The sequence below is a fragment of the Neofelis nebulosa genome, chromosome 2 (assembly GCF_028018385.1).
Source record: "Neofelis nebulosa isolate mNeoNeb1 chromosome 2, mNeoNeb1.pri, whole genome shotgun sequence".
In the NCBI taxonomy this organism is placed as follows: domain Eukaryota; kingdom Metazoa; phylum Chordata; class Mammalia; order Carnivora; family Felidae; genus Neofelis; species Neofelis nebulosa.
In genome coordinates this window covers 210,047,300-210,187,037 of record NC_080783.1, presented here as the reverse complement: position 1 = coordinate 210,187,037, position 139,738 = coordinate 210,047,300, and the positions used below count along the sequence as shown (strand labels likewise).

At 54.5% G+C, this 139,738-nt stretch overlaps 2 protein-coding genes across 3 annotated transcripts; both read left to right on the top strand.

The window, feature by feature from the left end:
- Positions 1 to 63,411: 63,411 nt before the first annotated feature.
- On the top strand, positions 63,412 to 102,843 carry PADI1 (peptidyl arginine deiminase 1). Its single transcript, XM_058718924.1, has 16 exons — positions 63,412 to 63,648; positions 80,618 to 80,798; positions 81,974 to 82,046; positions 82,664 to 82,725; positions 84,052 to 84,169; positions 84,313 to 84,438; positions 86,151 to 86,323; positions 86,473 to 86,576; positions 87,568 to 87,691; positions 88,109 to 88,216; positions 89,775 to 89,926; positions 94,862 to 95,006; positions 95,802 to 95,895; positions 96,912 to 96,991; positions 97,732 to 97,857; positions 100,754 to 102,843. The coding sequence occupies exons 1-16, from the start codon at positions 63,557 to 63,559 to the stop codon at positions 100,985 to 100,987; spliced, it is 1,992 nt and encodes a 663-aa protein (XP_058574907.1). The 5' UTR covers positions 63,412 to 63,556; the 3' UTR covers positions 100,988 to 102,843.
- Positions 102,844 to 104,955: 2,112 nt separating this feature from the next.
- PADI3 (peptidyl arginine deiminase 3) lies at positions 104,956 to 136,650 on the top strand. 2 transcript variants are annotated; one of them, XM_058718922.1, is made up of 16 exons: positions 104,956 to 105,097; positions 112,659 to 112,839; positions 115,390 to 115,462; positions 118,940 to 119,001; positions 119,920 to 120,037; positions 120,667 to 120,792; positions 123,319 to 123,497; positions 123,720 to 123,823; positions 123,944 to 124,055; positions 125,830 to 125,937; positions 126,829 to 126,980; positions 128,506 to 128,650; positions 128,750 to 128,852; positions 131,218 to 131,297; positions 133,362 to 133,487; positions 135,219 to 136,650. In XM_058718922.1, the coding sequence occupies exons 1-16, from the start codon at positions 105,006 to 105,008 to the stop codon at positions 135,450 to 135,452; spliced, it is 1,995 nt and encodes a 664-aa protein (XP_058574905.1). In that variant the 5' UTR covers positions 104,956 to 105,005; the 3' UTR covers positions 135,453 to 136,650. The 2 variants fall into 2 exon arrangements, with proteins under 2 accessions (XP_058574905.1, XP_058574906.1); XM_058718923.1 differs by lacking the exons at positions 112,659 to 112,839; positions 115,390 to 115,462 and having other exon boundaries at positions 104,982 to 105,097.
- Positions 136,651 to 139,738: the final 3,088 nt, after the last annotated feature.

Here is a 139,738-nt window from a genome sequence, read left to right as displayed (position 1 = left end):
CCGGGGGGGAGGAAGGTTTTCTCCCCCGAGGGACGGTGGGTACCCGGTGGTGTTATTGCCAGATCCAGGAAGCCGCCTCTCTCTGTCTTAGCGCCTTCCCTTAGCTTTTGGGACCCTCTCCCTATTGGGTGGTTGGAGTCAGTAGGCACTCCATTTGTGTGAGGTCAGTGGTGGGTCCTTTGGAGTGGGACCCTCTCCTTGGACAGAGGAGCCCGGAGAAGGAGGAAATGAGGCCCAGAGAGGGACAGAGACCTGCCCAAGGTCACACAGCCTGTTGGTACTGGTAGCAGGAGCCAGATCCTCTGAGCCTCATCCTTTACGCCTGTCCTGTTGTCTTAATGCCTTGGTCCCGTGAGCCTGGGTGTTGATTCATTCTAATAAGCACTTAATAAGTAATCACTGAGCACGCATCATCACTGGGCTGGGCAGGAGGAGGGGCGTAGGTCCGTAAGACACAGTCCATCTTTAGGAGCAACCTAGCAGGGGTGGCACACGCATGCACACACACACAACCCCTTTTATAAGAACTCACGGGGCACTTGGGTGGCTCAGTCGGTGGAGCGTCCGACTTCGGCTCAGGTCATGATCTCACGGTCCGTGAGTTTGAGCCCCGCGTCGGGCTCTGGGCTGACGGCTCACAGCCTGGAGCCTGCTTTGGATTCTGTGTCTCCCTCTCTCTGACCCTCCCCCATTCATGCTCTGTCTCTGTCTCAAAAAATAAATAAACATTAAAAAAAAAAAAAAAAAAAAGAACTCGCCTCGGGCATTCACAACCACCTGGAGGCAGGCGTTGTCGTGACTCCTGCCATATCCCACACGTGGTTACAGGCACCGTCTCTGGAATCAGTCCACCTGGATTTAAATCCCAGTCCTGCCACCTGCTGGCATATGAGACCTTGGACAAATCGTTTCACATGAGTCTTGGTTTTCTCATCTGTGAAATGAGGGTAACTATGGCATCTAGTTCCCAGGTTTTCATGAGGTTTAAATGAGATAATACACAGCAAGGGCCAGGCATTTGCTCGAGTCGTCTTGCCTGTGTTTTCACGGTCATCGCTCAAGGCCTCTGCTGACCAGTGCTACAGCAAAGGCATCAGCTAAATCCCATGGGGGGAATGCAGGCGGGGGGTTCGCTCGAAGCAGATCCTGCCATGGAAATTCAGTGCAAGTTGTTTATTTGAGAGGCAGGAGGAGAGGGAGGAGTTGAGGCAGTAAAGGTTAGGGAGTCAAGAAAGAGAGTATTGCCAAATTTACCACTGTAGGCAACCGCGGCTTGATTCTACTGGGGTCTCTCGGAGGCGGTGTGGAACATGAACTCAAGAGTTATCCCAGGGGGGGCATCTGCGTGGCTCAGTCGGTTAAGTGTCTGACTCTTGATTTCAGCTCAGGTCGTGTCCTCACGGTTTGTGAGTTTGAGCCCCGCATCGGGCTCTGTGCTGACAGTGCAGAGCCTGTTTGGGATTCTCTCTCTCTGCCCCTCCCCTGCTCACTCTCAGTCTCTCTCTCTCTCTCTCTCTCTCTCTCTCTCTCTCTCTCAGAATAAATAAACTTAAAAAAAAAAGAGTTATCCTAGAGAGGGGTGAGGGAGCTGGGGTGTTCAGCCTCCAGCTGAATCACGCGTGAAGGGCTGTGCCTAGGTGGTGGTGGTGGTGGGGGTAATTCCTCAGTACTCCTGGTCTGGGGCCTGCGGCAGAGAAAGCCTTCTGCCAGGCAAAGAGATACAGGCGCTGTTGGAAGTCTGGATGGTACGCACAGCCCCCGCTTCACAGAGCAGGGAAAAGTTAATTCAAGCTAAGGAAAGAAGGGAAGGCTTTATGGAAGAGGTGGCTTTTGAATTCACCTTTGAAGGATGGGTAAGAGTTTGACGAGCAGGGCTGTGGGAGGGCATCCCTGGCAGGAGGCAGAGCACAGCCAAGAATGGCGAATGTGGGGACGCCTGGCCGGCTCAGTGGGTTAGCCCTCCGACTCTTGGTTTCGGCTCAGGTCATGATCTCACGGTTCGTGGGAGTTTGCCCCAGATCGGGCTCTGCACTGAGCGTGGAGCCTGCTTGGGATTCTCTCTCTCTCCGTCTCTTTCTGCCCTTCCCATGCTGATGCTCTCTCTCTCTCTCTCAAATAAAAACTTAAAAAAAAAAAAAAAAGGGAATGTGGAAGCTCTGGGAGTAGGGGTAAATGGTGGGGAGATGTTTGGGGGGCAGGGCCAAGAATACAGTCTGGGGCCTTGGAATGCCAAGCCAGAGAGCCTTCGGGATGGATTCTTTGGGCAGTGGGGAGCCATGGGAGGTAGGATCTCTCTGGCTGCCCCTGAGGGTGGGCAGGAGGGACTCCTGAGAGCAGGTGGGAGGCCTGCTAGAGGTGGCAGGCGATGAGGTCTCAGATGGGACAGTGGGACTGAACTTAGAGGCAAAGTGGAGGTTGAAGAACCTTCTGGGGGCAGGTCCTAGAAATCTTGGAGCCTGGAGTCCTTTCTGTCCCTCTGGGGTGGAGTGGGGTGGGGCAGGGCAGAAATCTTAGGTGAGCTCCTCTCCGTGCAGCCGAGCTCAGCTCTGCCATATGCCCACCGTCCAGCAGGGGGCGCCACTGGCACAGAAACCCTCAGCTTCTTAGCGCTCCTAGAAGGAAGACAGACGGGGCCAATCCTCCCCGCTCTGAGCGAGTGAATTAGCTGGATTCCATTCTTAGGGGAGGACTTGAGACCTAGCAAGATACAGCCAGCAGCCTGGAGTTGGGCGGGCCTGGATTTAAATCCGAGAGTCACCTTTATCTCTCTGTGTGTCCTTTACCTTTCGAGAATGTAGGTGTATCCTCTGCACGTGATTGTTATAAGGATGAAATGAGATAAAGCACATTAAAGCCCCTGGTGCATAGTAGGTGCTCAGAAAATGGTAGCTGCTGTTGTTACTGGTGAGAAAGTTCTGGAAACAGCCACTAGCCGTGAGGGCTGAAGCCAGGTGATAGGAGCAGTCCAGAGACCGGGACCTTGCCCCAGGATGCCAGTCCATCTGGGCGGTGGGGGGACCCTCAGGTCCCTGGGAAAGCGGGAGCGGGTGACCTGATGTTCATTTCCAAAGCTATTGCTACCTGAGTGTCAACACGAGTTTTTGGTGCCCTTCAGTGGCTTTTCTGCCTGGAGAAGATTATTCAGCCTCCTTTGGTTTTCCAAAATTAACATGCGATTGATTATAGTTATAAATTCAACAATCCCACTTCAGCGTTTGAGTTCAGAATAAAAATCTTTCGTGAGTAGAGCAACTGTTAAAATAATTTTTTGAAATGATCACTTAAAAATGATGAATGTTTGTTTGCAGTCTTGGTTAAATTAAACACGCTTAAACATTTTAAATGGAAGATATAAATTGAATGTATTCAATTTCTGTTTAAAATACTTCATTCACTTGCCTTAATGACAAACAAAACGTTCACAGGCACTTACACGGTTCTTAGAAATCTGGTAATTTATGTTAATAAATATGGTGAATTGAGATTCTTAGAACTACTCTAATACTGTTGACAAACTTGATTAGATTTCAATTTAAAAATCCGAAGTCTAGGGGCGCCTGGGTGGCGCAGTCGGTTAAGCATCCGACTTCAGCCAGGTCACGATCTCGCGGTCCGTGAGTTCGAGCCCCGCGTCAGGCTCTGGGCTGATGGCTCGGAGCCTGGAGCCTGCTTCCGATTCTGTGTCTCCCTCTCTCTCTGCCATTCCCCCGTTCATGCTGTGTCTCTCTCTGTCTCAAAAATAAATAAACGTTAAAAAAAATTAAAAAAGGGGCGCCTGGGTGGCGCAGTCGGTTAAGCGTCCGACTTCAGCCAGGTCACGATCTCGCGGTCCGTGAGTTCGAGCCCCGCGTCGGGCTCTGGGCTGATGGCTCGGAGCCTGGAGCCTGTTTCCGATTCTGTGTCTCCCTCTCTCTCTGCCCCTCCCCCGTTCATGCTCTGTCTCTCTCTGTCCCAAAAATAAATAAAAAATGTTAAAAAAAAAAAAATCCGAAGTCTAAATCAATCAATGAATCGTTTGTGCATTTTCAGTTAGAAACTTAAGGCTGATCTGTTATACCCATCAAGCATGTTCTCTTAAATATTATAAATACTTAAAATTCTAAACATGCACCCATTCTTTCTTAACACCACTATGTACCTGCTCATATGTTTGGTTCTCTTAAATATTTTTTTCACTCGATTCTTACCAAGCTTAAGAAAAGTGGGCTCACGAAAGCTATGATTTTGCTACTCCAAGCAAATTCTGGGGTTAACTTCCCAAACCGTTTTGGGGTTATCTCGTCTAAGATTTCTTCCTATCCATAGAAACCTCAGGGGTAGATGTGGGTTTTTGCCCATGACCTTGATGGGACAGGAGTCCTATGCATTGTCACTTAAACAGGATTTCCCATCACCTGAAAAGGGAGTGGTTCCATAGCCTGGTTCCTGTGGGTTCAACCTGTATATTCCCTATTTCTCAAGTCAAATTTGAGGTTAAGTGTTTGGGTTTGGGTTTGGGTTCAACTGGATTAACTGCTTGATTCTATTCTGAATCCTGTTCAAGCACTTCCTGTTGGGGCCACCCTGTTACAGATATTTAAATAACACCCAACTGATTCTTTCTGCTTTTGTCTGGCTCCTGGGGGTAATTCTAAGGTGTTCACGGTGACAGTGAATTGAAGCTCAAAAAACCCGGATGCAGGGCACCTGGGTGGCTCCGTCAGGTGAAGCATCCAACTTCGGCTCCGGGCATGATATCACGGTTAGGTTGGTGAGTTTGAGCCCTGCGCCGGGCTCTTAGCTCTTAGCGTGGAGCTCGCTTTGGATCCTCTGACTCCCTCTCTCTCTTCCCCTCCTCCCACTCTCTCTCTCTCTCTCTCTTTCTCTTTTAATACACATTAAAAAAGAGAAAGAAAGAAAGAAACCTGAATGCAGTTGGAGAAATGGGCCTGGGGGGTTGTGGGGGGAGGAACCTGTGTGGGGGCGGAGCCTGAGATGGGGCTTTCTCTTCATTCCTGTCTTAGCTTCTCTGAACCTTCTGGCTAAAGAAGGTGCCCCTCACCCCGCACCCCCCCCCCCCCCGCCACGGTCTATGACACCAATCACTCTCGCTTATTTTCCTCAGATTATTTGTCACCAGCTGAAAAATATCTTATGCAAGCAAATAAAAACACAAGACACCCAGTGAAATTTGAATTTCAGATGAACAATGAAAAATGATCCCAGGTTCCAAATATTGCACAGCGCAAAGAAAATTATCCGTTGTTTATCTAAAATTGAAATTTGGGGCGCCTGGGTGGTGCAGTCGGTTAAGCGTCCGACTTCAGCCAGGTCACGATCTCGCGGTCCGTGAGTTCGAGCCCCGCGTCAGGCTCTGGGCTGATGGCTCGGAGCCTGGAGCCTGTTTCCAATTCTGTGTCTCCCTCTCTCTCTGCCCCTCCCCCGTTCATGCTCTGTCTCTCTCTGTCCCAAAAATAAATAAAAAACGTTGAAAAAAAAATTTTTTTAATTGAAATTTAACTGGGCACCCCGTAGTCATCTGGCAAGCCGACCTCACTGGTTTGTGTTGATAATTGTCTGTTCTATAGCCTCTCCCCACCTACCCTGTACGCCCATGAGGGTCCAGTCTCTCTGTTTCCTTCCTGCTGTGTTCCTGGGATCCCTTTTCTGGGAGGTCACCCTTGGTGATCTCTTGAGAAATCAGAATGAACCCCCAGGCTGAGTTCAACACCAGGTTTTCTTCTTGGGGCCACCTGGGCCTGGCTGGGTTCATTCTGGACAAATTTTTTGAGTGTGTTGGTTCTGCGTCTTGTGATGGAATTTGAAGCTCGGTCTGTCAGTGTTTCCTGCTGTTCCTCATGGTTGGGACCAGCGGGGGAGCCTGGCCCATGAGCCTCGGAGGCGCCTCTGAGCCCTGGCGTCGCACCTGCTCCATCGACCTGAGGCCAGGAGATGGCCACCCACAGCAAAGCTGAGTGCATCCTGAGCCCCGTGGAGGGGTGAGCCACTCACCAGTCCCACTTGTTACCTTCCCAGTGCCCACTACGTGTGCCGGAGAAGAAAACAGGAGTCCCACATGTGTCCTGCAGGAATGTGCCCTCCTGGGCCTGGTGGTGACCTTCCTGCCCTCACGAATCCTTGAGGGCTCCAAGGAGGGGCCCTGGGGCCCCCACATGGGCCTGGGCTGCATGGTGCCACCCTCACTCTGGCCAGGGAGGGGTCGAAGCTTCACCTCTGTCCCCACGAGCCAGATTCCGTGTGCACAGATGTGCTGACCTCACATTCCGGCCCAGACCCGCACATAGGCACTCAAACGCACGCGTAAGCTTATCCTGCTTCAATCCCACGGGCCCTGTAAGTGTCAGCTTCCCAGAAGCCTCCCTGGGCTCCAGCCCCCTGTCGGAGGGCATGGCTGCGAGGGGCTGGGAAGTCTGCCCCCGTCCCTGGCAGTGAGCTCCTGGCCTTCAGGGCCCTCTCCTTCGTCTCTGTGCCCGGCGCCTGGCATGGGGAGTAGAAGGCTTAGTAACCATTTCCTGAAAGGGGAGAGCGGAGACCTTGTCCCCCCAGACCAACAGAATTAAGCACGGAGCCCCTCTCTAAGCTCTTTATAGGTATCAACCCACTGAGTGCTCTCCACGAGCTTACCGCGTGGGTGCTCCCGTCATCTCACTCTACTGAAAAGGCAACTGAGGCACAAGGATTCAGCGATGACACTGGTGAATCCATCTGAGCCCTGTGGGCCTGACAGCAGTGAAACGTTAAGAAACCCGCCACCCTTGTGCTCCAGAAAATGGCTTACTACAGAGAACTCCCCTTACCCACATGACTCAGCTAAGACTCACAGAGGTCCCCTGGCTTCCCTAGGGTAAGGCCAGAACACATCTTCCAAACTCTCATTTTTTTTTTTTTTTAAATTTAGATTTTAGTTAGTTAACACACAGCGCAACATTGGTTCTAGGACGATTCAGTGATTCATCACTTACATACAACACCCGGTGCTCACCACAGCAGGTGCCCTCCTTAGTACCCATTGCCCCTCTAGCCCCCTCCCCCCCACCTCCCTCCATCAGCCCTCAGTTTGTTCTCTACCCTTAAGAGTCTCTTGTGGTTTGTTCCCCTCTCTCCTCTTCCCCCCCTCCAGATGTTCATCTGTTTTGTTTCTTCGATTCCACACATGAGTGAAATCATATGGCTATTTGTCTTTCTCTGACTTACTTCGCTTAGCAGAATACACTCTGGCTCCATCCACGTCGTGGCACATGGCAAGATTTCATTCTTTTTGATCGCCAGGTAGTATTCCGTGGTGTATACACCACATCTTCTTTATCCACGTGTCAGTTGATGGACATTTGGGCTCTTCCCGTAATTTGGCTATTGTTGAGAGTGCCACTATTAAACATTGGGGTGCATGTGCCACTTCCCATCTGTGTTTTTGTATCCTCTGGGTAACTGCCTAATAGTGCAATTTCTGGGCCATAGGGTAGTTCTGTTTTCAGTTTTTTGATGAACTTCCATACCGTTCTCCAAAGCGGCTGCACCAGTTTGCATTCCCACCAACAAGGAAAAAGGGTTCTCCTTTCTCCCCAGCCTCACCAACACCTGTGGTTTCCTGTGTCGTTAATTTTAGCCATTCTGACAGGTGGGAGGTGGTATCTCATCGTGGTTTTGATTTGTATTTGCCTGATGATGGGCGATGTTGAGCATCTTTTCATGTGCTGGTTGGCCATCTGGATGTCTTCTTCGGAAAAGTGCCTGTTCATGTTTTCTGCCCATTTCTTAAGTGGGTTATTTGGTTTTCGGGTGTTGAGCTAAACTCCCATTCTTTACGGGACAAATGATGAGCGGGACTGCTTGTCTGCGCTGATAGATCAGAACAAGCTGCTTATTAACCAATCTACTTTCCTTCTCCCTACACTCCGGCCCACGGTCAGCACGGGCGAGCTACAGCCCCTGCCCCTGGAAACAGTCTAGCCTTGGGGCACAACTGGCCTACCTTCCCATCACCCACCTTTCCTCCCACTTCCCCATACCTGGTTCATCTCGCCTCTGTTACTTCTCTCTATGAAAGAAACGCCTTCTTTGCCTGCCTCTTGTCATGCTTGCACAATGTAGGGTCAGAGCTCTCCCTACTGCCAGAGCCTCCCCACCCCCACTGAAATCGTCCCTTCCTCCCCAGAAATGATCTGTATGAACAGAGCCGCTTCCCGCTAAGTCTGCGTTTGTTGGTTTTATTGGCAGTAACTTGCCCAAGGTCATATGGCTAGCAAGGGGCAGGGGCAGGGTTCAGACTCGAGCTTTCTTCTGCGGAAGCCGGGCTCCAGACGCTCTACTAATAGGCCTGTTGTGGCCTCGGCGCCCTCCATACCTCTGCGACTATCCGTAGATCCACACGTGAAACACGCCCCTCCACCACCCTTCCCAGGCACAGAGGCTCGCGCATGCGCTCGTCCTCACACAGGTGTAACCCCGCCTCGCCACCTGCACACGCCCGCCCTCCCTCTCCGCGTCTCCCCCCGGCCCAGCAGTCACGTTCTTTGTGCGAGGAAAGGAAGGTGAGTCTGTGTAAAAGCTTGTAACAGGCTTTGGCTGTGACCCTAACTCACCCTACATCCCTGCGCTGCCTGCTGGGATCTCTTGATCCCAGCCCCTACTCTCCTGCTGTCCCAGGGCACCCGCCAAGCTGATGGCACATTATTCTCCACCCCCCACCCCCCACCCCCCCGCAGGGAGGGAGCGGGCAGGGGGTGGAGGATCCAGTAGACGGTTAAGGGAACTGGGGTAACTCGGGCCCCAGCACTCGGGATCTGGCCTGCAGCTGTGGAAAGAAGGCCTGAGCTGCACACGTTCAGGCCTTGCTCCCTGTCTCACCTGCCAGAGAGGGCCCTGTGCTCCAGAGGGGAAGAGCCCAGGGCGCTGTGTTTGCCTCTGGGTGTGAATCTTCCGTCTGCTGCCTGCCAGCTGGATGACCTTGGACAAGTTACTTAACCTCTCTGAGCTTCAATATTTTCATCTGTTGCACAAGCAAGGACAAGGAGGACAGTTAATGGGCTAGCGCTTCCTGTGTGCCAGTCACCGGGCCGAGGAAAATCAGACGGGTTAATTTATTTGATCCTCTCAGTAACCTTCCAGATTAGATGTTAGGTCAAACCATCTGAAATTGGCAATTTTACAGATCAGAAAGAGTCAAATGTTGACAAACTTACTTAAGATAGTCTAATATTATCATCCCTGTGTTGCAGATGAGGAAACTGAGGCTCAGAGAGAGGACAGGACCCGCCCAAGATCACATCACCGCGGAGTAGCTGGGATTTAAATGCAGGTCCGTCTGGTTCTTCTATTAAATGTCAATGCTGGGCGCCTTGGTGAGGACCAAACCAGCCCAGGTCAAGTACTTAGCACGACACCGGGCACACAGTAAGTGCTCAATAAATGCACTCTTTCTTTCCTTGTTCCTGGGGTGACTTCTCAGCTAAAATCTTCACCCCTCATCAGGCTAGGCGATTGGCCCCCCCATGCCTACTCCAGCCCCTCCCTCTGACCTGTCATTCACTCCAGTGCTGGGTGAAATCCTGTGCTGGCCTCACCCATGCTTGACCCTCATCACTCATCCCCTAAATGCTTTCTGGCAAGGGCAATCCATCTCCTTTCAGGGAGTCTTCCTGGATGGGCACCTCCCTGCCAGGTGCACACTCCCCTTCTTCCTGGGCTCAGGTTCAACACCGCGTTCAACTGGTTCTGCATTTGCCTCGGGAGGCTGTGGGGCTGCAGGGCTCAACGGGGGCTCTGGAGCCAGAGTGTCCCAGCTAATGTTATGCTAACGTTTCTGCTTTCTCCAGTTTTGTTCCCATTGCAACCCTGCCGGGAGCGGGTACTTTTATCCTTTCCATTTATTTTGCGGTTGTTGAGACTGAGGCTCTCAGAATGACAGTGACTTTCAGGTTTGAGGTAAACTTGAGGTTGGAGGGGCTGTGACCTGTGCGCAGGGGAACGAAGGGGCGTATCCTGGTGGAGGGGACATTTGGGGGGGCCCTTGACAAGTGGCTGGCCTGTCAGCAGGCAGGGATAGGGAGGTGAGGAGAGAGGGGAGGATGAGCCGGGCAGAGGACACCGTGTGAGCAAGGCTTGAAGACTCGAACCTCTCTGGGTGTCTTTGGAGAGGGCGTGGAGGGGTGGGTGGTAAGCAGGGTGGGTTGCGGGGGCTCACAGCATGACCAGACAGTGAGACCCTGGGACTGAGAGCAGGCAGAGGGAGGAAGGCTGCTGGGGTCAGGAAGGGAGTCATGTCCCAGGGAAGAAGTGGGTCCTGACCATCTAGAACCATCTAGGACCATCTGGAAGGTCCCGTCCACCTAGAACACTGTGCTATTCTTCCACTGTCCCGAAACTCTGTGGCTCTCATGCACCTAGGTTAAATGAGTCCACCATTTTAACATTTTCGTGTTTGTTATTTTGAACAAGTAGTGTCCTACGAGTCTCCGATCCTGACGTTTTAATGGTCTAAGGTCACGCGTTTCTCCCATCCAAGCTTCTACTAAAGCAAGAGCTTAGTAACTCAGAGATTCTGTAATTCGCACCTGCTGGGGATCCCTTTGCATCTTAGATCCCGTGATTTGCAGATTCTATGATTAACCCCAGGAAGACGCTGAGCATGTGGGCGGGGGAGGCAGGCACAAGTCTGGTATATACCCACCGACCCCCTAAGGGCTGGGTACAGAAGCGGAATCAGGAAATGTTTACAGAATGACTGAGCTGGGGTGGTTCTGGGCCAGGTGCAGGGGTTAGGGATGGTGTGCGTTGGCACAATTAGGGGGAAAGGGCGGGCGAAGTCCACACAAAGTTACAGAGGAAGGTCGAGCAGTTGAGCTTGTATTTGAGGTGGGAGCCATACCGACATCGGCGTGCAGTGAAGTCAGATTTGCAGTCCAGCCCCATGGCTGCTGTGAAACCAGGATAAGCCCAAAACGGGGGTGGGCCAACCTTTTCCATAGACCGCCAGCTGGTAAATATTTTAGGCTTTTCAGACCAAGGTATGTATTGTTTTCTTTTAGCACAGGTATAGTGTCGTCGTGTGCTCAGTAGAACGCTTTGCCATCGAATTCGATAACAAAATGATACACACTCCCCTGTGCCTTAAAAGTGTGATATTTGACCATCAGAACATACTGTAGTAAATGCATATGGCGGAACGTTATTCAGCTTTTTAAAAAGGAAGGAAATTCCGACATCCGCTACAGCATGGATGGACCTGGAGGACATTAGTCTAGGTGACATAAGCCAGTCACAGAAGGACAAATACCGTATGATTCCAGTTGTACAAGGTCCCTCGAGTAGTCTGATCCATAGAGTCAGAAGTAGAGTGGTGACGGCCAGGGGCCGGGGGAGGGGAGGAGGCAACGGGGTGCGGGGGTTAGCGTTTAATGGGTGCAGAGTTTCAGTTTTGCAGGATGGAAAGTTCTGGAGATGGGGGGAGGTGCTGGTTGCACAACAGTGTGAATAGTGCCACTGAACCCTACACTTTGAAAGTGGTTAATACCCTACGACCCAGCAGATCGCACTCTTGGGCGTTTGTCCTAGGGATGCAGGTGGGCTGTTTCGAAGGGACACATGCACCCCCATGTTTCTAGCAGTGCTATCGATAGTAGCCAAAGTATGGAAGGAGCCCAAACGTCCATCAGTGGAGGAATGGATAAAGAAGATGTGGTATAGATACACAATGGAGTATTACTCGGCAATCAAAAAGAATGAAATCTTGCCATTTGCAACTACGTGGATGGAACTGGAGGGTATTATGCTAAGTGAAATTAGTCAGAGAAAGACAAATGTCATACGATTCACTCATATGAGGACTTTAAGACACAGAACAGATGAACATAAGGGAAGGGAAGCAAAAATAATATAAAAACAGGGAGGGGGACAAAACAGAAGAGACTCATAAATATGGAAAACAAACAGGGTTACTGGAGGGGGTGTGGGGGGAGTGGGCTAACTGGGGAAGGGGCACTAAGGAAGCTACTCCTGAAATCATTCTTGCACCATGGGCTAACTAACTTGGATGTAAATGATAAAAAATAAATAAATTATAGAAAGGACAAAAAAAAAAGAAAAAAAATGGTTAAGATGGTAAATTTCACATTGGGTGGATTCTCCCACAATTAAAAAAAAAATTGCAGCATTTGAAGTCTCCGTGCCTCCCTGTTTTGACACAAGGATCGAGGATCGGTAGGCACCGGTTAAAAAACCAGGATGCACCGTGGCGATACGCACGCTTCACCTTAACAGCTGTGTGGCTGTGATTTGTTGTGCCCTGAGTGGCCCCGCGCGCGGTGAAGAGAGTGGTGGGTCTGTAACAACTCAGGTCTGCTGTCTTCGGGGGAAAGCATCCTGGACAGCGTGTAGCGAATAGGCGCGGTTTTGTTCCATTGCAACTTTCTTTACGGACGTGGCAGTAGAATTTCATTTAATTTGTGTGTGTTGTCATGAAAGAGTCTCCTTTTGATTCCCACCCCCTTCCCCAGTGAATATGAAAAAATGTTAAAACGGGGGCGCCTGGGTGGCTCAGTCGGTTAAGCATCTGACTCTTGATTTCTGCTCAGGTCATTATCTCGTGGTTCGCGGGATCGAGCCCCACGGGGGGCTCTGCCACTGACGGCCTGCTTGGGATTCTCTCTCTCCTTCTCTCTCTGCCCCACCCCCACCCCAAGTAAATAAACAAACATTAAAACAGTGTTAAAACCATTCTTAGCTCGTGGGCTGTAGGAAAATCGGCCACGGGTCGGATTTGATTCATGAGTTGTCGTTGGTCAGCCTCTGCTCTAAGACATCAGATTTCTTGATAGTTTGGTCAATGGCTTCCTTGGAGAAAAGTGGATTGACTTTTGGTCTGTTTGCTCTGAGTGAGTTCTGTTCTGCCTCCATGGGGAGGGAGGAATTCAGGCTGCTTGGCTGCCGCTTTGCCTGATAGCTCTCTCTCGGGGAAGAGAGACTCCTGGTGCTCTAAACACCAGGCTGCAACACTGTGATCCAGGTCAGCCCCCTGGGGGAGAAACTCAGGGGATCAGGGGCAGGATAGGGTTTCAAGACCGTGTCCCAGGGGCGCCCGGGTGGCTCAATCAGTTAAGCGTCTGACTTCAACTCAGGTCGTGATCTCAGTTTGTGGGTTTGAACCCCATTTCGGGCTCTGTGCTGACAGCTCAGAGCCTGGAGCCTGCTTGGGATTCTGTGTCTCCCTCTCTCTCTACGCCTCCCCCACTTGTGCTCTGTTTCTCTCTCTCAAAAGTAAGTAAACATTAAAAAAAAAAAAAAAGACTATGTCCCAAAGAGGAGCCATTACACTCTTGGATGTTGGGGGCAGAGGCTCATCGGTGCCCTCCACGAGTGAGGTAGCTTTGGGTCTTTTGGTTCCAATCCCAGTTACCTCCTCTGTGAAATGGGTTAAGAGCGAATATCCACTGTGGGTGGTTCTATCTTCATTGTTCAAGCACAGAGCCTCTTCTGTGGAGGCCAAGATGTGCGCTTGGTGACCAGGAGGTACCAGGTGGGTCTGAATGTGGCTAAGGGCTAGGGTGGGACAGAGCGGGGAGGCCCGGAGCATGCCCTCCAATCCCAGGGTCAGGGACACCATCCCCCAAATTGTGGCATGTTTCCTAACCTGGCAGTTTCTGCCACGTTTGTGACTTATGACACGGTTACTACTTGAATTATTGTTTACTTGAATTGTTATTTGCTTACCTTTTGGTCTTTGACTCACTTTTTCAACATAAAGTTATTTAAGAAGGGCGATTGTGTCACTGCCGTTAGTGGAAAACCAGTAGGACCTGCCCTCAGCAGATTCCTATAAAATACATATAAGGAAAGTGAAATCATTTTTATTAAGGTCAGGCCGGAGACATGAGCTTGGCATGGGTTCAGAGAGCCTGAGACCTGATCTCTTCTTGCCTGAGAGGGAGATTGGCCAGTGTTAAAGAGAAGACTAGCACCGACTTTGATACTCTGTCCTTGAGCTGACCGGAAGACACGAAGAGAATTCTGGAAGGAGTAACTTCGGTGCTACTTGATGCTGTGTTCATTTCCCTGCGCCCCCCGAAAAGCACCTGGGGGACCACTTGTGGCACTTTTGACACATTGGGAGACAGTGGCGTAACCCCCTGGCCTGCCTTTAATGTGTTAATTACTCCAGGACGAGGTTACTCTGAGAGCGTTATCGGAACTGGATACCTAAGGGTGAATGATTTTGTTGGTTCCTTTCCCGTTAGTTGCTGGTTGGATGAAGGGAGGAGGAGACGGGTGGTAGAAAGAGCAGGTTGGGGTGTGGGGGGGAATCACCGGGGAGGAGGGCTGGAGAAAGAGCCCAAAGGAAGCGGGGGGGGCGGGGTGCGTAGCACACGCATCAGTAGAGGCACACTGAGTTTGAAGAATCTGCTGCTTCTATAGCAAGCAGAAGGAAGCCTGCTTCGTCCCAGGGGCTGGTAGCCCCTCATCCTCAGCTGCTTGCTGCAGACACGAGCCTGAGACTTGGCCTTGAGAAGGAGCAGTCAGAACGTTGCCTTACTGGCAGAACCAGGAGGAAGGCGCAGAGGCGCTTAGGACCCCTGGGAACCTGTCTCCCAGGAGGGACAGGGGTGGATACAGATCTCCCTGGGAATGAGAGCAGGGGAGAAGCTTCTTCCACAAGGGGACTTCATCTTGCTCTGGAGCTATAGGAGAATTTCAAGCCTGCTTTCCGGGGTGACTTTCACTCCCCATCCCTTTCAGGATGTGCTAATTAATCATCCTTAACCAAAACACACTTGCTCCTTCCATGGATGATACCTACTATCTGTTGGGCACTGTCCTGACCCTGGAGGTGCACCTACTATGTGCTGGGGACTGTGCTGGCCATAGCGTGGACCCTGTGAAGGGTCTGAGGTCTTACCCTCCCGTTAAGCTGATATGCCACCTGTGACAGTTTCATGGACGCTGGCTGAAGACCTGAGACTCCTACGTTGTGCTGGACCCTTGGGATTCGGAGATGCACAGGGGCGGGTTCTGGCCTCAAGGAGCTCCAAACGGGGACACTGATACAAGGTTTCAACCCAGTACCTGCTATAGCAGGAAGAGCCAAGGAAGCAGCAACAGGTGGGAGTTTGGGAGGACTTCCCAGAGGAGGTGGTGTTTGAACTGGGTCCTGAAGGGCAAGGAGGAGTTTGCCAGGCAGAAGAAAGAGGAGGGGGCGGGGGTGTGTGTGTGCACTCTGGAGATGTGAGCGGTCCAGAACGTTCCAAGGAATGGGTCTGGCGCACTGGCCCTGGGTCCAGAATCCTGCTCATTTAGCCATTTGCTTATTCAGCTACAGCACCTGTGGAGAGTGGGGCAGGAGAGCGCTTAGGAGAGAGGGTTGGAAGCCCCTGACCTTGAGGATGCCTGAGTTCTGCCGGTTCTGCCTGGCATATCATGAACCGTTCCCAGGGAGGGGCCGGAGGAGGGAGACCTGGCTAGGGGAACGCTTCCCAGAGGGGGTGGGTCATTTTATTTTAAGAAACGTCAAAAAAAATTATCGCAAAGATCCGTCTCCCCAGAGCTGACCACTGTTAGCCATTCGCTGTGAATCTTTCTAGAGCATCCCTGATATCTGTAGCCATATTGTATGATTTTTTTTTCCCAACACAAATGGGATCAAATTAACATCATATACCTTATTCTGCAACTTGCTTTTTGTACATGACCCTTATGCGTTTGTTCATCAAATAGTGGTTGAAGACCCTACTGGATTCCAAGCTGTGTTAGGCTCTGGGATGAAAGCAAAAAACAGGTCACGCAAGGTCATTGCTCAGACAGAGCTCACTTTATACAAAGAGACCAATGATAAACAAGCAAACAGATGTATAAATAATTACAGGGTACCAGGCGTGCTGTAAAGGAAATAAGCAAAGATGCTGTCATAGAGAAAACAGAAGAGACCTATTTACCTAGGGTGGTCAGGGCAGGCTCCTTGGAGGAGGTGATGTTTGCAGTGAGACTCAAAGGAGGAGAAGAAACCAGCTGCAAAGCCAGGCAACCAGCTTCAGGCAGAGGGAAGAGAAACACAAAAGTTTACGCCAAAGTGCATCACCTGAGTCTAATCACGAGGAAGTGCCAGATAAAACTTAGGGGCATTCTATGAAAAAACGTCAAGAAGGTCAATGTCATGAAACACAAAGCAAGTCTGAGGAGCTGTTTCTGAGGAAAGGAAACTAAAGAGACCTGGTGATTGGATGAAACACCTGATCTTGGATTTTCTTTTGCCGAAACGGACCTTATTCTGACGGTTGGTGAAATTCCAGTAAGATCCGTGGATTAGAGAATAGCATTGCATCGATGTTAATTTCCTGATTTTGATAACTGTACTGTGGTTATGTAAGGGAATTGCTTACTTTAGGAAACACTTAAAGAAATACGTGGTTATGGTAAAAGGACATCATGCCTGTAGCCTATTACTAAGTGGTTTGGGAAAAAATATATATATAAAACACAAATAAATATATAGAGAGAGGGAGAACACTGATGTAGTAAGATGTTAATATTTGGAGAATCTAGTTGATCTAGATGGAGGGTATTTGGGAATTCTCTGTATTATTTTTATAATTTTTCTGTAAGTCAGAAATTATGTCAGTAAGAAAAGTTTACAACATAGTGTTAATCATTCTATTCCATTTTATCTATATGTTGGTAGATATTGAGAAGTTCCTTTCCAACACAAGCCCATACCCTTTATCCTTCTCACCAATGGTGAATGAAAGGGCTTACCACCCCGCCCCCTCCATATCTCCACTAACACTGACCATTAATAATCTTTTGAACCTCTGACATTGTGATAGATTAAAAATATACCTTGAGGCACCTGGATGACTAAGTCTGTTAAGCGTCTGACTCTTGGTTTTGGCTCAGGTCATGATCTCATGGTTTGTGAGTTTGAGCCCCGCATCGGGCTCTCTGCACTGGCAGGGTGGAGCCTGCTTGGGATTCTCTCTCTCTCTCTCTCTCTCTCTCTCTCTCTCTCTCTCTCTCTCTGCCTCTCCAACTCTCTCTCTCTCTCAAATAAATAAATACCCTATTAAACAATTAAGACAATATCTATCTTACTTGTTTTATGGGGCACCTCTTACAGTTGGGGCTGGGCACCTTTGTGTTCGTGTGTTGGCCATCTGTATTCTTCTTCTGTGTGAGTAGGGAAGTGAAGGGTGGCTGGGACCAGACCCCGGGTCCCTTTGGAGGAGGAACAGAGAGCTCGAAGGAAGGCCAGAGAGCATGGCGTAGAGGAAGCCAGGGGAAGAAAGTGCTTCAGGAAGGAGGGAGGCCAGCTGAGAGGGCCGGTGATATGAGGACAGAGGAGCGACCCCTGGAGTTGGTGGCACGGAGGCCACCCACGGTGGCAGTGGCGTATTCAGATGGGAGCCTAACCACAGTGGGTGGGGGAGGAGCAGGGGAGGTGATGCTTTGGAGAGACAGGCCATCCCCACTCTTTCAGGAGTATTGCTAGGAAGGGCAGCGGAGAAATGGGGCAGGACCTGGAGGGCAGCTTATTAGGAGGGTGACACTCCTTGTGTTTGTTTATGGGGACACTCGGAAAAGGGGAAGAAACTGGTGGCCCAGGAGAGGGCAGAGAAAGCAGGAGTAACGTCCATCATGAGAAGAACGGGGACATTACAGTCTCCTTTGGTGACCTCCTCCAGTCCCCTGGTGTAAATCCTAGCCGGACACCAGTGACTCCCAATGGCAGCTCCCCTCCAGCCTATTTGCCTCCCTGGACCCCAGTCATGGCCATACGCCTGCCTGCTTGTCTGTTCATGGATGGCCAGTGGACCCTCAAGCCCAACTTGGCCAAAAAAAGATCTCATGACTTCGAATTGGTTTCTTTAACATGGAAATGATGATAATGGAACCAACCTCATGGGGGTGCCTGTGGGGATTATTGTGGGACAGTCCATGTGTAGCAATGTTAAATAGGAGTGATTTCCCGGCACCCCCCCCCCCCCTCCTGCCCCACCCCAGGGGCCATTTGGCAGTGTTTGGAGACAGTTTGGGTTGTCCTTCTGTGTGTGTGTGTGTGTGTGTGTGTGTGTGTGTGTGTGTGTCGAGGCCAGGGATGTTGCTAAACATTCTTTAGTATACAACAAGATGGCCCCAGGACCAAGAATGATCAATCGTGCCAAAGTTGGGAATCCCTGACGTGAAGCATGCCAGGCACAGAGGCAAAGCTCAGGAAGTGTGAGCTATTGCCATTATTTAAAGCTTCTAAAGCATCTGGCTGGCTCCGTCGGTGGGGCATGCAACTCTCGATCTTGGGGTTGTGCGTTCGAGCCCCACGTTGGGCGTAGAGATTGCTTAAATAACATCTTAAAACAAAACAAACAAACCCAAAACTTCTGTCTCCCCCCTTCTGCCATTTCTTCCTTCGAAGAAAACGTAGCACCATCTACTCGGTATTTAAGGCAAAATATATGCGGTGTCCTTCACTCCTCTTTCTCACATCCCCGGGTCCTATTAGCAAATCCTGTCAGTTACTCCCCAGACATCCTGAGTCCTTGCGCCTTCCCTGCCCCCCATGCCTCCACGGCGTCATCGGTCCTCCTGTGCAGTGTGAGTGCCTCCTAGCTGGACCCCCTGCTCCCGCCCTGGCCCCACTTTTGCCAACTCTCCGCACAGCACCCAAAGTGATCTTTTATTTATTTTTTTAAGTGTATTTGTTTATTTTTGAGAGAGAAAGAGAGAGAGAGACTGAGAGTCGGGGAGGGGCAGGGAGAGAGAGAATCCCAAGCAGGCTCCGTGCTGTCAGCGCAGAGCCCAACTCGCGGCTCGAACTCACAAACCGCGAGGTCATGACCTGAGCTGAAGTCGGACGCTCAGCCGACGGAGACACCCAGGCGGCCCCCCACACTAGCATCCTTTTGGCTTCTTGAACACTCGAGCTCATTCCCGCTTGGAGACCTTGCCCTACCTCATCAGCCCCTCCCCTGGAGGGCTTCTCCCCCTGACCCTTCCGTGCTGTCAACACTGACTCCATCTTTGGCCCTTCATCTTGTTCACGATCACTTGACGACCTCTCTTGGGGCTGTGTGTTCTGGGGCCCTTGGAGATTAATGTACATACCCTAGGAATGCCTGCCGAGGCTGGGATGGGGGAGGCTTGCTTTGGCCTCCCATGCGTCTGTTAGAGATAACCTAGTCTTTCCCCTTCCTGGCACAGAGATGGGGCCACAGGATCTAATGAAGGCTTGGCTGTCAGGTGCGTGGGAACCCTCTGATCTCACCGCCTGCCCTTCTGTGTGTCCCCTCGCTCTACAAAATCTGTGGACCAAGGTCTGGACTTTGTGGAGAAGGCTGTGCGGCTGCCACGGATCATCCTCTGCCCGATGCTTGTTGCCCCCCACCAGATAGTTCCAAGAGTGGAACGATCTTGGTCTTGTTCACCCTGTACCCCCAGTGTCTACAACAGTGCCTGACCTACAGTGGTTTGCTCAATAATTGTTGAGTTGATTTTAAATTATGTGGCTTGCCTCTTCCTGATTTTTACTATTTTTCTCCTGCGTTTTTATCTTCTTTATTCGTAAGAGCTCTTGGCTTGTTAAGGATGTTATCACTCCGTCTTTCGCGATCTTAAAACAGAGAGGGATGGGGCGCCTGGGTGGCGCAGTTGGTTAAGCGTCCGACTTCAGCCAGGTCACGATCTCGCGGTCCGTGAGTTCGAGCCCCGCGTCAGGCTCTGGGCTGATGGCTCGGAGCCTGGAGACTGTTTCCGATTCTGTGTCTCCCTCTCTCTCTGCCCCTCCCCCGTTCATGCTCTGTCTCTCTCTGTCCCAAAAATAAATAAAAAATGTTGAAAAAAAAAAAAAACAACAGAGAGGGAGGCAGACCCTCAGAGACTCTTAGGTACAGAGAACAAACTGAGGGTTGATGGGGGAGGCAGGGGAGAGGGGACCATAGGTGAGGGGCATTGAGAGGGGCACTTGTTGGGATGCGCCCGGGGTGTTGTGGGTAAACGGTAAATCACAGGAATCTACCCCCAATACCAAGAGCACCCTCTATACGCTGTATGTTAGCCACCTTGACGATAAATTATATTAAAAAAAAAGAAAGTGCTCGTTCAACGTGGAAAAAAAAAGAAAAAAAAGTTTTTGCTGAAAGTGCTGTAAACTTTTGACGGTGGTAGCGTGGGCTCTAACCACTTGGATTCACTGCTCCAGCCTCAGAATAAGAAATACAGAGTGAGACAACCCCCACAAACCCCACTAATGGACACTTAGGGTTTGCCAACTCATGTGCAGAATCAGAGGGAGGGACCGTGTCCCCTCCTTGGAATGCTGAAGAGCTTGGGCTCCCAGATCCTTGCCCTGACTTAGCGAATGGCACGAGCCGGTGACTTTTTGGCATGTCTCTTTGCCTGAGCTGACTCACTCGCAAATTGGGGATAATGATGTTTGTCCCTGGCTCGTCAGCTTGGGGTGTTTTAAACTTTTTGGGTAGTAGGCTTTGGTGGGACCGACAGGTCCACAAATGTTCACTGAGTTCCCTCTCTGCACCTTGGCCCTGACAAAATAGTTCTGCCTTCGAGGGGCTCACGGTCCAGAAAGGGAGAGAGACGAGTACAGAAATCACGACAGTGGCTAGGGGAAATGTGTGTGTGTGCACGCGTGTGTGCAAGGAGCCACACACATCATACCCACGAAGCGGGTGGCTGCCTAGAGGGGGGTGGGCAAGAAAGGCTTCCCAAAGGAGAGGACATCGGAAAGGGTTGGAGGGAATAAAGAGAATAGGCGTTTATTGGACAGACAAGGGGCAGGGCAGTCAGAGAGAGGGAGGTGCGGGCGCAGAGGCTTGGAGATTCGTGCACCGAGAGCCCTGACAGGGAGGCTTTTCCTTCCAGGAAGCAACTTTATTCATGCCGGCACCGCTCAGTTGGGTTCGTACCCAAGAACTGAGCCCCGAACGCCACGTGGCATAGTTTCTTGAAATACATTTTCTATTTCTTTCTCTCCCATCTATGGCAACACTCACAAACATGCAGCCTGATTAAGTGGTCTCATGTTACACGGTCATGAGGGAAGTTGTCTCCTACACGTATAGCCAGGTTGCCTTGAAGTGTTTTTGGGTTTTTTTCCCCCTCCAACCGCAGCAACACAACGGAGATGGGGCCACTGAAACCTCTTTCCCTTCCCGACTTTGGCCTGAGCCGAGGTGGTCTTGGTGGGGAGGTGGCTGGCGTGTGACTGAGTGCCCAGCCTCCTCCCTGCAGAGGGCTGGGAAGCAACCCTGCTGGGAGGTGCTGCTTGAGGCAGCAGGTCTTTGGGGGGGCTGGTCAAGTCGTTTCTCTGCATGACAAGGAAAGAGGCAGAGGGAGGCTCTGCCCTGTGGCTCTCTGGCCTGGCCTGGTCGTCTCACCTCTCATAGGGGAGTACTCTTTCCAGGAGCAGAGAAACCACAGGGATGGGGACTCCGGGGGAATTGGAAGGCCCTGAGCTGAATGGCAGAGCTGGGGAGAGTCCGAGCTACCTTAGTCCAGGGAGGGCAAAGGGTTTCATCTTCCCCGGGACGGCTATCCTTGGTGCTTGGTGGCTGCTGGGAGTTGTGTATTTGAGGCTGAGATGTGTTTCAGCCGCAAAGTGTGCTGCGATCAGTTCGCAGGGTCTGTTCCGGGTGCTAGAAGGCTGGGAAGGGGCCTGTACACTGTATTTCTTGCCATCTCTGACCTAGTCACGTGCTGCTGGTTTACAGATGGGAAGACTGCGGAACAGAGAGTGGAAGAATCTTATCTGTTGTTCTGTTGTCCCAGGACAGTGTTTGTCACACGGTGTCGGGGACAGTCTGTGGAACCGGCTTGTGTGAGATCAGTCACCCAGTGCTTGAGCCTCAAGTTTGTGTTCTGTTAAAACTGGACAAGTGGCCAGTGCTTGGTGCACAGAAGGCTGCATGTTTCCAGGGAGTTTTTCTATCAAAGAACAGCCCCCAGGGGCGCCTGGGTGGCCCAGTCGGTTAAACGTCTGACTTCGGCTCAGGTCACAATCTCGCGGTCCGCGAGTTCGAGCCCCGCGTCGGGCTCTGGGCTGACGGCTCGGAGCCTGGAGCCTGTTTCCGATTCTGTGTCTCCCTCTCTCTCTGCCTCTCCCCTGTTCATGCTCTGTCTCTCTCTGTCTCAAAAATAAAATAAAGACGTAAAAAAAAAAAAAAAAAGAACAGCCCCCAGAGGGGGAACTGGATTAATGCTTTTTCCTGGCAGCTGTGGGCTGACCTGGGCAGAAAGGGCTAGAACAGACTCAGGCGTCAGGCTGTAGGAGACCTGACTCTGGACTTTTCAAAAAGATCAATGGGAAAACTTAAATATTAACAGTAGAGCCACAGAACCTCAGGTCTGAAAGCCCTCAACAGACTTTTCATTTCATTTCAGTTCGAAAAAGAGCACAGACCTGGTTTCAGACATCAGCTCTATCTCTTTCCAGCTGTGTGGCCTTGGGAAAGTGACCTAACTTCTCTGATTCCATGCAGTTTCCTCATCTTAAAAGAAGAATAACATAATCTCCAGCTCAAAGGTTTAAATGAGATATGCAAATAGGAGCTTCCATTTTACAAAGTGGAAGGGAAAAAGCAAGCAAGCAAGCCCAGCAAATTGAGGTTCCAAGGACACTAGTGTCCAAATTCCTAGCAAATACTCGTATAAAATGGGCACATTTCACTGGTCTACTCCACTCCTTCCAGAATATGCCATCCTTCCACCTCTCCCACTAAGTCTTCAGGCCACGGCCTCGTCTTTTTCTCCATCCAGTTCAATGTGGAGTTCTGGAATGACCCCGAAGGCCCCAGGTTCACGCAGCACCTATTGTGTACAAGGGCCTGGCCTAAGCGTAAGGGCCGGAGTTCAGTGTAGACAGCAACAGGCAATGACAGTCGCTGACCAGGGTTTCCACGAGGAAGTCCAGTTCTGCTGGCCTTGGCCAAGTTCCTTCCTGCTGGGCCTCAGTTTCCCCATCTGTGACTCCGGGATGTCGGCCTGGACCAGAAGAACTGCAGGGGCGGGGGCTGTTCTGGCCTGAGGTGTAATGCACGGATGGGGGGGGGGGGGTTGTTGCTGATGGGGGCCTAGGGGCGGGAAGGGGCGAACCGTGTGGCGTGTGCGGGGCGAGAGAGGCGCGCCCGGCCGGGCCCTGACCCGTGACCGCCTAGCCCCGCCCGGGAGCGAGCCGGCAGCGAGGGTTTAGCGAGGCATTAGCCCGGGATTAGGGCGGACCGCCAGCACTTTAGTGACTAAGCGGCACCTTCGCGGCCCGAGCCCCCGCCCCCGGGGCGCGCCCAGGGAAGGGCCACGCCCTCCTCCAATCACAGGCTTGGTCTCACTCTGTCGAGGGGGCGCTGAAGAAACGCCAGAGCCCATTGGCTGGCGGTGGGGGGGGGGGAGGGGGGTGGGTTCGCCAAGTCTTTGAGCGAGCCCCACCCGCCCCACCCCCAGCCCTCCCCGGGATCTGCAGGCGTCTCTGCTTTGGGGTCCCGCCGCACAGACCCCCCACCCCCACCCCAGTCCCGCCCAGCCTGGCTCCTCGCGGAAATCTGCGAGCCACTTTTCGGTGGTCCCAGGCTTCCTTCCGTTTCGTGGCAGCCCTGTGTGCTGGCGCGATCGTGAGCCCTGGGTTCAAATCCCGCCTTTGCGGTTGGCGGGCTCCGTGACTTGACCAGTCACACCCCCCCAAGGTCCAGTTTCCTTACGGGACCGTGGTTACACTCGTCAGCGAGCACTTATTAAGAGCCCATATAGAGCGTGGAAGCTGCGTGTGGTCCGTGGACCAGCAAGCCCCTCGTCTCCGGCGCGCCTGATGGAAATGCAGAGGCTGGACGCCCAGTCGGACGTGCTGGGGCAGCCGCCTGCTTTGTACCAGGATCCGCAGGAGATTCCAGCGCGCTCTGAAGTCTGCGGGGGCCGAGCGAGCGCGGAGAGCAGACCCTGTCTGCCTCCTACCACCTGCTAAGTTTGGGCAGGACACTCGGGGGAGTTTCCTCCTCTGTGAATGTGGAGAATAACTGTGCTTTTAGAGAGCTGTTGTGAGGGTCAAGCAACTGAAAAATGAAAAAGACTAACAGCCCTACCCCCCCCCCCGCCCCCCAAACAAAACAGAACAACGGAACAGTGGCTGGTACAGAGGAAGGACTCCCTCCAGTCCGTTAAGGCCAGTGGAACCTAAGAGGCTCCTACATGTGGCCTTTGCTGTCTGCTCCCCTTCCCCAGAAAGCAGCTCCCGGCCCTAGTGCCTGCCCCTCTGGGGTATGACTCCCCTCCCTCCTTCCAGAGACCCCTGTCTCCTCTCCCTGTCCCCCAGCAGAGAAAGGGCCCATGTCTTCCGATTTGCACCGCCCTTAGGGCTTCACACACAGTACTTCATTCAGAAGCACTCCGCCAGGGACTCCTGGATGGCTCAGTCGGTTAAGCACACGACTTCCGCTCAGAGCATGATCTCGCGGTCCGTGAGTTCGAGCCCCGCTTGGGGCTCTGTGCTGACAGCTTAGAGCTTGGAGCCTGCTTTGGGTGCTGTGTCTCCCTCTCCCACTCGTGCTCTGTCTCTCTCTCTGTCAAACATAAATAAACATTAAAAAAAAAAAAAAAGAAGTGTTCCTCTAGTCCAGGCGGACCCCACCCTTGTTGCTGGGGGGTGGGGAGGAGGAAGAGGAGCTTAAAGAGAATTTATTTTTTTTATATGTACATATAAAATCTTTAATTCCTTTATTTACATCTATAAAGGGAATTTAATGATAGCCTTTATTAAGTACTTACTATGTTTCTAATCCTTGCTACATACTTCACATGGTTATTCATTTAGTGCTCAATAAACAGCTCTGAGTGAGATAGGCACTCTTATTATGCCTATTTTTCTGGTGAGGAAATGAAGGCTCAGAGAGATGAAGTCATTGGTTCAAGTTCACCCAGCTGGCAGGCAGCTGACCTGGGATTTGGCTTTACCTTTCTGCCCTGCTGTGTGACACTGTCTCCTCTTATTAAGTCTCTGGGGACAAAGAGCAGTGAATGCCTCGTGGGGAGAAGGGAGGCTAACCTGGGTCTGGACTCAAGTGGGGTCAGAGGTTCTCCTTTGCTTGCTTCTGGGAGAGAGTATTAATCAGAGCACAGGGTGGAAGGAGGGAGGGGAGGAAGGAGAGGGAGGGGAGGTGGGGTAGGGGGAAAAAAAACCCATGCATATGAACGGGAGCCGGCTATTTCTAGAACTCTTCTTCCCCATTTCCCAGATGGGGTGAGTGAGGTTTAGGCTAACTGCCTTTCTGGGGGTCCCACAGTCAGAAGCTGAGCCTCTTCCCTCCCCCAACACCCTGGCTGCATCCGGCATCTGGGCCAGGACCTGCCCCTGTTTCTTCCGGCCCCTCCCAAGACTCTCCCTTAATCCTTTCTGCTTTGGCCTGACCAGGTGAGCTGGCTCAAGATCAAAGGCCCAAAAGAGAGCTTGGGGAGATGTTGGGGCAACGTGCCTCAGTCAGGTGCGGGGTGAGCCCTTGCCCTGCCCGCTCGGGAGGAGTGAGACCCCGTGTAAGTCTGGATTCGAACCCTGGACTTTGTGACTTTAGGGCTGGGCTCTCAACTTGTAGTTCTCCCAGGAGCCCAGGGAGGGTGGTGCCGTCACCTGTTTCCCAAATGGGGAAACTGAGGCCCAGTGTTCGTATTGGTTTCCTACTGCTGCTGTAACAAATTGCCACAACGTTGGTGGCCGAGCCATACACATTTATTAGTTTATAGTTCTGGAGGTCAGAATTCCGATGTGAACCTCACTGGGCTAAAATCAAAGCATCAACAGGGCTGCATTCCCTTCAGGAAGCTCTGGGGGAGAATCATTTCCTTGCTTTGTCCAGTTTCTAGAGGCTGCTCACGTTCATTGGCTCACAGCCCCCTTCCTCCGGCTCCAGAGTCAGAGCTCCAGGTCCATGACCCTTCTTCTGCAGTCATGCCTCCTTCTGACCCCAGCGAGGAAAGGCCCTCCTCTAAAGATTCCTGTCATTAGATGAGCCCACGCAGATAATCCAGGATTAACCCTTTATCTCAGAATCCTTAACTTTGATCACATCTGTACAGCCCCTTCTGCCACTGTTTGTGGGTTCCAGGGTTAGGATGTGGACCTGTTCGGGAGGGACATTATTTTGCCTAGAACAGAGAGGCTAAGTGATCTGTCCAAAGCCACACAGCCTAGGAGTGGCAGAGCTAGGCCTTGAACCCAACCCCCCAGGCGCCAAATCCCAGCGACCTCTCCTACCGTGGCCCTCTGCCCTCTGGTTCTAACTTCTGTTGACTGGGTGAAGGTTTGCTCAAAGCTTTCAGGAGCCTTCTAAGTGCATCAATCACTTTAGAAACAAAGAAGTCTCAACAGACAGGTGCTCAGTAGATACCCTTAGTTGGAGGACAGAAATGCCCAAAGCAGGATGGAGGCATTGGAACCCCCAGGGTCACTGCTGCCCGTGAAGAGTCAGTCTTTCCACCAAGGCTGGTGAGAGACAGGACCTTGTTGGTGAGAGATGTGGTGGGAGGACTGGCCCGGCCCCGACCAGTGTCCTCCACGGCAGGTGCTTTAGCTCTGCCTCCGTGCCAACCAAGCTGCCTCTGGGACTTTGCCCTCGATTTGCCTCGTGGAGTATAACCATGAGGTTTTATTTAGCAAAAACTGTGGCAGTGTGGATGGAGCTGGAGGATGAGTAGCCACGTCCCCCCTCCTGCTCTCCTACCGTCTACCTTAATATCAAGTGGGTCATGAGAGCCCTATAAAAACAGTGTATTTCTTGTGGAGATATTATTGAAGCTATTTAGATTTGTTAGGATACTTTTCAGCAGCTACAGTGGGTTTGTAGAAAACCCAACCCAATCAATAAAGGGAATTTATTGGCTCATGACACTAAAAAAGCCAGAAGTAGTCTAACCTTCAGGTATAGCTTGATCCAGCAGCTCATATCTGCTCAGTTCTGTAGCTCTATTCTCAGTCACATTCTCCCTGTGTGTTCCTAAGAGGGCTGAAGAAATTTCTGGGACTCTGGATTTCTAGATTCAAATTCAGTAGTGAAGAGAAAGTTCTGTGGTACTTCAAAAAGGTTCTGGAATGGGTTTGTTGGCTCTAGTCAGCCTGCCTTGGGTCATCTGACCGTCTCCCAGTCAATAGCTACGGTTCCAAGGATGAGACATTGACTTAAGCCAATTGGTGCCTGCCTCTGGCGCTGGAGGTGAGGTCAGTTTCTCTTAGAGTACCAGGTTGGCAAACTTGGGGTTCCGTTAGGTAGGGAGAATGGATGCTGGGGAGTCCATGGTGTGGCCCTTCCAGTCATCATCGTGTCCTCTTTGTGAGGACACACACCTCTGCTCTTTCAGAGTAATGGGCACATTTATAACTATGGATACCATGGCTCTTAGGTTTGTGTGTATATGTGTGGGGGTTGGGAGGGTGGCGTTCAAATGAAAAAGAAATGGGGGAGAGGAGAAAATGAAGGTCACCGAGGATAGAGCCAGGGAGAATTGGCACTTGGAAGCTAACATCACAAGCTCGTACTTTGTCCCTGCCTCCGTAAGCCTTAGTTTCCTTATCTATAAAATAGGGAAATGAATCCCAGCATCATGAAATTAAGGGAGAGGCAGTTTGTGAAAGTGTGTAAATAGAGAGGGGTGGCCATCCAAGCATTCAACAATCCTTTATTAAGCACCTCTGTGTGCCAAGTGCCTTGGTGGGGATCTACTGATGGGAAAGCTAGATGGGGTCCCTAACCCAAAGGGCCCAGAGTTTTCGAGGTGTAAGAAGCTGTTGTTAGCATTTTTTAGGGGTGCCGATGTCAGGTGGGTAGGGACTTTCCCAAGGCCACACGGTGGGGGAGCTGGGACCTGGAGCCTCCGGCACTCTCCGGTGTGACCCTGGGCCTCTCCCGCCCCACAGTAGCTACTTCTGGTTAATGGACCAGACTTCCTTCTGGTGAATTTAGGAGCCACATTTGATGTTGTCCTTCCTGGCTCCGGGAGCCGACGGGCCCTCCTCAAATTGCCATCGGTAATTGGGGCGGAGAATTAATCACCGCTTTGACGGTCCACTTTCCCCTCGGGCAAAGCTGCCTAGAGAGGAAGGCAGAGCGCCATCGCAGGGTAATGATTTTTGTGTTCTGGGACGAAGCCACTGGGAGGAGGTCAGACCCGCTCTGCTCTGTGTTTAGGTGTGTGGAGGCACATTTGTGTGTGTGTTTTGTGTGTGTGTGTGTGTGTGTGTGTGTGTGTCTCGGGGGGAGAGGGGTCCGTGAGTGTCGGAAGTATCACTGGACAGGGTTGGGGCCTCCCCAGAGGACACCTAGCTCCACTTGTCCCTAGATGGGTCCCCAGGGCCAAGTCACTTTCCCCCAGGTGGCCTCAGTTTCCTGAACTGTAAAACAGGAACAATTCTCACCTTGGTCCTTGTCTTTTTTTTTATTAATTTTTTTTTTCTTTTTTTCAACATTTTTTATTTATTTTTGGGACAGAGAGAGACAGAGCATGAACGGGGGAGGGGCAGAGAGAGAGGGAGACACAGAATCGGAAACAGGCTCCAGGCTCCGAGCCATCAGCCCAGAGCCTGACGCGGGGCTCGAACTCACGGACCGCGAGATCGTGACCTGGCTGAAGTCGGACGCTTAACCGACTGCGCCACCCAGGCGCCCCTGTCCTTGTCTTTTTTAGGAGATGTTTGTGAACGACAAGACCATGAGGATAGGGGCGGCTGGGTGGCTCAGTCGGCTGAGCCTCCGATTTCAGCCCAGGTCATGATCTCACGGTCCGTGGGTTCGAGCCCCGCGTCGGGCTCTGTGCTGACAGCTCAGAGCCTAGAGCCTGCTTCTGATTCTGTGTCTCCTTCTCTCTGCCCCTCTCCCATTTGCATTCTCTCTCCCTCTCTCTCTCTCTCTCTCAAAAATAAACATTAAAAGATTTTTTTTTTCAAGAAAAACCATGAGGATCAAATTCGACAGGGGAAAGGGAAGGACGGCCCACAGAGACAGGACGGCCTCATGGTTAGGATGCAGACTGCTTCTGTTCAAGTCCCATCGCCCCCGTTTCCTAGCTGCATGCCCTTGACTTCACCTCTCTTGGCCTGTTTCCTCATCTGCAGAATGGGGATATTATTAGAAACCACCAAAGTTCATCAAATCTAAGACCATCAATTGCCCAACACCAATATTTTATGTCCCATAAAGAAAGAAAGAAGGCGGCCGGCCAGGACACGGTGCTTCCTTACTCTGAGGTTATATCTTATTTTTACCGAAAGAGCTCTTTTTAGACAACATTCTTCACTATAAATCAGTCCTGTGGATGCTTTCCAAGGAAAATATTAGTGAAACATGAGTGAATTGGTTAGGATATTCCTCAAACATCTTCACATTCAGAGTCCAACTTTTCTGAATCACTTTTCAACTCAGACTTGCCAGGGAGTGTGTTTTCCCACGATTTTGTCCTCTGTGCCAGCAAGAGTGTGTGGGGGAGGGGGTGGCAGCACGTGTGTGTGTGTGTGTGTGTGTGTGTGTGTGTTAATGTTTGTTTATTTTGGAGAGAGCACAGGGGAGGGAGGGGTGGAGAGAGGGGGACAGAGGATCTGAAGCGGGCTCTGCTGTCACAGAGCCTGATGTGGGGCTTGAACCCACGAACCGTGAGATCATGACTGGAGCTGATGTGGGACATTCAACGGACTGAGCCACCAGGTGCCCCGGTTGGCAGCATCTTTTAGAAGAGAGCCTGTCCTTCAGTGTACTTCCTTTCAACCCCTTGACCCTCTTGCATTCCCGGGGGCCACTTGCCCCCAAACCGTACAAGAGGCAGAGAGACTCAGAAGACAGGTGACAGACTGGAGTCCCCCTGATGCCGTGAGAGGGGCTCAGAGGGCACGGCGACTACAGAAGTTAGGGGATCAAGAACAGACAGGGCATGAATTGGGAAGCAGTGATGAAGGGAGGGTTTCCAGGCAGCGCCCCGAGGTCTCTGACCTCAGATGAGGTGCAGGGCAGCGGGAACTTCCAAGGACGGTGTGCAGCGGCACCGTGGGGTCATGGCAAGGTGGCCCTGGGTCAGGGCAGCTGAGACCCCCCACAGCTGAAAACGAGACAGGGATGCAGATCCCTCAGGATGGCCGTGAGCCCCGTGGCACGATGCCCACTTTGGATTCTACCCAAATGCCGGATGACCCCGGCCCTGGTCTCAGTATTACAACGCTACAGTTAAGTTATGAACTGTATGCTACTTAAATGCTACTGAGGAAGGAGGAAGGAATGAGGAATGGGGAGGAAGAACTCTAAATTGAGGGAATGCACTCTAATTTGCTCAAAGCCGGCAAGTCCTAATTGGCTGAAAGTTACCCACTGGCTGGGGTAGGTTCCCACCGGCAGGGAACAAGGAGCTTGAGACGTAAAGTACATTCAGTTGCAGAAAAACAAAATGTTGCTTGCGTCTGTGACTTTGTGTCCTGGGAAGGCCCTCGCTCCGCTCCGTGCGTATTTCAACACACATGCCCGTGCGAACAGGTGAGTGTTCATGACTATATTGATATATGCAGGAAAAAGAATCGAAGGAGAGACATCCAAGGTTAATAGAGGTTTCCTCTTGATGGGGCCACCTGGGCACACAGGTTTCGTCACTGTAACAGCGGCCAGAAAAGCAGTGGCTTCCAGGAACGGGCAGGACATACGCAGTCTGGGACCGATGTCGGAGCTGACGGACATTTCGGAGCCCAGGCGCCTTCTGACTTGTTGCTCCACCCGCCCCGATCCTTGGCTTCCACCTTATGATCTCATCTGGCTGCCCAGGTCCTTCCCTCACATCTGCCTTCTCTTGGGTGGGTAGGGAGAACGGGAAAGGGAGGGCAGATTTCTTTCTTTCTTCTCATTTTAAGGGCACGATCCAAAAGTTGGCACGCCTCACTTCCCGTCACGTGACTGGGGCATCCCCTGGGACATCACATGGTCACGGCGGCTGCAGGGGATGCTGGGAAATGGAGTCTTTCCTCGGCAGCCATGTGTCTACTCTTAAAAGGAGCGAGTGGATCTGGGGGAGGGGCGTCTAGCCGTCGGCCACCTGGATGGTTTCCAGTATTCCTCTGTTTCTTCCGTCGTTGGTGAAATCATTCTGCCCTGTACTGCTGATTCCATTTTTACGTGTTTTTTTTCCTTCCTTGTCTGACGGGAGGCAGTGTGATGTAGAAGGAAGAATGAGGGTCTGATCTGGGTTTAAATACTGCGTTTAAGTTTGCTACTTTCTGGCTGGGAAACTTAGGGCAAGTCATTGAAACTCTCTGTGGGGGATGCTGTTGTGTGCTGGCCAGATGCTCCCCCTCCCCGCGAGACAAGACACATGTGCCCCAGCTTCCAGGACTCTTGGTGGCTGAGAGTCCTCGGGCGAGTCCCTCTCCCGGAATTGGCCTTAGCGGGAAGGAGCTACTTTGCCCAAGGCCGTGCCCCTTTCCTGGGGCAGCCCATGTGCAGCAACTCACCAGGGTGGGGGTACAGAGCCCCCCCCCCCCAACCCCCCCCCCCCACCCCCGCCTCAGTGGAGGACATCTCTGAACATTCCAGCTGCAGAGCCTCCTGTGGGGTTGGCGGAGGTCTCTGTTGTGAATACACCACAGCCCAACTTCTCCCTCCACCCAGCCTGGCTCCCTTTCCCCCACCACCCTGCAGGGATCGATCCTGAGAGCAGCCCTCAGCTAACTCCTGCGTCCAAATCTCCTTCTCAGAGTCTGCTTCCCTGGGAGTGACTCTAAGCCTGTTATCTGGATTTGTAAACTTGAAATAATATTGGAGGATTTAATGGGATTTTGTAAAAGTTTATTTAGTTTTGAGAGAGAGAGAGAGAGAGAGAGAGAGAGAACCAGGGTGGGGGGGGGGCAGAGAGAGAGAGAGAGAGAGAGAGAGAGAGAGGATCCAAAGCGGGCTCTGCACTGACAGCAGAGAGCCCAGTGTGGGGCTCAAACCCACGAACCGTGAGATCATGGCCTGAGCCGAAGTCAGATGCTTAACCGACTGAGCCACCCAGGCGCCCCCTGAACGTGATGTTTTTTTTTTTCAACATTTTTTTTTTTATTTATTTTTGGGACAGAGAGAGACAGAGCATGAACGGGGGAGGGGCAGAGAGAGAGGGAGACACAGAATCGGAAACAGGCTCCAGGCTCCGAGCCATCGGCCCAGAGCCTGACGCGGGGCTCGAACTCACGGACCGCGAGATCGTGACCTGGCTGAAGTCGGACGCTTAACCGACTGCGCCACCCAGGCGCCCCCTGAACGTGATGTTTTAAGTGAAACACCCGGCACATAGTAGTTGCTCAGTAAATTATATTAGCGAACACTTAAATGGGTAGCACTGACTCTGCCGGGACTTCAAGGCCAGGGCCTGGAGGACGGGCTCAGTGACTCCAGGCAGGGCGCCTCTGCACGTCAGCGCAGGGGTTCCTTCAAGGCTCCCTCCCGGGCCGCCAAGGATGAAAGTGTTTTGTAAACGGTTTTGTGCTGGGCACCGTGAGGGTGTGCTCGTCTCGTGATTCTTATTACAATGATGACAGGGTCCGTTTGCGCCCCGCTCGCCATGTGCCGGGCCCGCGTTAAGCACTTGACCGACATTATGCCATTGACTTGGTACCCACCCCCCAAGGCAGGCGGCTGTCACTGTCTATTTTGTAAATGAGGCAAGAGAGGTTCGGGGAGGTTAAGTAAATTTGCCTCGGTCCCAGGGCTGGGAGGTGGCAACGTGGGTCGCAAACCCGGGGCAGTGTGAGTCTGGATGTTGTCCCTCACCACGAGGCTTTCGTCAGGATGAGGCCCTGAAGCGACTGAACAGACCCCAAGAGAGAGGATAGGTTTGCCAGGGCCAGGCTGGCCAGTGTCCCGGAGCAGGGGTCCAGGGAGTCCCCAGGGCATGGGGGAGACACAGGGCCACCCTAGAGAGGCCCCTACTTTGACGGGCAGGCCCAGCTTCTCTCCGGGCAGAACTGCTAGTCTGAGAGGAGGGTCCTGGGGAAGCTCCTGGTGTGGAGACGGGAGACACAGTCCCTGCCTGAGAGGAGATGCCAGTATAACGGGGGGGGGGGGGGGGGGGCTCAGGCCCAGCCCTTGCTGTCCGCAGTGGGGAACCCGGATGCCAGGGCCCCAGGAAAGAAGAAATGCGGTGGGAGGGGAGCCAAGGGAGGGGAAAAGCTGAGCAGGGAGCTGGCTGGAGGCCCAGGCCCAGGCCGGTTTCTCCTGCCCTCCCCCTCCCCCGTCTGTTCGAGCCTCTGTAACAAGCCCGTGAGTAACTGCCCAGCAGCCGGGTGCCAGTCACGAGGGCATGATGGGGCCTCATGAAGAAGCCACACGACCCGCTGAGGAATCTGCTGACTCGGGAGCTGCCCCTGTCGGGGCGTGGCACGCCATCTCCTGGACGTGCTGTATGGCCCTGGGCCGCTTCTTTCCTTTCCGGAAAACTTCTTTCAGTTTCCCTCTCTGCCAGTGGGTTCGATATATATATACATATGTTTTTCAAATAAATACAGTGACTGGCTAGTGGAATAAATGCATGAAAGCATCCTCATGTGTACGGTGGGGATGGTCATGGGGCTGACTTTCTTTAGGTATTTGGGAGGAGAGATCAGAAATGTCTGTGAGGGGCTCAGCCCACGCCTGGCACAGGGAGAGTGCCCAGTGCGTGTTGACGGTGACTGTTATCATCTGGCTGCAGTTCGGCAGGACTGAGTGACAGCAACTTAGTTTGCCACCCTGCCGGTTTCTTTCAGGCCTTGATTCAGATTCCTGCCCTTGGCTTTTTAGGGTGAGTCTGAGCCGGTATCTGATGGAACTGCTCAGAACTGCCGAGTCTCAGGCTCTGCCTCCCGGGACTTGTGGGCCACCCAGACCTCAGTGTTATTGTTGGCCAGTGCCCCCAGCAGTGACTGGGAGGGCAGCCAGCGACTGACCCTTCGGGCACGCCCCATCTGAAAGAACAGAGGCGAGGCAGGACCTCACGTAGAGGGTGCCTCCTGGGGTTAGATCAGCCTTTGGATCAGTCTCTGACTCTCTACCGTGGGGAGGGGGTGATCTTGGTGAGACGCAGGAGGCAGCTGCTTATCGGGAACTTGGAGTCAGGCACGCTTAGGGTCAGATCCTGATGGTGTGGCCGTGGAGAAATCCCCTCACCTCTCTGAGCCTCGGTTTCCTCAGGCTGCAAGCTGGCCCTGAGGACTAAGTGAGCTCAGAACACAGCCTCATATGGTCATGCCGCTGGGCACAGGACACAGCATTCAGAAAACGGCATCTACCTTGTATGCTTAATTATAGCATGTGGTCTTGGCTCTTAAGGATCTTATATTCCAGCTGAGAAGACAGGACTGGTAAGAAGCAAGCTGGGAGTCCATAATTTTGGCCATGATAAGCATCTTGGCATTTAGGATGAAGACTCGCCCTGGGTTAGAGTGATCCAGGAGGGCTTTCTGGAGGAGGGGGTCCCCCAGCAAAGCCCTCGGGAGAAACGGGCCGCGGACAGGCGGTTGGGGGAGTGGAGGGCATTTGGGCAGGGGGACAGGTGCAGAGGTCATGGTGCTGGAGAGGAACAGCATTGGGGTGGCAGGGCCCACAGTCCTCTGAGGGCAGGAGGAGGCTGCTGATTGGGCCTGTTTAAGGAAGGTCTGACGCTTCCACACCTTGAAGGGTTAAAGGTTTAGCCGTTCAGGGAAGCGACCAGGGGCCTGCAGCCCTACCCAACCCCCTAGCTCTTCTGAACCCCACCCTGTCCCCAAACCACACCCTGCTTCTGAGGCCTTTGCTCCACTGTCCTTGGCCTCAAATGCCCTTTCCCCCACATCCCCCTGGCGAACCCCTGCTAATCCCTTAAGACTTGGCTTCAAAGTCGCCTCCTCTGTGAAGCCTTCCTTGATCTGCCCAGGAGGAACCGATTCCTTTCTCTCTATGCCCCACAGGCACCCCCCGCCTTCCTTCACCAAAGCAAATGCATTTTGCTCTGCCAGTTACCGGCTGTGTGACCCCAAGCAAGTTATTAAACATCTCAGTGCCTCAGTTTCCTCCCCAGTAAAACAGGGGCGATAATAGTACCAGCCTCAGATGGGTTAACACTTGTAAAGCATGTACATCAGTGCCTGGCATTTAGTAAGGAGTAAATGTTACCCATTATTAAAATAATTACTGTTACCTCATAGGGCTGTAACGAGGATTAGTGAGTTAATGCATGTCAAGTGTTCAGCACGGTGTTGGGCACCCGGTGAGCCCTTGACAAACTGGACCCATCATCCCCACCATCACCGTCATCCGTTGGCTCGGCTGCCTCCCCCCCACAGAACCCCCAAGGCACTGCTGTGACCTGGCCATCTTTGTTCCCAGTAACCAGCTCAGGACCAGTCACACAGTAGGTGCTCAGTAAACGTTTCAAGTGGTGATGAGGACAGGGCAGAGAGACTCAGAGCTGGGTGGAAAGGGCTCAGGGGCGTCATTTTGCCCTCCTCCGGATATTTTTTAAAAATTCTTTTTAGGGGCGCCTGGGTGGCTCAGTCGGTTGAGCGTCCGACTTCGGCTCAGGTCACGATCTCGCGGTCCGTGAGTTCGAGCCCCGCGTCAGGCTCTGGGCTGATGGCTCAGAGCCTGGAGCCTGCTTCGGATTCTGTGTCTCCCTCTCTCTCTGCCCCTCCCCGATTCATGCTCTGTCTCTCTCTGTCTCAAAAATAAATAAATGTTAAAAAAAAATTAAAAAAAAATTCTTTTTAAGGTTTATTTATTTTTGAGAGAGAGAGAGAGAGAGAGAGAGCTGGGGAGGGGCAGAGAGAGAGGCAGACACAGAATCTGAAGCAGGCTCCAGGCTCTGAGCTGGCAGCACAGAGCCCGACGCGGGGCTCGAACCCATGAACCGTGAGATCCTGACCTGAGCTGAAGTCGGACGCTTAACCGACTGAGCTATCCAGGTGCCCCTCTCCTTGGAATATTTTAAAGGCAGTGCCACTGGAGGGTTAGAAATTTCTGTCTAGCCGTGACCTTGCTCCGGGAGGGTTGTCCCGTGAAGTTTTAGAGCCAGGGGTACCCAATTATGCAACCTGGTAGCTGTGTGGCCTTGGGCAAGTCCCTCAACAGCATGAGGCCTCAGTGTCCTGCTCTGTTTAAGGGGGGAGGTGATAACCACGGCCGGCATTCGTTGAGTGACAGTCCCCTGCCAAGTGCTTTGCACCTGGTGGCCAACTGAATCCTCAGTCACTCCGCGAGACAGGTACTGTTGCCACAGAGGCACAGGAGCGCCTGGGTGACTGTCAGCTGAGCGTCTGCCTTTGGCTCAGGTCGTGATCTCAGGGTTCATGGGTTCGAGCCCCGAATCTCACTCACTGCTGTCAGCACAGAGCCCGCTTCGGATCCTATGTCTCCCTCTCTCTGCCCCTCCCCCGCTCTCTTGTCCCTCTCTCAAAAAATAAATAAACATTACAAAGAATTATTAAAAAAAAGAAACAGGCACAGAAGGATTCCGCGCGGTAATGCTGGTGAAGGGTTTGGCTCACACGTCTGACCCTGGGGAGCACTCAGCACTTAGAGTTGCCAGGGAGGAGCGCCTGGCGGGCTCAGTCAGTGGAACATGTGACTCTTGATCTCAGGGTTTTGAGTTCAAACCCCACGCTGGTCTTAGAGCTTACTTAAAAAAAAAAATTAAAAAGTTAAGTCTGCATTAGCAACAAAAACAGCCAGTGAAATCAAAGAGGGGGCATTTATTTCCTTTGCAGAGGGAAGCAACACAGGCCCTAGAACCCTCTGGATGCTAAGTAGGACTGAGTCAGGCCCATCCTCAGAGTTCTGTACCTTCATGATGCCCTTCTGTGTGAGGCAATGTCTGTGCATTTCCAGGTCCTTCTCTGGAGCCTGGTCAGACCACCTGCCTCTCCGGCCTGTCTCGCTGCCCCTCCCCCCACCCCGGGCAGCAGTGTGAGTCACACAGTGCCCCCTCCCTGGCTGTGAGCCCGGCCGGCTACCTACGGAGCCTCACATTTTGATGTCAGTTAATTACAGCCATTACTGTCATGATGAAAAAGGTTCGTGATCGTGCAGGCCCAGGAAGCCCCGAAGCGCCCCGAGGGGAGCGCCTCTCTGTGGATGCTTGGGACGGGGGGTTCTTCCTTGCCGGCCAGTTCTGTCTTCCTCCGTTGGACTAGGAACCCTTTGAGGACAAAGACAGTATCTCCCTCCTCAGGCTGCAACTCTGGACAAAAACTCCAAAAGAATGTTTTAAAATGCATGGCCGAGCTGGCAAGAAACCAAAAGAAACACTCGAAAGCAAAAAATAAGCAAAAACAGATGAAGACTAAAGAATGCATATGCCCGTCAAGAGGTTTGTGTACTATAGAACCCGACGATCTCACTCCCAGCTCTTTACCCCAGTGAAATGGAAAACCTGCACTCACGCCATAACCTGCACGCAAATGTATATAACAGCTTTGTTCGTAATCACTAAACACTGCAAACAACCCACCTGTCCTTCAACAAGCGAACGGATCGACAAAATGTGGTACGTCCATACAATGACATGAACTACCCTGCACGGGCAGCTCCCCGAAAAGATGCCTGTAAACTAGCGTTTGCGGGTTTTGCAATCGAAACCAAATTTACAGAGAGTAAAATTTGCCCCTTTTAGTGGAAAGTTCCTTGAATTTTGATAAATGCGTGTACGGCCGACCCTTGAACGACCTGGGGGTCAGGGATGCCGACAATCCCTCCTTCACCATGCCGTCGAAAATCCCCACATAACTTCTGACTCCCCAAACTCAACAGCCCGCTGTTGACCGAAAGCTTTACTGATAACGGAACAGTCCATTAATGCACGTTTTGTATGTTATATGTATTGTATACCGCGTCCTTACGGTAAAGTAAGCTAGAGGAAAGAAAATGTTAAGAAAATCATAGGGAAAAGAAAATACGTCTGCAGTACTGTCCTGTATTTATCGAAAAGAAATCCAAGTATAAGAGGCAGGGCGCCTGGGTGGCTCAGTCCGTTGAGCATCCGCCTCTGGCTCAGGTCATGAGCTCGTGGTCCGTGGGTTCGCACCCCTCACTGGGCTCTGTGCTGATAGCTCAGAACCTGCAGCCTGGTTTGGATTCTGTGTGTTTCCCTCTCTCTCTGCCCCTCCCCATCTCGTGCTCTCTCTCTTTTTCAAAAATAAACATTAAAAACATTTTTTTAAGTGGACCCGTGCGGTTCAAACTGTGTCATTCAAAGTCAACCGTAGTTCTATACCCAGCACTACGGTCAAGATCCAGAAGTTTTCTCTCTTCTCAAATCTCCCTGTGTCCCTCTCTAGTCAACCTATTTTCTCATCTCCAGCCCTTGCCAAACACTGATCTGTTTTCTGCCCCTACAGTTTTGCCTTTTGCAGGATGTCATATAAATGGAACCATAGAGTAGGTCACCTTTTGTGGCTGGCTCCTTTTTAGCATAAAGCGTTCAAGGTTGACCATGTTGCTGTGTGGGGCGCTAGTTTATGTCATGGTGTGGACGCACCACATTTTGTCGATTCATTCGCTTGTTGAAGGACATCTGGGTTGTTTGCTGTTTTTAGTGCTTACGGATAAAGCTGCTACATCCACTCACGTACAGGTTATGGTGGGAATGTAGGTTTTCCACTTCACTGGGGTAAAGAACCGAGAGCGAGATCGCCGGGTTGTATGATCCGCACATGCTAGACTTTATAAGTAACTGCAAACTGTTTTCCATATTGGCTGTGCCAACAATGGGGACCTTTGCTTTTAACACATACGCGTGAGGGGCGCCTGGGTGGCTCAGTCGGTTGAGCGTCCGACTTCAGCCCAGGTCATGATCTCACGGTCCATGAGTTTGAGCCCCGTGTCGGGCTCTGTGCTGACAGCTCAGAGCCTGGAGCCTGCTTCAGATTCTGTGTCTCCTTCTCTTTCTGCACCTCCCCTGCTCACACTCTGTCTCTCTCTCTCTCTCTCTCTCAAAAATAAATAAACATTAAAAAAAATTAACACATACACATGAGACAGGAGACATAGCCCTAGACCTGACCATGTAGAAAGGGGGATCTGAGGTCCCCCGTAAAGTCACAACTTCTGCAGGCAATATCTTCAGTGAAGGGGTAAACTTGAAAAGTATCTGTCTTCCAAAGATGGTAGGAAAAGTGTTGGCCTTGGCTTTGACTCAGGACGGAGTGGGGGAGAAACCCTTCCCAGAGCCAGCCTTCAGGGGAGACCAGAGCCCGAATTCCTACTTCTCACTTGTTCCAGAAACCTCAAGCTGAGAATTAAAATAGTTCCTGGTGAATTATACTCCGGGTATCCAGCAAAAGCAAACTAACATCCTTTCTGGAGGAAAACCTATCAATCAAAACCTCATAAAAGGGGCGCCTGGGTGGCGCAGTCGGTTAAGCGTCCGACTTCAGCCAGGTCACGATCTCGCGGTCTGTGAGTTCGAGCCCCGCGTCAGGCTCCGGGCTGATGGCTCGGAGCCTGGAGCCTGTTTCCGATTCTGTGTCTCCCTCTCTCTCTGCCCCTCCCCTGTTCATGCTCTGTCTCTCTCTGTCCCAAAAATAAAAAAAAATAAAATAAAAAAAAAAGTTGAAAAAAAAAAACCTCATAAAAGTCCCACAGATAGAGTCCCAATGATCAAGAGCTCACAATGACATATTTTAAAAAATGCACAAACCCCCAAGATTCCATGAGCAGGTTTCTAATAGACACGAAAAGCAGCAGAATCAGATCTGTAAATACGTTAGGCATGGGAATGAGAGCCTTCCTGTGAGGAAATAAAGGCGCCGGATAATTTCAACAAATAAAAGAAAGTACAGACAGCATGAACACAGAACAAGAGACCATTAAGAGTGACCAGGCATGGTTTCTTATAATATTGTAGGTATTTGCCAGAGAGAGATGAAAACATACGTCCTGGAAAAAGATTTGTGTGTGAATGCTCATGACAGCTTCTAATAGCCCCAAACTGGAAACAGCACAAACGTCCATCCAGAGGCAGATGATTGAATCAGAATGCTACCTAGAAATAAAAAGGAATGAGCGACAGACGCCTTCAACTACCTGAGTTCATCCCCAAAACACTACGTGGGGAGGGAGAAGCTAGATGCAGCGACAAACTGTACGATTTCATTTTAGGAGCTTTTATTTATTTTTATTTTAAAGAGAGGGAGAGAGCATGAGTGGGGGGTGGGGGAGAGAATGAGAGAGAGAGAGAGAGAGAGAGAGAGAGAGAGAGAGAGGATCTGAAGCAGGTTCCAAACCCAGCACGGAGCCCGACTCGGGGCTCGATCTCACCACCCTGGGATCATGACCTGAGCCAAAATCAAGAGTCGGACGCTCAACCGACTGAGCCACCCAGGGGCCCATTATGAACTTGGCAAAGAGGCAAAAGCTAATCTATGGTGGCAGAATGCATATTGGCGGCCACTTTTTTTTTTTTTTGGATCATGGAAACGTTCTACACCCTGATTGATTGTTGTCAAAACTCATCAGACCGTGCACTCCAGATCGACGCTTTTACTGTACGCAAATTATACAGCATAACTACACCTTGGTAAATTATACTTCAGTAAAGTTAATTTAATAAAAGCAACAAACAGGCAGTTTGAGAAAGACTTAAGCTGAGCTTCTGGAGATGAGATATATAAAATCAAAATAGAAAATACAACAGAGAGGTTGCGCAGTAGATTCATCACTGAAAAGAGACTCGATCAACCAAGCGATTGCTACGCAAGCACCCAGATCACGGCACAGAAGGGCAACGAGATGGCAGTTATAAAGAGGAGGTGAGGAGACGCGAAGGAAGACGTGAAAACATCTAAGACAAACGGACGCGGCATTCTAGAAAGGGAGGAACGTTTTTCAAAGGGATAAAGGCTGAGAATTTTCCAGAACTAAGGAGAGATGAATCCTCAAACTCAGAAACCCAAGCAGGAAAAAGAAAAAGAAAGGCACATCTTGGGGCACCTGCGTGGCTCAGGCGGTTAAGGGTATGACTCTTGATTGTGGCTCAGGTCACAATCTCCGTTGACGGGATTGAGCCCCGCGTCAGGCTCGGTGCTCTGCAGGCTTGGGATTCTCTCTCTCTCTCTCTCTCTCTCTCTCTCTCTCTGCCCCTCCCCTGCTTGTGTTCTCTCTCTCTCAAAATAAATAAACATAAAAAAGAAAAAAGAAATACCCATCTCGACGATTACATTGAAATTTTGGAATAGGAAGGATAAAGAGTAGACCCGAAGGTAGGCTGATAGCTAAGAGCTGACCTTTGATCGGGGACATCAGAAGCCAGAGGCCACGGGAGCCAGAAAGCGCAGGGGAAAAACAGCTCTTTCCACCAGAACCGGATGCTTCACAAAGCTATTTCTGTGGCGTGAGAGGGGGTTTCAGGCTGTTTCAGATCAAGAAAAGCTGCGAGTGTAGTTCCCAACGAGACACGTTTAGAGGGGATGGTAAAGGATGTGTGCTTCAGGAAGCCAGAGCACGATTTGAAACGGGAAGTCTGAGCCGCAGATGGAACTGTGAGTAATAAACACTCCAGACATGTGGCTAAATCTAATTAAACACCGAATCTATAATTAGTGGTAGTAATGTCTTTTTTTTCTGAGGGCTTGAAAAAATACGGTGAAAACACCAGACAATGGTAGCACGTTAAGTCCGGGGGGGGGGGGTGGTGACGGGGTTTAACGTTGTCTAAGGTGGCTTTGCTGTTTTGCAGGAACGTGACTTATGCACATGCGTTTAAGACAGAGGTCTGCAAACCGGGGCCCTTGGGCCAAATTAGGCTCCGTGCCTGTTTTTATACATAAAGTTTTATTGGAACACAGCCACGCCCCTTCCTTGAGGTCTCGTTTGTGGCCGTTTTCACGCTACCTACCGAAGCAGAGTCGAGCGATTGCTTCACAGACGGTATGGCCCGTGAAGCCTGGAATTTTTACTACTGGGCACTTCGTAGGACACGTTTGCCGACCTCTGCTTCCGGACAACTACTGAAAGGAGACAGACAGAGGATATAACGTCTAAATGGAGGGGGAAAACCGAATGAGGAGCAAACTCAATTTAAAGGGAAAAAAGGTGGGGTGCCTGGGTGACTCAGTGGGTCAAGCATCTGACTCTTGATTTCGGCTCAGGTCGTGATCTCATGGTTCGTGAGTTCGAGCTCCATGTTAGGCTCTGCGCCCACAGTGCAGAGCCTGCTTGGAATCCTCTGTCTCCCTCTCTCTCTGCCCCTCCTGCACTCTCTCTGTCTCTTGCTCTCTCTCAAAATAAATAAATAAATAAACGTTAAAAAATGCCCCACTGTCCCAGCTCCGGTCAGGGTGACCAACAATGTCCCTGTGGCTGAGCCGGGTCATCCAGAGCTTCTCGACTGGGGTGCCATGCAGGGAAGGGTCCTGGATGCCCAGATGTGGGTTCATTCAGCTCGTGGGGCATCGGGCAGGGCCCAGGGTGGCCAGAGATGCTGAGTCTGTCACATTCTGTCTGTCCCTGAGCAGCCTTGTCTGTTCCCTGTGGCCAGACCCACATTGGTGTTTTCTCTGTGTGCCATGATATGGAAAAAGTTGGGAGGTCTGGCTGGGGTCAATCTTATTCCTTTTCTTTCTTTCTTTCTTTCTTTCTTTCTTTCTTTCTTTCTTTCTTTCTTTCTTCCTTTCTCTTTCTTTCTTTCTCTTTCTTTTTTCTTTCTCTTTCTTTCATTCTCTTTCTTTCTTTCTTTCTTTCTTTCTTTCATTCTCTGTCTTTCTTCCTCTTTCTTTCATTTTCTTTCTTTCTTTCTTTCTTTCTGCCTGTCTGTCTGTCTTTCTAAATGTTTATTTATTTTTGAGATAAAGAGGGTGACGGGGGAAGGGGCAGAGAGTGGCAGGGACAGAGGATCTGAGGATCCAAAGCAGGCTCCGTGCTGACGGCTGCAAGCCCGATGCGGGGCTCGAACTCAGGAACCGTGACATCATGACTTGAGCCAAAGTTGGACGCTCAACCGACTGAGCCACCCAGGCGCCCCTTTAGTCCTTTTCTTAGACTCATGTGCCGCGTTTCACACAACCGATCGTGCCCCTTCCTGAGACACCCTCTCTCCCGGACACACCCACTCCTACCTCCCTGGCTGCTCCTTTTCAGGCTCTTTTGTTCTCCCCAAACTCTGGTTGTCAGAGGACTGCAGGGCACCGGCCTGGAGCCTCCTCTCTCCTGTCTACACTCCCAGGAGCGCTCAGCCAGGGCCCTGGCTTTGAACTAGCCCAACAACTCCCCACACTGCCACCTCCAGCCCATCCAGGCCTCTGAGCCCCAGCAGGACTATCTGTGCCCCACGTATCACCTCTTGGAGGCTTAAGTGGCACCTCACTGTCAACACCTGCAAAACCGGCCTCCGGATTTCCAGCCCCGCAAGCCTGCCCCTCCCCCGGAGCCCCCCTTTCAGTCAGTGGCAGCCCCAGGCTTCCGGTGGCTCACACCTAAACCTGGAGTCACCGTTGGCCCCTCTCTTTCTCCCACAGCCCACATGTGATCCATCGGTGAACCTGTCGGATCTGCCTCCAAAAAACAGTTTCAATCTGACCACTTTTTACCTGCCCCACTGCTGGGTTCTCATCGGGATTATTACTGCTGTCTCTGACCCGTCTGTCTGCTTCACCCTTGCTTGCCATGATCTGTGGTCAGCAAGGCGGTCAGAGGGATCGTGGTAGAAACTGGGCCAAATCATGTCTCCTCCAACTAAACCCTTCCCGTGATTCCTAATCTCATGCGGATGCGTGAGACCCTTCCTTCTGCCTTCAAGGTCAACACGAATCTATCTTCCACTTTCTGACCTCATCTCCTAGCACCCTGTCCCTCTTCCTCCACCCCCTGGCCACACTGGCCTCCCAGGAGGTCCTTGGATGTGCTAACCAAGCTCCTGGCTTTGCACATTCTGTTCCCCTTCCCAGCACTCAGATCCCCTAGACATCCCCACTGCTTGTTCCCTTGCTTCCTTCAGGTCCCTACTCAAATGTCACTCGGCCAGAGAGGCTTCCTGACCCCTGTACAAAACAGCAGCCTGGCCCTGCTCTATGGTGTTGAGCACTGTGCCTTACTGCTGTTGGCGTTAACCTTGATCACCTGGCTGAGAGTGTGTTGGTCAGTTTCCTCCACCTGCTGTGGGTTGAATTGTGTACCACCCCACTCCCTAAATCCACATGCTGCAGTCCTAACCCCCTGATCTGGAGCTAGGGTCTTCACAGACAGAAGCAAGTCAAAATGAGGTTGTTAGCTGGGCCCCAATCCAATATGACTGGAACCAACCAGAAAGAACCAGAAGGAACCCACCCTGTGGATGTGCCAATCTCAAAATTCCAGCCTCCAGAATTTGAGACAGTCAGTTTGTGGTACTTTGTTACGGCGGCCCCGGAAAATATATACCCCATTGTGAAGTCACTCTTTCTTCCCCCTTTCCATGCTCTGCGCATTGGAAGAAAGTCATTATGTGCCACCCATAATTAGGCTGTACCTCCTTGAGGGCAGAGTATCTACATAAGCTCCTTGGAATTCTCATCCCTGGACAATATATGTGTTAGTCATGTGTTTGTTGTCTCCTAGGGCTTGGATTCTGGCTCCCTGGTTCACTGCCATATCTCAGCCCCTAGAACGGTGCCTGGCTCATAGCAGGGACTTGAATATTCGAATGTACAAAACCGATGAGTCAGCAGTGACAATATTTGGAAGTAGACTATACTATCTACTTTTTTTTGGGGGGGGGCACAAGTGAACGAGAGGCAGAGAGAGACAGAGAGAATCCCACGAGGGGGAGAGAGAGAGAGAGAAAAGTGGGGCTCACCCGAAGCGGGGCTCGAGCTCGCCCAATGTGGGACTCAAACTCACGAACCATGAGATCATGACCTGAGCCGAAGTCAGATGTTTAAGTGACTGAGCCACCCAGGCGCCCAATATATTATCCATTTTAAAGGCATATATAGTCCGAGTGGATGAAAAAGCACAACTTTGTACTAAAAGAAACCCCCTGGTATTAAATCACAGAAAGTTCGAAGAGTAGAAGAAGAGAAAAGAGACAGATGAAAAGAAATGTCAACCTAGAGGAAACTGGTGTGGCTTTAATAATTGTGGATAAACCATTATGAGGAAACAACACTGTGATTGTTTATAATAACAGAATAATTATACATAAATAAATAGAGAATGAAGGGGCTTGCCACATCATGTTAAAAGGTTCAGCACACTGGAAAGCTGGAACAGTTCTGACATGAGTTCAAAATATATAAAGCTGGGTTTCCTGGCTTTTCTTGTTGCCTTTCTTCTTTTTTTAAATGTTTCCAAAAATTTATTTTTGAGAGAGAGAGACAGCGTGTGCGGGGAGGGGCAGAGAGAGAGGGAGACATAGAATCCGAAGCAGGCTCCAGGCTCCGAGCTGTCAGCACAGAGCCCAACGCGGGGCTCGAACTCATGAACCGTGAGATCGTGACCTGAGCCGAAGTCGGATGCTCAGCCAACTGAGCCACCCAGGTGCCCCATCTTTTTGCCTTTCTTTTGTATATCCCAGACTGGATACCAGAGAAGGTAGTAACCCAGAAATATCAACAGGCACAGACAAAAAAAAGTCCCACAAAAGTCTATCTTCTTGAGCCAAAGCACCGGAAAGGAGGGAGTTGGGGAACACAGGACCCTCTTAGCTAATAAACCACTCTCCTCCAGCTGAACACCGCAGACAGAACCGTCTTCAGGATCATCCCAGCAGCAAAATGGAAAAGAGTTGAGATCATACCATGCGTATTCCCTGACCAGAATGGAATTAAAATAAAAATGAATCCCAGAAGGTAACAGGAAAACCCCCTAACTCCTGGAGACTAAAAAATACACCTGTCAGTGATCCGTGGGTCAAAGAGGAAGTCTCAAGAGAAGTAAAGAGTACACGGAGCTGAATGAGAATTGGAATATGTCATATCAAAATGTATGGGACACAGTGAACACAGTGCTGAGAGCGAAATCTACACTCAATGCTCATTTAGAAAGGAAATGTAGAAGTCTCAAATCAATATTCCAAGCTCCCACTGTAAGAAGTTAGGAAAAGAAGGGCAAAAGAAAAGCCAAAGCAAGCAGAGGGAAGAAAATAATAAAGATAAGAGCAAAAAATCAATGCAGTCAAAACAGGAGAACAACAGAGAAAATCAATGGAACAAAAAGCTGGTTCTTTGAGGAGATCGATAAAATCGACAAATGTCTTGGGGCGCCTGGGTGACTCAGTCAGTTAAGCAACTGACTTCGGCTCAGGTCATGATCTCGTGGTTTGTGGGTTCCAGCCCCGTGTCGGGCTCTGTGCTGAGACAGCTGGGAGCCTGGAGCCTGCTTCTGATTCTGTGCCTCCCTCTCTCTGCCCCTCCCCCATTCTCACTCTGTCTCTCAAAAGTGAACATTAAAAAAAATAAATAAATAAATACATTGACGAATGTCTAGGGACACTGACGGAGGAAAAAGAGAAAAAGCACATATTGTCAACACCGGGAGTGAAGCCAGGGATATCAATAGAGATCCTGCAAATATTAAAGGGATAATAAGGGAAAAATACAAACAGCTCTACACACAAGTTTGAGAACTTAGGTGAAATGGACCACTTTCTCAGAAAACACAAACAGCTAAAATTCGCCTGGTGTGAAATAGGTAAGTTAGTTCTATACCTATTAAAGACATTGAATTCATAATTTAGAGACGCCTCAAAAAGAAATCTGTCCCAGATGGTTTTGCTGGAGAATCCTACCGCGCGTTGAAAGAATTAACACCCATTCTACACAATCTCTTCCAGAAAATGGAAGAGGGGTGGTCATTTCTCAGTCCATTTCAGGAAGCCCTAATTACACATAAAAATCTAAAACAGTCAAAATATCACACATATAGAAAAAAATTTTTTTAATGTCTATTTATTTTTGAGAGACACAGCATGAGCGGGGAAGGGCAGAGAGAGAGGGAGCCACAGAATCCGAAGCAGGATCCAGGCTCCGAGCCATCAGTACAGAGCCGGATGCGGGGCTCAAACTCATGAACCATGAGATCATGACTTGAGCTGAAGTCGGACGCTTAACCGACTGAGCCACCCAGGCGCCCCAAAATATCACACATATAAAAACACAAAAGTCACAAAAATATATGAAGGCAAAATGGATGGAACTCTGAGAACTGGACAGATCTATGAATGGGGGGGGGTGGATTTTAACATATCTCACTAATTGATGAGGCGGATGAGGAATCAGTAGCCAATAGAAAGTTTGAACAAGCGCAGGGGGCCCCTGGGTGGCTCAGTCGGTTGAGTGTCCGACTTCGGCTCAGGTCATGATCTCTTGGTTCATGAGTTTGAGCCCCGTGTTGGGCTCTGTGCTGACAGCTCAGAGCCTGGAACCTGCTTCGGATTTGTGTCTCCCTCTCTCTCTGCCTCTCTCTTTCTCTCAAAAATAAATAAAAAAAAGAAAGTTTGGTAAACACAAATAAGTCTCCATCCGCTCAACAGATCTGAGGCTCTGAAACTTAATCACGGACAAACGCATATTCTTCTCAAGCCCAGGAATGTAAGTGAAAACTGGCCATGTGAACACTGCCCATAAGGCAAGTCTCAACAGAATCGGGATAAATCGTATCATCCAGACCGCATCTGACTCTACTGCAATTAACTTAGAGCTCAGGAAGGAGAGTGAGAAAAACCCGTCCGTTTGGAAATTTTCAAACACGGCCCTTTCAATAACTTGTCGGTCAAAGGAAATTGCAACGGAAATCAGGAACCAAACAATAGTTGGAAGACAACATCTGGAAACCAGTGGGCTCAGCTACAACGGGTCTTTGCTTCTGGGAGCTTCTCCGTCCCACTTGCAAACACGCAAGCAGCTCAGGCCTCCAGGGAGGTGCCTCTGCTTCCTCTCTGACGGAAGCCCCCAGGGCGGGAGCCCCTTCCTGGGGTGATCGCAGAACCGTCAAATCACCGTATGGCTGCCCAGCTGACTTCCAAAGCAGCTACACCATTTTACATCCCCACCAGCTGTCTAAACGCTCTGGTGTCTCCCCATCTTTGCCAACACTTGTCATTATCTGGTTTTTTTTTTTAATATATATTTTTAATGTTTATTTATTTTTGAGAGACAGAGACAGAGCACGAGCAGGGGAGGGGCAGAGAGAGAGGGAGACACAGCATCCGAAGTGGGCTCCAGGCTCCGAGCCGGCAGCACAGAGCCCGACGCGGGGCTCGAACCCACGAACCTCGAGATCGTGACCTGAGCCGAAGTCGGACGCTCAGCCGACGGGGCCACCCAGGCGCCGCATCTGTGTTTTTCATAGTGGCCATTCTGGTGGGTGTGAGGTGCTCTCTCACCCTACTGACTCGTGATGCTGAGCGTCTTTTCATGTCTGTTGGCCACCTGGATGTCTCCTTTGGACAAATGTCATTTAAATCCTTCGTCCATTGTGTAGGGGCGCCTGGGTGGCTCAGTCGGTTGAGCGTCCGACTCTCGATTTCGTCTCAGGTCATAATCTCACGGTTTGTGGGATCGAGCCCCATGTTGGGCTCCATGCTGACAATGCGGAGCTTGCTTGGGATTCTCTCTCTCTGCCTCTCCCCTGTTCGCGCCCGCTGTCTCTCCTTCTCAAAATAAATACATAAACTTAAAGACAAAAATCCTGTGTCCGTTTTGTAATCGGGTTGTCTTTTCACTGTTGAGCTGTAAGAATTCTTGATATGTTCCGAATGTTAGACCCTTGTTAGATGGCAGTTTGGAAATATTTCCCCCCATTCTCTCGATTGCCTTTCGCTTTCTGGATATCGTCCTTTGAGGCACAAACGGTTTAAATTTTGACGAAGCCCAATTTATCTTTCTTTCGTGGCGAAAATTAAATTTACATGAAAGGAAAAATGTCTGCCGACAAATGTGAAGGCTTAGACGTAATGGACACATCTCTAGAAAAATATAACTTCTCCATACAATCCGTGGCGTGCTGGTGAATGCTTTACACGATTGGCTTTCCAGACCAACAAAACACATCCTCACCCAAGCCAAACTCCCTGCTGGTCGCACTTAACCAATTTCCACGGTATAACTGTTCCCCCAGGGCCGGTTTCAAGCTCCCCATGAGACATCGCGGAGGGCAGAGGTGGAAGAGAGGTGCCCCGTCGACTCTGCGGAGCTGGCCTCCAGCACCCCGCTGAGCTGTGACACAAGACATAGACACCTGCCGTGTCTTCCTGCACGTGACTTCCCACCAAGCCACCCTCCACCCTCGTAGAGTTGCTCGTGCCACAGCTCGTGAGGGATGGCAGAGTCCTACCAGAGAGGGACAGTCTGGGAACTCACCCCTCCTGCTGGCCCGGTCCCTTCCTAAGCACCATTGCTCAGCAGCGGTCCTGCCTGAACCTTTGAGCCCCATCAGGCATGTGCGGACTCATGCATCGCAGACTGTCAGCGAACAGCATCTGGAAACTGAGGCTCAGAGGAGGCCAGCAAAATGCCCAAGGTCACACAGCGGGACCAACTGGGACCTGAGCCTCTGAACTCCCATCCCAGGCTTGGAGCTGTATGAACTTGAGTGTGGCCACAAGCCCTCTTCAGCGGGGCCCCTCGTGCTGCCTGGCACCGGCCTGGGGATCCCCATGGGGTCAAACATGCCCCAAGGGGGGCGCCTGGGTGGCGCAGTCGGTTAAGCGTCCGACTTCAGCCAGGTCACGATCTCGCGGCCCGTGAGTTCGAGCCCCGCGTCAGGCTCTGGGCTGATGGCTCGGAGCCTGGAGCCTGTTTCTGATTCTGTGTCTCCCTCTCTCTCTGCCCCTCCCCCGTTCATGTTCTGTCTCTCTCTGTCCCAAAAATAAATAAAAAGCGTTGAAAAAAAAAAATTTTAAAAAAAAAACATGCCCCAAGGTCAGCTGTGGCTAGGCCTGCCCAATCGTTCCCTGCAGGGAGTTTAGGTTTGCTCAGGAAGCTCCAGGCCAAGGCTGCAGCATGCGGCAGGAGGCGGCAAGGTCAGCTGTGGGCCACGGCTAGAACCCTGCCTCCACAGGACCTCTATCCTGTGAGGTAGACAGCTCAGAGGAGGCGGGCAGCCCCTGGGACCCTTCCCGAGACTGCGGGTACAAAGGAGAGCTAGAGCGTGGGCTTCAGAGGCAGACGGCTGGGCTGGCATTCCAGCTCCCCACACAGGTGCTGCATGACCTTGGGTGAAGTGTCTCAACATCTGCGAACCTCCGGTTCCTCTCGTAAACGGGCCCAGCCTGACAACGGTTGTGATGAGCTCATGTTCCAGGGCTCTCTCTGGGCTGGTGCATCGGAGCCGCTCCGTAAATAGCATGTTCCCTGGCTTTCTCTTCTCCTCCCTAGGGGATCCTGGTGGCTGATGGTGGGGGGCTGGAGGGAGGGACGACGTGATCCTATGCCCCACCCAAACCTCGGGAAATCCCTACCACGGCCGGAACCTGGGTCGGCCTCCTCAGGGGATACTCGGGGAGTACAGAGCCAGGGGTGGGGAAGGGGGTTCAGCCCCAAGCCAATCCCCAAATATCCCCAATACAGAAGATCTTTCTGCCACCTGGGCTGTTCCCACAAGGACAGGTTGAGGTGCAGACCTGTTCTACCTGGCCCCAGGCTGGGAGAGCGCCCGACAAAGGTTAGGGGGCTGAGCCGTGCTGCTGAGGCGCTCTGTGACCTTGGGCAGGTCCTTCCTTGCCCTTCCTCTGGTCCTCACTGTTCCCTTCTGTAAGAGGCAGGAGTGGGGCTAACTCAGCCCTGGGGACCCTCTGGCTCTGACCATTGACAATTTCCGGCCCCTGCCCAGCCTTGGCTCACATAGAAGCCATGCCCCAGACTCCCTGGGCCAGACCAATAAACCAGGCTCATAAATGCCTGGCGGGACGGCAGGCCTCTCGCGAATAAAAAATGTTTCCCAAATAGGATTGAGAAAGACCAGCTCTGGGCGCCCCTGAGTCAGCCATCACAGGGGCACTGGTTACGGGGCGTTTAGCTGCCCGGCCTTCTGGGCCAAGGGTATGGGAACATCAGCTCCCTTAGGCGCCCATCCCTCTTTCTTGCCTCCTTCCTCCCCTCCTTCCCTCTGGAGACAAACTTGGGCTCTAATCCTGTCTTCCTGTGTGACCTTGGCCCTGCCGCTTCTCCTTCTTGGGCCACAGTTTCTTCATCTGTCAAACAGGGAGGCCAGTCCCTGGCTGGCCTTGCTTCCGGGTGGTGGTAACACATTAAGCACGTCAAGGAAGCACGTCAAGGAAGACGGTATATATGTGAACGCTTTTTGCCACAAGTTGAGTAAATGTGGGGTTTAAGAATGACGTTCGTGGTGGAACGGGTCCCTTTCACAGCCAGGAAGACTTTCCTTAGGGCTCCTCCATCGAACTGGAGATTCCTCTGGGACAGAACTGTGCCTCCCCCTTTAGATCGGAAGGCTTGATAAAGAGAGAGGAGCTTTGCTTAACTCTTATCTCTTACAAGGTAGGAGCTGTGTTTTCCCCATCAGACTAGCTGATCCCTGCGGTCAGAGGCTGTGCCTCCCTATCCGATCGGAAGCTTCCCAAGGGTAGGGGTTGTGTCTCCCCCATTGGAGAGGATACTCCTGTCAGACAGGCAGTTTGGCTCTATACTCGGTCTGGGGACCCCACAGAGTGCGGGCTGTGCCTACCCCTTCAGACCGGGGGCTCCTTCGCAGCCAGCACGCAGGAGGACTGTGTTGTGGGCGGCTGCTGTGTGCGTGGCTGGCCCTTGGGGACCAGCGGTGGGCATCAGGGAGAAAGAGGCCGCGCGGGGACTCGGGGGAAATAGGAAGCACAGGGAGCAGAAAGTGCACGCTAAAGCTGAGCGGTGGCTCAGAACGAACGAGGTGCCTGCCCTGCCAGGCCATGTTGTCACCAGGCACTCCCAGGCCAGGGGGCCGGGGTCAGGCTGGGTCCTCCAGGCCCGCGTTGGGGCCGGTTGGCTCTCAGACTCGGCCAAGCCCTGACCGGCCTCACTGTGGCTTCCCTGGGGGCGTCGCTGGGGCTGGGGGCCCTGGGATGCTGTTGGGGAGCCGGTGGGGGAGGGGTAGCAGGAGGCGCGTGCCTCACCAGCTCTCAGGGTCAGTGCCGGGAGCGCTCCGAGGATCAGCTACCCCTTCCTCTCCTGGTACAGACGTAAGGACCGAGGCCACGGAGACGGTGCCCGAAGCCACCTGCACGCGGCGTGTTGGCCCCGGATCCCAGGGCTCCTGACGCCTGGCCCGGTGCCTCTTCCACCCTGCCTGCCTGCTTCATGCAGTCGCACTCTTGGGGAGCCTCCCCGCCCATCTGGGGGCGAACAGAACCCTCCCCGCACACCCCACTGTTAGCACTGAGCTGGGTGACTGGGGGGGAAGGGGGGGCCATCTGGGGAGACTTCCTGCTCCCCTTACCTTTGCTCCGGGGGTCTCCCATCCTCCTCCCCTCTTACCCTTTGTTCTCTGGCTCTGTAACCGGGCCCCTCTTTCCATGAGACTTTGCAAAATAGACCCCCTGAGTAAAGGCCCCCGTGGAAGCAGGCCCGCGAGGGGCCCAGGGGTCCCAGCCGGGGAAGCCAGCTGTGAGCACGGACTCTCCCCGAAGGTTCCCGCTTGGCATCTGTGGCCCGTGAATGTTGAGTGTCCTACTCAGCTTACTACGCAGGGCTGGTGGTTTCTATTTTTCGTGTGGATTATAGGCCATTTTTAATGTATCCCGGATGTGGGCCTTTTGTCGGATAGGCAGATAATGAGTATCTTCTCCTGCACACGAAAATTTAATTCACTCAGCCATGGGTCGTTCCAGGAGCGTCGGTGATGACCGGCCAGGCCCCGTTGGTGCCGAGGCCTGTGCTGTGCCCCTGCCCTCCTGAGAGCTCCCCTCCGGGGGAGACAGACGTTCAGAAGGAGAAAGAAAGAGCTGTTAAGAGGCCAACGCCTCTCACCAAGCTGATAGGATTTTCTTTACGAACATTTTATTTTATTTTATTTTATTTTATTTTTATTTTTTTTTTAACATTTTTTATTTATTTTTGGGACAGAGAGAGACAGAGCATGAACGGGGGAGGGGCAGAGAGAGAGGGAGACACAGAATCGGAAACAGGCTCCAGACTCCGAGCCATCAGCCCAGAGCCTGACGCGGGGCTCGAACTCACGGGCCGCGAGATCGTGACCTGGCTGAAGTCGGACGCTTAACCGACTGCGCCACCCAGGCGCCCCATTTACGAACATTTTATTAAGGAGAATTTTCTTCAGAACCCAGGTGGGGTGAAAAAAAACAAACAAACAAGGTTCCCCTGTGTTTGTTTTCTGGGCTGGGTCTTTATATCCTTTGCAGTGAGTACTGCTTCTAGAAGTTTCCCTGACGCTGCAAGTCCCAGTGGGTGAACATGTGCTCACCTGCTGACCTCGCTCCCCTGGGTTCTGCCCTGGTTTTGCGTGTTATGGCTGGTCCCCCATCGGGACCCGGTGGGGAGCCTGAGGACACGCTTAGCTGATGTCAGCAAAAGTTAGGAACAGCCTCCCTGTCTCTTGCCAGTTCTGTGTGGCAGTCTGAGTCGGAAGGGGGTGGGGAGGGGGGTGGTGGTGGAGATGCCCCGATCCTGGTTCCTGGCAGAGACGACAAGTCTGGGGGTTCCTGAGCTGCACTTCCCAGAAACGATAGCAGGAGAGACGCAAGAAGGATGTGGCAGGGGTGTGTTGACAGCCTCTAGGGTGTTGGCGACGGGCCATCTAATAAGACCTGGGTCCCGCTGGCTGAAGACTTAGTGAGATTTATTGTGTCTTCTTTGTAAGCAGGCAAAGCTCCAGAGGGCCCGGCTTTTACCTTTGGCTCTGTGGCCGGCTGCTGTGTCACCCAGAGCCAATCACTTCCCCTCTCTGGGCCTCAGTCTCTCTGCCCCTTGCACTTCCTCCTTTACCCTGGCAGTGGTGGATCCAGTTTGATTGAGTAACCTGATGGCTCCCAGCCTCAGTTTCTTCATCTGCGCAGTGGGGATAAACACGGCCACTACCTGGGAGGTCGCAGTGGTGGTGGGGGGTGGGGTGGGGTGGGATCGTGTGGCCACAGGACCCAGGGCAGGTGCTAAATAGGTGATGGGTACATGTCTGAGTGCGGGAGCAGGAGGCTTGGGGAAGGGAGCCCCTGGGGGAAGCAGGGAGTTGAGAGGGGGACCCTCTGTGCTCTGGGTCTCACAGAGCTCCTGGGCTCTCGTCTGCCTGGCCCCAGCTCTTTCTGCTTTTCCATCCGTGTCTGCCTTTTATTCTCCCTGGTTTCTGTCCCTCCCTCTGTCTTGCAGTTTGTCTGTCTTTGTCCCTGCCGTTCTCCGTGTCTTTCTTCTGTCCGTTTGTTCTCTGTGGGGCTTCCTTTGTCTCTGTCTCTCCCGGTTTCTTCCTGTCTCTGTGCACCTCTCTGTCCCCTCTCCCTCCACCTCTCCTCTCCGGAGGACTGCCTGGCTTCACTGAGCCACAGGGCTGGCGCGGGGAGAAAGCTGGAGCTCAGCCCCTTAGACGCTGCTGGGCTCCCCAAGGCCACAGGGTCGAGCGATAGAGCGCAAGGGCTTGTCAAGGGGTGGCCGGACCCCCTGCCTGGAGAACTTGGCGGCTGCCGACTGGCTGCGGGTGGGTGGCCGAGATCTCCTTTACCGCCTTGGTCGACTGATTTCATTCGAGCCGGCTTCCTGATCCCCCAGAGCTGAAGGCCTGGCCACTCCCCGTCCCTGCCCTCGGAAAGATGTAGTCTTGCTAGAGTGATGAGAAAAATGGGGTTAAAACAGGTGGTTTCCAGGAGCAGAGCCTGGGGCTGCTCCTTAGACAACACAACATTCCCTGGGGGCCAGAGGCATGTGGGGACGGCTTCCTGGAGGAAGTGGACTTCGAGGGGCCAGCGGGGGAACTGATATGTAGAGTGCCCGCCAGGGGCCCAGACCGTACTGAGTGCTCTGTAAACATGACCTCAGTTTCTTCATCTGCACAGTGGGGATAAGCACAGCCACCATCTGGGAGGTGTCAAGGGGAACGTGTTGGAAAGCCCAGCTCTTGGACCAAATGCGCACGTAACAAGCCCCATTTTGCAGATGAGGCCAAAGCAGTCCTAGAAGGGTCAAGCTTGGTCACCCAGCCAGTGAATGATGGTCCAGGGCTGGACCTGCCCTCTGGACCCACGCTCTGTCCACTGTTGTACAGCCTGTCCGACTGCTGACCTCCCTACACCCTCCTTCTTCTTTCCCTGTGTGGGAGAAACAGGACGAGCTGTGTGACCTTGGACAAATTGCTGGCCCTCTCTGGGCTTATTATTGGTGACAGGCCGTTGGCTTTCGGAGAGGATCTGTGGAGCCCTAGGCTCCTTCTCAAGGGCTGGGGGGGGGGGCAAGGGTGAGCAGGTGGGCTTTGGGCCCCCACCTCACTTGGTCCTGAGTGTCTCTTTTGTCTGTTTTAAATGTAACCCCCTGAAACTTCCAGCTTATCTCTAAAGTCTCTTCTTTCCCTGACTTATTAGGAGTCTCTGTGCCCCCACACCCCCACCCCAGCCATCAGGGCCCTCTCTGAGGTGGGCGTCTGCCCCCAGGCTGTCCCCCAGCCCCAGGGCTCAAGTCATACCAAGGCCAGCGGGGGCCAGATGGCCAGGGCCCATGTCATGGAAGGTTCCAGGGTGTGAAGGTGCCAGAGAGAGTTGGGTGGCTGGGGCTCACATGGCCTTAATGGTGTGAGGCATCTTGGACTGGGTGTCTCTTGAGTCCTGCCATCTGGTCTCTGTGTCAGACACAGGACAGTCTTGCCTCCCCAGGCCAGAAGTTGGGGGTGCGTGTGATGCGACAGGAGGGGTGAGGCCAGCGGCCCCTGCAGCCTGGAAGCGCCGACGACAGAAGACTGTGGCAATTAACACACACGCTCTGAGTCCCCCGGTGGAGCTGCGGCTCCGTTTCCTCATGAGCAAGGGACGTGTCCTGAAACTCCCTCAGACTAGATTGGCCCTCTGCCAGCAGTTTGCTGCCTAGGTCGGATACAAGAATGAAAGATAGTGCTCAAAAAACACAGGCTGCGATCATTACTATCTTTCTCTCCTTGCGTGTGTCCTCGGGCCTCAGCACATTTCCCTGTCGTGGCTCTTGGAAAACTTCCTTGTGACAAAGCGTTCATATGCCCGCATTCCCCATTAACCGTGCTCTCCTATAAGGCGGGATGCGGTCAGGTTTCGGTCCTCTACTCGTGGCCTGGCCCATAGTAGGTGCCCAAGGGGGACAGAGGATCCGAAGCAGGTTCCGGGCTGATAGTACAGAGCCCGACGCGGGGCTCGAACCCACGAACCGGGACATCGTGACCTGAGCCAAAGCCGAACGCTTAATCGACTGAGCCGCCCGGGAGACCCAGGAAAGAAGAGATTTTTAAGGAACCCTATCAGGCAGCCTGAGAATCCAAGCTTCTAACTCTGGGGTTGATTCCCTGTCTTCTACTTCACGAGGCTGTGTATTTTGAGGCAAGTTGCTCTCCCTCTCTGGGCCTCTTTGTCTTCAGCTAGATCTACTAAGCACAGTAGGTATCCATTCCTGTGTTTTTACTTTCTTCCCCTACTCTCTGACTTAATTTTCTCATTTAAAAATTAATCTTATTCAGGGTGTATTTTGTAAGCTGGCCCAAATTCTTTCTATTAGGACATGGGATAAAAATCCAGGAAAGACATCCGGGTGCCCCGGGTGGCCCAGTCGGTTAAGCCTCCAACTTTGGCTCAGGTCATGATCTCGCGGTTCGTGAGCTGGAGCCCCGCGTCGGGCTCTGTGCTGACAGCACGGAGCCTGGAGTCTGCTTTGGATTCTGTGTCTCCCCCTCTCTCTCTGTTCCTGTCCCACTTGTGCTTTGTTTCTCTCTCTCTCTCCCAAAAATAAATAAAGATTAAGAAAAAATTTTTTAAAATCCAGGAAAGACGTGGAAGTGTTGAGTCTGGGGGGCAGTTGTAGGGGAAGGCAGGAGGGCTGGGGATGGGCAGAGGTTTATGGAGACCCCCCAGGGCAGGGAGCAAAGCCCCAGGGCAGGCAGTTGGTGGGGGCGAGAACAGGAGTCCGGCACTGAGTGAAGAAGGGGTTGACAGGGACCTGTTCTGGGGAGGCCTTGAACACCAGGCTCAGTTTCTATTTCTTGATGATCAACTATATCCCAGGCACTTTACATACATCATTTAAATTTTCTACATTATTCTAGGCTTTCCACATTAGAGCACTATGCCTCCAAAGAGTTTAATAATTTGCCCAGGGCTCTGAAATCTAAGAAATGGCTGAGCCCAGACGGGAGCCCAGACTGGAACCACAGAAGGGTCCGTCTCCCATCCAGCCACCCTCCTTTACCTGGGAGCCTCGGGTCGGGACGCTGGAGCAGCCTTATCAGGGGGAAGACAAGATCAGATGCCCGTTTCAGACAGGTCACTGCTACCTGTGGTGTGGGGTGTAGTGAGCTTGGGGACTGGGGGAGCGGGGGGCTGCTCAGGTCTTGGCCCAGACTCGGTGGCCGGGACCAGGGTGGGGGTGGGGGTGAGAGTCAAGGTGCAGGGGGCCAAAGGGGTTTGGGAGTTAGAGCTGATGAGTCAGGTGGGATGACTGGATATTGGGGACGAGGGAGGGGAAGACCAGAGAGGTTGCCTGGGTCTCTGGCTTGGCACCTGGGCCGGAGGCCACACCATTTGCTGAGATGGGACAAAGCCAGTTGGGGGCAGAGAAGGAGGTGATGTGCCTGGGGGGCTGCTGAGTCGGCCACTTGTGGGGGTGGGGCTGACTCCACCTGACCACAAGCCCCCTGGGCCTGTACGTGCCCAGCCCAGCCCTGCACGTGATGCCATTAAAGCCTCTGACGTTGCCTCACGGAGCCTGGTACGTCCCAGAGCCGAGGAGGGAGTCAGTGATTCCTGAAGGTCCGTGGTGCCTGGCAGAGACCTGGGCCTGTGTTTCCGGCTCTGAGGGGATGTGTGGATTGAGTTGGGTGACTCATGGCCCTTGCCGCTTCCTGCTATTAGAGCCACTGGCCCCAGGCTCTCTGGCTGTGCAGTATCGGTGGGTCCCCTGCTTTCTTACGTGAGTTGAGTCAGAGCCCCCGAGGCCCACAGGGGGTCCAGGATCCTGTCCTGGGTGCCTGGGGTGGGAGAAGCGGTTGGGGTACCCTGGAAGACCCCAGAGGGGTGAGTCAATATAAGGAGTTGATGGTGACCGCTCTGATGCCCAGAACAGCAATGTAGACAGAAGAGCCCAGGAGATGTTTTCTTCAATGAATGAATGAAAACCTTGGATCCAGACTTGGCCTCCCGTGACTCCACAGTTGTTGTTTCGCGTCTGTCATCGCCCTTCTCTGAGCCTTGGTTTCCCCAGCTGGAAAATTAAGGGGCTCTCAGAAGCCTTCCAGCTTGAAATGGGAGAATCCTGGAAGGCAGGAGGAACTGACCCTGTGGCACTCAGGGATGCCGGGAGCGGAGAAATGCCGCAGGCAGGGGGTCCAGAGAACTGGGCTCTGTTAGCCCCGTCACCCCCTGCCGCCTCCCCTGATGGCTATCCTAGGTAAGCTCAGGCGCAGGTGGTGTGTGGGGGCTGGGAGAGGGGTCCCCCGAGGAGAAGAGCCCATACTTGGTATCAGTAAGCATATGGGAGCAGTCCAGAACCCATTCTGACTTCTCACCAGGCTTGAGGCAGACAGATTCCTTGCCCCAATGATGCCAAGGCTTACCTGGGGCCAGGTAGCTCTACCCTCCTGGGCATCAAGTGACTTCCCCAGCCTGACTTTTTCCTTCCACCACCCTCCTTATTCACCAGTTTTTATCTATTTTTTATTTTTTTAAGTTTATTTATTTACTTAGAGAGAGAGAGAGCAAGCAAGCAGGGTAGGGGCAGAGAGAAAAAGGGAGAGAGAGAATCCCAAGCAGGCTCTGAGCCATCAGCACAGAGCCTGATGCAGGGCTCAATCTCACGAACCACGAGATCATGACCTGAGCCAAAACCAAGAGTCGACACGTAACCAACCGAGCCGCCCAGGTGTCCCTTCACCAGTTTTTTAAATAAGTCCATGTTGGGGTCTCAAACAATAGCCCAAGGGGACAGGTCTGACTTACAAATGGGTTTTGCTTGACCTATAGTGTTCTGTTTTTAAGAAATACTGAATTTTAATGCATTGGGCAAAGCGGGTTTTATTCCCTTCGCCAGTTGCCAGTTGCCCTGTTGCGATGCTCCTGGCTCTTCCCACACTTACGTTACCTGCCAGACCCCCGAAGGCATCTGAGTCTGGAAGCCCTGCTCTAGCTCAACAACCCCGTTTTGTAAAAGGGGGGATGGGAGGTGGGGGCTCCTGGGTTAATGGAATCCTAGGTTGCCCGAGGCTAGAAGAGCCCTGAGGGTCCCTGAGGGTCTCCTCTTCAGGTCTCTGTTCCAATATCCTTTCTCCAGCGAGCTCTTCCCTGATCAGCCTACTCAAACAGCACCCCTCCTCCTCTGCCCCTCTACCCTGCTTCACTGTGTCTCATTTCCTGACCCAATGAGGTCATTCAGCTCCCCCCACCCCTGCTCCTCCCAAATTTGACCAATCAAGCCTGAAATCCCAAGTTCAAATAGACCACAGCATAGGTGAACAGGATGTGCCTTTTGCGGGTTGTGGGCAGGGCAGGGTCCCGGGCAGGTCATGGTGCCTTAAAGGAAATGTTCTAAAAGCCCGGGAAAGGAGGGAAGGAGACAACGAGCAAAGAGCCAAAGGTGGGCAGGGAAGCCAAGAGCAGGAAACTCCTCTTATATTTTCTTTTTTTTTTTTTTTTTTTTTTTAAATTTTTTTCCAACGTTTTTTATTTATTTTTGGGACAGAGAGAGACAGAGCATGAACGGGGGAGGGGCAGAGAGAGAGAGGGAGACACAGAATCGGAAACAGGCTCCAGGCTCCGAGCCATCAGCCCAGAGCCTGACGCGGGGCTCGAACTCACGGACCACGAGATCGTGACCTGGCTGAAGTCGGACGCTTAACCGACTGCGCCACCCAGGCGCCCCTCTTATATTTTCTTAAAGAGAGACTTCATTTTTTTTTTTTTTTAAGTAGGCTCCATGCCCAATGTGGGGCCACAACTCATGATCCTAAGATCAAGTGTCAGATGACCTACTAACTGAGCCACTCAGGCACCCAAGAGAGACTTCATTTTTTTCCAATAGTAAAAATATTTGCTTACCAAAACTTTCAAATAATACACAGAAGCATAAGGAAGAAGGTAAAAAAACACACCCCAAATCAGAGCTATTCTATCTCCCAGGGACCCAGTCAACAGTTAAAAGCCAACCCAGGGTCAGATGGTGTGGGCTTGAATCTTGGCTCTGCTGCTTTCTAGGTTCAGACCTTGAGAAGGTCCCTTAACTTCTCTGTGCCTTGGTTTCTTCATCTGTAAAATGGGAATGCACTGACGTTCCTCTCAGTCTCTCTGCCACCTCTCTTCTATTCCCTCCCTCTTTCCTCTGGCTGTGAGAACATTTCCTTTAAGACACCCTGACCATGGGGCGCCTGGGTGGCTCAGTCGGTTGAATGGCCGACTTCGGCTCAGGTCATGATCTCACGGTCTGTGAGTTCGAGCCCTGCGTCGGGCTCTGTGCTGACAGCTCGGAGCCTGGAGCCTGTTTCGGATTCTGTGTCTCCCTCTCTCTGACCCTCCCCTGTTCATGCTCTGTCTCTCTCTGTCTCAAAAATAAATAAACGTTAAAAAAAAAATTAAAAAAAAAAAAAGACACCCTGACCTGCCTGGGCTCCTGCCCTGCCCACAACCTGAAAAAGGCACATCCTGTACACCCATGCTGTGGTCCATTTGAACTTGGGATTCTCAGCTTAGTTGGTACCTGCCACCTAATATTATTGTGAGCATTAGGTGAGTGAATACATGGAAGGGGCTGAGAACAGTGCCTGGTACATGGTGAGTGCCAAGCAGGTGTTTGCTAGCATCTCCTTATCACTGTCACCATGATCATTGTCATTTTTGCAAATAGCTCCTTATGCAACAACCTGCCTTCTTCCCTTCCTCTCTCTTTCCCATCCGTCTGTTCATCCATCCATCCATCCATCCATCCATCCATCCATCCGTACATCCATCCATCCACTCATCCATCCATCCATCCACTCATCCATCCATCCATCCATCCATCCATCCATCCATCTATCCATCCAGTCATCTACTCATCTACTCATCCATCCATCCATTCATCCATCCATCCATCCATCCATCCATCCATCCATCCACCCATCCATCCATCCACCCATTCATCCATCCATCCACTCACCCATCCATCCATCCGTCCATCCATCCATCCATCCATCCATCTGTCCATCCGTCCATCCACTCATCCATCCATCCATCCATCCGTCCATCTGTCCATCCGTCCATCCACTCATCCATCCATCCATCCATCCATCCATCCATCCATCCTTCTCTAATGGGTATATACCTATGTGCTTTTTGGGAACCTGTTTTTTACACCTCACATTACATTACATATGAACAAAGTGACTCATGTTCTGATGAGTGGGGGTGGGGGTGGGGTGGAAACCATTGTGACCCCCTGGAAACCCCTGTGCTGTGTTGCTAGGTCCTGTGTCCACAGAGTAAACCTAGACTCTGTGTTGGTGCCATTGGGTATAAAGAACTTTGCAGATTAAGAACATTTGTAATCAGATATGTTGGCAATAAAGAAAGATGTTTCAGGGGCGCCTGGGTGTGGCTCAGTCGGTTAAGTGTCTGACTTTGGCGCAGGTCATGATCTTGAGGCCCATGAGTTCGAGCCTTGCATTGGGCTCTGTGCTGACAGCTCAGAGCCTGGAACCTGCTTCGGATTTGTGTCTCCCTCTCTCTCTGCCCCTCCCCTGCTTGTGCTCTGTCTCTCTTGCTCTCAAAAATAAATAAACATAAAAATGATAAAAAAAGAAAGACATTTCAGGAAGATCTTCAAAATCAAACTGAACAAATAAATGTTTGAGGGGCACCTGGGTGGCTCAATCGGTTGGACATTTGACTCTTGGTTTCAGCTCAGGTCACGGTCTCATGGTTTTGTGAGTTTGAGCCCCACATTGGTCTCTGTGCTGGCAGCACTGAGCCTGCTTGGGATTCTCTCTCTTTCCCTCTCTCTCCATCCCTCCCTTGCTCGTGCGCTGTCTCTGTCTCTCTCAAAAATAAATAAATAAACTTAAGAAAAACGTGCCATTTTAATGCTTCCTGTCTTCCTAGTCAGGCTGGGGGTTCCTGGAGCAGGGGTTGTGTCCCCCTCCTGCCCCATCTGACTGGCATCCCCCAGGCAAGCGTGTTCCTCCTTTCTCCCTCTCTCTCTCTGCCACCCTTTCACCCAGGCCTGTGGACGGTGGGGCTTCTGGTTGTGCGTCCTTATTCTGCCTTGTGCGATGGCTGCCGGGAACGAGGAGATGCTGTGGCCAAGGGGGTGTCCCGTGCTTCTCAAGGGAATTCTCTTCCTCTTCCTCCTCCTCCTCGATGCCCAGTATGGAGGGAGCACGTTACTCCTAAAGCATTGCTTCCCCTGGAGGCCTAATAGACACTTCCTGTCTAACTGGTCCAACATGGGCCGGCCGAGCCCCCTGCCTGCCCTGCCCACCCCCAGCCCTCCCCATGTCTCTATGACAGCTCTATCCTTCCAGCGGCTGCGGCCCGAAGCACTCCTGTCATCCCAGACTCCCCTCTTTCTCTCACGCCCGGGTCCAGTCCGCCAGCCACCCTCCCCTGTCCCTGGGACCAAGCCACCGGCGACTCAACTCTTAATCGTGTCTTCCAGAATACAAACGCTGTCAGGGCAGGGTGTGTGGTCTGTTTCACTCTTAGCTGCGTCCCCATCGCCTAAAGGGGGGCCCAACACGGAGTAGGTGCTCAGCAAATGCTTGTCCACTGAGATTCCACAAACACCCTGACAACAGGCAGGATGGGCACCTGCTGGAGCTGCAAAGAAGGGATTTTGAGAAACGAATCAGCCGTCCCCAGCCCACTGCCCTGAGCTCCCTCTGAGGGGCCCTCCCCACGGGCTGGCCAGGGGTGCCCGCCGGCGGGGGGGGGGGAGGGGGAGGCTTCTGCCATCTCTGGAGAATCCGAACCAGTCGAAGGGAACGGGTATAACTACCGTCTTCGGCGCCGGGAAACAGAGTCTTGAGAGGTGGGGTAACTGCCCGAGAGCATAGGTTGTAAGGGGCTCTAGGTTATAAGGGGACTCGAGCCCTGGAGGTCTGACTGCCCTGTGCTTTGTATATGCTACCTGATCTCTTAGCGCGTGAGATAAGATCTCCACCCGGTACTTGGTCGGCCCTCAGAGCCAGGAGTCTCAGAACAGAGGCAAAGCTGGAGAACGAGAGACGCGGGGCTGATGGGGAGCTCCCGCTGACCGCTGAGCCCTCCTCCCTCAGGGTCCCTCCATTTCCCCCCATCTCTCTGAGGGACCTCGGTGCCTCCTCTCCCGGCCTCCTGGATTGGTAGCCTGAGTGAGGAGGGCTGGGCACGGAGCCAGGAGGTGGGGACTCGGCTTAGGCAGCTAATCAGGTCACAGGGTGAAATTAAAAGGGAGGAGGAAATCACCGACCCATCAGAATGTGCGCTCCTTCCTGGTGACTTGGTGCCCAGGAGAGGAGCTGGGGTGACCGGGCGCGCCGGGGCCGGGAGCCAGGGGCGCAGGATGGCCCCGCAGAGAGCGGTGCAGCTGTCCCTGAAGAAGCCCACCTATGCCGTGTGTGTGGTGGGAGTCGAGACGTATGTGGACGTTCACAGGTGAGAACATAGAGGCAGCCACCTGGCTGCATTGGGCCGGGCCACCCCGGAGGACCCCAAGGCAAGGGGGGGTGGGTGCCCGGTGGACAGATCGAACATGCTGGAGGGTGCTCGTAGGAGGTTGCTCTGACGGCAGAGTAGGGGGAGTGGGATGGAGAGTCTGGGAGGGAGGAGCTAGGGTATCAGGCCCATCCTGGGGCTCTGTCTCCTGGGCACCTGGGTCAGGTCTCTGGCCTCAAGCCCGTGGTTCAGGGTTCCAGCTCTGGGCCCTGGGCGGTGCGTTCTGACGTCCGAGCGGAACTCGTGTGCAACGGCGGAATGACCTGGGGCTCAAGACCGGGTCGTCCCGAATTCCGCCTTCTGTTTCTTGCCCACGACCCGTATGTCTGAAAGGAGGTGTGGGGTGTGTGGCATCTCGATCCTTGGAGGCCAGCCCGGGTGATTGGGATCAGGAGGGGAGTGTCAGAGGGATGATTCAAGGAGTTAATAGAGGACAAGAACCTGGTCACTGAGGGAGCTGGACTTGGGGACCTCGGGTGTGGGGCTTTTCCAGCTCTGACACTGTCTGTGGTCTCCATCCCTGCTGGAGGAGATGGAAGGTCATTTCAGAAACTTAGGCCGCACGTAGTGCTGCTGACGAAGGCCAGAGGCATTTTACTGGGAGCCAGAAGACAAGGGTTCTGGTCCTGGCTCTGATGCTCGTGTGCTATCTGGCAGGGGGCCAAGTCACTGGCCCTCGCTGGGCCTCATGTCCTCATCCGAGCCCCGACAAGGTGAGCTGAGCCCCTCTTGAGTTCAGCGTGGAGGTCGAGTGCGCAGATTGCGGGGCTGGACGGACTTGGGTTCCCCCTGCCATCACGTCTCAGAGGGCGGAAAGAGCAGAGGACAGATCGGGGCATGTGTGGTGGGAGCGGAGGGCAGTGCTGTCTGGGGACCCCCTTCGGGATCACCAAGCATCTCGGCACCCTCAGATTTGGGCGCTGGCCCAGCCGTGGGGCAGGAGGAAGCTGCCCAGCCTGGCCCGCGCTGCTGTGCCTCTGGTTGACTCTGGGAGGGGGTGCTCCTGAGTGAGCGTTTTGAGAGCCCCCCACCAAAGAGCCTTCAGGAGCCTTCACCGAGGCACGGGTGGCGGCCATAGCCACCGAGAGTCTCGAAACTAGAAAACAAAAGTTTATTCTGCAGCAAGCTGGCTGAAAAGTAGACTGAAGGCAGGGCTTCCTGCCCATGGGGTCTGTGATAGACAGAGAAGGGCCATGGGACTGTCAGCCTGGGAAGGTTTGAAGAAGAAGCCTGAAGGTCCCCCAGGGCCTGGGCTGACCAGGAGGAGGGGACTCCACCCCATGATGAACTTGGGGCTCCTCTGCCCCATTACCAGTTGTCTGGCTCTGGCTGAGGCCAAAAGCAAGGGGTTTCTACTTAGCCTTACTGGTCCAAGGGGGAAAGCCCTCCCGAAGAGGGGGTGTTTCAGTCGCCAGGGCAGCCCAGGAGCTAAGCCCTCTGGCAGGGCCGGTGGCGATGGGCATGTGGGGTGACGTCATGGGAAGTGATTAATTCCCCCCGGTGCTGCATGGACTGGTTATTTGGAGAAATATTTGTGTTCGAGGTAATTGTGCGCCCCGGCCCAAGGAAGCTTTAGAAATCCCGTGACTCAGGGGCGCCTGGGTGGTTCGGCAGACCGAATGTCCGGCTTCGTCTCAGGTCGTGATCTCTCAGTTGGTTCATGAGCTCGAGCCCTATGTCGGGCTTGGTGCTCTCAGAGCAGTGCCCACTTTGTTTGGATTTGCTGTCTCAAAAAGAAATCAAATGTTAAAGAAAAGAACACCCTGCCTTAGCATGTGCTACAGATTCTGTCCCCTTCCCTTCCCTCCAATGGACTAGCTCACTGCCCTGACCCAACCCCCCCCCCTCGGCCCCCCCCCCCAGCGGGCTAGCTCACCACCCTGACCCTCCAGGTCTGGTCAGACTACCCTGGTGGTCCTTGTCCTTGCTCAGAAGTGACCCCTGGAGGACTCAGGCCAAATAAGAGGGGGTGGGCAGTGTGGGGAATCCATGCCTGGTGCGGTCTGGTCTCTTTGTCTGCCCAGAGGCCATAATGAATGTTTATTTTCTGGAATGGAGGAGAAGGCTGGCTGGCTGGGGGACAGAGACATTCTCCTGGATCTCTCCCAAGCCTCCCCGAGCCTCCCCGAGCCCTGCACAAAAGCATCAAAGCAAAATAGACGCTTCCTATCGGATGGGTAGGATTGGAGGTGTGCAGGGAGGGGGCACTCTGCAGGGCCTGTCTGATGAGCCAGCGTGAGGCCCCAGGCTGCTGGCTGCTTTTTCCTGTGGTTCTGTGTATTTCAAAGAAGGAAAGCGCCAGAACAGAGTTCTGAAACTTGTGGTGGAATATATATATATATGTATATATATGTACATATATATATATATTCTTAATGTTTACATGGACTAAATTGATGCTTTTAACTTGCACAGAAGTACAATGAAGCATAATTGTGCTGCTCATGGGATAATTACAGGATTGATGCAGACACTAATTCATCATGACTGACAGGCTCCGAGAGCCAGGCTGGGACCTGGGTTTAAAAGCCGGGTGAGGACCTTCTCTCCTCCTGGCTGCATCCTGTGCCACACGGCATTCCTTTATTAGAAGTAATCTTACAGTTTAAGTGTGAGGTGTCTGGAGAATGTGAAGCCAGGGTCCTCCCTGTGTTCCACGGAGGGGTGACGGGCCGGCGTGTCGTGCTGTCTGGACAAGGGTGGGGGGTGATTTCTTGGAACAGAAAATGCTGGCATCTGGGTGGACCTCTGAGGTCAGCCACTCCTTAACCCTACAGGTGCCCCTGCCTCCCTGGTCTCCCTGGCCACCTGCCGTTTGAGACTTCGGGACCCTCCCTATCAGCCACTCTGCCCTCCCCTCCCCGCTCCTCCCATCATTTTTGGCCCTGGAATTCCATTCTCATTCTTCACCTCCCAGTCCCTGCCCTTCCTTTCTTGGTGGGCGGACCAGCCGGGGACCCCGAGAGGACACTTGAGACACAAGGAATGGGGGTGTTACTCATGTGTGAGGTCGATTCCTCTTGACCCCCCCCCCCCCAAATGGTCTCCTTGTGACATGTCCTCAGCTTTGCTCCGTCCAGAGAAGCATCCACTCCCTTCTCTTGGGGCTGCTAAGCAGCTGTTCAGCTCTGTCAGGTGGCCCTGATGCTCGAAGGTGTGGTGGGTAGGATGTGGGGCTCGAAGGAACTGGCAAATCGCCACCCAGCCTAGGACAGCGGCCCCTCGGGGAGCTCCGCGCCTGTTTCGCCCATGCTAGATGGGGGTAACGTTTTTTGTTGCTGTGACCTGCGAATTTGGGCCCCGTTTTACAGATGAGGAATTCCACAGTCCACAACACGCATAAGCACAGCCACACTTGCTTTTCCTTCCGCACACGGGGGGCCTGCGGGGGACAGGGAAGCAGTAACTCACGGCTGACTCCCCATTCAAGGCTCTCTCGCGGGGAGGTTTGCCCCTGGTTTGCCTCTGCTGGGAGGCCTGTGGGTGACAGCCGTCCGCGCCTCCCCGCCTCTAGCCCCCACTCCCAGGTAGGCAGGGGCCCACTTGAAAGAAGGGCCTACCCAGCCTGGGGCCTCCTTCCAGGCCCTGGGTGCGTCCTCCCTGAACAACGACAGAGCAGAATTTACCCATAATCATTATCTCTGGGAAGGAAGGAAAGAGGGAGAGGATACGGCCGCACCCTAGATTTAGGAGAAAATGCCTGCCCGTGATGTGGGGTCTATAAGGTGCCAGTCATTGCCCTCCCCGACCTCTGTCAGCCACTGCCAGCACCCTGGGAGGTCCAAGGAGAAAGCCGCACCAGGGTCGGGAAGTTGAAGGACTCTCTGTGGCCTTTTACCCCACGGCGCACAGCGGTCATTTAACAGATGTTACTGAACAGCTCCACGCCGACCTTGACTCTGGAGGCGATCCATCCAGCCCGTACCCGCCGGTGAGGGGCTCCCATCCTAGTCTGAGGGCAAAAAGGACTTCAGGATGTGGATGTTAACAATCCACAGTTTCGGTCCACAGATCCTCTGAGCCACCAGCCCTCTCTCCAGGATCCGCCTGTTCCCCACGCTCTTTGTGACGGTATCGGCCGTGGGCAGGACTATAGTCAGTGAAATGTCACAGCAAGCCTGTGAGACGCGGGCAACTACGATCCCCACTTTGCAGACAAAGAAACCGCGGTACAGAGAGGTCGGGAGACTTGCCCCAAGTCACATGGCCCTCCCGTGCTGGAGCTGGGATTTGAATCCAGGTGTGCCCGACCCTAAATTCTCTGAGTTCGACCCCCAAAAGCTTCGTCAGCTGGGAATCTTCTGTGTTGCTGGGTCAGTTGGAGGGGCGGAGTGGCGGTCGAGGCGGAGGCTGAGCTTTGGAGTCAGGCCCCGAGTGGGTCCAATCTCAGCTCTTGCACTGGGTCCCTTTGAATTTCAAGACGTCTTCTGTCAAATGAAGAGAGGAGCTCAGCAGGCGGGGGGCCATGGGGATGGAATTAGAACAGGGTCAAAGTGTGATGCAGACTGTGGATCACCTGCCCCGTGTGGACACCCCCCCCCCCCCCCCCCCGCCCAGTGCAGGGCCGGGGTGAGCCATCTCCGCCCTCCCCGTGCCCAGCAGGTGCTCAGGGAATGCGTGTTGAGGCCGAGCAGCCCGCAGCACTCGCAGGAAGCTCCGTGCGCCCCTGGCGAGCTGCCGTCCTTTAGGACTGGAGCCCGTGGGGGCCGGCCAGCTCTGTGGGACTCTTGGCTCCCAGGAGAAGCACTCACAGAGCTGGCCGCGTCAGAAGGGACTTGCTGGATCCTGCTGGCTGGCCCTATGGCATCTCTTGTGGCTTCAGTCTAGAAAACTTCAAGTCTAGGGTGTCTGGAAGGTGGCACCTTGGGGGCATCCAGTGGGCAGGTGGCTGGCCGGGCGTGAGGCTTGCCTGGCCTGGTCTGCTCGAGAGCTGCCCGCTGGCTTGCTTTTCAGCCTTTCCCTCCAATTCTGCATTATTCTCCCCTCCTGCCCTTGCCTCTCCCCAGCACCGGGCCCTGGGCCACCCTCCAGGGCGCACTGGTCCTTTGCCACGATGCTCCCATCCCCCGAGACCAGGTCAGCACCACTCTGCCCTCCCGCCCGGACCCTAGGCTGGGAAGAGGGGCCCCAAACCTCCGAACTCTATCCCCAGGGGCTGGTGAAGTCCAAGTGGCAAGAATGACGGAGGGCACGGGAGAGACTTGTCCAGGATTGCCGTGTTTCTCCTGTCCTTAGAGGTCAGGCAGTCAATTTCTGAGTAGTTGAGAGAAGAAGGTGTGGCCTGCTGAACCCCAGTGGGAGGAAGCTTCTGGGAGGCAGGGTGCAGCTAAGCAAAAGGAAAAGCTTTCTAATTACCTGAGCTGTCAAAACACAAAGGGGTGTGAGAGAGTGAGTTGTCTGTCATAAGAAGTGTTCAAGCATAGAGCCCTACCACGGGCAGGAGGCGGGCCAAGATGATCTCCGAGATTCCTTTCTGACCCAAGGCTTATGCAGATACTTCACAGGCTCGTTGTTTTAAGGCAGGCAGGAGCCAGGAGTTCCCGGGTGCTGCCCTCTTGGCCTTCACTGACCTCACCCCTGTAAAGTTCAGGTGCGTGTGTGGGAGGAGGGGACATGACTTTCCTGACTCAGTGCCCCACATGCTGCCCTAGGCCTCGCCTGTCCACTGCCGAGGAACCATACCGAGGAGCTCATGTTGCAAAGTTTCAACATTTTCCTTTTCCCTTCCCGTATCTTCCCCAGCGATCTCATCCTTCCGGTCCCCGCTGGGGACGTGCTCAGGGCACCCGCGTTCCTTTTAACGTCAGCCAGGACAGCATAAGAGAGAAGACAAACCTGCTGCTCCCTCCTCCCTTTGCCAGCTGTGTGACCCTGGGAAAGTTACTTAACCTCTCTGAGGTTTTTTCATCTGCTAAATGAGGACAGCAGCACGTACTGGGGAGGGTTGTTGCGAGGATGGATGAGATCATGAGCGTCAAACACTGAGCACGTGCCTGGCCCATGGCAGGTGCTTGAAAATGCCACCCCTGATCCACCCCACCTCAGTATTACCTGTGGCACATGCCACCCTTATGCCCTACCAGGTGGGTGGGCACACGCCTTGCCAGAGCAGGTGGGCCTGGCGGGGAATTGCCCGTTGACTTGAAATTCCTCATCCCACCCTCTGCTCCTCCTTCTGCGAGATTCTCTAGGAATCTACTCTGTTCTCCTTGCAGCCTCTTTATTAACCTGGTCCCCCGGGCCCGGGCTGGGGCGTGGGGTGCGGGGACGTGCAGGGTGAGTCAGGCAGGACGCTGCTCTGGGCGACACAGACGAACCGTGAACGGACCCCAGGGCAGGTGTGAACCAGCCCCGTGGGAACACGAAGGAGAGGACACCGGGATCTGGCCCGAGTGGCCTGGGCTGGTAGGGGGCTCTGGGGGGAGCAAAGGTAACGGTGACAAGGGCAACCTCATCCCTCTTAAGCACCCACGGTGTGCCAAGCGCTCTAAATGCATCATCTCATGGAATCCCTCCAACAGCCCTAGGGAGTAGCTCTTTGGATTAAGCCCATTTCACAGAGGGGGAAAATAGGGGCCCAGGGCAGTTGAGTGACCAGGTTTGAGGGCGCCCACCACGCTCCGCACAGAGCCCACAATTCCCTCCACCGAAGGGGTGGCATTTGAAACGGGTCTTCAAGCACGCAGAAGGTTTCTCCTCCCCCTTCCCCGTCCTCATCCCCCACCCCTGCAGAGACAGGAGGAGGGCGCTGGGGAAGCAGAGGGCAAGGGCAGGGCCCCGGAAATGATGATAAAGACAACAGTGGTTACATGTATGGTAATGACTCAGACCCTCTGATCTAAGGGGTGCTTTCAAACCCATTACCTCACCTGACTGTGAGTTTGGGCTGGATCTGGGGGCTGCGGGGTGAGACTCCCCTGGAGGCAAGCAGGCGGGTAGGTGTGACCCGAGAGGCTCCTGCCGCCGCCGCGGGTGGGCCCGGAGCTCGCCACAACCTCCCACGCCCGCTGGCGACACCCCCAAGAGCCGCCCTGCATCCACGGCCCCGCCCGCAGATCCGGGAGCCTGAGCGAAGAGGAAAGGGCGCTGCGAACCCTCTCATCGAGGCCCGGGGCTCGGGTTCGTGGGTGGTGGATGGCATCGAATGAGAATCTGAGGCGGCAAGTGCCTGCCCGGCGTCACCTGCCCAGCGTGGGCACCAGGGAGAAACAGCAGCCCCTCCGGGGGTTCCCTTCCTCTCCCTCCCCCTCCCAGTCTGCGAAGCTCCTGGTGGGATAGCCTTGGCTCTTTTAACACCTTTTCCATCCCGAGAGGCAGCCCAGGCACGGGAAGTTGCCTGGATGTGAGTGACGGAACCTGGAAGGCGGGTGGGTGGGCACAGGGCAGGGGAGACCTGCAGAGGCGGCCGTTTAGGGACTCATCTGCCGCCTGCAGGGAGGAGACAAGCCGAGCCCGGACTCCCGGCACCCCGGAGACTGCGAGCTGAGACGCAGTGACTGAGCAAGGTGGGGGGCGAGGAGCAGGCTGGGCTCGGAAGGCCCGCTCTGCGCCCCTCTTCTTTTACCCCCGTTGTTGTCCTTGCTGTTTCTATTATTTCTTACTCCAAATAAGGGAGCTTTGCGCCAGGGCCGTAACTTGGAAATGTCAACTTTTTCCCAAAGCCGGGGACTGGCCCCCCAGAACCCCGCTCCCCTTGAAAGGCTCCCACGAGCCAGGAACCTTTCTGCCGCCAGCTGGGGGCCCGGGGCTCACGCCTACTCGCTCTTGGGATCAGCGGGCCCAGGCTCTGGGGCCAGGAGGTTTGGATTCAAATCCAGGGCAGTCTTGGGTTCCGGGGTTTATCCCGAACACAAGGGCTCATTGTGCTCCCGCTCCAGGCCAGGCGCTGAGCTGGATGCTCAGGTGACAGCAGCATTAGAGAGAGTCAAGTGGGGGGGTGGGGGTGGGTGGGAAACAGCTGCATTCTAGAGGGAGAGACGGGAGGGGCAGGCAAGAAGCAAATATGTCAAAATGAGCAGATGTCGGGGGCAATGACGTTGGGTCACGGGGCTAGGGAGCATGGGGTTCGTGGTGTCCTCTCTATCGCACTGTCCTAAATTGGGCAGAGACGACCTCTCGGAGAAGGAGCTGAGGGAGCGAGGCCCCGGTGGATATCTGCGAGCCGAACATTCTGATTAACGAGAACTGCAGGTGCAAAGGGCCTGGGGTGGGAGTGCGCAGAGCGAGCCAGAGGGGGAGCAAGGAGGTGGGTTTGTGGGAGGGGGAGAGGAGTCACATGGCCAGGAAGCCAGTTGGAGGCAGACCACAGAGGCTCTGTGGAAGGCTTACGAGCAGGAGGGACACCACTAAAAAAAAAAAAAAAAAAAAAAAAGCGTGTCGAGAACAGACCGAGGGCGGCAGGAGACCAGCCATTTTACAAAATCCGCGTGAAAGCAATTGGTGGTCCGCACCAGGGCGTTAGGTGTGGAGGAGGTGAGAGTGTCAGCTTTGGAGATGATGTGGACGCGGGGGCGTTAGGGTCTGCTGGGGTGCTGGGTGTGAGTGGGAGGGAAGGGGGGAGAGGGGGGCACCCCAGGATGAACTTGAGGACAGAGAGGGAGTGCAAGGTGTTGGGCACGTTTGGACGGGGCGGGGGTGGGGAAGTAGGAGTTCGGTTTTGGACGCTTCACATTGATTTACTTATTTATTTATATTATTATCGTTTTCTAGAGTAGGAGGTCTTTTTTCCCCTTCTTTTAATTGTTCCAGTATAGTTAACATGCAGTGTTGGCTAGTTCCAGGTGCACGATACAGCGACCCAACAATTCTGTACGCCCGTCAGTGCCCCGTACGATAAGTATGTTCTCCGTCCCATCCGCTATTTCCCCCATCCCCCCATGGGTAACCTCCCCTCTGGTAGCCATCAGGCTTTTTGTGCAGTCTGTTTCTTCGCTTTCTCTCTCTCTTTTTTCCTTTGTTCCTCTGTTTTGTTTCTTAAATTCCACTACGACTGAAATCGTTTGGTATCCGCCCTTATGTTCCTTGGCGTTGTGCTTTCTAGATCCGGCCACGTTCGAATACGGCAAGATTTGCGTCCTTTCTTATGGCTGACTAATATTCCACTGTGCGCATGCATATACGACACGTGTCGCTAGCGCGTCTTCTTGACTGTTCGTCTAGTGATAGACACTTGGGCTCCTTCCATAATTTGGCGATTGGTAAATAACGCTGCGACAGCGCACGTATCTTTTAAAATTCGCGTTTTCGTGTTGCTTGGGTAAACAGTCAATAGGGGGATGACGGGATCCTATGGTAATTCTATTTTTAGTTTTTTTGACTCACCTCCCTACCGTTTTCCAGAGTGGCTGCCCCAGTTTGCGTTCCCACCAAAACGCAAAAAGTTCGCATTCACATCCTTGCCAGTCCTTGTTATTTCTTGTGTTTTTGATTTTAGCCATTCTGATAGGTGTGAGGTGATATCTTACCCTTCCTTCCTTCCTTCCTTCCTTCCTTCCTTCCTTCCTTCCTTCCTTCCTTCCTTCCTTCCTTCCTTTCTTTCTCTTAGAGAGTGAGAAGGCGAGGGGAAGAGAGAGAGGGAGAGAGAGAATCTTAAGCAGGCTCTGTGCTCAGCTCAGGGCTCAATGCAGGGCTCGATCCCACAACCCTGAGATCATGCCCTGAGCCACAGTCAAGAGTTGGACATCCACTGACTGAGCCACCCAGGAGCTTCTCTCACTGTAGTTTTGATTTGCATTTCCCCGATGATGAGTGATGTGGAGCATCTTTTCACCTGTCTGTTGGCCATCTGGATGTCTTCCTTGGAGAAATGTCTGTTCATGTCTCCCGCCCATTTTTGATTGGATTGTTTGTTTTTTGGGGGGTGGAGTTGTATAAGTTCTTTACATATTTTGCATACTAACCCTTTATCAGATATGTCATTTGCAACCATCTTCTCCCATTCAGTAGGTTGTCTCTTAGTTTTGTTGATTGCTTCCTTTGCTGTGCAGAAGTATTTTATGTTGCTGTAGTCAAAGAGCTGATTTTTGCTTTTGTTTCCCTTGCCTCGTGAGACATATCTAGAAAAATGCAGCTATGGCTGATGTCAGAGAAATGACTGCCTATGTTCTCTTCTAGGAATTTTATTGTTTCAGGTCTCACATTTAGGTCCTTAGCCCATTTTGATTTTATTTTTGTGGATGGTGTAAGAAAGTAGTCCAGTTTTATTCTTTTGCATGTTGCTGTCCAGTTTTCCCAATACCATTTGTCGAAGAGACTGTCTTTTCCCCCAGTGCATATTTTTGCCTCCTTTGTTGAAGTTTAATTGACTATATAATTGTGGGGTTTTTTTTCTGGATTCTCTATTCTTTTTTTTAATTTTTTTTAACGTTTATTTTATTTCTGAGAGACAGAGAGAGACAGAGAACGAGCAGGGGAGGAACAGAGAAAGAGGGAGACACAGCATCCGAAGCAGGCTCCAGGCTCTGAGCTGTCAGCACAGAGCCCGACGCGGGGCTCGAACCCACAAACCGCGAGATCATGACCTGAGCCAAAGTCGGACGCCGAACCAACTGAGCCACCCAGGCGCTGCTCTGGATTCTCTATTCTGTTGCATTGATCAACGGGTTTCTTTTTGTGCCAGTTCCACACTGTTTTGATTACTATAGCTTGGTAGTATATCTTGATATCTGGAACTTTGATACTTCTAATTTTGTTCTTCTTTTTCAGGATCGTTTTGGCTATTCAGGGTCTTCTGTGGTTCCATACAGATTTTAGGATTATTTGTTCTATTGTGTGAAAAATGCTGTTGGTATTTTGGATTGTATTAAATCCGTAGGTTGCTTTGGGAAGTATGGACATTTAAACAAGATTTGTTCTTCCAATTCAGCTGCACAGAATATCTTTTCATTTGGTTGTGTCATCTTTAATTTCTTTCATCAGTGTTTTATAGTTAACAGACTACAGGTCTTTCACCTCCCTGGTTAAGTTTCTTCCTAGGTATTTTATTATTTTTGGTGCAATTGTCAATGGAATTGTTTTCTTAATTTCTCTTTCTGCTGCTTCATTATTAGTGTCTAAAAATGCAACCGATTTCTATATATTGATTTTGTATCCTGCAAGCTTACTGAATGCATTTATCAGCTCTGGTAGTTTTTTGGTGGAGCCTTTAGGGTTTTAAATATATGGTATCATGTCGTCTGAGGATCATGACAATTTTACTTCTTCCTTACCAATATGGATGCTTTTTTCTTTTTGTTGCTTGGTTGCTGTGGTTAGGACTTCCAGTGCTATGTTGAATAAAAGTGGTGAGAGTGACGTCCTCGTCTCGTTTCTGACCTTAGGGAAAAGGCTCTCAGTTTTTCCCCACAGGGTATGATCCTAGCTGTGGGTTTCTATTTAAGGCCTTTATTATGTTGGCGTATGTTAACTCTAAACCTACATGTTGAGGGGTTTTGTCACAAATGGATGTTGAACTTTGTCAGATGCCTTTTCTGTTTCTCTTGAAACGATAATTTGGTTTTTTCCCTTTCTCTTGTGTAGAACGGGTATTGGCTTTTCTTTGAATGTTTGGTAGAATTCACTTGTGAAGCCATCTGATCCTGGACTTTTGTTTGTTGGGAGCTTTATTTTATTTTATTATTACTGATTCAATTTCATTGCTGGCTATTGTTCTGTTCGATTTTTCTGTCTCTTCCTGTTTCATTTTTGGTAGGTTGTATATCTCTAGGAATTCATCCGTTTCTTCTAGGTTGTCCAGTCTGTTGGCACATAATTTTTCATCATATTCTCTTATAATCCTTTGTATTTCTGTTGTGTCCCTTGTTATTTCTCCTCTTTGTTTCTGATTTTGTTTGAGTTTTCTCTCTCTCTCTTTTAGGTCTGGCTAAAGGTTTATCAATTTTGTTGATCTTTTCAAACAGCCAGCTCCTGGTTTCATCGATGTGTTCAATTGTTATTTTAGTTTCTACTTCGTTTGTTTTGGCTCTGATCTTTATCATTACCTTCCTTCTACTGGTTTTGAGTTTTGTTTGTTTTTTAGTTTCTAGGTCCTTTCGGTGTAAGGTTACATTGTTTAGTTGAGATTTCTCTTGCTTCTTGAGTGAGGCTTGTACTGCCATAAACTTCCCTCTTACAACCACTCTTGCTGCATTCTGAAGATTTTGGATGGTTGTGTTTTCATTTTCATTTGTCTCTAGGTATTTCTTTTTAATTTCCTCTTTGATTTCTTGTTTCATTCATTGAAACATTCTTTGTTTAGAAGCGTGTTATGTAACCTCCAAGTATTTGTGTTCTTTCCAGATTTTTTCTTGTGGTTGATTTTTAGTTTCATAGTGTTGTGATCAGAAAAGATGTATGGTATGACTACAGTCTTTCTGAATTTGTTGAGGCTTGTTTTGTGGCCTAACATGTGATTTATTCTGGGGAATGTTCCATGTGTACTTGAGAAGAATGCGTATTCTGCTCTTTTAAGATGGAATGTTCCAAATATATCTGTTAGACCCATCTGGTCCAATGGGTCATCCAAAGCCACTGTTGCCTTGTTGATTTTCTATTTGGATGATGTGTCCATTGGTGTAAGAGGGGTGTGAAAGTCCCCTACTATTATTGTGTTACCATCAATTACCTTCTTTATGTTGGTTATTAGCTGCTGCATGTATTTGGGTGCTCTCATGTTGGGTGCATAAATATTTAAAATTGTATCTTCTTGCTGGATTGTTCCCTTTATGCTTATATACAGACACATTAAATTTAAAATGTCTGTTACTCACCTAAGGGAGATGTTCAAAAAACAGTTTGCTGTAAGGGTCTGGAGATGGAAAGTGGGGTTTCTAAGCATCTCAGTGTGGCAGGTGGAGATCATCAAGGGGATGAGTGTCACCAAAGAGGACTGAGCACCAAGCCCTGGGGCCAGGTGGGCTGGAGCCCCCTGGGACACACTCATAGGAATGTCTGTAAGGTGGCCCTGCCTGTCGTTGGGTGTCTACTCCAATTACGTGTTCCAGATCTGGGGGATAACCCCCCGCCAATAGAATGGGTTTGGGGATAACCTCCACCCCCCAATAGAATGGGTTTGGAGACCCACTAGACCCACTGGGAGCTGGACCTGAGCTAACCCCATTGATCACCTGACTGCTAAAAGCCTCTGCTCTGACTGGCAGGTGGCCGTGACCTGTGGGTCTCTTGGAATTAGCCTCAGTTCAGAGCCAGTGTTTACTACAACCAGAAAAGTCTGATTATTTCCTTTTCCCCAGGGCACGTCACCTGGTAAGGGCTGTGAGTTCCTTTGGAGAAGGCTAGGAGAGAGGTGAACAGGGCCTATTTTTAGCAGGCAGGGTCCTTCCCTAAGAGCACCTCATTGCCCATTTTTAGGAAGTTTACCAGCCTGCTGCTAAACACAGCCATGACAGTATTTAAAATGAAACTCTACGTGTTTGCAATCAAATAAATTATACTTAAAACAACGGTAACAACTCAAAACGCACCGCTTCCTTACGATGTTACTGGACTCTACTGCGATCTATGCTCCATCATTCACCTCCATCTGTCCGTCTGGGAGAACTAGTTGCACACCAGGTGTGATCGTGTATTTCTTTGCAACTCTGAATTCGTTGATGTTACATTGGCAACTTGAATGTGGCTGTTGCTGGAAGCCTCTGTACCACAGAAATTGGCAAAGGCTACAAACCAGGACTCACATTTATTGCTTTATTGATGAAGGAAAGGAGATCAATGCAGATTAACTTTAAAGGTGTGTTAGGTTGAGATTAGCACAAAAAGCGGGGGGGGGGGGGGGGGGGAAGCTGTTAGTCCAGCATTAGCTAACTCAGCAAAGAGGTTGCCCGAGGCACCGACGGAGTGAAAGTTTTCACTGCTTCCCTTCCATTTTCTTCTTCTTCTTTTTTTAATGTTTATTTGTTTTTGAGACAGAGAGAGACAGAGACAGAGCATGAGTGGGGGAGGGGCAGAGAGAGAGGGAGACGCAGAATCCGAAGCAGGCTCCGGGCTCCGAGCCGTCAGCACAGAGCCCGATGCGGGGCTCGATCCCGTGAACCGTAAGATCATGACCCGAGCCGAAGTTGGACGCTCAACTGACTGAGCCTCCCAGGCGCCCCTCCTTCCATTTTCTTCTTGGACACAAATGAAAACATCAATCCACATTTATGTCCCTGATTAGTGGCAGGTCACAGGGACCACAGGGAGACAGAGTCAGACAGCAAGCACACTCAACTTCTGAGGCATTTTCCTGTAAAGGAAGGGAGCTGAAGAGACGAAGGCCCCTCCACCTCAGGCAGATGGGTCGTAGGCAAGAAGCGGAGGGAGAAATTTGGGGCGGCCCAGTCCTGTCCCCATCTTGAGCACCAGGTCATTCTAGGGCCACACCCAGGTTCCACTCAGACGTCAGAACGCAGAGCCCAGGCCCCAAAGCCTGGCCCCAGGGCTCAGAGCCGGAACTCTGGAGATGGAACCCCAAAATTGGCCTGACACCCTAGCCCCTCCCTCCCAGGCTGTCCAGCCCCCAGAAATGTTGTAAGGCTGCTGGGCAGTGACAAGGGTCCCTTGAGGACAGTGATGGCGAATCTGGGTGGGCTGCAGTCAACTGTGTGGGTGCAGGTGCACAGTGGGGAGGGAGGCAGTTTGACGGGGGCTGGGGCGGTGCTTAGGCAGTCGGATGGAGAGCATCCATCTGACTCAGAGTCAAGCGGTACCGGGGAGTGACTGTGACACAGGCTAGGGACTCTAAGCCTGCGAAGGGGAGGGAGAACAGGCAGCCCTGGGCTGCCCAGGGGGGATGGTGAGGGCTCCACCTTCAGTGGCTGCGGAGCTGGGGGCTTCATGGGGTTGGTGTGTTAGGGGAGGGAGCTGGCAGGTAAGCAGGAGGAATCCCCGGGCTGCTGGTAGGGGTCTGTGGTGGGCGCAGTTCTCAGTGATGACAAAGTCTAGGGTCTGCCCTGGGAGAGGGTGGAGGACAGGGTCGCTGGGGAAGGAGGTCAGGCACTGGGACGCCCGGTGCCGGCCCATCACCCACCTGGCTTCTGAAATTGTAGGTAGTGGCAGACGCCGGCCCCCTCCAGGAATGAGGGCAGAGTGACAATGATCTGGAAGTGACAGGGAAGAAAGAGCACACAGGACCCCCACCCACCTCTGGGCCCAGTCGGGGGGAGTGAGGGGGAACTGGCCACCGTTGAGAGGGCTGCAAGGGGACGCTGCCCACTGTGGGGAGCAGGTTTCTGAGGCAGCAGGAAGGTCAAGGAAACACTCTGAGATGAGATGAGCCCCCCCCCCCCCCGGCACACCTGGTGGCACATGGGATGGTCTGGGAGTGGGGGCAGATGGGAGGCGGGGTCAGATCAGAGGGTGAACATCAGGCGGTACTTGGGTTCTCGTGCTAACTGTTTAAACGAGGACGAAGGGCGTGCGAGATGGGGGTTCCCGAAGGTACCATGGCTCATGGGGATGAGTGGGGGTGGCGGGGGCGGGTCTGGCCAGCGGCCTGCAGGGCTCCAGTCTCTTCTTTGTCCCGGCTGCCTCTGAGAAATGAGGAGAGTGATAACTGCTTTGCAGGGCCGTGCTGAGCATCAGGGAGCCAGGCACTGAGTGGGACTTGGGGTTCTTATAACCACAACCCCCATCAACATTGTCAATGGAGGCAGTTTGATGGGCGCAGGTGACCGTGGTGGCGGTTTCGGAGGGGTGTCTGGTTTCTCCAGAGGGTTTAATATCTGGCTGGGTTCTCAGCAGCCCAGGAAAGGATAGAGGCAGGACCCCTCTGGCCCAGCATCTTTGCAGACAGGTGGATGTCTGCAAGTGGACTTGACCTTGAGCCTTGAGGCTGATGGCTCTGTCCTGGGGAATGGCAGGGAAGAGCCCTGACATGTAGGGGGACGGAGAAACACTGACGCATAGTTCTGTTGTTCAACTTCCCCTCTAGGGTATGGGCTCCGCATGGCCAAGAGCCTCATGGAACCCTGGGGCCTAGCTATCAGAGTGGAGTGAGAGGGATAGGGTGGAGGGGGAGAAGGTGGGGGCAAGGTGTAGCATTAAATGGAGTGATGGGGGGCTCACTGAGAAGGCGACCTTTAAGCAGAACCCTGAAGAGGGTAAGGGAATGAGCCCTGTGGATATCTGGGGGAAGAGCATCCTATGCAGAGGAAACAGTCAGTGCAAAGGCCCTGAGGCAGGACAGACTGGCAGCTTCATGGACCAGCAGGGAGGTCAATGTGGCTGGAGCAGAGAGGATGAGGGGGAGCAGAGTGGGGGAGGAGAAGGTCAGGGAGGTGGCAGGGGGCACATCACAGGGGGCCTGGTAAGCTACTGTGGGACAGGAGCCACGGCTTTTGAGCGAAGGAACAGCACAGTCTGCTCAAGTGTGCTGTGTGTGGAACAGAGGGGGCACGGGTGGGGCCAGGGAGACCAGTGAGGAGGCTGCCTGGCCGTCAGGTGGTGAGAGGTGGATGGCCAAGTGGGTTCCCTATTGGGTTGGAGAATTTGCAAGTATCAGAACGGGAAGCCTTGGGGTGGGGGGTGGGGTCTCCAGAGGTTGGCGGTCTCTGCTCTCTGGAGCCTCGGGGACCACTGTCAGCGTGCGGGGGTTAAAACCGTGGCTCAGCTCCATGCCCCGCTGCCTCTTGGATTCCACCTGGGGTCCGCTGAAGGGGCCCTGTCACTAGAGCCAATGCTCTGCTCCAACCCCTCAGGTTACGGTCGGGGAGACTGAGGCCAGAGGACAAGGTGCCCAGGGCGGGGTCCTGGGGAATCAGTGGGGAGCTGGGATGGAGTCCAGGCTGCCTGATGCACAGCTGGGCTGGTCTCCTGGCCAGTGGCAGGTTAGGGGGTGCTGAGGCTTGTGTCGCTTGGCTGCCCCAGCCCCCACTACCCTGCTGCGGCCTCCGTCCCGAGTCCCCCGGAAACTGCCCTCTCTCCTTTCTATCAGTGATGTGCCCAAGGGTGCCGAGACCTTCGGGGTCTCCGGGAGCCCCGGAGTGGAGGTGTTCGTGATCTATGACCCAGCACGGGTGACAGTGCCCACAGGCAAGACCCGCTGGCCCCTGGACGCCAACGTGGATGTGACCGTATCCGTGGACGCGGCCAGTAAGGACTTACATGATCTCAAGGTAAGCGCCCCGCCCCCCCCTCCGCCCTCGTCTCCACAGTCAGAGGCTGCATCTCCCAACCCCCACCCAAGCTCAACCCCACCCACGTATCACCCTCTGACACCTCCAGCCACGTAACGCGTCCCGATACAGCTCCACAGACACCCCGCACACGCAAGCACACCCCGGCACGGCAACGTCACACGTACACGCGCGGCTGGATACGCCCATAAAAACGGCCCGCCTGCGCGTCCGCTCAAGTTCACAAGCACCTCCCCACTAAGCCCCATGCCCGGCCTACACACAGACCCGGAAACAAGCCCCCGTAGCGGGCGGGACCCCGCAGCAACACCGCGGGCCCGCGCATGCGCGCGTGCCCGCAGACGCAGGTGTCTTCCTGGATGTGTGTGTGTCCCCGTAGCGAAGGGAGAAGAAAGGCTTCCCTCCTTCAGGGATCACGCCCTCGCCACTCACCCCCGGGCACCCACGGCACGCACGGCGACCCACTGGGTCACTGACTTGGCCCTTTCTCCCCCAGCAGGCAAGAGGCTGAGACTGTGCGGCTGTTCTCCCCCTCCAGAGCAGGGGCCCTGGAGCCTGCCAAGGGATCAAATCCTACCTCCTCTGCTTCCTAGCTGCATGCCCGCAGGGGTGGGGGGAGGGGGCCGGAGTGGCCCCACTGTGAATGGGCCTGGACTCCTGGGGCCATGTTGGGGGCCTGGACCCCCTGGTGGAGCACTTGGCGTGCGTTCCGGGCCATGGGAGAAGCCGTGACCATTGGCTTTTATTAGGGGGATGTCCCATTTTCCAGATGAAGACACAGAAGGCTAGACAGGCCGAGTAACTTGCCTCCGTCAATGGCGTCGGCGGCCCCTTCCCTCCCTCGTCCTCTTTGACGTCTCCACGGATTCCCGAGGGTCTCGTTGCTCCCTCTGGGATGCGCCCCGCACGGCCGGGCCCTGCTTGCTTCTTCAGCCCGGCCCTGGACCGGGGAGCCAGGCACAGCCTCTCTAGCAGGGAAGGCAGCCCTGAGTCCAAGCCGGGAGACTGTGAATCTTGGACCTTCTGCGGCGGGGAGCATCTTGGGGTGCCCAGGGGTCCCCACCTCTCAGCAGGACCGTCCCTCCTACTCCCTCTGCCACTGCCACCTCTGAAGGGGTGGCCGTGCTGGTTCAGGGCTGACGATGTCCCCACAGGTGAAGGTCTCCTACTTCGGGCGGCAGGAGGCTGGCGCCCTGGGCCACAGCGTGCTTTACCTTACCGCTGTCGGTAAGTACTGCCCCCCCCTCCCCTATATCCCCTCCCCCCTCCATGTTGCCCCCCTGAGGGCCTTAGGGGAACCCCTCAGTGCAAGGCCCATGGCCATCTTCCTCCACCAGCAAGGAGCTTCTTCAGAGGCCTTCCATTCGTTCTAGAACCTCAGGGACGGAGACCCAGCAAGACTTAGGGCCACCAGAATCTAGAAACTGCACTGCCCACAGGTCACCAGCTAGACCCACCATAGGGCTCCTTTCTCTGGAGGCCTTTCTCCCACATGTCATGCTGTCGGAACCCCAAGATTCCCTGAGCCACGAGCCGCCCTCGGCCAGAGCCCGGGCAGCAGGCTCCGAGGACCACAGAGCCAGCACCTAGAACCCGGGCCTCGTCCCAACTGCCAGAGTCAGGGCCTCCTGGAGCATGCACTTCAAGAGCCCGAGACTGGGTCCCTCCAATATCCAGAACCAGGGGGCGCGGCCACACGGCCCCCTGGCCTCCCAGGCATTGGGTATGGTCCCCAGAACAGGGCTTCCTGGGTCTCATGAGCGAAGCTTGCCTCGGCCGGGATGTCATGGGTCTGACGACGGGACCGGGTGAGCCCCTGGCAGCCCCACTCCATCCCTTTTCAGACGTGTCCCTGGACGTCGACACGGGTCGCACGGGCAAGGTGAAGAGGAACCACGACGACAAGGTGACAGTCTCCTGGCTCCCCCAGATGGTGTGGTCGACAGGCAAACCTGGGGGTGGTGGGTCCTAGGGTCTGTGGTAGCCGAGAGTGTAGGGAACCCATGTGGGGACCTGCCAAATGGGCGCGGGTGGGCGTCACTTCCACCGTGCGATCGACATGCTGCGTGACTCCCGTGAGACCCTCTCTGAGCCTCTCTTGTGCCACTTTGGAGTTGGGATTGGGTCTTTTGCTGGATGCGCCTTCTATTTCCTTGGCTGTGTTTGGACCCCCAAACGTGGTAGGTGCTTCATAAAAGGTCGCTGAGTGACTGACTGAAGGCTTCTGACAGAGGAGGCTGGGGCGACAGCCTCAGTTAGACCCTAGAGAGTGAGGAGGAGGGTGGCGTGAGTTCAAGACATTACCGCAGGGCAAGTATCTGGAAGCCATCCTGGAAGGGTAGAAGGTATAGTTTATAGGGAAAGACCCTAGAGAGAAAGCCTGGGCCACAGGAACAGGCTTTGAGGACAAGATGGGGAAGGGTAGCCATGGATGGGTACGCAGGTTGTTCACTGCACAAGGTTGCTTGGCTAAGCGGGTGAGTGGGGCTATGACACAAGTCATGTCTAGTGCCCAAGCACAGGGCAACATTTACCCAGAAAGGTGGACAAGAGTGCCATATGGGTTAGCAATGGCCCTCTGAAGTCCCCCATAGGAGTTTGAATCTGACCTATGGGACTTAAGGCTCATTTCCCAGAGCGTTTCTTTCCTTCTCTGTGAAATGGGGCAAGTGAGCCCTGCCTTGTGGGGTCTGGTGGGCATTAAGTGGAGGTGTGTCAGGGAGAGCTGCGACCAGAGGCGGGGCTCCAGCTATCTTTCCCACCTCAGCTTAGACCTCTTTGCAGGGCCTGCAGGACTGAGGGTAGGTGCCAGAGATGTCTATGCGACAGGGCCCAGGAGAGTGCTGAGACGGAGAAAGTTTCCCTGGGATTGTCCAGCCTCATCAAGGTCAGGGTGAGGTAGCCTCTGTCCCCCAGTCAGGGCCAAAGCTCAGCAGGTTGGTGGAGGTTGTTTCTGGATATGGCGACACCACCCTTCCTCCTCCAGTGTGATGGCCGGGTGAGGCCCCTGGGTATGGTTGCCCAGGTTGTTCACTATACAAGAGTGGGGTGGATCTGGGTCTAGACACCTGAAACTCCAGTCCCCACATCTACGCTGCCTCTTTAAATCTTTAAGCAAACCCAGAATACAGCAGTCTCCATTTTAAAGAAGCAGCCAGCTCTAGCCAGCTCCAGAGCCCCTTCCCAGGCCATCCGGGTCCCACTGACCCCCCAGTCTCTTGTTTTGCCACAGAAAACCTGGCGCTGGGGCCCTGAGGGCTATGGGGCTGTCCTGCTGGTGAACTGTGACCGGGACAGTGTCGTGTCCACGGGGCCCGACCTCACCAACAGCCAGCTGGCAACACTGGATGGTGTGTGACCGGGGTGTGTGTGTGCGGGGGCGGGGGGGGGGTGTCCAGGGTAGTGGCGTGGGGTGGTGGAGGCTTGCGGGGTGGAGGGGGGAGCGTGTGGGTGGGGTGCAGGGAGAGTGGTCTCCAGGTGCCACTCTCTCCAGACCTGCAGGACATGTCCCCCATGGTGCTGAGCTGCGACGGCCCAGACAGCCTCTTCGACAGCCACAAGCTGGTCTTGAATGTGCCGTTTCCTGATTCCAGAAGAGTGGGGGTCTTCTGCGCTAGGGGTGAGTGGCCTGGTGGGGCTGCTCTCCCCCCTGCTCCACTCGTTCTCTGCTTCCCAAGCTCTTTTCTTCTCTGACCCCTATCCCCGCTCCCTCCCGGCATCTTCCATAACGCTCTCTACCGCTGATGAACAGCCTCTCCAGCGGCTCGCCGCATGTTACCTAAGAAGGAGGGTCCGACACGAGTCCCGTTTTACAGAGGGGGCCAACTGAGGCTCAGGCGCACGCATCCACCGTCTCCAGGTCACCCAGCCGACTGGGGTGGAGCGGGCGTCAAACCCAGGTCTCCAGAGCCCCTCCTCTGGTCGGTCAGCACGGGGTGAGCTCCATCCAGGCTGGGTGAACTGAACCCTGAGCTGCCTTTACTCCTTTTTATAAATGGCAAGAGGTCTCTCCTCTTCCCTTCCCTCTTCTTCCTTACCGTCCTCTGTTCAAACTGACCCAGAACTTGTTGTTGTGGCTAAATGAGCCTGGCGGGAGCCCGAACGTTCCTCCTCTTGTCTCCCTGGTGGAAGTTCAGGCAGACGCCCCGCTCGGAAACACCGTGATACCGGAACATGAGCAAAGTCTCAGTCAGTCAACCGATAGCCTTTCCTGCTGTGAATGAGAGCATGCCAGGGTGACATTTCCCAGACACCTTCGGGGGGGACAGAGGGGCGCAGGACAGAAGTACTGTGGGCCAGGCACTTTTAAAAATAAATGAAGGCAGGGGCTGGGCGGGGGGGGGGGGGGGCAGGGGGCGCCTGGCTGGCCCAGTCGGTTGAGCGTCCGACTTCGGCTCAGGTCACGATCTCGCGGTTTGTGAGTTCGAGTCCCGCGTCGGGCTCTGTGCTGACAGCTCAGAGCCTGGAGCCTGCTTCGGATTCTGTGTCCTCCTCTCTCTCTCTCTGTCCCTCCCCTGCTCGTGCTCTGTCTCCCTCTCTCTCTCTCTCTCTCTCTCTCTCTCTCTCTCTCACACACACACAAATGAATAAACATGAAAAAAAAGTAAAAATACATAGATAAATGAAGGTGAAATTCACGTCGTACAAAATTAACCATTTGAAAGTGGATAATTCAGAGGTCCTTGACACGTCCTCACTGCTGTGCAAACACCACCCCCGTCCAGTTCCTAGACAGTGTCATCACCCCCCAGGGAAAACCTCATTCTTCTCAGCTGTCACTCCCCCTCCCCTGCCTCCAGTCCTAGGCAGCCATTGATCTAGCCACTTTCTGTCCCTACGGATCTACCGATGTTGGACATTTCCTGTCGACGGAGTCATCCAGTATGTGGCCTTTTGCGTCTGGCCTTTCACTCAGCATAATATTTTCAAGGTTCGCCCGCATCGTAGCAGGTGTCAGCGCCTCATTCCTTTTTATGGGTGGAAAACATACCATTGTGTGGACATACTATATTTTGTTCACCCATTCCTCCATTGATGGGCATTTGGGTATTTGCACCTGTTGTGGTGCCTGCTTTTATCCCCGTATCTGACTTAAAGCTTACACTGATCCCAAGAGATGCTGCCAGCCGTTTTACAGGCGAGGAACGGAGGCTCAGAGAGGTTGAGTCACTGAGCCAAGGTCACACAGCTTGCGCGTGGCCGAGCTAGAGAGGAGCGGCCAAGTAGATCTAACACAAAGGAGTAGTCGGCTCGGCCCTGGATTCCGGGCCTCTGGTGTCCTTCCTCCCATCCTTTGTCCCAGCACTGGCCCCTGACTCTGGCTCCCCCTAGGTGGGACTTCCCTTGAGGACTACAAGCAGGTACTGGGACCTCAGCGTCTGTCCTACGAAGTTGAGCGGCAGCCGGGGGAGCGGAAGATCAGCTTCTTTGTGGAGGGACTCACCTTCCCCGACGTTGATTTCTTGGGGCTGGTCTCCCTCAGTGTCAGCCTGGTGGACACGGGGGTAGGTACCGTGCCGGTGGCTGGGATGGGGGCTGAGGGTTTGGGGGACCAGTCTGGAGTCTCCAGGGCCGGGCTGGCTGGGGGCTGGGGGATCTTGAGGCCTGATGGGGCTCCCCGCAGGGCCCACTTAGTCCTCATTTCGCCCCCCAGACTCTGCCTGAGGTGCCCCTCTTCACAGACACCGTGGCCTTCCGCGTGGCCCCCTGGATCATGACCCCCAACACCCAGCCCCCCCTGGAGCTGTACGCGTGCAGGTGAGGCCTCACCCTCCTGCGCAATCCCACCATCTCTGGACTGGTAGAGACAGGAACAGAATGCCGTGTCCAGGGCTGGGCCCTCACTCACTGGATGGATTCACCGAGGGCACCCACGGGCGCAGGCTGGGTATGGGATAGCAGCAGGCTGGCTTGGGCCGGTCGGTTAAGGCCCCCAGCTGAGGTCACCGGCTCAAGCTTCAGCACCCCTGCCTCTACCCTGTCCTGTCTGTAGCAGCCCAGGAACAGCTCAGACTTAGTCCGGGCGGCGAGACAGGCCCTGTTCAGGCAGCTGGAGGTTGCGGGAGTCCTAGCCTCGCTCTGGCGTGGGGTGCTGCGGGGCTGAGGAGAATACGGGACCCAGCTGCTGGTGTCTGCCGTGAGCCCCGGCCCAGCCTGGGATCCTAGTCCTGTGTGGCCCAGAATCCTCGTCAGTCCCCTCATGGACAGGTGGGCCTTGATGGGTGAGGCCACTCAAGGCCCCTGCGTCAGAGGTCAGACTAGTGGGAAGGGCCACAGCTGACTTGGAACATAAGTCACAAGGCCGGGATGGTGTAGAGAAACAGGTTTGCTCTGTGGGTGTTTGGAGGGGAATTCTTTCTTTCCGTTTGCTCATGAACCCCACCCTGGTTCCTTTGCGTAGGCCAAAGGGGCAGGAGTAGAGGGGGCTCCCTGCCCCCTGGCTGCCACCTTAACCCAGTCCCCGGGGCCACCTCCTCCATGGCTGTCACCTGGTTTTGGTGGCCCGCCTTTGGGCTCCACCCACCTGGGTGCCTTTGGGCTCCACCCACCTGGGTGCCTTTGCACTCCACCCACCTGGGCTTGCCCCGCCCCTTGCACCTACCACCGGATATGATCTGGGGAGATCACCTGCCTTCTCTAGGGCGGGGGCTGTGTTCGAACCCCGAAACCCAGGGCCACGTGGGGCCCAGTGCCGACTGGAGGCCGGCCAGAGGTCACTATTACGTTCCCCTCTCCCTGGGTTTTGCAGTGTGGTAGACTCCCATGGCTCAAATAAGAAATTTCTGGAAGACATGTCTGACCTAGCGTTGAAAGCCAACTGCAAGCTGATCATCTGCCCTCAGATTGAAAATCGAAATGACCGCTGGATCCAGGTGGGTACGGGAGCAGGCCCGGGGAAAGAGCAGGGGTGGCCTGGGATGCCTGAGCCCCTGTCCTTCACCCCGACTTTGGGAAATGGAGCCTGCACAGCTTTGGTCTCCCTAGAGAAGCGAGGACTCGGTCAGGGCAGGGGGGTGGGGGGCGGGGCAAGGTGCAGGCAGCTTCCGGAAATGCTTCCCCACTGCCTGTGTCACTCCAGTCTCTCCTGTTCCCTCGAATGCTCGGGTCCCAGACAGAGTCCTCTCCCAGTTGGGGTCCCAAGAGGCCTCACCTCCATCCCTGGCCCCCGTGCCCCCAGGTCTTGGGGGAAATCTGTGGCACTGCCCTGGGCGAAGTCTGGGGGTAGGGCTCACCGTGTCAGGAAAACGACGCTGGGGATACCACTGTGATCTCTTCCTCTCCCCTCCTAGGACGAGATGGAGTTTGGCTACACCGAGGCCCCTCACAAGGCCTTCCCAGTGGTCTTTGACTCTCCCCGAAACAGAGGCCTGAAGCATTTCCCCCACAAGCGGATCCTGGTATGTGGCAAAGGGCAGAGTGGAGGTCCCTTGGGTGGCTCTGTAATAGGACCCTGTAATCAGTCTTCCCTGGTCCTGGTCCTTTAGGGGGGCCAAAAGGACACAAATGGTGGGGAAACAGGGAGTCAGTGGGGGGATTGGGACAGAACATGCAAATAGCATGCAAACAACGTGCAAATCCTCCTCCCCCTTCTGGGTGGGGCAGGCCAGCAAAGTCGCCTGGGGAACCCTTCTCCCCCACTGGGAGTCGACAGAGGGGTCAGTCCTGGGGAGACCGCCTCATGGGGGAAATGCACCAGTAGTGAGCCCTCATGACTCTTGCTTTTACGAGGTGGGGCCTCTTTTGGGGTAACACATTTTTTCTGAACACCTACTGCGTGCCAGGCCCCATGCGGCCTCTTCTGCACAGGCTGGGGACAAGAGCAGCCCCAGCAACCGTGCGGCCCTGACTTTACACGGTCACTCATCCAATCCACAGTCCTGTGGCTAGCTGCTGTCTTTATCCCCTCTTTCCTGAGGCTCAGAGAGGTTAGGTAATGGACCCCATGCCACCCAGCTATGGCACCAAGGTGCAAAACCAGAGGGGCTGTCTCCATACCCCTACTTCCAGGCTGAACTGCCTTTCGAGGTGGGCCCGAGGCCTGCAGCCTGTTTACCAGCTCCCATACCCCCACCGCCAGGACAATGCCCGTGTTAGGGTGGGGGCTGGGAGGGAGATGCCCGGGAACTTGTGGGCACACAGAGCAGGGGCATTTACCTCAGCCTAGAGGGGCCAAGAGACCAGTCCCAGCGCAGGTGACAATGAGCCCTGTGGGGTGACTCTGAATCGACCAAGGGCTTGACCCCAACCCCAGGCTTCACCTGGCCAGGGCTTCCTTCACTGATCCCTGCCCTCATCTTTTTTTTTTTTTTTTTTTTATACAATTAAAAAAAAATGTTTATTTAGTTTTGAGAGAGAGACAGAGAGAGCAAGCCAGGGAGGGGCAGAGAGAGAGGGAGACACAGAATCTGAAACAGGCTCCGGGCTCTGAGCCGTCAGCACAGAGCACGACGCGGGGCTCGAACTCACGGACCGCGAGATCACGACCCGAGCTGAAGTCGGACGCTTAACCCACTGAGCCACCCAGGCACCCTGCCCTCGTCTTTACCCTGTCCCCCCTTCCACTTTCTCTGGGTCTCATTTGCTGTTCTTTTCCCAGCTGCAAACGGAAGCGAAGATTTTTCCGACCGCTCCTCTTCCGTACCTATGCGTACGGACCTACGGGTGGCTCCCCAGCAGGTGCACATTCACCAGCATCCTGCAAGTTCTAGTGTGCTGTATCTTTTATCATCTTTTGCTTCAAAGTCTTGCCTCGTTTCCCCCTGGCTTCCTTCTTTGGCCCGTGCGTTCTTTCTGAAGCGTGGTGCCTGATCTCTCAGCATTGGGGGATTTTCTAGTTATTCTGTTGTGGACTTGAACGTTAATCGCCCCCCCGCCCCAACCCCTGCCAAGAGCTGTCGCTTCCTGTCCTAACTGACCCCTCCTTCTGGGGTGGGGGGCTTGCTGGTCCTCCCCTAGGGTCCCGACTTTGGATATGTAACCCGGGAGATCCTATTCGCTGGTGCCTCCAGCCTTGACTCTTTCGGCAACCTGGACGTCAGCCCGCCCGTCACGGTGGGCGGCAAGGAGTACCCGCTGGGCCGGATCCTCATCGGCAGCAGCTTCCCCAAGTGAGAGGCGCTGGCGGGGGGTGGGAGGGCGCGGGGGACCGCCGTGGCGCCCACCTGTAGCTCCCTCACCACCAGTACGGGTCTCCAGGCTCAGAGGTGGTCTTAACTCCCACGCTCAGTCCTGGAGTCAAAGACCCAGAGCCCTGGAATGTTAGATTTAAAAGGTCATAGAATCTTGGGGGAAAACTCAGAAACGACTGACCCACGGTCTCTTGGCCTGCCTAGTATTTTGTGAGCTTAATTAGTCACCGACTCCGTATGTGCGGGGAGGCCTTCCATAAAATCCCAGATTTTCAGCTTCTTTAGAAACACTGGGGTTCTGGGGAGGTGATGTGCCAGCTGGAGCAGAGGCGGGAGAGGGACGGGTTGACCTCTCCCAGCAGGAGGTCAAAATAGCTGATGTTCTAGCAATAGCTTAAAAAGCCCCGGGGTCACCCTGTGGCTACCGGTGAATGAGTGGCTGGTCAGGGGACCCGGGTGACAGAGGTGACTTGGTGGGTGCCCGCCCCCTCCCGCCCCACCCCCCGACAGCTGTCATCAGGCAGGAAACAAGGTGCCCAGGATTTAGTGCTCAGACAGGTGACAGTATCCTGCTGAATGGGTCCCCACCTTGCTGCGGGCCACCACAGAATGGGGTGAGCTGTGCGGGGGTCCTTGTGGGGTCCTCTGTTTCCCGCCTGGAGATGAAGCCCGCTGCAGGCACCGGAGCCACCTTCTCGTCTGTGTGGGGTTGGCATGGAAACCAGGTGAGCCCAGCTTGCCCCTCCCCCAAGTCCCCAAGCCCTGACTGACTATTTAGAGCAGCCAGGCAGTCATAGGAAGGTCACCCAGCCCCTAGTGCTGACCCTGGTGGCCCCAGGGCTCTGGATCAGGTGAGGCGAGGTTTCCTGGCACCAACCGCAGGCACGTAGCCGGGGGCCCGGGGCTAAGGTCGGCTAGAGCAAGAGGAGTGCTCACCTTGGCGGTGACTCAGGCTCAGACACCACTCTGCGATCTGATCCTGCCCACAGCCCTGGAGGCGGGAGGACGCCAGGGCCTCTGGGTAGAATCCTGGACTTCGGGGATGGACCCAGGAGGAAGGAGCACAGTTGGACTCGGGTTCGAGTCCTGACCCTGCTGTATATACTAGCCATGTGGTTTTGGGTATACCCGGCACACAGTAGGTGCTCAGTTAATTCATTTGAAGCAATTTATTTCATGCCTACTATGTGCCAGGCACTGTTGAAGATACTAGGGATATACATCAGTGTGCAGCAGATACTTTATCAAATGAACACATTAGTTTATAGTCCATGCCGCAGTTTCCTTGTCTGTGAAATGGGTCCATTAAGAATCTCTGGGCTGGCTATAAAATCAGCACTAGTGGGGATAAAGAATCCCCCACTAGTTTAGGTATTGTTTAGCCGGGCCCCTAGCAGTGGGTCTGCTTTGAAGCAGGTTGGAACTTATCGGACAGAAGTTATCGATCACCTACTACGATTTAATTCTTAGAGCCGTCCTATGGGGCTGGGACGATTGTTATTCCCATTTTACAGGTGAGGAAGCTGAGGCTCAGAAAAGCGAAGTGAGTGCACTCATTCACGCATTCATTTGCCAATTCAGTAAATATTTACTGAGACTTCCCAGAGGCCTAGATAAAAGAAACAATCTAGAAGCTCCCAGGGTCAGAGCAAGGACTAGGGATGGGACAGTGGGGGCCTCCAGTGCAGCTGTGAGCCAGTCCATTGACCATTGTATTGAAAACCAGGAACAAGGTCCTTGGTAAACAGAAGGGGTCCTGAGGCTCAGAGAGGGACAGCGACCGGCTAGGACCGCACAGCGAGTTAGTGGAATAGTCAGGATCCAGGTCTCCTCCCTGGACTCCAAACAAAAGTAACCCTCTGTCCTGTGTTCCTGTCTTGGCTTCTTTCTGTCCTCGGCAGTGAACAAACAGACAGCCTGCATTCATTCTAACAGGGAGAAACGGACAGTAAGCAAACTCAACAAGTAAGTAGATAATATAGTGTGTTAGATCAAGGAAGCCCTGGTGAGAAATCGCCATTTAAATAAAGTCCTGAAGGAAATGAGGGAGTCAAAGATGGGGGTATTTGGGGGGGAAAGCGTGCAAAGGACTGGCAATGGCCAGTGCAAAGGCCCTGAGGCAGGAGTGTGGCGGAGACATTAGAGGAGCAGCAAGGAGGCCTGGGGTTTGGCAAGGAGGGGCTTGATGGGAGATGAGTTCAGAGAGCTTAGCAGGGCAGAGTTCAGATCGTGACCTGGGCCTGTTATTTGTACGTACATCAGAGAGGACTCATGGAGATTAAGCAAGATACTTAGTGGGAGGAGCCTCAGGCAGGCACACACTAGGTGCTCAGTAAGTGTCACAATCATTCTCTGAGCACCTAGGTCTGTTCTCTGCCTGCTTGGGTTCTCCACAGTCCGCTCCCCATAGTTAAAATCATCTTTGAGCAATTCTGCCCCCTAGTGGTAGCTTTGATGTGACTTGAAGAGCGGGTCTGTCCCATCACCCCCGCCCCCACCAGCCTCCAGGCAGAGGGCAGCACAACGCGGGGCTCTGTCCCTTCCCCAACCGTATGTGTTTCTGATGCCTGCCACTCTGCGCCCATGAGAAGTTTCTGGAGTCCAGCGCTTCACCATCTCACCGTGTTTAAGAACTCCTTTTAAATTGCCGGCCCTCTACCAACATAACAGAAATACAAGGACATAGTTGCCACACTCTTATCCCCCAAGTCAAATCAGCGTTGTCATTTGTCACTGTTTGTCAGGTCTCCCTTCTAATCTTTGTCTATGACATATTTGAGTGATAGAGACCAGGGATTATTACACAGCTGTTCAAAAAAAAAAAACAACACTTTTTTTTTAAAGCATTTTGAAAAAAGCTGTTCAGAAGCACATCATTCGCTGAGCCTCTATTATGTAAGAGGTGCCGGGGATACAGCAGTGAACGTAGACAACATCCCAGCCCACCCGGAGCTTACATTCTGGTGGGATGCCAGACAATAAATGAGATATCAAATATGCCAGCTGATACCAAGAAGAAAAATAAATCTGGGAAGGGGGTTGAGGGACGGTTGTAATTTTCAAAGGGCTCGTAGAGAAAGAGGGTGACATTTGAGTTAAACCTGAGGAAAGATGGAAGTGACCCATGACAGATGGGGAGTGGGCGACAATTCCTGGTGCAGAGAACGGCATGTGCAAAGGCCCTGAGGCAGGAATGTACCTGGTATGTGCAAGGGGCAGCGGGAGGCCAGCATGGCCAGCACGAAGCAGATGAAGAGGAGGGTGGACCGAGGGAGGTGGTAGGGATGGGTAGGGGCTGTGCGGGTTGTCCTGAGGACTTTGCTTTTACAGTGAGGGAGAGGGGAGTGGTAGGAGGGTTTTGTCCGGAGGAGGGAGACGATCTGACATATTTAAAAACTCTCCATCCGTTTAGACTGCGGGGGAGCAAAAGGGTGAAAGCAGAGAGACCAGAGAAAGGGGCAAGCCGCTAAGATTATTTAGAGGAGGGGGGTGTCTGGGCCAGACGGTGGCAGAAGGGGAGGAGGGAGGGGCTGGATGGTGTTTACGGTAGAAGGCACCAGATTCGATGCAGCCTGGGGAGCTTGTCCATGACAAGCAGGCAAGGTCAAGGAATGTGACGCCTTTTTTGGTAAAACATATTGAAAGAAGAAATCTCTATGCATACGTATGCGTGTTTCCTCATGGCTACCTGTGCCAGGGGCAGGTGGAAAGTGCCCAGAGTATATAACGCATTGTTCTGGCTTTGAAAAAGTCACCCCCTTGAACTTCCGGGGCCTCAGCTGCCTCATCTGCGAAATGGGGACATGGCCTTGCCTGAGGCAGGGTCGAGCTCCACACAGGCGCAGGCAGCTTTGGGTAACGACTCCTCCCACAGCTCTGGGACCCCGGCTCCCTGTCCTAGGCCACCCCAGCCCCTCCTTCTGTTAGTAAAGGGTGGTTTGCAAATACCCAGAGCTCATTTCGGGAACTGCTGGGGACGAGACAGACCGTGTTGAACACAAAATGATGGCGACAGGGCTTCTCTGGCGCATGAGTCATTATTATTTTTTTAAGTTTATTTATGTAGGGGCGCCTGGGTGGCTCAGTCGGTCAAGCGTCCGACTTCGGCTCAGGGCGTGATCTCACAGTTGGTGCGTTCGAGCCCCGCGGCGGGCCCTGTGCAGACAGCCCAGAGCCTGGATCCCGCTTCCGACCCTGTCTCCCTTTCTCTGCCCCTCGCCTGCTCACACTCTGTCTATTCTCTCCACCAAAAATAAATACACATTAAAAAAATAAAAAAAATAAAGTTTATTTATTTATTTAAAGAGAGAGAGAGAGCCAGAGAGAGAATCCCAAGCAGGCTCTGCACCATCCGTGAGGAAGCCGATGTGGGGCTCGAACTCATGGAACAGTGAGATTATGACCTGAGCCAAAATTGAGTTGACGCTTAACTGACTGAGCCCCTCAGATGCCACAAGACCCCTCCTTGTATACAAGCACTGCCCCCCCAGAGTCTTCCCCCCGAGTGGTCCAGGCCCCACACTTTGGGAAACTCTGGGCTAAGGGAGGGGTTCACCAGGTGCTGGTCATGTTTTGACCCAGAGACTGGGCATCCTGGGTAAAGAGTCAATGTCTCTGAGTCCCGGGATGGGAAGTGAGGGTCTTTGACAAGCGGAGCTCTCTCATTTGACTCATTTTAGTGGGCAGGAGTGGGCAGGGCCTTCCCAGCCTTGGTGTAAGGAGGGAATGAACTCTCTGGAATGATGGTCCAGAGGGACAGTGAGTTGCTGGGGGCACCTGGGGGCCGGGGCCCAAAGATGACCCGTTCAGAGGGTTGTCGTGAGGCTTGCACAGAGGTGGGATGCTCAGGAGGGGCCTGCAGGGAGCCAGCAGTCAGCAGGCACTGGTGACCCTGCTGTCTCCCTCCTGGGCCAGGTCCGGTGGGAGGCGAATGGCCAAGGTGGTGCGGGACTTCCTCCAGGCCCAGCAGGTGCAGGCGCCCGTGGAGCTCTATTCCGATTGGCTCTCCGTGGGCCACGTGGACGAATTCCTGAGCTTTGTGCCCACCTCTGACCAAAAGGTGCGTCCCTTCTCTCTGAGCCCCCTCTGCTCCTCCCCGACCTGATGGGTTGGGATAGGGCAAAGCCACTTGAAATCAGCTCCCCGCCCGTGTCCGTGGTCAGCTCAGAGTCTGGGCACCCGGGGAACCAGGCAGTGTTAATCAGAGGGGGCTTTCTGGAGGAGGTCAGAGCTCAGCTCCGGAGGGTACTCGTCGGCCCCCCCTGCTCATACACCCGTCCTCACACTTGCTGGGTGTTTGCCCTGATCCAAACCTCTCAGCCTAGACCCAGGAATGACATGGATAGTAATTGGTAACATTCGGCATCTATGATGTGCGTGTGTTTTAACTCATTTGATCTCCCGACACTTCCGTGAGGCGGGTACGCTTCTCGCTGACCCCATTTTATAGATGGGAAGACTGAGGCTCGGAAGGACAGTTACTGGTAGGGTAAGACCCAGACCCAGACACAGGGCTTGGGACCGCTCGGCTGCCACCACTTTACAGAGAGGGGCCCAGCCCTCAGGGAGCACGCAGCCCGGGAGGGGCGGCCTCCCAGTGACCAGTGACCGAGTTCCCTGGAAGGCAAGTGAGGAAGGGCATCCAGGCAAAGAGATTATCTTGGACAAAGGCCCCAGGAGTGTGAACCAGCTTGGGGGATTAGGGGATGCTGCCCGGGGGTGCTTTGTGGCTGGCGGGTGGGACTGAGTGGGAGAGTGGAGCCGCCTGCGTGGTCTGGCCTCCTCCCGAGTTTGGGGTCTCCTGCATCTCGGGGAGAACCCGTCCACCGAGCCATTCTCCCTTCCTCTGTGCCAGGGCTTCCGGCTGCTTCTGGCGAGCCCCATCGCTTGCCTCAAACTGTTCCAACAGAAGAAAGAGGAGGGGTACGGGGAGGCGGCCCAGTTTGACGGTGAGTGCCAATGACCCAGTCACCCCGTGCGTGGGGCCTCTGCCCTCTGATTGCCAGCCCTGAGCACTTCTCATGCCTTGCGTGGCTGTGCTCTGTTTACGGGCCCTTCGCCTCACTTGGATCCTTCAGCTCAGAACCGGCCATCACTAATTCTCCCAACACCCTCACCTGGGAGCTAACGATGAGCGCTGTCCCTTTACTGGGCCAAGGCCGGGAGGCCAAGAGGCCGGTGGATGGCCCCAGGCGCCCACAGAAGGTGACGTTCTCAGGAAGAGCGGGTGGCTCCTGGCCACATCCCAGGAGAGGAAGACAACTGGACACAGCGCACACCCCGCGGGATCTCGCCCCTGCCCCCTAACCCCTTTCCCCAGAGGCTCAGAGAGGGGTGGCGTGCCCAGGGCTGTCACCGGGATGCGGCAGGGCCGGGGGCTCGAGAGTGGCAGGGGTGAGAAGCCAGGTGGGTGGTCGGGGCCCCTCTGGGGACCTGCCTCTGGGGCTTGCCAGACCTACTCGGCACCTGGCTGGCCCCCCTGAGCACCTCCCCCTTCCCCACCGCGGACCTCAGTGTTCTCATCTGAGAACTGGAGCACTGGAAGGGACGTGGCAGAGCTTCAAGACCTGAATTCAAATCTTGATCTCGCTACTCATGGCTGGGAGATCAGGGTCGCGTTCTAAACCTCTCAGGGCCTCAGTTTCCTCTTCTCTGAATGGGGGGGGGGGTGATAATTACCCCACCTGGCGTTGTTTTAAAGATGAACGATAATTTAGGAGGGTGCCCAGAGCATGGCGGGTGCTCAGTAATGGCAGCTGTACCGTGATCATCAGGCCCCGAGTCGGGAGTCCCTTCCCGAAGAGTCTGGGCTCCATCACCAGGAATTCCCGGCCGTACCGGCAGTCAGACCCTGGGCGCAGCACGGTCTTGGGTCTCTGGCTTTCTCTATCCTTCAGCCCCCTGGCCCTGAGGCAGCCCTGGGCGGTCCTTCCTGAGCCCTCATACTGTCTTCCTTCTCTTGCAGGGTTAAGACACCAAGTGAACAGAAGCATTAATGAGATGCTGGCCGACAGTCGCCTCAGGAGGGACAGCCTCTACGCACAGGTGAGGATATATGGCCACGCTGCTTGCTCTTGGGGGGGTCCCCGTCCTCCCAGGAGAAGCAGCCCCAGGACTCGCTGGGGTGGAGTGGGAGTACGGGGCTCAGCCCCAGGCCTCGGCCATGAACGCACAGTCTGATGGAGGAGGCACAAAGGAGCCCCCAGGGAGCTCCCGGTCTGATGAGGGGAGATCCAGCTCTGGTCTGGGGGAAATGACGAGTTTCCGGAGAAGCCGAGTGAGATGAGAAATTGGGGCCCCGTGGGGGTGAGGGGTGGGGTGGGTGGGAGTCAAGGGGATCCGGCAAGGAGGAGACCGGGTGGGAGGAGGTCTCCGGAAGGGGCAGGGCTGACGCCCGCCACGGGCGTGGTGCAGGGCCCGGCGCAGAGGCTCTCCTGCGTGGAGCCTCGCACCTTCTCCGAGACGGCTGAGATGGACAGACGTGTGAGCCGCGCTGTGGCTGGGATGAGGTGGGGGGCGGCCACACACACTTTTGGAACTAGAAGCTGCCTGGGTCCAAATCCCAGCTGTGCAGCTTCCTAGCTCTGTGCCCTCGGGCAGGTCACCGGAGCCTCAGTTTCCCCATCTGCGGGTGGGCAGTGGCACCCAGCTGTTGGAGGACCTGAGGAGCACGAGGGCGAGAGGGCTCTGCACGGGGCCCGGCACACAGCCGGCGTTCAGCGAGCGTGAGAGCCTCCCTGGCTCACTGGGTGCGCCCGCTGCCTCTCCTCGTGCCCCCCCCCCAGAAATGCATCGACTGGAACCGGGAGGTGCTGAAGCGGGAGCTGGGCCTGACCGAGCAGGACATCGTGGATATCCCCCAGCTCTTCTTCCTGAAGGGCTCCCATGCGGAAGCCTTCTTCCCTGACATGGTGAGAGCGCAGAAGCAGGACGGGGCACTTCCTGTCCCTGGGGCCCCCTGGCAGGGTCCGCAAGGGTGTCACTTGGGGTTCCAGAGGAGAAGCGCTTCCTGTCCGAGGGCAGAGACAAGCACAGAGACCGGGGCGGGCCTGGCAGATCTCTAGGTGTGTGTTTCCTTTTTTTTTTTTTTTTTTTTTAAGTTTATTTATTTACTTTGAGAGGGAGATCGGGAGAGCAAGCACAAGCAGGGGACGGGCAGAGAGAGAGAGAGAGAGAGAGAGAGAGAGAGAGAGAATTCCAAGCAGGCTTCTTGCCGACACAGCACAGGGCACGACGCGGGGCTCAGACTCACGAACTGTGAGATCACGACCTGGGTCGAAATCGAGAGTTGGACGCTTAACTGAGCCACCCGGGCGCCCCGGTGTGTGTTTGCTTTTTGTGCGGGTACAGGACATCTCCGCCGGGGGGGTCTCCACCGGGGCGATTTTGCCTTCCAGGTTTTCTTGCTTGTTTTGTTTTTCTTGCCACAAGGAGGGAGGTGGCTACTGGCATCAGTGGGTGGAGGCCGGGGATGCTGTTGAACGTGGGTCAGTGCCCAGGGCGGCCCCCACCACTGAGGGCTTTTTGTTTCCCTCCCAAGTCGAGAGAGTAAGTCTGTTTTGGTTTCAGTGTTTCCAGCTCTCACTCCCGGGGGGCCCCAGCCACCTGCTCTGTTCCGCACCCCACCGGCTGCTCCCCGGTGCGGCTCCTGAGGCGGGCAGGCGGGCCCACGGTGGCTGCCTCCCTGGCTGTCATTAAGTCAGGCAGCTGACAGCCGATGCATAACTGTGATGTCACCCGTGTGGCCTCTGGGAGGGGCCTGGTGATGCTATCGGCTGCACAACCATTAACGCCTTTGGGAAGGGATGTCAGGCTGTTGGCCCCTCGTGGCTTGGTTCCCCAGGATGGGAGACCCTCCCTCTTCAGCCTGGGGCCTGTAACTGGAGTCCCCCCCCCCCCCCCCCCGGCACTGGCACCGGCCAAGCGAAGGGTTGGGAGCGGGTCCCAATGTCCTGATTGGAGGCACGGTGACAGTGCAGGGTTTCCTTGCCGGGACCCCACACTCCTGACTCCTCGCTGCGGGGTCTTGGCAGAGGCCCCTAAGGCAGGACCTCGGCTCTACTGATGTCTGGGCCTGACTCCTTTGTCGTGGGGGCCCCGTCCTGTGCATCGCAGGATGGCGGTGGCATCCCTGTCCACTGCCCGCTGGGTGTCAGCTGCTCTCCTCTCACTGTGACAACCAAAATGCCCTGGGGCCCAGATCGCCCTGGTTGAGAACCGACCCTCCAAGGCGGTGCTGCCTGTGAGAACTTTCTCGGACGATGGAAATGTTCTCCGTCTGCACGATGGGACAGGGGAGCCACCAAGCCACATGTGGTGATGGGGGTCTTCACATGTGGCTAGTGTGGCCAAAGGATGAACTTTATACTTCTGTTTAATTTAAATTTTGACAGCCACGTGTGGCCAGTGGCTGCCCCATTGGACAGAGGGGTGCTGAGGGGGCGGCCTGGCTCTGGTTCTGGCCAGAGCCCATGACCTTGGCCGGCCCTCTCTGGGCAGTGGCCTTGCCCACACTGGCTGGAAGCCCCCCTCTGTGGGAATCTCTCAGCTCCCACCCAGACCCTGCTGAAGGAGCCCGGTGTGTCCTCACTGAAGAGCCCACAGGGAACTCAGTTAACCCGTTTGTCAGATGAAGAAAAGGGCCCTCAGAGGAGAGTGGTTGACTCCCCTGAGGTCATCCAGCAAGTGAGTGGCCTCCAGGCTCCTGAGTCCTCATGTGGGAAGAAACGGACCTGGCTCCCCTCCCTGCCCTTTGTCCCACTACTACCCAGCACGTTCTGGCCCCTTAGGGGGCAACTGGGTAGCTCAGGGCAGAGGCCATGGGACTGACCCCAGAGGACCCTCCAGGGTCATGTTGATCCCAGCTGTGGATGGCCCTGCAGGGCAGTCTGGAGGGCGAGGGGCCAGAACATGGAGAGCGTGAGGGCACAGAGCCCAGGGCAGGCCACCCCATGCTGAGATGACCCAGCCCTCCCCTCCAGACAGCAGGTTCAGTGTATCCCCTTTGAGCACCAAGGACAGCTCCTCTGGCCACCCATCTGGGGCCCAGGTTTTCTCTAAGACACTTCCATACCCTGCCCCGGGGAGACATCCCTTCCCCAGTGTTAGGGCCCCCCAGCCGGGGAAGCAGACGTGCCACTGGAGACACAGGCGCCCCCAAGGGCTCCCAGCCCCTTGTCCCAACTCCTCAGCTCCCCAGGCAGCCACCGTGCCGCATTCTGGCAGCATATGAAGAGCATGGGTTTGGGCGTGAGTTGGCCCCACGTCAAAGTTCAGTCTCCGCATTCTCTGATTGTGTGGCCTGGATTATGTCACTTAACCTTTCCCTGCCACCGACTCACAGGGAGGCTGTGAGGCATAGTGATGACGTATCTGGCGTGCAGGAGATGTTCAGTAAACCGTGACGACGATCAGGGCTTCCAGGGAGAGTGAAGCAGGCTGTGCACTGTACAAGTGCCCCAAACCTAGAAAGACATTCACACCATCGACCTTGTAGATAGCTGCTGTACAGGGTTTCTGGCAGAGGAAGGTAAAATCTTGCCCTGAATTGTCCCGACAACTTTCTGATGGATGGAAGACCGCGTGGGAGGAAGGGGTGACTTTCATTCGTACAGAGTTACCATGCATGTTACTGGCAGCCCTATGTGGTATGAATCCTCTCTTCCAACCGTCAATCCATTTCTTCTCTTCATGGACCCTAGTTTTTGAGGCAGCGCCAGTCCTGGTGGCCCGGACATGCTGGGGAAGGTGGGTCGGACCTGGGGATGGGTCCCCTCTTGTCTCCCTCTTGCCTTCTCTCGTCTACAGGTCAACATGGTGGTCTTAGGCAAGCACCTGGGCATCCCCAAGCCCTTCGGGCCCATCATCAACGGCCGCTGCTGCCTGGAGGAGAAGGTGCGGTCCCTGCTGGAGCCGCTGGGCCTCCGCTGCACCTTCATCGACGACTATTTGTCCTACCACGAGCTGCTGGGGGAGATCCACTGTGGCACCAACGTGCGCCGGCGGCCCTTCTCCTTCAAGTGGTGGCACATGGTGCCCTGAGCCCCCCTCCACCCGCCGTCCCCTCTGCCCACCTGCCAGGGAGCCCCACCAGGGAAGGGGGCGAGGAACTTCCACCCGGCCCCCGTCCTCGTGGGGGAGCCTCGGGCGCTTCTCCTCGGGTGCCTGCGAACGTGCTGGCCACCGCAGGCCCTGGGACGCAGCGACGGACGCCCATACCCTCACCTCTGGAGTGGCCTGCACAGCCCGAGAGGGACTGTCCTCATTCCTCCCTCCCTCTTCCCGATCCGCCACTCCCAGAGGTTCTGGAAAAGAGCAATGGCCTTAGCACGTTCAAGGGCAGCCGTGTGTGGCCGCAGCTGTGCCCGACTTTGAGTCGCTCTCCCTCTGTTCTGATATTCCTCTCGCGGGTCTGCACCGGGAACGGCATCCATGGGGCCTGGGCTCAGAGGCAGGGGCCTGGGTCCAGGCCATCTGTGGTTCTTGTAAGGGCAGGCACAGGGAGGCGAGGCAGCCTCTTTTCCCGACCAGCTGTCCTCTCCTGCAGGGGACCCTCAAGATGTGACCTCCCAGCACCCCTCAGCCATATTTATAGAGGCAAATAAGGACGGGAAAACCTAGCATCTGGGGGCCTGCTTTAAAAAGAAAAGGCAACAAAAACCCTTTAATACCTGACTCCGTCCTCAGAAGGGTGCTTGTTACCTGTTTAGAAGGCCTTTAATTACGAGTGCTGGCTGCTTCCGCCCCGAAACGCTGAGAGGCCAGAGAGAGGCCTCAGAAGGGCACACGCGAGGAAGGCTGGCAGGCAGGAGGCCAGAATGGTAGAGGGGGCCGAGGCATGAGGACAAACGGCGGGGCCTGGCCTCGGTGTCTTAGGTCTCCCCGCTTCAGATTCTGGACTCTGGATGTGAAGGGGGCTGGCCGTTCCAGATGTCACAGGGGATAGGAGCCCAGATGTTAGAAGAGGGTGGGGGGGGAGCCATTAGGTTATCTCGGAGGGTGGGGTTTAATTTCCTTTAATAGTCTTTAATTATTCCCCTTCGCCCTGCAGGCCGTGGGAGGGAAGGCTCGCCCAGTCGCTCTCAGCAACCCGGAGACCCTGCCCGTAGCCTGGGTTTCGCCTGTGAGGAAACCCCCATGGCAGGCGTGTGTCCCCTCCCATACAGGGCACAGAGCTGCCATGGGGGTGAATTGATGTTAATAGCCTGGCCCCAGGTGGGGTCACGGGACATGCACAGGCTTGGCCAGTGCCGGGTGAGAGGTGACCCCTGTCCCAGGCACGCAGGGGCGCGAGGTGGCCAGCCTGCCCTCTCCCCGCCATTGCCCCTGGGGCCATCGCGGTGGCTATCAGCCCTGGGCCTCCGCCTCCTAGATTTTCAGTGGCCCCTGGGAAGACCGAGACTGAGCCAGCCCGCCACGGTCAAACTCTGTTAGCCACGGAACACTTGGCAAGGCTGCCGTGGACACCCGACGCGTGAAATGGATAAGACAGAGCTGCTCTGGTTTCAGGTGGCTGGCGGGGGGCGGGGGGTATACCTGGGTTCTTCCCCTTCCAGAAGACTCTGTGGGACCCCATGTGCCAACTCCTGGTCTAACCTTTGCACTTTCTGCTCATAACCATGACCCAGCCCAGCCCCAGCCAAGACAGCAAGGAGGCCCTTCGGGGCCCACGGGCGTGCGGTCAGGGTTGAGGTTCCCCAGGGAAAGGCTGTGGGCGGAGGGAGGTTGCAGAGAGATGGGGAGGGTGGGGAGCAAGCCTTCTGGACCTGCGCTGAGCGTGGGAAGCCCTGGAATTGCTTCTGGAGCTGTCGGAGAGCCCGATGTCCCCTCTGAGAATGTTCTGGGTGATGGATCGCCTCCTACCTGATTAATAAAAATGTCAACGTGCGTTTCTTCAAGTGGCTGCCTCCTCAGCTTCTGTTTGTCGGGCTGTGGGGAGGGGAGGGGAGCCCTATCCTAGTTCTACCCCCCCCCCCCCCCCCGCCACCAAGCTGCCAGCTCCTTGGCTTAGCTTCTGCTGGCTGGGACAACCCCCGGGGCCAGTGCCGGCCAGGCAGGCTGATTCAGCAGGATGGCTGGCACAGGCCCGTGGCTCTGAGGCCAACTGCCCCGCTGAGATGGGCATCAGGCGAGGGGCGGGTCCTACCTCGTCACCTCTTCTCCCTTCCTTGGGCTATCTCTTCCAGCCCTCAGAGGACAGGTGTGCTGGGCCCTATTGGCAGAGGTGGGAGATTCTCCAGCGGGACCTGTGTCCAGGGCCAAAGGCCACTATGATTGCCTTTCATTCCTGCCTCCAAAGTTACCAAGCTACCCGGTGGTCTGATTTCAGGGGCCTGAAAGTATTATCCCGCCTCGATTGCACCCTTTGCCAGTCGCTCACTCACTCACTCACTCAGTCACTCTCTTTTACCTTTTGTTGTGGACTCAGGCAAAAAGATGCTGCCTATCAGCCACTGACACTTTAGTCTGAATGAATGCCAGATGTGTTTCTAAGCGCTGGTATTAACTGGGGGGAGGTGAAGGCATGGGTCTATTTCCAAAGGGAGAGACAGGGCCCCGAGCCAGAGGCTGGTCTGGCCCCAGCGCAGTGGTCCAGTGGCCAGGGGGAAGCCTCCACTTTCTGGATCTATTTCCCAACTAGGTTCATAAGCAGGTAGGAAGACTGGGGCTTCCTCCTGAGCCCTGACTCTTACCCAGAGGTGAGTTGGCCAGCAAGCCATTTTATAGCCAAAAAAGTAAAGCGGTCACTGAAGCCAGCAGCCCAACAGCTTTCCTTGAGAACGTCCTTCCCAGACTCTTGGGTACAAGAGCACCAGGCTTAGAGTCCCGCTGAGATCCGTGAACTGCTAGGAGTGTACCCACTGGGGACCCTGGGGAGCAGGTCCTGGTCCCCGCCCTGTCTCAGACTGGCAGCACGTCCAGAGAGAAGGGAGGAAGTTTCTATTCAGCACCTTTGGAGCCTGGCCGGGCAGGGTGTGTCCCCGCCATTATCTCTAGCAGGCTAGTGATCAGCCTCATTCTCTACAGATGAGGAAACCAAGGCTTAAGAGGGAACGTAACCCTCCCCCCACCCCCCAGGCCACAGAGCTGGTGCATGGTGGAGTCTGGACCCGAACCCAAGGCTCCTCTCCCCAGAGCCCTTGCTCCTGCTGTTTCAGGTGGCCGCATGCCCCCTTCTGGCCTCAGTCTCCCCACCTGACAAATGAGCCTTCCTACGCCCACATTCTAAGCTCTTCCTGGCCAGAGAGGGATTTAACCCTCACCACCCACCCCTTCCACAAGTGTTTGGCATGTAAAAATAATGACAATGCCAGTAATAGAATAATGCCAAGCTCCACACTAGAGCTCTACCCACGTCGTCCATTTAAGCCTCGCAAGAGCCATTTTCAGAAGCAACAAGTGAGGCACAGAGCAATGAAGTGACTTGTCTGCTGCCGCACAGCAAGGATGTGTGGTTGACGTAGGGCTGAAATCCAGTCCTGCTAATACGCTCCATGCTCGTAAGAAAAAAGCCGGTGTTTCTCAGTTTCTCAAAATGCTTTGGGGTGTTTATACAAAAAATCCAGTTGTCAGGCCGCACCCCTAACCTGCGGCGTCAGACCTGGAGGCGGGGCCTGGGAATCTGCGTTTGCACCAGCTCCTCCAGCAGGGTAGAGAAGCTCCCCTCTAAACCGTATCATCTCGGAAAAGGCAGGAAAGGGGGTGAGGAGGAAGAGCGTGGAAAGTCGAGAAAGAGGCCCAGGTCAATACTCCACGTCTCTGCCTTCCCTACCCCCCCAGTGCCCTGGTGCCCCGGCCAGGTGCCTGTTGGGACACGCTCCCTTAGAGAAACTAACTGCCTCCGTGCTGGGGGCGGAGCAACAGGTTCATATGCAAATATGGCTTCCTCCTGGCCAATCCTGTGCTCCTAGCTCTGGGAAGGGGCTGGGCTTCCAGGAGTGGAGCCAATGAGCTAGCACCCCGGGCTGGAGAGGCGGGGCCAAGGTCTTTTAAACCACTCGCCAAGGGCTCTGGGAGGCAGTGTTGGCTTTGGTGGCTCAAGTCCGGGTCCAAGGCCAGCATGTCAATGAAGAGGATTGTGCGTGTGTCCCTGGAGCATCCCACCAGCGCCGTGTGTGTGGCTGGCGTGGAGACCCTCGTGGACATTTATGGGTAAGAGCCAGAGGCCTGGGGGTCTGCAGGCCCTTGGTGCTGAGCCCCTTGGGCTGGTCTGGTGCGCTGTGCAGGATTTCCTCGGGGCTCAGGCCTGGCTAGGCTTCCCTCCCCCAAGCCAGGGGAGTTGAGTGTCGGAGACTGCATGGGGGACAGAGAGGTTTGCAGTGTTTGAGCTCTGGTCCAAGGGCCTTTGAGGGTGCTGGGCACGTTGGAGGACCCTGCAGGCTGGATACATACAAATAGGAAGAGGTGTTTTCCCCTTGTCCTGGTCCCCAGCCTAGGAGCTCTGCAAACAGCGAGTGTCATTTTTTAAGAAATCATTTATGCTTACGTAGCATTTCCTATGTGCCGAGCACTGTTTTAAGCTTGGCAATCTTCTCGAACTTTAACGCTCGAATCTAGCCGCTCGAATCTAGCCTTCACGACACCCCATGAGCTACGTTTGTTACTAGCTTCTCATTTGACCGATGGGGAAACTACGGCACAGCGAGGGCGAGCCATTTGCTCAAGTCAAACAGTTACTAAGCGTCAACGCCAGGATTTAACACCCCCCTCCCCCCCCACCCCCATGGTCAAGTGTCTTATGCTTTTAGCTGTCTGCCACTTGGAGAGGAAGGATCTGGTTTCCTCCAGCCATTCAGAGCCCACACGTTAGGCTCCTACTGTGTGCCATGGCCGTGTCCTTAGAGCCAGTGGCTGGAGGTGGGGCCCCACCTTCTCTCTCTCTCTCTCTCTCTCTCTCTCTCTCTCTCTCAGGCACAAAAGGAGAGTTTGGGCAGGTTTTAGGAGCTGGGTTCTGGGAACCCCCAGGGAGCCTTTTGGGGAGTCTCCAGGGGTCCCAGCTCCAAGGCTGAGCTGGGGACACAGGTAGTCAGGGGGCTGGGAGGGGAGAAGGCAGAAGCGTGTCACTGTTCCCTTGTCTCAGGTCTCCCACCCTGCCCTGTGAGCCGTCGAGCAGCGCCCTTGGCTTCTACTCACTAGATGCCAGAAGCACACCTTGCCTTGCGATGGTGAAAAATGTCTCCAGGTGTTGCCAAACGTGCCCGGTGTGTGTGTGTGTGGGGGGGGGGAACCGATCCCAGTTGAGGACCAGTATCCCAGAACAAGACTGTACGAATTGGAGCGAACTTAGTTGAAAGCAGAGACGGGGGCGGTCCCAGGACATTAGATGTAAAGGGGTGAGGGGCTGGTCAGGGGAGGGAACCAAGTCCGGAGCAGGCCCAGCACAGCTAGGTACCGGGAGCTGAAGCCTGGTTGAGTGTGGGTGGGGAGTGAGAATTAGGAAGGGGGTTTGGAGGAGGGACAGCCACAGGGGCCGTGTCAGGAGTGACACGGGAGGACGGGCGTCCACGCTGCCTGGCGCCACCCCCTCCTCCAGCGCCGTGTGCCCATGGGGGTGACTCATCTGTGTCGGCAGCCTCATGCCCATCGGGCAGATGTGCCCCCGGTTTGACCTGCTCTGGGAAGGCCGGGGCTGGCTCCTCCCCTGCAGGGCCTCCTTCAAGGAGGGGGGGCGAGTCAGGGCCACGGGAGGCAAAGGCAGCAGCGTCTTGGGGTTCTGTGAATGGACGGGCCGTGTTGGGGTTCGGAGAGGAGGCCGTGGGGGGGACGGCCCCAGGGTGCGAGGCAGAGCCTCGGGCACCCTCGAAGGAAGGATTCTTGGGCCTCTATGCCTGGGCCACCTTGGGGGACAGGCGGAGAGCTGTCAGTTCACTCGCTCACACATTCATCAAGTACTTCTTTGGCGTCTGGTGTGGGCCGGGCGCGGGGACACAGCGGTGAGCAAGGAGGCACGGTCCCTGCTCTCTGAGAATCTGTCCCTTCAGAGTTCTTGCAGAGGCTGGACTGCTCCCGGACGGATTCCTGTCTTGCAGGGGGAGCGGGACCAGCTTAGCTCTACGTCCCTTCCGGCTTGGAGATGTCGTGACTCAGCCCTCCTGGGTGTCCACACCGTGGGCCAACGAGGGAAGGGGCGGTGGGTGTGCTGGCTCAGCCCTGGTTCTGGGACCTAGCAGCTGTCTGACTTGGGGAGCATCACTTAACCTCTCTGTATTCTCCTCCGGAGGATGGGGACAATGTTATCAGTGAAGATCCTTACAGACTGCTCCATAGCAGCCACTGCCCCAAGTGCTTTATATATAGTAACTCATTCTCACGATTCTGCCAGGTGGATGCTCTATCATCATCCCCATTTCAGAGATGAGGAAACGGAGGCACAGAGAGGTTAAGTAACTTGCCCCGTGTCACACAGCCTGTGAGGAGCGGCCGAGCCAGGATGCAACCCAAACACTTAGGCCTTCACTTCAAGGGAGTGGGGAGATGGGATGAGATCGTGTGTGTAGAGCATGTTGGGGATGCCTGGCATGTGGGGGACATTCATTTATGGTAACTGCCACCGCTATCACCATCATCATTTTAAGGCTCTGTCCTGGCCCTTTGGACAGCCTCGAGTGTCCCCAGACCTGCCATAGACAAGGGAGCCACCTCTGAACCAAACTGGGAGATGAGACAAGAGGAATGAACATAAACTGAGTGGTCAGGGCAGGCTTCCCGGAGGAAGGGTCCCAACCAGAGCCTTGAAGGATGAACACAGGCAACGCTCACTGGGGCACTCTGTCTGTGGCAATGGACAAAACTCTTGTCTTCTTGCCTTCCATTGAGTTGGAGGTGGCCCAGACTCGATAAGGGGGCTTTGCTTTCCCGAGCAGGGTTTCCCGGCGCGGGGGCGGGGGGAGGGCGGTGGGGAAAGGGAAGGAAGACTGACACATGGGTGTGGTGAGCCGTGCCCCGGGGATAAATGTGCAGCCAGGGTGGCAAACCGCTGCCCTAGTTGGACCAGCCAACAACTCGTGTCACCTCTGGCTCAGCAGAGGCAGTTCAATGGAGTGAAAAGGCAAAGGGCACCCGGGGGCCAGGTACCCTGAGTTTTCGTCCTAGCTCTGTCGCCCTTTGCGATGTCACCTTGAGCAACTTTCTGCTCCTTCCTGGGCCTCAGTTTCCCCACATGTGCCCCGAAGAGGCTGGCACAGATCAGTGGGTTTCGAGCTCTACTCGTGGAGGCGTCTGAGCGCCCCCCCTGGTTTGACAAAGCGGCTCTCCTCTTTCGACTGGCTCATGTTAGGCGAGCGCGCCGACCTGCCCGGGCAGAGCCGGGCCCCGGGAGGCTGGTGCATCATCGACTCTCTTAACCATCTGGGCTTCGGGAAGAGGGTTCATGTGGCCGCCATTCCCCAGGGGCGGCACGGACTTGGGACTAAGGAGGGGAGGTGGTCTTCTTGACCCTGGTGGTGGTGAGGCCGTCGGAGGTGGGATCTGGGGACCCTGCTGAACAAGTTGAGGCAGCTGGTGCCGTCACCAGAGTCTGAGCTGTCCGAGCCTTGGTCTCCTCTGCCCCCATGGGCCGTGTCAGTGGGGACTGTGGAGGTCATCTTGTCCACCTGTTTCCAGCCCCAAAGACCTCTCCCATCCGTTTCTCGGCTCTGCAATGTCTGGTTTTGTTTTCGCAGAGGCCAAGGCTCCTGGGCCCATGAAAGGAGACGATGGGCTTGGGTTTGCAGGGGAGCGGGGGGGGGGGGGCGGGCAGAGTCGGTTGTGAGTCCTCGCTCTGTCACCTACCAGCTGTGTGACATTGGGCAGATCTCCTGTCATCTCTGAGCCTGTTTCCTCATCTGTAAAGTGGGGATAATAGTACCGATGTTGTGTCCTTTGGGGACTGCCTCTGTCACCATCTGTGTCCTCAGCATTGAAGGGGTGACACAGAGCATCAAGGGAGACCTGACTTGACTCCCAGGAGGGGGTGGGCTCGCGCTGTGATTCCCACGATGCGTGGGGACACAGCCCACCCTTAGCCATAGTTCTCAGATGTCACTGGGCATCGGCATGGCTTAAAGCGCAGGTTCCAGGGCCTACAGCATATCTGGTTCTGGAATTGGCATTTCCAACGGGTGGGTCTGAGGTTGGCCACCGTGAGGCTGACCAGCTGTCCCGGTTTGCCCCAAACCTTCTAGATTTTAGCACTGAAAGTCCCGTGCCCCAGGAAGCACCCTGGTCCCGGGTCACCCTACAACGTTTTACCCACCATTCGCCACCTCCCAGGCTGGCAGCGCGGGCAGAGTCGTTGGGCCCTTGGGCTGGCCGGGACTGCCGTGTGCGAGGAAAGGCCTTGGAATGTTCTGGGCATGGACGGCCTTGGCGGGGGCGAGCCCGAAGCCCCCAGGGCTGGGCTGGGGCACTGTCTAGAGCGGCGTGCTGGCAGCGCAGGGGGCCCGACCGGAGGAAGAACTCTGTCCGGGTGAGCCTCTGGCTTCTCCTCCTGTCCTCCGTGCGATGGGAAATCCAGACCCTCCCATGTCCGATATAGGCTCTTCTCCCAGCAGCCACCCCTTCCTTGATCGTCCTAACAGCTTCCCTGATGGGGCCTGAGCACTGGACCAGGAGTCTGGAGCCCTACCTTCTAGTCCCTTCTCTCTTGGGCCTCAGTTTCTCCGGAGTGAAGTGAGGCATTGGTCAGGCGCCCCCAACTTCCGCTGATCTTGGATGCACACGGACTCCTTTCATCTTCTCTGCTTTATAGACGGAGACGCTGAGGCAGGGGGAGGCCGAGCCTCTCCCTCACGGTCACACACCTGGCGAGTAGTGGGCCTGGGATTCGAACGTTCAGCAACTGCAGGCTTAGTCCCTCCTGATCAAGAACTTTCGCTGGCTCCTCGTTACAAAGGAATGAAATGAAAGGAGCTCCTCGCAGCCCGCACTTACCCTTGACCTCCTAAGGCTCCACCGGGAAAATGCCTTCCCCTCAGACACATCGCCTCCTTGTCTTTGGTTCCCCTGTCTCCCTCCAGGAGGCTGTCCCCAGAACCACCCCCCACCCCCAGCCCACCCTCTCAAACTTCCTCCATTTGCCCATTTCCTGCTTCCTAATTTACTGTAAGAACCCCTTCCCCCGTCCTGGGAGGGCGGTTTTCCAAGCCCTTCCCATTATCGTGTCTGAGCTTTGCAATTGCCCATAAGGTCGACCAAGTCGGTGTCATTATCCCACTTTATAGGGAGGCGAGGTGATTTGTTCAGAGTCACTTAGCTTACACGCGACCCAGCCCGGTCTAGGACCTGACTCTTGACTCTGGTCCTGGCACCGCTGAGCTCCCAGCTTCTTCCCCCCGGGCCAGAAGGGATCTTCATCAGGGATCCCCTGGTGCCCCACCCAGGGAGGTGCAAGGGGGCTGGGCTGAGACACCCCAAGCCCAGGGGCTGGGGCGGGGGAGCTGGGTGGGGTTCCACACCAGAAGGACCGTCAAAGGTGCTCAGCTCCAGCTCGTGGGCCCCTGGGGTCCAAACAGCAGCTGACGGGTAGGAGAATTTCCATAAAGAGTTTACCGGCCTCCCGGGGAGTTGGAGGCGAGGCACCGCGGGCTGTGGGGCTCAGGGTACATCCCGGGGTGGCCGAGTCCCTTCACACCCGGTCTGTCTCCATGTGTCTCCTGGTGGCTCTCCGTTTTTCTGGGTTTTTCCATATCTCTTTGTCTCTCTCTCTCTCTGTGCCCCTATGCCTCTCTGTCCAGCTTCTCTATGTCCCATGACGGGCTGGCCCACACACCCGGGGGCATCACAGGGCAGAGGGCATCACCAGCCCCAGAAATTACAGGCTTTGGAACTATGGTTATCAGATAAAATCCAGGATGCCTAGTTAAGTTTGAAATCCAGATAAGCAGTTAATATATTTTTTTTTAGCATATCCCAAATATCGCACGGGCCATCCTCCTACTAAAACAATTATCTGTTGCTCATCTGAAATTCCAGTCTACCTGGGTGTTCTCTATTTTTATTTGCTCAACGCAGCTGCCCTGCCTGGGAGGAGAAGCGGGTGTGTCGGCTGGTGAGGACGCCTGGCAGGGTCATGCACTGGACCCGCCTGATGAAGAAGAGCTTCTCTTTTTCTCAAAAAGCCACCTTGGGAAGTAGCCGGCTCCTGCCGGTAGAGGAGCAAGGAGGGCGTCTGGAGGCAGGTCTGCTCTCCTCCAAGCGGAGTAGGGCAAGGAAAGGGCCTGGAATTGAACGGCCAGCTGTGCAACCTTGGGGAAGTCTCTTGCCCATCCCGAGCCTCCGTTCCGTCACATGTAAGTGAGAGTAATCATGCCCTCCTCCCGGGGCCACGGTGGCGATTCAAATCCTGTTTGGAAAAGCCTAGCCGAGACCTGCCTTGGCGACCGTGCAGCCTCCGGGGCTACGATTACTGACGTTACTCCTGGGGAGGTGGTAGGTGAGGATATGCGCTCAGGAGCCGGAAGGCCTGGGCTGGGACCCCAGTCCGGCCGTTTACTAGCTCCATGACCTGGGACAGGTTACTTAGCCTCAGTTTCCCCATCTGTCAAATGGGAGACAGTGATAGTACTCAGTCTCCTGGGCTTATCGAGAGGATTGCACGATGTCATGCGCGTAAGAACCTTCCGCAGGGCCGGCTGTATAGCAAGAGCTCAACAAGGGTCAGCTACTGCTGTCCCCCCGTGCTCCCACGTGCTGCTTCCTCCAGGAAGCACTCTGTTCCCTCTGGCTCACAGTGGCCTCTCCCTACCTGGGATCCCACTGACCAATGACTTCATGAGCCTGAGCCCCCTCTGGCTGCCCTGGGCAGTGCTGTCCTTAACTCCTTGGCGGGATCGAAGGTTCCGGGACGGTGGGGAGCGTAGCGAATGTATCTGCCACAGCCTGGCAATGCTTCAGAGCACAGTGGGAGCCCCCAGACCCCCCCATAGACAGTAAGAAGGTGAACGGATGATTTCGAGCAGGACCGCCAGACTAGCTGGAGTGGGGGAAACACGTCCCAGGGCCGGACGACATAGGCTTTTTGACCCTCCTGCTTGACTGGATCTGGCCAAGTTTTCCCGGTGACCCTGCCGAGCCGTGGAAGAACTCGGGCTCTGTGTCGGAGCCCCGAGTGCAAAGCTGCCCGTGCCGTTGGCTGCTGTGCGACCTTGGGCCTGGTCTCTCTGAGCCTCGCTTTCTCACCTTTCCAGTAGGGATGATACCACCCACTCACTTGGCCGACTTGTAAGAACACAAGGAGCTAGGAAACAACGTTCTGCACACAGCGGGCACTGCACAAAATTGGATGCCCTTCCCTGGAGAAGAGCCCAAGGGCATCTTCCTGCCTGCTAAAGAGGGCTGCAATGGGACTGAGGGGAGGGAGACTAATCTTCTTAAAAGCCACGGTCTCAGAATTGCAGGGGGTCCGTTTGCAGGCTGGTGTCCGCTGAGCTCCCTGTGCCCATCTCCGCACCGGGGAATTATAAAGCATTCAACTGGTCCTAACTTGCAAAGAGCTTGCAGTTTTGTTGGGAGGCAAAGACGCTCCCGAGAGAAGTGTTAATAAACACAGAATGTGGGAATGTGTATGCACTTGTGTGGGGTCCAGGCTTCACTCCCAGGAACTTGCTGTGGGGATGTGAGGCCTGGGGTGGTCAGGGAAGGCTTCCCGGAGGAAGCAAGAGTTTGCGCCAAAGCTCAAGCATCTGAGCGAGTATTGCCCCCTCTGGCCCTTCCCATGGCTTCTTGTCTTTCCCAGGTCAGTACCTGAGGGCACAGAGATGTTCGAGGTCTACGGGACCCCCGGTGTGGACGTCTACATCTCTCCTAGTGTGGAGAGGGGCCGGGAGCGTGCAGACGCCAGACGGTGGCACGTTGATACGGGGTTGGAGATCATCGTGGTCATGAACTCGCCCAGCAATGACCTCAATGACAGCCATGTGAGCAGGTCCCCTGGGCTGGGGTGGGGGTGGGGCGCTGAGCTAGCTCCAGAAGGGCCAGCACCCTCTGCTTACCCAGATGCCAGGGTAGCATGATGGGTAAGCACCCGGCCCTGGAACCAGGCAGCTCTGCGACTTACAGACATAAGCTATGTGTCTCCTGGCAAGTCACATCAGCCCTCTGGGCCTCGTCGGTTTCCCCATCTGTAAAATGGGAATGATCACCGCACCTTCCTCCTGGTGTTGGTCTGGGGCAGAACACGAGCCAACGTTGGTTTCCTTTCTTGTTTCCCGAGACCCCTGTGAGGGGAGATGTCCCAGCTTTTCTGGGTCGGGCCTCAGTTTCCCTACCCGCAGGCTGAGGGCTGAGTAGGTGATCTCTGTCACTCTGGATGAAGGAGAGAGAGCAGAGATGGGAGGAGGATGCTGGCACCTGGGGAGACCCCCTTCTCCAGGGTGCCTCATCTTTCCTAATCCATTCTTTTCCTGACTCCATTCCCTTTCTCAGAGACACGTAACCTCCCTTCGTCTCCTCTCGGCTCATTTAGCCACCAACGGCGAGTTTAACAAGCCCTGACTGTAGGCAGTGCTCTGGCTGGGGCAGGGGGCATTTAACAAGATGGGAGAGGGACACCTGGGAGGCTCAGCTGGTTAAGCGTCTGACTCTTGATTTCGGCTCAGGTCACGATCTCCCGATTTGTGAGTCCGAGCCCTACTTCGGGCTCCCGACTAGCAGTGGGGAGCCTGCTTAGGATTCTCTCTCTCTGTGTCCCTCCTCCCCTCGCTCTCACTCTCTCTCTAAAGTAAATGAACTTAAAAAAAATGAATAAAAGATGGGAGAAATGGGGTGGCCCTTGAGCTTGGCACAGCTGATGCCCCCATAAAGGGGTGATGGGAGACAGGTGTTGTGGCACGGGAGTGGCAGGTTCCCACCCCATGTCAGGAGCAGTGTTTCAGGAAAGGATCCTTTTAAGACCATTGACCATACGCCACATACTGGGCACCATGACCTCATCCAGCCCTCATGACAGCTCGGAGAGGCGGAGTCTGATCCCCATTTCACAGGTGGGGCCACCAAAGTTCAGAGTAACTCTGTCTGGCCCACATAGCCCATCAGTAAGAGAGCGAGTATTCGACACAGACCTGCCAGCAATTTCCCTTCATCACCCCCACGTCTTTTCCCATTTGTGTATCGGAGACGAGCCTCTCCGCTGAGCGCTGTGATGCAGGTGGGCAGGACTCAAGGAACTCATTTTGTAGACGAGGAAACTGAGAACGAGGCGCGGCTTACCCGAAGGCGCCTGATCTAGTGAGGAGCAGAGTTGGTGAGGGTCAGGACAGAGGCCCTGGGGCAGGGCCAGAGGACCAGCCAGCCTGAGAGGGTGCCTAAGAGGGGCTGAGCTGGGGGACTGTGTAGATGCAAAGGACAAGAGGGATCGAGGAGGGTCGGAGCGTCCTGTCCTTCCCCTTCCCGCACCTTTGGCCTGGAGCCGGGTAATTGTATGGCTGAGGCCAGCATCGTTGCTCTGGCTTGACACATGGGGTCAGCAATTGCAGGATTTAGGGGCTCCCAGCACTGAGGGGTGAATGGCTTCTATAAGAGGCTGAACCTTCTGGCTGAGCTGAGGGACCCACATCAGGAGGGAACGTGCAAGTGGAGGACTGTGGGTGGAAGGGGCTTTGATCCATGGGCCCTTGAATTGTGTTACCCTCAGCCATTGTCAGCCTGGCCTTTTAGCTACTGGGCCCTTGCTGCAGGCCAAGCGCTGTGCTGAGCATGTCACACGCCTTCCTTCCTTGATGGTCACACCCTGCAATCAACCCTTTGGGGTGGGAACTATCATTATCCCCACTTGACAGCAGGGGACATTGAGGCCTGAGGACAAGTGGCTCTTCCGGGGATACTCACAAGTGGTGCTTCAGAATCTGAGCCCAGAGCCCTGCACCATCTCACACAATGCCGCCTGCCCGCCATTAACAATAGCTGGCATTTCTTGGGCACTACCTACGGGGCGAGTCTTGTACGTGTATTGTTTCTGAGCAGCACTACGATCATCTATGGTAGGGACCCGTATGGCCACTGTTCTGCAGATGAAGAAACGAGAGAGCTCAGAAAGGTGAAAGGTCTTGGCCAAGGTCACAGAACCCAGAGGGGCTGGGCTCAAGTCCAAGGCTGTCTGAATCCCACAGATAAGAGAGGATCCATAAACCCTGCCCAGTCAGACCTCCTCATTTTGCACATGGCAAGACATAGATCCAAAGGGGAGGAGGGGCCTGCCAAAAATCACACGGTAGTCATTGGTAGCACCAGGACCCAGGTCTCCAGGGACTCCCTCACAGATGGTTCCCATTTTACGATGGGCCAACCAAGGCATGGAAGAATAAATGGCACAGAGAAGGCTAAAGGAAGAGCTGGGTTGGTGAACGCAACTTCAGGGCACAGAGGTTCCCGAGACTCCCTCTCTTCTTTGCTAGGTTCCCCAAGACCTGTCCTTTGGGGTGGGGGCTGTTGGCTTCAGCTGGCTTGACTCCGGGCCCATTTCTCTACAGGTTCAGATTTCCTACCACTCCAGTCACGAACCCCTTCCCCTGGCCTATGCGGTGCTCTACCTCACCTGTGTTGGTAAGTTGGGGGGAATGCTGGGGCCTCGGCCAAGAGTGAGAATGGTTGGGAATGACATTGAGTGAGAGTCTTTTTATAAAAATCAACTCATTTTCTTTTAAAAATTAAGGGGCGCCTGGGTGGCTCAGTCGGTTAAGCGGCCGACTTCGGCTCAGGTCATGATCTCGCGGTCCGTGAGTTCAAGCCCCGCGTCGGGCTCTGGGCTGACGGCTCAGAGCCTGGAGCCTGTTTTGGATTCTGTGTCTCCCTCTCTCTGACCCTCCCCCGTTCATGCTCTGTCTCTCTCTGTCTCAAAAAATAAATAAAAACGTTAAAAAATAAATAAAAAATAAAAATTAAAACACGACAGTTACGTTTAGAAAACTCAAATGGTACAAAAGAGTATATATTGAAAAGTAAACCTCCTTCCCTCCAACCCAAGGCTTCTAATTCCCAAGCCTAGCATCCCTCCAGAGATCTGCTGTGCTCATACAAATGGACGCACACATATCTGTATATTCCCCCTTTTGTAAGCAAAGGGAGGCATACTGTGGATATGGAACTGGACTTTGCTTTTTCCACCTTAAATTTTTTTGTGCTGATTATCCACAGATTGATATATAAATTCCATACAAGAGAAGTCATTTTGATGAATGCGTCAAAGGCTCTAGAGGCAAAGATGAGTAACGTGAAGGAATAGATGGGGAATTTCAACAGAGAGAGAAAAACTATAAAAAGGAGTCAAATGGAAATGCTAGAACTAAAAATCATGGTAACAGAGATTAAAAAATTGTTTTTGGTGAGTTCGTTGGTAGACCTGACACAGCCGAAGAGAGAATCAGTGAACTTGAAGATAGGGCAACAAAAATTACTTAAACTGAAACAAAAAGGGAGGGGAAAGAAGAGTATAACAAACAAAACATTAGAACAGATGTAAGAGCTCTGGAACAGAATCAAACAATCTAAACTCAATTATGTGCCCATTAAAATTCCAACATGACTTTTTTTTTAATGTTTGTTTCTGAGAGAGAGAGAGAGAGAGAGAGAGAGAGAGAGAATATGAATGAGTAGGGAAAGGGCAGAGAGAGGGGAGACACAGAATCGGAAGCAGGCTCCAGGCTCTGAGCTGTCAGCACAGAGCCCGACGCGGGGCTCGAACCCACGAACCTCGAGGTCATGACCTGAGCCAAAGTCGGACGCTTAACCAACTGAGCCACCCAGGTGCCCCCCAAATTCCAACATGACTTTTTAATAGATCTTCATAGAGCTGATCCTAAAAGGCATATGAACGAGCAAAGGGCAAGAGTGGCCAAGACGTTTTTGAAAAAGAACAAGGTGGAGGTATTCGTGGTACCAGATATCAGGACTTTGTTCAAGCCATAGTACTTGAGGCAGTATGAAATTGATGCAGGGTTAAATGCAAACCAGTGGGACAGAGGAGCACTTGGACACAGAGCCGTGTTCAGATGGTGATCACATGTGAATAAAATGGACATGAAGCCCTACTTCACACCATACTCAAAAATAAATTTCAGATGGAATGAAAATCCTAAAATGAAAATCAAAATTGTAAAGCTTTTAGAAGAGAATATCTTTCCAACCTCAGGGTAGGTGAGATGTTTTCTTAACAAGCAAAACAAAGGCACAGACCATAAGGGAGAAGACTGATACATTAGACTCTATTAAAATTGAAAACTTGTATGTAACAGAGGACAAGTAAAAAGTCAAACTATGGTGGCGCCTGGCTGGCTCAGTCCGTAGAGAATAAGACTCTTGATCTTGAGTCTTGATCTTGATCTTGATCTTGAGTCCCTCTTGGGGTCATGAGTTCAAGCCCCACATTGGGCTTAAATTTACTTAAAAAAAAAAAAGAAAAAAAGAAAAGAAATCAAACTCTGGACCAAGAGAAGAAATTTGCAAAGCATATGGCTGATTCAGTGCATATAGATTACGGAGAACTCCAATCCCTAAGAAAAAGAAAGACAACCTAATGGAAACAGGCAAAAAAATATGAACAAGCAATTCGCAGAAGAGAAAGCCTCAGTGATCAGAACCCAGATGGAAAGATGCTTAACTCAGTGTTGCCAAGGATATGGAACCAGGGAGCTCCTTGATGGTGGGTGGGAGTTGGCGCGGGTCCAAGTCCCTGCAGAGCACTTTGCAAGAAAGTTGAAAATGCTCGGTCTGCAGGAGGCGCTGTTAGAAGCAGAATGTGCCTTGTAAATTTGGGGGGTTTACGCTGGGACTAGGGCTTGTCAATTTTGGTAGAGGCTGCCAAGCTGCTCTCCAAACAGACCATCTCACCTCACACAGCTGCCAACAGCATGTGAGATTGCCTTCGCCAACACTGCATTGTCAGCCTTTTCCATTTTGCCTGGGCTGAGAACTTGGTTACTCTGTTTGGCTTTAGTTTGCCTTCCTTTAGTTAGGACTGAGGTTGGGTATCTCCCTGCCTCTCCCTCCCCAAACCCACACCCTTATCCCCTGGAAAATATACATGCACAAAAGTGCATAAAGCTCTGTGTGTGTGGAGGGGGGGGGTGGGGTGGATGCACGTGCACACGTGCACGTGTGTAGCTGGCGAATAATTACAGAGCAAACACTTGAACAACCATCACCCTGGTCAAGAACTAGAACATGACTGGCACCCCGAAGTCCCCAAATCTGATTATAACTCCCTCCTTCCCCTGGAGCTAACCACTATCTTGTGATAAGTATTTCCATGTTTTTCTTTACGGTTTTCTCACTTGGATATGTATATATAAGGAATATAGTCTATTTTTGCCTCTTTGAGTTTTCCGTGGATGGAACCATATTGAACATATTCTTTGGGGTTGGGCTTCTTTCGCCTCCACTATGTTTATGAGATTCACCCACCTGTTGCATGGTGGGTGGGTATCTTTTTGCATATTTAAAAATCATTTCGAGTTTTCCTTCTCTCTCTCCCCTTCGAATGCTCCATTTGTGCCGTAAGATCTCCCTGCTTTCTAGGGAGAAACATTGAGAATGTGGGATGGGGGCTGGGATTGGGGAGTATAGGATAAAGCTGAGGTTCAGAGAGGCCACAGAGCCAGTAGGTGCCAGAGCCTGGATTCACATCTTCATCGTTTAACACCAACGACCAGGCTCACTGCCCCATCCCCAGCTTCCCAGAGACCAAGAATGTCCAGGAGAACCTGGGCTCAGTATAGGGTGGGCCCCAGACAGTGAGGGCTGTATGGATGCAGAAGAGGGAGGAGTCGGGGAAGGCTTCCTGGAGGGGGGCACCCTTTGACCTGGCCCTTTCCTCTTACCCTCCTTCTTCCCCAAGGCCTCGTTCCCCAGCTCAAGGAAAGGGACTTCAGATGCTTCTACCTCTGGACAGTGTCTTCTTAGAAATGACTTTCTTTGCCCAGTTCCAGATGGGTCCTGAGATTGAGGCTGAGAAACAGAGGCCACAGACCTGTGCTGGACTCCTGGGCACCCCCTAGTAACTTAATCTCCCCTCTCCCCTTGCAGACATCGCTCTGGATTGTGACCTGAACTGTGAGGGCAGACAGAACAGGAGCTTCGTGGACAAGGTAGGGCATCTCGATCTGGGCCCAGAAAGGGGCCTGGAGTTTGGAGTTGACCTAGGTTGGGTTAAGAGGGGCGAGGTCATGACAGGTATCCCCCTTGCCTCCCTGCTGCTGCTGAGGTCACGGGAGCCAAATGGGAGCCAGGCATGACTGGGGATCTTCTTTTACCAGGAGAACAAAAACGTTACCAAGAATTATCAAGTTATATAGATGCCCAGGCCTGGGCTGGGCCTCGCTTTGTGGCAAAAAGTCCTTTGGGAATTTCAATCCAGGTCAGGGGTCAGCAAACTTTTTCTGCAACATGAGATAGTAAATATTTTAGGCATTGCAAAGGGTCTCCGTTGCAACTATTCGATTCTGTCATTGTAGTGTCAAAGACCTATAGTTAACAATGAACAAAGGGATGTGACTGTTCCAATAAAGCTTTATTTGCAAAAACAGGCAGTGGGCCAGCTGGGACCCACGGGCCATGGCGTGCCAACCTTCTGATCTAGGTGAGAAGGGAACTCTGCCAAGAATGAAACTGTTCAAGGACCTGAGTCTGGACTGTGGTGGCACTCAATGCCTTGGGAGGTCAAAGCAGGAGGTCCAGGCGGACCGTAAATGCAAGAGGGAGGGCATTCCAGGTGGAGAGAATAGTGGGAGCCAAGGCCTGGAGCCAGGAATGGATCTGTAATCAGGAGGTTGCCTGTTGAGGAAGGGGACGTTGGCTGGGGACACATCACAGTTGGCCATGAAAGACCACTGTGTGGTTTGGACTTGGGGGTGTGGGCAGTAGGGAGCCATTGCCACATCAGGTGCAGGAAGCGCTTCAGTGAGAGTGGACCTACCCTCACAGGGAGGGTGAAGAGGAAGAGGTGGGGTTAGGAGTTGCGGGGTGGGGGCTCAGGTCCGGTCTGAGCTATGCTTTGCTATGGACAGCGGCAGTGGGTCTGGGGGCCCAGTGGCTATGGAGCCATCTTGCTGGTGAACTGTGACAAGGACGATGAGAACTGTTACGACCAGGACAACTGTGACCAGCACGTGCACTGCCTGCAAGGTGAGGGGGAGCCCAGGGTCACCGCTCCGCCTCCCCGCCGGGATTCCCGCCTGTGGCAGGTCCGAAGATTCCCGACCCCAAGGCCGGCCTCCCTGCCGGGCGTCTATCCCTGGCCTGCATTTTAGGACGTCCCGAGTTCCAAGTCTGTCCCACGCCGCGTGCCACAGCCCCGTGAGGAAGGCCTCGGCGGTTGCCTGGGGTGCGGGCCAGGCGCCTTACACATGGGTGCACACAGCCTCTCTGAAAGTGGACGCATGTGTCCCTCGTTTCAGAGAGGGGAGCTCTGAGACTCAGGGAGGGAGGGGCCTGTCCGTGCCAGCAGGGAGTGACGGGCTGGGGTACTGAGACCAGAACCCTCCCCTGCACCCGGCCAGGTAGCCTGCCCGCCCCACACCTTCTCACCTGTCACATGCCAGGCACTGGGCTGGCCCCTCTGCACTTTCTAGAGTTCTGGGCAGGTGAGGAAACGGAGGCGTCTTCATGGTTTCCAGTGTTTTCGCAGGGCGGGCGGAGCTGGGGCTCAGACACCCGGGTCCTGGCACCCTCTGCCCTTAGGGGGCGCGGTGGGCAGGAGGAGAAGACAGAGTGTCACAGGCCCCCTGAGCTGCCGCTCCTGTCTGGCTCCACAGACCTGGAAGACATGTCAATCATGGTCCTGCGGACCCAAGGCCCCGCCGCCCTCTTCAACGACCACAGACTTATCCTCCACACCTCCAGCTATGATGCCAAGTGGGCCCGGGTCTTCCACACCTGCGGTGAGTTCATGCCCATCCCCCACACCCCCACTGCTGGGGAGGGGGGCCTCAGTTTCCCCACCTTGGGCCGGAGGGCAGCCCCTGCTCTGGCTTCCAGCCTGCCTTGGGGGTCAGATGAAGACAGTCAGGTGTGGGAACTTCAAAGCAGGTCCGCTGGGGTCCCCGGGGAACTGTGGCCCAAGGCCATTTGATTGGATGGATCAATTTAAAAAATGTATTTCAAGCACGTTCAGAAATTTTTATTACCCAAACTTTCAAACATACACAAAAGTAGAGAGAATAGTAATGGACCCCCACAGGCCAACCACTCAGATTCGACAATTACCGCTGTCTTGCCTCTCTCGCTTCATTGATCCTGTTTGCTCAAGTGTTTTGTTTTATTTTATTTTATTATTTTTCATGTTTATTCATTTTTTGAGATAGAGACAGAACGTGAACGGGGGGGGGGGTGGGCAGAGAGAGAGGGAGACACAGAATTGGAAGCAAGCTCCAGGCTCTGAGTTGTTAGCACAGAGCCCAGTGCAGGGCTCGAACCCGTGAACTGTGAGATCATGAGCTGAGCTGAAGTCGGATGCTTAACCGACTGAGCCACCCAGGTGCCCCAATGTTTGTTTTATTTTTGAGAGAGAGAGAGAGAGAGAGACAGACAGAGTATGAGCAGGGGAGGGGAGAGAGAGGGAGACGCAGAATCCAAAGCAGGCTTCGGGCTCTGAGCTGTCAGCATGGAGCCTGAGGCGGGGCTCGAACCCATGAACCGTGAGATCGTGACCTGAGCCGAAGTTAACTGACTGAGCTGCCCAAGCATCCCTATTTGTTTATTTGAGAGAGAGAGAGAGAGCGAGAGAGAGAGAGAGCGAGCAGGAGCAGGGGAGAGGGGCAGAGGGGGGCGGGGGAGAGAGAGAGAGAGAGAGAGAGAGAGAGGAGCAGAGAGAGAGAGAGGGGGAGACACAGAATCTGAAACAGGCTCCAGGCTCCGAGCTGTCAGTGCAGAGCCCGATGCAGGGCTCGAACTCACGGACCACGAGATCATGACCTGAGCCGAAGTCAGACGCTCAACCGACTGAGCCACTCAGGTGCCCCTGCTGAAGTATTTTTTTTTTTTTCAACATTTTTTATTTTATTTTTGGGACAGAGAGAGACAGAGCATGAACGGGGGAGGGGCAGAGAGAGAGGGAGACACAGAATCGGAAACAGGCTCCAGGCTCTGAGCCATCGGCCCAGAGCCTGACGCGGGGCTCGAACTCACGGACCGCGAGATCGTGACCTGGCTGAAGTCGGACGCTTAACCGACTGCGCCACCCAGGCGCCCCTGCTGAAGTATTTTAAAGCCACTCCTAGACACTATGGCTAGTGCCCCTGCATAATTCAGTGTGCGTCTCCCCAAAAAATGACTTTCCAAAAGTGCCCCCCAAAAAATGACTTTCTTCACACAGCCACAATGCTCTTATCACCCGTACGAGCAAGGACATAAAATATCTTTTAAAGATACACACGCATGCAAGTAATAAAATGCTCATTGTTAACAAGATCAAACACTATAGAAGTACATGTGGCTAAAAAAATGAGAGTTCCCTGGGGCGCCTGGGTGACTCAGTAGGTTGAGCTCCCGTCCGACTTCGGCTCAGGTTATGATCTCACTGTTTGTGAGTTCGAGCCCCGCGGCAGGCTCTGTGCGGACAGCTCGGAGCCTGGATCCTGCTTTGGATTCTGTGTCTCCCTCTCTCTCTGCCCCCCTCTCTCCTCTCTCTCTCTCTCTCTCTCTCAAAAATAAATATTAAAATTTTTTAAATAAAAATGAGAGTTCCCTATCCTCACCCCTAAACCTGACTCTTAACACGTGTTCATCGTTAACGATTCACTCTGTGTTCTTCGTCACTTGTCTCTGTGCGTGGCGTGCACGTCTTCAGCTTTCCCAGCGGTTTCTCCCATGGAATCCTATACCCGACACCCCTTTCTGTATTTATCCGGCTCCTCCTCATTCTTGTCCACAGCTGCGTGGTATTCCAAAGCGTGGATGTGCTATAACACATCCAGTGCCCTGAACATCCCGTTGTTCTCATTTTGCAACAGTACAGGCGCCTCGAGGGCACGGGCCTTGCTCCCGGTTTGCTCCTAAGTCTAGAACCATGCCCTGTCGGTGCCGATGAGGTGCCCTGTAAATATTAGTTCAATGACCGGATAAAGAACCAGCGGACGCCCTTGTACGTGTATCTGTACATACAGATTTCCGTCAACTCCTGGCCACGGGGTTGCTCGCTTAGGAGTAGACGGGACTTTGTGAGATGTTGCCAGATCGTCCTGCGGAAGGTCTGAACAGCCATCTCAGAAAGGAACGGCCTCTCCCCGGGCTGTGCCCACCCTGGGTATCAAGCTCCTGTCGCTCCTTTGCCGGCGGGAGGGCAGAGGTGGGGGCTGCGGTCTGGCTTGCGGCTCTTTGGGGAGGTTGGTGCGGCGGCTTCTTCTTGCGCCCCTGGTGCTCTGCGGGCCCACCTGGGAGTCATGGCCATCCCTTCTGTCCCCGCCCAGGTCCCGAGGACTCGTGCGAGGCCTACAGGCACGTGCTGGGCCAGAACAAGGTGTCGTACGAGGTGCCCCACTTCCACGGTGACGAGGAGCACTTCTTCGTGGAGGGGCTCTCCTTCCCTGATGCCAGCTTCACGGGGCTCGTGTCCTTCCACGTCACCCTGCTGGACGACTCCAACGAGGTAGGGGTGGCCAAGGAGGAGGGGGGGGGAACAGGGCTCCGTCCTGGCGGGGAGGGGCTCCGCTGGCATGAAGGGTCCCAGACCTCTTCACCACCCCGCGGTGCCTCTCTAGAAACTAAGAGGTGCCAGCGGCTTGCCCAGGGTCCACGTGGTCCTTGACTCAGCCGGGCCTCTGGATTCCAAGGCCGGCGCTCTTCCCCGTCTGCTCCTCCCCCTCTGCAGGATTTCTCCGAGTCCCCGATCTTCACTGACACCGTGGTGTTCCGTGTGGCGCCCTGGATTATGACGCCCAGCACCCTGCCGCCCCTGGAGGTATACGTGTGCCGGTGAGTGTGTGTGTGTGTGGGGGGGGGGGGGGGGCAGCAGGTGTCCTTCTGACCCCGGAGGCCCCTCTGGTCTCCAGACCTGGCTGTGTCCTGAGCCCCTCTCCCTGGGCTTGTCTGCAGCGTGGGGAACAACACGTGTTTTGTGGACGCCGTGGCGGAGCTGGCCAGGAAGGCTGGCTGCAAGCTGACCATCTGCCCGCAGAACGAGAACCGCAATGACCGCTGGATCCAGGTACCATGGACAGCGTCTTGGAGGTTGAGGCTGGCATGTCCCGAGCGGGGGTGGGAGGAGGTCACTTACGAATTCTTAGAAGGACCTGGGGGCTGTGAGTGTCCTCCCCAGGGCGCTCCTTTTTCTCCTTCTAGACCTAGAGCTCTCTCCTTCTCTCCAGAACTTTCCGGAGACCCAGGCACACCCTGACACTAGATTGAACTCCCATTCGCCCATAGGATGTGGGCTAGGCACGGGGCTGGCCCTGAAGGGGATGGCGGGGGTGTGGGACACACTCCCTGCCCTCAGCAGCCTGGTCCTGTGGTTCCCCACGGGAGGCAGCTCTGTCCCCCTAGGGACATTTGGCAGCATCTGGGCGAATGTGGGGCTGTCACACCCAGGGTGGAGGTGCTACTGTCTTCTAGTGGGTGGAGCTCAGAGATGCTGCTAAGCATCCTGCAGGGAATACACAAGAAAGAATGATCCGGCCTTGAGTGTCAGTTGTGCTGCGGCTGAGAAGCCCTGACGTGGTGAATTATTGCAACAAAGCCCCCGCTCCCGTAGCTGAAGGTGCAGCGGGGATGGGGGTGGGGAGGGGGGCGGGGCAGGGTCGGCCAAGTGCCAGAGGGTTTGGGGGATGGTGGCATCACCTCTGTCTGGGGGATGGATAAAGACCTCCCGGAGGAGGGACATCTGGGCGGGACCGGATGGGCAATGAGTGCTGCCGTTTATCAAGCGCTTATGGGGGGGGGGGGGGTCATGTGTGGTATCCTTTTCACCTTCTCGATACCTCCCTGCTGTCACCCACCTGAGGAGCCCTCGGGGGGCAAATGCCCAGAGCCACAGAGCTGGTAAGGGCCGTGCCGGGGTTCCGCGATGCTGGTCCTCGCAGAGGACCAGCATGTGCAAGGGCCCAGAGAGGGGAGGCACGAGAAAGAATGTCTGGCACTCTTGTGGGCCAGGGCCAAGGTTCTGTGAAGGGAGGCACTGAAGCGGGAGACCCTGAATGCCAAGCTCAGAAGCTTTCGTGGCTGGAGGGTCCTCCAGTGAGGTGGAAGCTCGGGGCAGGAGTCTGGAGCAAGATGGGCTGGGTTTGGAGCCCGGCTGTGCCACTGACTAGCTGTGTGCCCTTGGACAATAATTAGACCTCTCTGGTCCTCGCTTTCCTCATCTGTCACATGGGTAACAATAGTGCCTCTGTGCAGGTGTATGATGAGGATTCCTGGAATTAATATTTATAAGGAGCTTAGAGCAGGGCCAGGTACGTACCAGTGAGCTTCTCAACAGATATAGAGTTCATCGGTGCTGAGCCACCTCTGCCTCCAGGACCAGAGGGCTTAGGATTGAACTGGGTTGAATGTTGAGCGATCTGAGAAGGAGGCAGATCTCTACCTCCTTGGGTCCCCTCAGCCCTGTCCAGCTGCCAGCCCTTCCTTCACGACCACATGTGGAGGCCAGAGGTGCTGGCTGATGTCCAGTGACTTATTTGTCCAAGTCGGGCCACCCTGAGCCCCTCTCTGTGTCCACTCTGCCCCGATCTGGCACAGGGACACCCCCAGGGTCACATCCACCTTCTCATTCATTCCCTCCTGTCTTGCTGTGTGACCGGAGCAAAAGCGTGCCCTCTCTGAGCCTCCAGCCCCTCCTCCAGCCAGCAGGCATCATACACCCCTACCCTCCTCACCCCGAAGGGCAAGGCAGGCCTGAGACGAAGGACCCGCACGAACAGTCTTCTCCAAGGTTCTCGGTGCCAAACGAGCGCAGATTGTCCACACGGCGTCTCTCTCGTTCACAGGACGAGATGGAACTGGGCTATGTTCAGGCGCCACACAAGACCTTCCCAGTGGTCTTTGACTCCCCCAGGAATGGAGAACTACAGGACTTCCCTTACAAAAGGATCCTGGTGAGTGTCCAGGCCGCAGGCTGCTGCCCGTCTCTGAGGGCTGAGGGACATTACCCAAGAGCCACACTGGGGTGTAGGGCGTAGGGTCTAGGGGGCTGCACTGGGAACCACGTTCTTTAGGGACAGGAGTGACCAGAAAAAAATACGAGAGATGCCCAGTTACATTTGAATTTCAGATAAGCAACGAGTAACCTTTTGTACCAAGCGTCGCACGGGACCTAGTTATACTAAAAGTGTGTTTGTTTATCGGAAATTCAAATGTAACTGGGCATCCCGTATTTTCATTTCCTAAATCCGGCGGCCCTAGGTAAGGGGGTGGGGGGCGGGCAGTGCCGTCGTTAAGAACACAGGCTCTACAATCAGAACAACCCGGCTCGGTCACTCATATGCATGTGACTTTTCATGAGTCACCTCCCCGCGCTGAGTCTCAGTTTCCTCATCAGCAAAAATGATCTTATAGCCCTGGCCTCACAGGTTTCCCAACATAGGACCCTGCGCGTGTGTGAAATATTGAACAGCTCAGGGGGCGCCTGGGCGGCTCCGTCGGTTGAGCGTCCGACTTCGGCCCAGGTCATGATCTCGCAGTTCGTGAGTTCAAGCCCCGTGTTGGGCTCCGTGCTGACAGCTCAGAGCCTGGAGCCTGCTTCCGATTCTGTGTCTCCCTCTCCCTCTGTCCCTCCCCAGCTCATGCTCTGTCTCTCTAGCTCTCAAAAATAAAAACATTAACAAAATATATTGAATAGGTCAGACTGAGTCTTAGACTCAGTATTTCCATCTGAAGAATGGGCAGCCACTTCCTGCCCCATCCTCAAGGAGCTCAGAGCCCAGCAAGGTGGTTCAAGCTCTTTCTGGTGACCCCCACCGCTGGCCTGACTCCGTTCCCCTCGCCAGGGTCCAGATTTCGGCTATGTGACACGAGAACCACAAGACAGCTCTGTGAGTGGCCTGGACTCCTTCGGGAACCTGGAGGTCAGCCCCCCAGTGGTGGCCAATGGGAAAGAGTACCCCCTGGGGCGGATCCTCATCGGGGGCAACCTGCCTGGGTGAGAGAGGAGCAGGGAGAGGTGTTCCTGGGGCGGAGGGCGGCGACGGTGGCTGGGGTGGAGAGGGACCATTCTGTTCCTGGGAGAGAACCAGAATGGAAAGATAAAATTCTCGTTCTAGATGTGGGATGGTGGTACAGCAGGCTGTTCACCAGACACTGTCCACGCTTCACCCTGGGGAGTTTGAAAAGGCCAAACTGGGCATAGACCGAAGAGACCATTCAGTCCAGCCTTGACCTGGTGCAGGCCGCACAAAATGCACAGTTAGGACGTAACTTAGGTCTTCTGATTCTGAAAATAGACGATACCACTAATACAATCTATTAACAGTTATGGAGGAAGAAGCCTCAAGTCTCAACAGTCCTGGGGAAATTCTATTTCAAGAGCTTGTTCATACTATGATGTAAATGACTACTATCAGGTATTTTCGTGAGAACAGGAGAAGGAAGGAAACAGGACATGGAAAATGAGATGTCCAAAATAAAAAAGCAAGAAAAGAAAAGAAAATGAGATGTCATACCACACACACACACACACACACACACACACACACACACACACACACAGAATAACAGATTATTTGTTGTTCAACATGTGACAGAGATACGGATGTGAAAGAAAAGGAATGATGTGGTAATGGTTATTGGCTGTGGCATTGACCAAGACATCGGGCCAACCAAATTCAACGAAGCAGTTAGGACAGACTTGAGGTCAAATAACAGGTGAGGCAAGAGGCTTTGGAGGGGACTAACTGTCCTCAGCACGGGATCCCACGGAAAGAGGAAGTTTGGGCCATGCCAGTAGGTACTTCTGCAGAAGGACAAACGAAGAACGGGGTTTACATTCGTGAGCATAAGGGGCTGGGGCTGTGAGGCCTCTTGGGGTGACCTTGTCCACCTCTCTTCGCACTGATGTGCAGGAAGGTGAGGCCCCAGCAAGAGAGACCCAAGTTAAACTCAAAGAAGAGCCGCCTGGCCACAGGGCACGGGGTAGGGTTGAGTATCAGGCTCTTGGAGAACGTGAGCGTGGGTCTGAGGGCGGCTCGGAGCATGTGCCTGGATGGCAAGACCTGGTGGGTCACCCGCCGGGTGACTGGGACCGAGCTGTCCTGCCCCTGCACAAGAGCTCACCCCGAGCAGAATTGAAAGAATACGTGCTTGTTGTCTTTCCTGCTTACAAAACGGTACGTGTCTTTTTGTTTAAAACAACAATCAGACCTTGCGGGCCACCTGGGTGGCTCAGTTGGCTAAACGTCCGGCTCTTGCCTCCGGCTCAGGTCATGATCTTACGGTTCATGAGTTCGAGCCCCCGCGTCGGGCTCTGTGTCGGCAGCGTGGTCTGCTCGGGACTCTCTCTCTCTCTCTCCGCCCCTCCCCTGCACTCTCTCTCTCTCTCTCTCTCTCTCTCTCTCAAAATAAATACAATTTTAAAAGCTCAGATATTGCAGAAACCTTGAACTCTTTCATTCCATTTCTGCATAGACTTTTTAAAGTGAAACAACTCTTTTTAACCCCTCGGGCCGCAGGTCCAGTGGCCGCCGGGTCACGCAGGTGGTGAGGGACTTCCTCCACGCGCAGAGGGTGCAGCCCCCAGTGGAGCTCTTTGTGGACTGGTTGGCCGTGGGCCACGTGGATGAGTTTCTGAGCTTTGTCCCTGCCCCCGACGGGAAGGTAAGGAGCGGGGTTACCGGCCTGTTCCCGGGTGTCTGAGTCAAAGGATGAGCTCCAGGAGGCCAGGGGAGCTCAGGCGCGTCTGCCCTCTCCACACAGGGCTTCCGGATGCTCCTGGCCAGTCCTGGCGCCTGCTTCAAGCTCTTCCAGGAGAAGCAGAAGTGGGGCCACGGCAGGGCCCTCCTGTTCAAAGGGGTTGTCGGTAAGCACCAGGGCCGTGTCCCTCAGCCCAGCCTTCCTGCCCCCTCACCTAAAGCAGGACACGTCATCGGGCTTGAGAGAGGGATGGAAAATTCTAGAGCAGGGCCGTCCCCTAAAACTCAAGAGCCTCACTGCCACCGCGCGCCTTGCCCCACCAGCCCCCACTGCCCAGGGCTGGGGCGGAGATGTGGCCAGCTTCGTGGGTGCGTGACCGGTGTCACCGGACAGGGCCCTCCCCGCAGAAGGTTTAATGCTCTGCTCTCACTCTCTTGAAATTCTTAATAATCTGTGCCTTGTGTGTGAATCCTCCTGCTGCCTCCCAGGGATGAGATCCCTCTGTACCCACCCTCGCTCCCCGGAGCCCCGGCCTACCGGGCCTCCCCCTCCCTGCCCCTGCCCACTGATGGCTGCAGCAGGAGCCCGGGAGTGGGCAGGCCTGGATGCACACACCCCTTGGCATCTGGGAGGGGGGTGCTGGCATTAACTGTCCCTGTCCTGGACTAGCAGTGCCACAGGGGATGTGGTGGGCAGCTTGGAAGGGTGAGCCTCCTGTCCACCGCGCAGAGGCTGCCCTGGCCCTTGGAGAGCACCTGTTGGCCATGGCTCGGGATGGTGGGCCTGTGGGAAGGGAAGCTGTCTGGCTCCGTCTGTGGCTTACGGGCTGGGATGTGTGGCAGCACGTGTGAAGTTCCAGGTGGGGCTCCCAGTGCTGCCGCGAGGGTCCGTGCCCACCACGCGGGCGTCCCATAGCCGAGGGAGCGCCACATCCGATAGCAAGTGAAAAACCAACACGCGGGGCGCCTGGGTGGCTCCGCTGGTGGAGCGTCCGACTTCGGCTCGGGTCACGATCTCGCGGTTCGTGGGTTCGAGCCCCGCGACGGGCTCTGTGCTGACAGCTCGGAGCCTGGAGCCCGCTTCGGATTCTGTGTCTCCCTCTCTGCTCCTCCCCTGCTCATATTCTGTCTCTCTCTCAAAAGTAAATAAAGATTAAAAAAAAAATTAAAAAAAAACAAAACACCCCACCTGCTAGGGCAGGAGGGAGACCGTGGAGGAAAGCCAAAGTTATATTTTAGTACTTTTGGTGATACTTTTTTTCCTCTGCTCTTTGAGCAAAGGGCCCCGCATTTGCATTTTGCTTAGAAGGAGCTCTGAGAGAGCTTGCTGGCGTGGGCCACAGTGGATGGGCAAGCTTGTTGGCTCAAATTCCTTTCCCCACCAAGACCGCGTGGCTCCTAGAAGGGCCTTCCTCTCTGACAGGGTCCCTGGGGGTCTCGGGGCAAAAACCTTTGGCTGGGGGGCAGGGGTGGATCATAGATTTTCTTGGCCTCGTAGGTGGTAAATGATATCCTGGGCCAAACCTACCTCCGAGAGAAAAGCTTCTGCAGAACTCAGAAGCGCTCAGGTAGAACTTTCCAGTCCCTTTCTTTGCATTTTAAGATCCTCATCCCCTTCCCGCCATCACCCCGGAGCCCCAGCCGTAAGACGAAAGAAATAATCTTCCCCGCCCCGTTGTTCCCATAGGGACCATGGTTAATGCCTCTGAGCCCAAACCTTAAAAAGCCTCAAATCCAGGTGTTATGTACCGGGTGGAGGCAAGACCATGTTTATCTTTCCTGGAAGGACCACACTGACCGTGAACGAGACCCAGGAACGGGCCGAGCGGTTACTCCAGCCGCCCAGCTAGGAAGGAGACGGCAGCCGTTCACAGCCGTCAGGCCACCCGCAGCCACCGTGCTGCCCCATCCTGTGGAGCAGTGGCTGTGGAGGCCCAGCACAGCTCGTCAGTCACCCCCTCCCCCGTGTGCCACGCCCCAGGCCACGCTCCATGCCCTTTCCCCTGCTGACCTCACAGATTACTGTCCCCTCCCGCTACATACCCAAGAACATGGGGAAGTCGGGGAAGTCACTGGCCCAGGGGGCTCAGCAAGAACGCGACGGAGCTGGGACCGGACCCCAGCTGGCTGACCCCAAGCTGGGCCTCCGGGAAGCCCCTTTGCCGGGCGGTCGCCTTGTGGAGGGCAGGGACAGGGTCCAGTGGTGTCCATCGGGGCTGGCACTGATGGGCAGGTGGGTGACCGGCCCCACTACCGCCCCTCGGCGAAAGGAGTCGCCACCCAGTGCCCTGGAGCAAGTGCACGGTGCTGTGGTCGCCTGTCCCTCCCACCCCTCCCACGCCCAGGCTCGCACAGTGGCCAGGCTGAGCTCTGCTGGGTGGTGCCTACCCAGTGTCCAGAAAGACCAGAGAGCTGGTCTCACAAGACCAGTAGCTGTGAACTTGGCCTCTGCCCAGCCGCCTCCCAGAGCAGGTGACCCTCACTGCTGGCACTGTTCCTGCCCCTCGTCTAGTGTCGGTCTCTCCCTCACAGGTGACAAGCAGATCAACACCGTCTCCATCAACCAGGTCCTCTCCAATGCAAACCTCATCAGCTACAACAAGTTTGTGCAGGTACAGGGCCAAGGGCTGTGAGCGGAAGGTGGGCGTGGCTGTGGACAGCAATGGGGACAGAGTCTGAGGCTTGGGGTCTGTGAAAGCCCAGGCTGGAACTGGCCCAGACAGAGGGGCTCCAATCCCTCCTCTGCCCCTGGAGAAATGAAGGGTAAGCTGTGTGCATGTGGGAAGGACGTGCATTCAGGCAGAGGGAACAGCCCACACGATGGCCTTGAGGTAGAATGCAGGGGCATGGACTGTCTGGGGACAAGCCAGGGGGTTGTGGAGTGAGGGGAGGCTGGGTCATCAAGTGATGGAGGGGACCACAAGGACTTTGGCTATGGCTCAGAGATATGAGGCCGCCAGGGGATTTGGGCAGAGGAAGGACTCGATCTGATTTATGCTTTGAAAGAATCTCTCCGCTGCTGTGTTGACAATATAGCAATATTTCATAGCAGGGGTGGGTGGGGTGACATCAGATCCCGGCAGGAAATGCTTCAAGCTGGATAACGGTGGAACAGCTTTACCAAGGGAATATTTACAAAGGCACAGGCAGGATTGGAGGAAGTCAGTAAGGGACTGTGCAGTGTCCCCAGGCTAAGGGGAGGGGAGCTGTGGTGACACCTAGACCTGAAGGAATTAGTTGGGGGGGGGGTACTGGAACTGGGATGGGATGGGTCACCATGAAAAGAGGGCTGTGAGACAGGAGCTGTGACCGTCCTGGCCAGCCTGCAGTGACCTGGCAGTGAGGTAGGTGCAGGAGCAAATATCCCAACTGCACTCTATCACCCCCACCTCCTGTCAGTGCCCCATTGGCCAAATCTGACCAGAAGCCAGAGGGCATGGGAGCCCCTGATTGCCAAGGACCAGCCTCCCAAGGCACAGAGCAGGGGAGAAGGGTACGTAGGGGTTCCGGAAGGACAAACAGAATACCCACGCACTCTCTTCTAAGAAGCAAATGCCAAGACGGGGTTCAACATGCAGAGATCCTTTTAGGGACAGTGCCTGTCCCCGAGAAAGAGGAAGGGAGCTGGAGGGACCTGGGAGAGCAGACCCTGAGTGTGGGGGGGGGGGGGGCGGGGGGGAGGAAGGCTGAGGGGGGCATCCTGTACTGCCGTGCAGTCTCAGACAAGTTTAGCAAAGCCGTGGAGGTTTCCCCAAGCTGCTGTTGGCCAGCAGAGGAGTCCCCTGTCTCCCAGAAATAGGTTTGCCTTAGTGTCCTTGTTGTACTCGCCATTGGCTGTTAGCAACTGGAGGGAGGTGTGGCCTCGGGCGGGAACAAAGGAAGGGTTTCAGAGGGGCAGCAAGGCCCTTGGTCAAGTCTACTAATGCAGCTGGAGGTCATTATGATGGTTGCTACGCGGCCCCAAAGCAGATGCAGCAAGGAGACCAATTAGGAAGCCAGGCAGTGGTTGGGGTGGCTGTCACCAGGTGGATGCAGTGGAGGGGATGTGAAGAGGTCACACTGGGGATAGATTCTAGAGGTGGAGCCCGTGGCACCTGTTGAAGATGGGTGTGAATGGAGGGGAAAGGAGTCACTGGCACGACAGCAAGGCTTCTGGCACAAGCAGCTGGCTGCAATGACAGAGCTGAAGGACCCCGGGGTGGGGGGGGGCGGCGCCTGGAGGGAGGAGTAGAAATGAAGAGTTTGTCTTTGGACGCGTTCTATCTGATGTGCCAATTAGACATCCAGGCGAAGATGCCAAGTGGTGGTTGTATGTGTAAATCTGAGTTCCGGAAAGAGAACTCTAGAGAGCTCTAGAGAGTGGCTGGGACACAGACATTTGGGAGTTGTCTGTGTCTAGATGGTACTTTCAAGCATGAGGTTGAAGGAGAGCCCCTAAAGCGTGAAAGATCTAGAGAAGGGAAGAGGGCCAAAGATGGAACACTCTGGAAAACTCTGGAGCTGGCCCAGCGAGTCGGCTGGGACTGTGAGGGGTGGGACCCAAGGACAGGTACGTTTTGTGTGGAGAGCTGCTCTACGGGCAACTGGGAAGCCTGTCTCCTTAACCAGACATGACCTCTTGGGTTCCCCCCGACGCACGCTGGCAAGGTCTCTCCAACTCTACCCACCCCCCTTAGAGCTGCATCGACTGGAACCGGGAGGTACTCAAGCGGGAGCTGGGCCTGACCGAGCAGGACATCATCGACATCCCTCAGCTCTTCAAGATTGAGAGGAGAAAGGCAGTGGCCTTCTTCCCTGACTTGGTGAGGCCCCTGTTCATGACTTAAATCTGTTTCATCAGATTAGGCTCCACGCTTCTGCTCCCCAGAGGGGCAAGACATTTGGTTGCTGCCGTGTTTGGGATTACGGTGACTGATGGGGTTGGCAGAGAGAATCAGGGGTCCCATGATGGGCCCCAGGAGGGCTCTAGTTGGCTGACTGTCCTGGCCACTATGGAATGTTCATTGGCGAAGCCCTTTGTTCAGGGGCCATCAGGGAAGGGCCCTTCACTTCCCCCAGGGACCTACATGATATTTGTGGAGTGAACCAATGATCGCATGAGGTCGTGTGTGCCCCACAGTGCAGGTCAGCTGAAAGCTCAGATGTCCCTTGTGTTCTCTCTCTGAGCCCGCAGCTGTACCCCCATCCCCCATATATTTAGGGTACACTGTTAGAGACACAGAAACGATTAAGTCTGCTTGCTGCTTTCAAGGAGGGAGTCTGATCTAGTGAGAGAGAAACTCTCTCCACCTCTCTTAGGGCATATCCCAATGATGTCTTTTGTATAATAAAACCAAGTTGCAGTTGAGAGGTGGGACAAAGCACTTCCAGCCTGAGAGGTAGGACTGGCAATCCAAGAAGGCTTCGTGGAAGCAGTGGTCTTCCGTTGAGTCCTGAGGGCTTTGCCTCTGGACTAGGTAGACTGCTGGGGCCCCACCCCATGTGTCCTGATTGAGCAGGTCCGAGGCAGGGCCTGAGACACTGCTGCTCCTCTAACCAGCACCCAGGTGGCGCTCAGGCTGCTCTCCGGGGACCACACTTTGAGTAGCGTGGCTGTAGATGACCCAGCTCCCCTCCCCTCCCCTCCTGTCACTCCCCTCCTCCAGTCCCCATCCACCTCCACCACCCCCCCCCCCCACAGAGGAACTCAGCTCACCTATCATCAGGGCCTCGCTGGGGTCCTGTCCACACCACCCTTGCTTCATCTCCCCCATCTCCCTTCCCCTTTCTGGCTGACCTTTCGCCCTCCTCGATTTCCCCATTTGCAAAACTCAGTTTTCCCTCCTTTCATGTTTAAGGCAGGCTTGCAATTATGCAAGTGCCTCTGGTGCTTGCAAGACACGGGGCCACGGGAGCCGGCTTCGGCCAGAGCAGGAGGTCTAATGCAAGGATGCCATGAAAGCTGAGGGCAGGGATGGCTGCAGTGGCGGCTTCAGGAGGGCCTGGGACCATCTCTCATCTCTGCGTCTCCATCATCCGCTCCCTCCCCCTTCCCTTGCCCCAGTTTGGCTTCCTTTGCTTCTCTGTTCCTGGGGAGGAATATAAACATACACAGAGATACAGAGGTAGGCAGAGATCTACCCAGCCGGCCCACTCGGGTCATCTTCAAACACGAGAGAGAGAGAGAGAGAGAGAGAGAGAGAGAATCTGATTGGTCCAGCGTGGGTCAGATGTCTGCCCTGGTCCAATCAGCTCCAACGTAGGAAGCTGGGCTTCTGCGGTACAAACATGGCCGCGGCCACGATCCACCAGTGAAGAGGGCGGTCGCTGGGGAAATAAGCTGTCCCTGGGAGCTCAGCGGTTGCTCTCTTGGCAACGCACAGCTGGCCAGAGTTCTCCCCCACCGCGGTGCCTCTCCCCTGCGTGCAAGAGTGAGGAGCTGTTTCCAGGGTCGCCTGGAAGACAGACGCAGGTCCGGCCAGGTATGGTGCAGGTGTTGACGTGGAGCCGATGAAGAAGTGTCGCCCCTGACCCGGGACCCCTGTTCTTCGCAGGTGAACATGTTGGTGCTGGGGAAGCACCTGGGCATCCCCAAGCCCTTCGGGCCCATCATCAACGGCCGCTGCTGCCTGGAGGAGAAGGTGCGGTCCCTGCTGGAGCCTTTGGGCCTCCACTGCACCTTCATCGACGACTTCACCCCGTACCACATGCTGCACGGGGAGGTGCACTGCGGCACCAACGTGCGCCGGCAGCCCTTCTCCTTCAAGTGGTGGAACATGGTGCCCTGAGCCCATCCCCCCCGCCCATTGTCGTCTCCCCCTGGGGTGGGACATCGGGGGGCCCTGAACAATAAGCGTCAAGAGACCCCAAGGTTCCAGATAGCACGCCGAGGGTGACTGTCTCTCTCGGAAGCCTTTTCCCTAGAAGTGTTGCAACCCATTTGGTTTTCAGGCTTGATTCTTGTTGGCCTCTCAAGAAGAAAGTCCTCATTTCTTGAAAGCCTCTCATGTGGATCAACAAGACCCATGGGGACTCCTCCAAACTTACCCCTTCTCACCCCCAAATCCTCTGTTTGAGATCTCATGCACTTTGGGGTCTAGAAACATCCATGCATCTCATCTGCCATCTTGGCCTGCGTGTCCTAATGGAGGAAGGACCCACACTTCTGCTTTGGTGTGATTGCCTCTCACCCTGCAGGGAGCAGCCCTAACGTTAGATCCCTCCACGCAGGAGAGAGTCTACCCATAGCTTCCCCCAGAGGGAAGGAGGTGGGGCCCATTTGGATCAAGGTGGGACCATCCGTCTACCTGCCAAGCTTCTGACCAGACGTTGAACTCCACACCCCACGCAGTGCCCGGCATGAGCTTTCACATAGTTGGTCCTTTCCAGATGTGTCTTGAAGAAATGAATGTTGGCCCTTAGCCTTATCATTGCCCCATCATCTGAATCCAGAAATCTGGCTTTGTGCAAAAACCTCCTGGAATTTCTTGGAGGTGATAGTATGAGTTGGCGGCACTTGGCTGGCTCAGTCGGTGGAGTGTGCCGGGGTTGTGGGTTTGAGCCCCACATAGGGTGTAAAGATTACTTAGAAATAAATTTTAAAAGAGAAAGTGTGTTGGGAATTCCCGGAGATGGGGAAGCCTGCACGTGCAAGGGTGAGAGATGTCCTCCACGATGCATAGGCTGCTTCCTTGGCCCTGCACCTTGTTCTGCAGGAGGGGAGACCTCTGGTAGAATAGGTCCTAGGCTTTCTGTTGCCCTCTGGTCAACGTTTCCATGTCCTGCTGTGCCTCAGGAGAGGGAGCCCAAAGGGGCAGATCCACCAACATAGCTCACAGCGGGACACTCTGGGAATGCACGGCTCTGAGTGCGAGGGGAGGGGCGAGGGGTGGGAGGTTTTCTCCAGATGTGTGCCAGTTACACGTGTGTCCCATATGGGCCCAGCTGGGTTTCTACCAGTGGCTAATAAATCTGCAGCAACACGAATGGTTTGAGTCCAATTTGGGTCCTTCTTTGGGATTAGAACCTGTCGGTAAGAACAGAGAAGTTGCTTGCAGCCGAAGCGTTTGCTTGCCTGGCCCCTGCAGAATTTGGGGCTACCAGGCCCAAAGTTTGGTAAGTCGGTGAGTTTGCTCCGTCTTGGCCACAGGATGAGTTAGGGCTGCCACGGGCAGTGATCCAGCCACATACATGCAAGCCCAGGGGTCAAGTGCTAGGCTGCCGGGGCCAAGCGAGTGCGGCAGGGCAAGGGTCTGGGCTGTGGCCGGAAGGTTGCGTTGTGAGTGTGGCAATGGGGGAAGCCGAGGTGTGTGCCCTTACCAGCATCCTTCCTGCCCCACAAAAGGCCAGGTGGACTTGTTCTGGAGCCCCAGGAAATCACTCCCTCTGCTCAGCACCCTTCCAACCGCCCCCCCCCCCCCCCCGCAAGGTGCAGAACAGAAACACACCCAGGCTGGCCCCAGGGCTGGGTTGCTTCTGGGTGGTTAGAGAAGGTACTCAGCCTCCCCCTCCAAGCCCCCTCCTCGCCACGATTTACTTAGAATCTCTTGAACAGACTCCCAATGCCCCTGTGTGGCCAGATTTTTATCAGAATAAGCCCACCTCCAAGGGAAGCTGGCACAGATTCAGCTGAGAAAATCCTGTTTTGTGAAAGGTGGAGAATGTGGCTTTTCTAGAAGGCAAGTGCTTAGAATTGGGAGAACTGGGGTGAGTTTGCAAGCAGGCTTTTCTCATCACCCACCCTCCCCCCCCCCCCCCCCGCCCATTGCCAGATGCCCTCAGGTTGGACACAAGACAAAGTCCTGGATGTGGACATCTTCGGGGGGTGGAGGCATGATTCTAATGCCTACCACGGCCAGCTAGCCACCACCCCCCTCCCCAACTGGGCTTTCTGGACTCTGTGAGCTGGGCCACACATGTCCCCTCTGAAATCCAGGTCGGCTGCTTCATGAGAGTCACGGGGTCAGCAGGAGAAAGATGTTACCTGTGGACCCTCCCTTCAGGGCTGGTGCTCAGTCCTGGACCATTGGGGGCACTAGGCTGAGACCCGGGATCCCCTGAGTTCAGGCTGGTGGTTCCTAAGAGCACCAGTGGTTGCTTCATCCAGCCTGAGGACCAGCCCCCGCCTCCCGCCCCAGACAGCTGCCTGTGCTGCACTGCGTGTTCCCTTCCAGGGCCTGGAAACCCCCAGGAGGATGGGGCCCCCGGGCCATTTCCCCCAGAACACGCTATGTTTTCTCCGACACAGAGGTTAGCCTTGACCCTGGGAAGGTCAGGTTGGGTGCTCTAAGGCAGGCTGAAGGCTGCTAGGTTGGGTCAGTTATTTATACCCCAGCAAAAGTCTTCCCAGCACCCTTCTGTATCCCTCATCCCTTCACTCAAAATCTATTCAGGGAGGATCTACTGTTTGCCAGGCAAAATCTCCAACCTCGGGAGTTCACATCTAGGGAGGCAGCAAGTAAGGAGACAGAGATCACTAGAAATGATGGCGAGTGCCATGCAGCGGAGCATGAGGAGCAGAGAAGCAAGGCAGGGGCTGCTTTTGCAAGGTGACAGACTCCTCCCAGCAGAGGAGCTATTTGGGCTGAGGCTGAAGAATGTCACGGACCACGGCCAGCGAGGGAACAAGCTTCCGGGCGTGGGGACAGGATGAAGCCCGGAGGTAGGGAAGGGAGGGGAGCGTCCGTGGCATAGCAGGACCAAAAGAAGACCAGGACGGGGTAAGGGTATGGAGTGGAGTGAGTGGGGACGAGGCCCGTTTTCCCAGAGCCCATCTCAAAGCACACTGCCCCTCCCCCCACCCCAGGGTCTAGACCTGGGGGTAGACAGGATGGGGGAAGAGTGTGTCCAGATGCTCTGCCCACGCACCCCAGCCCTCGAGCGAAGCAGCGTGGGGCAGCGGAAAGGCCAAGTGCCTCGGAGTCGGACGATCTGACGCTGAACTTGGCACTTCTCGGCTCTGAACCTCTCGGAGTCTGTTTTCTTCTCTGTAAAATGGGGGTCATGATTGTGCCCGCCTCAGAGAGTTCACACGTGGTTTCAGTAAGACGCTCGGCAGCACACCTCCTGGCACATAGTAAGTGCTCAATAAATAATGCCTGCTGTGGTACAACAGACCCTCCTCAGGCCACTCCTGGGTATAGAGCTCCTAACTCCTGCCTTCGTCTTGGGGACGGAGACCCTTTGAGGCCCCGAGGTCAGATTTGGGAGGAAGGGACGGGAGGGCTGGCCCAGCAACTCTTAACGTGATAGCCCGCTGGTCCCAGCTGCGTGGGATTGACCAGGCTCCGGCCCAGATGGGAAGCGAGGGCCTGTCTTTCCTGTGGGAACCGGCGACGCTCCGTGGCACTGGACCCGCCTGACTTGTGCTTTCTTCAGAATTAGGAATCGGTAACTGCAGGGCCTTGGCAGGAGGTTGCCCAACTCTGTGGTCTCCTACGCCTCAGCCGGCAGCCCCGGAGGACAGAGCGTCAGGCTGGGGCAGCTGGGGCTCCGGGATGGCCCAGAAGGAATTCTGGTCGACTGGGTGCATTCAGAAGCCACCGTTTCCTAAACCATCGGCGTCGTGGCACGTCTCCCACGGCCTAAGGTCAGCGAGTGTGAGCCGTGTGCCAGCAGGTGCCGTGCACCTGCCACATAACCATCTCGTTTGCACAGCAGGCTGGCAGGTGGTTATATTATCACCCTCACCTTATAGGCAAGGAAACCGAGGCACAGAGACATGCAGGAACTTGCCCGGGTCACAGAGCCCTTAGGTGGAGAGGACAGGTTTGAGTCCAGACGGGGGACCTCCGTAGCCTGGGTTCTTACGCGGCCACGGTACAGATCCTCACCCCATCCGCACGTTAAGAGTCACCCGGGGAGGCTGGAAACTAGCCGGGCAAAGTCTCCGCCCTTGGAAGGTCGGTCTGGACCTTGGGATGTTGCACGAAGCTGCCTGGTGATTCTGACGGGCAGCCAGAGCAGAGCATCAGTGACCCAGGCCATACCGCCTTCCTAAGCCTGCCCGCCCCTGCCCCTGCCTGGTGGCCGTCTCCGCCACCTAGAATCGGCAAGTTCGGGGGGCTGTGGGACC

What these genes read in the sequence shown, in the direction of transcription:
- PADI1 (XM_058718924.1), top strand. Translation starts at nt 63,557, where the DNA reads ATGGCCCCGCAGAGAGCGGTGCAGCTGTCCCTGAAGAAGCCCACCTAT. An exon ending in AGGACTTACATGATCTCAAG is followed by an intron (nt 80,799 to 81,973) that starts GTAAGCGCCCCG and finishes ATGTCCCCACAG; the next exon opens with GTGAAGGTCTCCTACTTCGG. An exon ending in TCAGCCTGGTGGACACGGGG is followed by an intron (nt 86,324 to 86,472) that starts GTAGGTACCGTG and finishes TTCGCCCCCCAG; the next exon opens with ACTCTGCCTGAGGTGCCCCT.
- PADI3 (XM_058718922.1), top strand. Translation starts at nt 105,006, where the DNA reads ATGTCAATGAAGAGGATTGTGCGTGTGTCCCTGGAGCATCCCACCAGC. An exon ending in GCACGTGCACTGCCTGCAAG is followed by an intron (nt 120,038 to 120,666) that starts GTGAGGGGGAGC and finishes CTGGCTCCACAG; the next exon opens with ACCTGGAAGACATGTCAATC. An exon ending in TCCCTGCCCCCGACGGGAAG is followed by an intron (nt 128,651 to 128,749) that starts GTAAGGAGCGGG and finishes CTCTCCACACAG; the next exon opens with GGCTTCCGGATGCTCCTGGC.